The sequence below is a fragment of the Lynx rufus genome, unplaced genomic scaffold, assembly GCF_022079265.1.
Source record: "Lynx rufus isolate CCGP_SWC_20201006 ecotype Redwood Valley unplaced genomic scaffold, mLynRuf1.p SCAF_6, whole genome shotgun sequence".
Taxonomy (NCBI): domain Eukaryota; kingdom Metazoa; phylum Chordata; class Mammalia; order Carnivora; family Felidae; genus Lynx; species Lynx rufus.
Window position 1 is genome coordinate 17850637 of NW_025814878.1, and position 144179 is coordinate 17994815.

General features: G+C 35.6%; 4 protein-coding genes and 1 pseudogene across 4 annotated transcripts; 2 read left to right on the forward strand and 3 right to left on the reverse strand.

Moving 5' to 3' along the window:
• Positions 1 to 2606: 2606 nt before the first annotated feature.
• VTA1 (vesicle trafficking 1) lies at positions 2607 to 70850 on the reverse strand. Its single transcript, XM_047102228.1, has 8 exons — positions 70724 to 70850; positions 49444 to 49538; positions 46490 to 46617; positions 45748 to 45823; positions 28674 to 28782; positions 16280 to 16453; positions 10444 to 10524; positions 2607 to 3990 (listed from the first exon to the last, which is right to left on the reverse strand). The coding sequence occupies exons 1-8, from the start codon at positions 70833 to 70835 to the stop codon at positions 3845 to 3847; spliced, it is 921 nt and encodes a 306-aa protein (XP_046958184.1). The 5' UTR covers positions 70836 to 70850; the 3' UTR covers positions 2607 to 3844.
• Positions 70851 to 76298: 5448 nt separating this feature from the next.
• LOC124529552 (uncharacterized) lies at positions 76299 to 76365 on the forward strand (annotated as a pseudogene).
• Positions 76366 to 80092: 3727 nt separating this feature from the next.
• Positions 80093 to 81927, reverse strand: GJE1 (gap junction protein epsilon 1). Its single transcript, XM_047101768.1, has 3 exons — positions 81889 to 81927; positions 81020 to 81202; positions 80093 to 80488 (listed from the first exon to the last, which is right to left on the reverse strand). The coding sequence occupies exons 1-3, from the start codon at positions 81925 to 81927 to the stop codon at positions 80093 to 80095; spliced, it is 618 nt and encodes a 205-aa protein (XP_046957724.1).
• A 20249-nt stretch (positions 81928 to 102176) lies between these two features.
• LOC124529069 (translationally-controlled tumor protein-like) lies at positions 102177 to 102440 on the reverse strand. Its single transcript, XM_047102992.1, has one exon. It carries the CDS (start codon positions 102438 to 102440, stop codon positions 102177 to 102179), a length of 264 nt encoding a protein of 87 aa, XP_046958948.1.
• A 4984-nt stretch (positions 102441 to 107424) lies between these two features.
• NMBR (neuromedin B receptor) lies at positions 107425 to 124247 on the forward strand. Its single transcript, XM_047101270.1, has 3 exons — positions 107425 to 107846; positions 120486 to 120834; positions 123846 to 124247. Exons 1-3 carry the CDS (start codon positions 107425 to 107427, stop codon positions 124245 to 124247), a joined length of 1173 nt encoding a protein of 390 aa, XP_046957226.1.
• Positions 124248 to 144179: the final 19932 nt, after the last annotated feature.

Here is a 144179-nt window from a genome sequence, read left to right on the forward strand (position 1 = left end):
CAGGTAAGCATACCTCCACGTGAGGGGTGTCTTAAAATTTTGTGAGCAGTACTGGTGGAGGTTTACTTATGGTCCAAGGTAGATGATCTGCTCCAACTGCTCGGATACATGAAATGAATTTTTTTTTTTTTTTTTAATGGGGATAGCTAAAGAAAGCTGTGCAGATAACCAAAACTCTTCAACCCCTTGTCAGTTATCATTTTTTCAGTTGAAGGTATTTATAACGATGCTGCTAATAGGGTGTAAGTTTCTTTAGAAAGAACAGCATATAACCTTTTAGTGCATACACAGTAACCTCAAATTTCTACACGTCATATAAATAGGGAGATCAATTCTTGAACACCCTAGGCTGTTAATTTTCAGGACCTGTAACCGGGATTTTTTTCTTGGAGTAATCTTGAAGGCTGCATACTTCCTTGGCCAGGCTAACCATGGGCTCTGTCCTTGGCTTCTAGCTCCAATTCAGCAGTGATTTGGTGAGATGTCTGTGACAATCACTATAGACAGAACTTATCTTTTTTCTTCCCCCTCTGTCTGCATTGGCAAACCAATGTTATCGAATAGCTTTACTTGGGATGGTCACCAGAACTTGGGAACATTGTACTTCAGCCTAAACGTCAGCAGAATTTGGCCACTATCCATATTGCAATTAACAACTACTCTTCTAAGTGTTCAGGTTGCACATTTGGGAGTCAATCTTCATTCCTTCCATGCTCAGATCTCATATCCAGTTTATTAGAAATTCGATGTCTCTACTTAAAAGGACAGCCAGAAACCAAAGGCATCTTATTACCTCCACTGCTACCCTTGATCTAAGCCATCATATCTCACCTTTATTATTGCAATACTCTTAACTGCTCTCTCGGCTTCCACTCTTACCCACCCTATGGTCTAGTCTCCACACAGTAGCCAGATCCTCTTAAAAGTTAAGTCACCATCAGGCCACTCTTCTGGTCAAAACCTCTCAGCAGCTCATTTTGTTCAAAGTCTGGTCTCTTATAAAAAGCCTGTATATGTTCCTAAGCCTGTGGCTCCCTTCGCCAGCCTTTGTCGCTTATACCTTCTGACCTCTTCTGTCTACCTCCCTCTGCTAGGAATGCTCTTCCTCTACCTCCCTCAGGCAGTCACCTCAGTGAGGCCCATCCTATCCTACTTAAACATGAGCATGCATGTCTACACCCATCTAAGCATCTCCTATCCCATACTCTAGTTTTCCCCACTGAATTTATCACTACTACATAAACTCAAGTATGATCCCCAGAACTTTCTGGCAAGTTCCCAGGTGATGCTGATAGCTAGGGGTCCAGGAACCACACACTTTGTGAGCTACTGCTTCAGGAGAATCTCTCTTCTCACGTTCTTATTTGTGATTTGGGTAGGACTGAATTACTTAAAACTTTAGGGACCATCAGACTAAAGTGTTTCTTAACCCAGAATGCTGGGCCCCCACCCTTACAACTTTCTGATTGGATAGGACTGGGGCAGAGCCTAAGATTTGCCATTTCTAACAATTACCCTTTGAAAACCACTGGTTGAATATAAACTTTTTATTAAGTTTGTTTCCTTTCCCTAAGAATATAAACTCTAAGAGGCCGGAATTCTTTTCTTGTTCTCTGCTGTTTTCTCATGCAAAGGACAATACTAGGTACACAATAGCTGCTCAATAAATACACATTGAGTGACTAAATGAAAATCGCTTATTCTAGCACTACATCAAACAATTTTAACCTTATTTTGACAGATTTTATATAAAGACATGCAAAGCCAAAAATCTCTACAGTTCAATCCTCTCAGGTAAGAAAGCACTGCCAGAGACAACTGGGATTTCCTGATATTTGGAAAACAAATTATTAATAATTTACATTATCTTAACATGAACATTAACAATAAACATTTATGGTAAGCTACTGGTTCTTGAGCACTTCCTGTAAAGTATCTCCTCTAACAAATTCTGAGGAGGCTGGTGATAGGGCTTCCATTTTAGAGATAAGGGCTGTTATAACACAGCACACTTATCAGCGGACTCCAGGGTTCCCACATTATCTTTTCCCCTCAATGTGCTCTCCCAATAGGGAGCAACAAAGTAGGGTGTGAGATGGGAGGTGACAGTTTTCTTTCTGGTATCCACACACGTTAAAATCTGAATTAAACTTCACTGAATTTATTTACTTCTTATAACATTAAAAGATCATCCTAGACACTCTTGTACTACAATAAAGTGCTAGAGGAATGTTTCAGAGCACTGGAGTTCTAGATGCAAATATCAAATTCCACAAATGTTATAGGAATTTAGTTGTGAAAGGTATGAAAATGTTTTTCAGGAGCCATGGTTTGTGGGCTTGTTTTTGTAATGATTTACAATAGTTTATCCTGTCTGAATATTCATTCTATCAAATGCTATGCAATAGCATTATACTTACGCAAAGAAAAACTGAAAGACGAATGGTTATGAGATAATGATTCATTTTCTTTGGAATAGACTGTTAAAACAGGTTCAGCAAATGTTTTCTTAAAGAGCCAAAGAGTAAATATTTTAGACTTGCAGGGCCATGTGATTCTGTAGTCAGGAAAAGCAACCACAGATTAAACATAAATAATGGGCAAGGTTTTAGTTCAATAAAACTTTATTTACATAACTGGTGGTCTGCCCATTGACCATACATAGTTTGTGGACCCCTACGTTAAATGACTCCAATCTCAGTGGGATGAATCAAATGGACCAGATAAATTTCAGGTAAATTTAGCAAATTTACCTCCCTCTTTTTAAAAATTGTTCACCTTTTACTTTAGAAACATCCATATTCCTGTAACTAAACATAATAACTTAAAAAAAAAATGACAACTCTAGCATGCAAATTAAAACAGACATTTGGCTTTGTAATAAACTGAACGAGTTAAAAGAATCCTTGTATTTATTTTTTACACAGCACAAATGTAGGTGACACACAGTAAGTCCATCACTTCCCACAAAACTTATAAACTGAACAACTGAGAGTCTAAATTCTTGTAGTCTTCTGCAGTGCTCAGAGCTATCCACTTTATGGAATCCATTCCATAGCAGCAGAGGAGAACCTTAACTTAAAGCACCAAGTTTCCAGGCATTACTACAAATGTCTTCTTTTCATTCCCTAATACATGCAGTCAAACTGCCTATGAATAAATACCAATTCACTTTAAGCTTCAATGGAGAAGGGAAAGCTGTTGGGAAACCAACATTATTCTTAAGTCTAAAAGTGATTCTACCTCTTTACCTTGGTTTCTTCTGTAACAATTTTCACTTTTAATGTAGTTCTATTAAACATGAACATATTTTAATTTTGAACATAATCCCTTTCAAATTCATCTAACAGTTTAGGATGTTCATATTTGTTTTATAAATCCGGGGGGGGGGTGGAAACATGATCTCTAATCTAGAATATTCTGGCAATTTCTATTAAAAGTTAAATTTAGAATTTTATAGCAAAGTAATATAGCCTGTGTGTCCAAATTAGAAGATTTTTAAAAGTCTTTAATTTATGTATATTAAGATACACTGCGAATCCCAATACATTTTATAGAAGTGTGATTTCATTCTCTGAAGCAGGGTTCAATGGGCATTTCTGGATGTTGCTAACATCAGCCCGATATACCCGGAGATTACTGGATCCACTAAATGGACAATGAAAACTGGTTGAGGCTGCTGCTGAATGCTTCAACAGGAATCTGATACACAGACACAGATTTCATTGTTACAGTCAATGCAACTGAAGTCTTCCTTAAAACTGTGCTCCTGATAGGCTGAAGAGAGAGTAATGGACTGTTAGTTCTTTAAGCCAAAAATGTACGGACGTGTGGTACAAAGGCTTCATTCTCTGCCCGTAGTTAGCAACTTGAGGGCCTTCTGTAGATTCTGCACCGCTGTGCTGACATCCTCATACTGCAGAGCACTGCCAGCATACTTGCAGTATTTCTGAGCTCTGGCAAAGTCCTCTGGTGTTAGACGGATATCCGCTGGAAGACAAACAGAATAAGACTATCCGTAAGAATAGAAACGTATTCTGTTAGGTTAAATGCTTACATTTAAAATTATAAAAAAAATATTTAAGGTTATAGAAAAACATGAAGGCTTTTTTCAACCCCAGGGTATTTAAATAAGTTTTTTCCATGCTTTTCAAATTTTTTCTTACTCATATAAACTATACACATGCCACTACACAATAACTTATATGAAAAGGTTTTTTTCCCCCAAGTAATAAACTAGAGGCCTTTGTATTTTGGTAGATTAATTGCAAAAAAAAAATTATATTCTGTGTAAAATAAGGACAGTAGTTTAGGTGTTTATGTTAGAATTGCTAAGCCTCTCTTTTCATGGAACAATACACACAGACTAAACCACTGAACCCTCATTTGAACTAGAATAGAAATATAATTCTCAATGACAAAAATAAATAACATTTTTAAAAAATTACATAAGCCATTTGACTTTTATTTTAGCATGAAAATATTTTGTGTTTTTGTGCCATCCGTATATAAAACTCTAAGGTTTAACGAACATACTATCATTGAACTACAAAATTCAACACGTGAACAACTTTTACAATTTATGTCCAAAATTTATTCTTGGCAAGTTTTCCAGTTACATATATGGTTAATATGGGTAGTGCTCAACTAAATAATCTGGGTAAAAAAGAAAACCAAAATGCTAAAAACATTTCATTTAATCTAAAATTTGAATATACCTGAATATATATTTCTAAAGATGAAATTAAAAACTGACTTTATGTCTTGTCTTTTGAAATACCATTTTCTTTAGAATTTTTTATGAGGATTCTAAAAAGAAGTGATAGGAGGCTGAGGCACAGAATATAATAAGCAAATAATATATTTCAAATTCTATTTATAAGTCTGTACTTATAAACAGACTATTTTTGTTTAGTTACCTTTAATTTTGCCAAAGATATATGTGCGTATGTTATACATATCTATACATATAGCAACTGCAGGTATCTGGACACTAAGTTCTGATCCAAATTATTGTTTTCTTTAAAATTTTCAAAACAGTTCTGAAATAATGGATCATAAAGTTTCTAGGGCAGGGTCAGGCACCGATAAGTGCTGAAGAACTTCAATGAATGAATATGTTTCCACTTCATATTATTTCCTACATTTTAAAATGAATCAAGTTCACACAGAATTACATATTAATTTCTGACTTTAAGATAATATAAATATACACATATCTACATATGGTAACTAGCCAGTGTGCTACATATAAATTCTTCAAATACTTGTTGAATGCTATTAAAGTTTTAATGGTTAATCTTAGTATTGTAAGAAATTACACATTCCTATTTTGACAGAACTTACTTCAATTTTCTTAAGTTCCAGTCTTGCTTAAAAAGCAAAAAATACAAATCAATAAACTAGTAAAATGTAATTATATATTAAAAAAAAAGTTCTCCAGTAGTACTAAAAGTTTTAGTGCTACTGAAAGTACTAAATTCTTTTAGTATTTAGTGACTTGGCATTTGTTACCACTTAAACTTAAAAACCAATTATCCTGCAGCTCTATTGACAATTTAGTCAGGACACTTTAGGTTGTATTTTTTTCTTGAAAATACCTACTAGATTTTTCAAAGTTTTTTCTAGATATATTAAGAGGCTCTGGTCATCTAGAGCTAGACATACTATCTAGGTGTGTGAGACATTTTTGAAAACTGAGTTTACCCCACTCATCATTTTGTACTTTAACAGCCTGTCCTCTTATCTCAGGGCAATTTTTAAATATGTAGGGCATCCATCTAGAATTTACTGGACTTGCTGGAAGAAAACCCAATGCACAGAACTAATATTTTTATACCATTAGCCTTAGCACTGTTTTGCTGACATACCACTTACTTATTAATAAGATGTCTGTAGTGGCAAGAACTCTGTGACTATTCTAGTTTTTACAAACTAAACTTATACACCAATGATAAAACTATTTTAAAACACAAATATTCAGAAAATATGAATGGAAGTATTTTAACAGGAAAATGTCATTACAGATACATATGTATCTTATAAACTTGTATGAAATTATGTAACTAGCAGATAAAATATCATTAGATAATAACCATCTTACACATTCAGATACAAAATGTAACTTACAGATTTATATAGAGATGTTAGATTTATTTTCAACAATTAAAAGAACTTAAAAAGCCATGTCAAATAGTTACTTTTGCTATTCTGTAACACTTCAGGCTTTCCTTCATTTAACAAATATCATCTAAGAGTCATCAATAATAAAACATGTCATTAAACTTTCAAATTAAAAAAAATAAAATCTGCTTAATTATGATTCTTTTAAATTAGCAGTTGAAAACTGAAGTGGAAAATACGTAAGAGAACAAGTGTTCAATTTCAGTATCTGGTATTATATTCCAAATTGTAAAAACTTCTTCGTGCACCCATATAGAAGCTGTTTTTTCAATTACTAAAATTTACTAGAGGCCATAATCAGAGCAGAGAGAGCATATTGTGGACCTAAAAGGTGTTTAAAGGATTAGAGAGGCTAACAGAATATCTCTTTTCTGAACTCTATGCTTAATATGTTCCAAATGGCTTTAGGCAAGACAGTCCTCATCACAGGGCTGCTTTTCTCCTTTACAGGGCAGTACGAGAAGGCAGAAGACAGCTAGGGCTATTAGTGAAGTTCCCTATTGCAGCAGAAAGAGCCTGGGTCAGCACTGGATCAAAGATAACATTTTTGGTGTAAAGAGAAAATCTCCGCACACTCAGTTGACAGGATAGAAGAATCCATTTCCAAGGTTGATTTATCTAATGTCATGACAGAGCATAGAATATTTCATTGTAAAAATTTCCAAAATGGGTCTTTAAAGACTCTTTTCTATCTAACTTGGTAATTTTAGAAATTCACGTCAGGGACTTTGGATAATCTGACCCTAGTGGACTCTATAATCCTCTGACTTGAATGGAAAGCACAGGCAGGATCATAGGGGAACCATCTGATACCCAGTAAACCTTAAGGGTAGAGACAAACCTCAGTACTAAACCCTTATATGCAGGCACTGCCAAGATATGTCACTTAAAAATGGCAACAGCAGTAATGATTTGAGGCAGAATTTGACTGCATCGGGCACTGTGCTAAATACTTTTCAGATATTCCATTTAATCTTCCAAAAAAACTTACGAGGTACGTTGTTATTCACATTCTAATACTACATAAACAAGTTAAAAAGGGAAATGCTCTGCTTCCTGTATCTACCACCTTTCCAATCCCATTCTCTTCTCCACAGTCAGCCACAGACTCACTACAAAAATATTTAATATATTAACACACATATAATATGGGTATTAAAAGGTGATGAGTACTAAGCACTAAAGAGAAAAATGTAGCAGCAAAGGGGTTTAGGGAGTATTAGAGGTGGTGGTGAAGCTAGTGATGGTTATGAGACGACTAGTTGTAGTCTGTGCATTCTCTAGAATTTTTCTATGTACTTAAACACATATGTACATGCGGGAAGACAGAGTCTTAATTTTTTTTCCCTAAACAGGGTCATACTATACAGAATGTTCTACAACTTGCTTTTTTAATTCAGTATGTGGAGGAGATCTTTCATGTCAGAGTTACTATATTCTTTTTTAATATGTGCTCAGTAGTCCATAGGACAAATGGACCATAATTTTCATTATTATTAAATAATACCATAAGATTATCTTCTACTACTATGATGATGTTGAAATAAAATATCCTTGTAAACAAGTTTAGTGTTCATGTCTACGTATTTCTTTAAGACAGATTCCTAAAAGTGGAATATAGCTGGGTCAAAAAATTAGTGACATAATAGTGCTGCAAAAAACTTTACTAACGTATACTGCCCAGCAACAGCATGCCAAGAGTCATTCCCTAGGTCTTCACTGACACTGTAAATTATCAATCCTTTAAAATATATTTTAATTTTTGTAATTAAAAAAATTACATTCCACGTTAGCTAGCATATAGTGCAACAACGATTTCAGGAGTAGATGCCTTAATGTCCTTAATGTCCTTAATTCCTAATTCCTTCATTTAGCCCATCCCCCTCCCACCACCCCTCCAGTAACCCTCTGTTTTTGTTCTCCATATTTAAGAGCCTCTTATGTTCTGTCCCCCTCCATGTTTTCATATTATTTTTGCTTCCCTTCCCTTGTGTTCATCTGTTCTGTGTCTTAAAGTCCTCATATGAGTGAAGTCACGTATTTGTCTTTCTCTAATTCTGCTTAGCATAATACCCTCTAATTCCATTCACGTTGTTGCAAATGGCAAGATTTCATTCTTTTTGATTGCCGAGTAATACTCCATTGTATGTGTGTGTGTGTGTGTGTGTGTGTGTGTGTGTGTGTGTGTATATACACACCCCACATCTTCTTTATCCATTCATCCATCGATGGACATTTGGGCTCTTTCCATACTTTGGCTATTGTTGATAGTGCTGCTATAAAGATGGGGGGTGCATGTGCCCCTTTGAAACAGCATAACCTGTATCCCTTGGATAAATACCTAGTAGTGCAATTGCTGGGTTCTAGGGTAGTTCCATTTTTAATTTTTTGAGAAACCTCCATACTGTTTTCCAGAGTGGCTGCACCAGTTTTCATTCCCACCAGCAGTGCAAAAGAGATCCTCTCTCTCTGTATCCTCGCCAACATCCGTTGTTGCCTGAGTTGTTCATGTTAGCCATTCTGACAGGCGCGAGGTGGTATCTCACTGTGGTTTTGATTTGTGTTTCCCTGGTGATGAGTGATGTTTAGCATTTTTTCATGTGTCGGTTGGCCATCTGGATGTCTTCTTTGATTCATGTCTTTTGCCCATGTCTTCACTGGATTATTTGTTTTTTGGGTGTTGAGTCTGAAAAGTTCTTTATAGATTTTGGATACTCTTTATCTGATGTGTCTTCTGCAAATTTCTCCCATTCTGTCGGTTGCCTTTTAGTTTTGCTGTTTCCTTTGCTGTACAGAACCTTTTTATTTTGATGAAGTCCCAATAGTTTATTTTTGCTTTTGTTTCCCTTGCCTCTGGAGACATGTTGAGTAAGAAGTTGCTGAGGCCAAGGTCAAAGAGGTTTTTGCCTGCTTTCTCTTCGAGGATTTGATGGCTTCCTGTCTTACATTTAGGTGTTCCATCTATTTTGAGTTTATTTTTGTGCATGGTCTAAGAAAGTGGTCCAGGTTCATTCTTCTGCATGTCGCTGTCCAGTTTTCCCAGCACCACTTGCTGAAGAGACTGTCTTTATCCCATTGGATAGTCTTTCCTGCTTTGTCAAAGATGAGTTGGCCATATGTTTGTGGGTCCATTTCTGGGTTCTCTGTTCTGTTCCATTGATCTGAATGTCTGTTTTTGTGCCATAAAATATTTTATCTATTGACATAAAACCAAATTCCTACTAATTCTCAATTTCCCTGATTATTAGTATGGCTGGGCATCCTTTCATGTGTTCACTGCTTATCTGTGTTACCAGCCATATTCTCTGCCTGTTTTTTGTTTTTTTTTTGGTGAACTGAGTTTTAGTTATTCATTTGTAGAAGCTCTTTATATATGCTCTGGACATTAATTCCTTAAGTTTCAATTCCCTCCTGGTCTATTAGTTGCATTTTAAGAACGTAATAGGGAAGAGGGAATCTTCCGTGGTATGGAATTTATTATTTTTCATTAGTTAAGCCTGTTAAGATGCAACTAAATCAGATACGAGAACTGGGAGACAGAATCTAATATATATTTTTTCCTGATAACCAACTGTTGTAACATCACTTCTGAATATATATTCTTGCAACATTGCTCCAAATGCCACCTTTATCATTAATTTCCATACTGTGGCCTGGTTTCCAGATTCCCTACTGTGTCATTGATCTATCTTTTTCAGATATTTTCACAGTAGATTTTAGACAGAGCTTTTAAAATTGAGGGGGATTATAGAGAGGAGTCTGGAAACCAAGTTTAACAGAGGAATATGGTATTCATTGGGCAGGTGATATGTTTTCCATTATGTTGTTGGGTAATCTGCCAGTTTATTAAAGGTTCTTTTTTGTTTTTATTTTCAATTACAGTCAGTTCTCTTTTCGGATAATCTAATAATTTAATGTAGTAGATAAGGAAGACCATAATCATAACACATGGTAATTCTGAAGTAAAGTCATCTAGTATAAGCTTTCATGATAGCTTTGGCTATATGTTTGTGCCACTATATCCAGCATTATACAAAAAAAGGAACTGTAAAACTAAAAAAAAAGGGAATGCCTTCAAAGTTGGGTATTTTGGATAATATGAAATAATCTTGGCTCACTGGAGAATCTAGTGAACACAGCCATTCAAAGAAATGTGTTTCAAATTACCTAGGCATTCAAATATACAACACTCTTAAGGTAAAATTACCAAACAATGCCCAAAGCAGGAGATACAATATATCACAAAAACAGCTGACTTACCCTGGGACACTGTACTGAAAAGTGCAGGATCAATAGCCGGAACAGTCTGGGGAGTAGGCTGGATAGTATTACTTGTTACACCTGCAAATCGGAAAAGCACAAATGGGTATTACAGTTATACCTCTTAATTATACACTAGGAAAGCGTTTAGAGAATCATGAAGGAATTTCATTTCTTAGTATTTTGGAACCTTAATGAATTATAATTTGACACACTTATTTGATGTTGGAAGCTGCAATGGAAAACATGCATGAAAATATATTTTGAGTGCTTACATAATGTATTTAACGCAAATGGTAATATGTCTGCATACTATACTATTTTGTACATTTTTCACTTAATATATTTTCGCAATTTACCTTATTAATTTACATGGGTACATAAGTGTTCCATTTCATGTATGAGCCACAATTTATAAAGCAGTCCTTTACTGATGGACATGTAGGTTGCTTTCATTCTTTTGCTACTATAGATAACACTACAGTGAATATTCTTATATACTGTGTACATATACATATGTACAATGTGTATGAATTTATAGGAAAAATTTAAAGAAGTGTAACTGCAAAGTCAGGTTTTAATTTTAAACTGACCAATTTAATGACTATCTTTTGCTTAATTTTGATAATTGCTAGCCAAATATATTAAACTATCCACATCTGACATAATTGTTCCCACAAAACTTGTTAACCTTTAAAGGCACACAATAAATAACATTAACAAAAAAAAGGGAATGCAACCTTTGGGAGGGATCTTCAAGACTACCTAATCAAGTGTAGTGTTTTGATGTATCTAAAGCATAGAGATGTGACTATATATTTTTCATATTGATGTTAAAAAAAAATGAGCAGATCAATCTAGATATCACTGCCATTCCTTGCTAAATAATTTGTGTTTCTATCTAAATTAAGTTCTCCAAACAAATCCGTTTCTCTATGGAGAAGGAATATTTTTATTAATCAGCATCTTGTTATTTAAAAATTTTTAAAAATGTTTATTTATTTTTGAGAGAGAGTGAGCGAGAACGAGTGGGGGAGGGAGAGAGAGAGGGAGACACAGAATCCGAAGCAGGCTCCAGGCTCTGCGCTGTCTGCATAGAGCCCGTTGCGAGGTTCAAACCCACAGACCTTGAGATCATGACCTGAGCCAAACACTTAACCTGGACACTTAACCAACTGAGCCACCCAGATGCCCCAATCAGCATCTTGTTATTAAATTTTAAATGCTTATTTGTACATCTTCACATGACTAAGTAGACAATATTAATTAACAAGAACAAAACAGAATTTGCACAGAAATTTAGTTATGTAGTAAAAGTTTATTTAAGCAATACTAAAAAAAATTATGTGGTGTGTATTTTATTAAGAACTTGTGGTCACAGTCGTTCAACCAAGACTTGAACTGACAACAAAGGCTGCTCAGCGCCTCACGCAGCAGTAAGAAGATGCTGCCTCCATTTGTCCTGATGCACGAGCCAAGGGCTGTCCTTTGGCAGCCATCATGACATGTTCCCAGGGAGACCTAGTGTACAGGCCCAACACAAGCTCATAAATACTTGTTTTGTTTTTTTACATTTTATATATTTTTGATAGAGAGACAGACAGACAGACAGACAGAGCACAAGTGGGGGAGAGGCAGAGAGAGAGGGAGACACAGAATCCAAAGCAGGCTCCAGGCTCTGAGCCCGACACAGGGCTCAAACTCACAGACCGTGAGATCATGACCTGAGCCGAAGTCAGGCACTTAACTGACTGAGCCACCCAGGCGCCCCTCATAAATACTTGTTAAATTTGTAAAAATAGCTTGTGGTTTATGTTACTTTTTTTTTTTTTTTCTGAGATGCCCAAATCTATCTTTCTTTCTTTCTTTCGGGATTTGGAAAGGTCTCGTTTGTCAATTCATAAATGGATCGCAGTCCCCAAGACTGCAATATGCTGGAGTGATGTGACCATAAAAACATTCCTGGGGAAAGCAGAACTGTGTTGGAAATTTCCTTCCTTCTGTTATTTAACAAAAAGAAGTATTAACAAGTAACTTCTGGTTAATTTTTAAGTAGATGGTTACATAGCTTATTAAATGGCATTAATATACATTCAAGAATTAAACATTAAAAAATGTCTAATTAAGTACTGAATTGTTCTACTGCCTACATGATGTGGGGATTCTGAAAAGGGAGAAATAATAGGTAGTGGTTAGAAAACTAGAAGATTATCCAAAAAGTATAACCCTAAAGAGTAGCATTTGGAGAGGCAAAGAAAAGAAAGACATGCTATCTACAAGGAACACTGTAAGCAGAGGTAAGAAAATGGGAGGATTGGGTTGAGTAAAACCTTAGTATAATCACGGAAAATAGCATTGATTGAAATGGTTAGGACAAAATATTAACAACTCTGAAAGCTGTATAGGAGAACTCAAATGCGGTGCTGATACTTAAAAGAACAACAATAAAAGCGCTAAGTTTTTGATCTCTGTATGTGCTGAGCTACATTTATCATCAAAAGGCTAGCATTAAGTATAAAACAGTTCTAATATTTAATCTATTTAGATTTATTACTGAGCTCTTCTTCCTGAGCACTTACAGGCTGTGTAAAGCGTATGTTTCAAGAGAAAGGAAAAACCATCTGCTCCATCACCTACTTCTGATAGTCCACAGTGGTTAAATACAAGAGGCAAACACTCCCCCTGCTTAAACAAACGTTATCGCTGCCCTCCTTGCACCTCGGTGCGTTTTTGTGGAAGAACTAAAAACTGTATATTAGTACATACTATTCTTTTCAGCTATCTTAAGGATTTCCCTTTGATAAAAGTGCATCCTGGATCTTTATATGAGGGAAAGTAAATCAGTCTTAAAGTGAGTAAGAGGGGAAACATCTGCTATATTTATAAACTAGAAATGTTATTTCATTTGCTATTAGGCAATAATAACTGTTTTAAATATAATAGAAAAAAAAATCTGCCAGCTAAGAGGAGATTCCAAAATCTTAAACCAGTATTAAGGGGTAAATTACTATATGGGAAAAGTAGATTTTGATTAAACAAGGTTTTAGTTCCTTGGAGGAAGAGACACAGAAAGGAGGTGCCAAAAACAAAATCAGAAAGACACGGGTTCAATTTCTAGTTCTGTCACTAACAGGTATGCCTGTACATTTGTTTTCATGGGACAATGGCTTAATTTCTTTACAGTATGTAAATAAGAGACAACAATTTCTAATATAGTTGCTGTAAGAATTAACTTATAAAATAGCTATGGCAATTATTTAAATGCTAAGTCTATTTAGAGTGTATATAAAGTAACACAAGAGAACCTCAACCTAAATAAGTTCCAAGGCTTTTGGTTTTATGTGCTTGCTCTGAGGAACAAAAGAGAAAACATAAAATAAAATAAATAAGGTTTATGCCAGTTAACTGGATCAAAATTAACTGCTTATGCCAGAAAACTTCCTAACAGAAAACTACCTCGATATCTATGTTTATGTATGTCATGGATATTCTAAGCACGAGATACTGTTAGTCTGAACGTATGAAACTACTAATATTTGATCACTTTTGTTGTACCAAACCTAATTCAGCCTTCCTACTAGAAATAAGCTTTCCCTCTTCTATATATGTACTGTAGAACTATATATTAAATATACAAATATATGCCTATACAGAATTCTGCCCAAAGATATTTTGTCTAAACCAACACCCCTCATGCAACTTTTTTTAAGGTCAATATCCTACCCCCAAAGGTGACACTTCCCTTGATTCATAAAATGGTTTTAAGTGTTCATTAGCTTGCTGCTAAATACCCTGTCTTTGGCACAGAAATAGGAAGGAAGCGAAAAAAAAAAAAAAAAAAAAGGAAAAGGAAACTAATTTGCTGAACACTGATTTTGTGTTAGGCATAGTAGTAGTGAATTTTCAACCTTTTCCCCTTTAGTAATTAAAATCACTATGAGAGTATGGTTAATTTCATTTTAGAAAGAGGCAAAACCTAGGTCAGGAGAAGCTGTATAACAGTTGAGTCTGTGCTTTAGCAAGGGGTAGGCACTAATAACCAATACAATTTGACTTCAAAATGCATTTTATTTTCTAAAACTGGTGTGTCTGAAGCTCCTGGTTAGTGTTTAAATTCACTAGTATAATTAGAATAGTATTAACCTAAAGCAAATACATATAAGTAGTTGGTGGTGTTGCTTATATTGTTCTACCTAAAAATATTGAGTATTTCTAAAAGAAAAAAAAATATTTATAATTCTGTTCCATGATACTTACAGAACAAACTCAAATTGGTGTGTCTATTAAAGTCATCATACAGACCATAAAACAAAGTCAGGTTAAAATATGCAGAATGGTGACACAAAAGAGGTCAATGTTAAAATGACCACATTCATCAATATTCTTCAAGACAAAAGTAACGGCAATATTTGCAGGTAATATAAAACTAAAAATTTTAAAGGTTTTCTTTTTGTTTGTTTGTTTCTTTTATTTGTCTGAGAGAGACAGAGGCTCAGGGAGGGGTGGGGACAGAGGATCTGAAGCAGGAAATCCTGACCTGAGCCAAAGTCGGACACTTAACTGACTGAGCCACCAGGTGCCCCTAAAGCTAAAAAAGTTTTAAAACAGGAGGAAAGAAACTAACAATAACTAGTACTACAATGGTCAAGTAGAACACTTTTAGAGAGTGGTCAACTCATGCAAAATAACCTAGAATGGTTTGGGTAAACTGAGGCTGAAAATTTAAAAGTCAATGAAGTAATGATGTGTTATTAATGGGGCTCAAAGGATGACTTTCCTATCGATCAAATATTCTGAAATGTTTGGGGGCGCCTGGGTGGTTAAAGCGTCTGACCGTTGATCTCAGCTCAGGTCATGATCTCACGGTTCATCTGTGGGACTGAGTCCCATGTCAGGCTCTGTGCTGACAGCAGGGGTTCTCTCTCTGCCCCTCCCCTGCTCACACACATGCTGCCAAAAAATAAATAAACATTAAAAAATATATTTTGAAATGTTTGTACAGTTTACTACCATAGATTATGTGGAGATAAAAGAAATACTGTAAGAATAATTTTTGGAAAAAAATCAAGATATTAAATTATGGTTTTAAATGCCCTTCTATTTGAAAAGTAAGGGTGATCTTTTGTCAACAATGCAAGTACATGTCTGCAATTTTTAAAAGTATCTTTCATTTACTGACATTGACATTACTAGAGACTAGTGTTGTCAGATCTCTTCCAGGAAAGCACAGACCTATGATACTGATTTATTCAAGGATAGTAGTTATCACTTCCCTTTTTTTCCTTTAGTCAACTGTTTGTAATATTAAAAGAAACAACCCAAATCCCCTGTTTTCAGTTGTCTGTGATTCCACTGCTACTGAGATTCTGTGCCTCAGTGCCTGCTCCCTCCATCAATAATGTCTATGTTGAGGGCAGAGGTCAGGTCCTAAGGAAATAAAGCAAGAAAAATGAAATCTTGCTCATCCAGTGGGACGCTGACCAACACTTCCTGTAATAGACCAGCTCACCTCACTGCTAATCCTGAACAGCACTAAAGGGCAAAAAAAGGGAGAGGAAAAAAAGAAAATATGACTCATGAAAAGCACAGAAGTTCTTAGTAATAAAACATATAAAGTTAATAGTAACATATGTAAATGTTTTATCATTTCTCAAAAGAAAAGACAATTACTATTAAAACTTCAACAAAAAGGATTTAACATTTTTTGTGGGTTCAAATAGAATTTAAAGATCTTACCATGTTTTATGACCATCACTATGAGGCATAATCATGAGGAAAAGTGCGGTTCTTGTTTACGAAAGGAAGAGTTCAAAACTGGTTAACTTGAACTTCCTACCTGCGCTGGAAGGCACTTCCGCTGGCGTGTTGGCTGGAGCGTGGGCACCGGGGGGGATCTGGATTCCCGTGAAGCTGCTGGACGGCACGCTGCCTGGGTCGTAAGCTGAAGATGAAGGCCGGGGTGGCTGAGTAGGTAGGGGTGTGGCCCCAGCATCTTCATTTTCTTCAACATCTATTATATAACATATATGTAAAGCGAAATTAGGTATTTTGAAATAAACACGCCAAATATTCTTATCTCGCTATACAGGTAAGACAAACAGACCTTCAAAGGCAATTCTATTTAATGCAGTCGATAAGCAGGCGTTATCTCTTAAGATACTAGTTTTAACTGTTTTCTTTTTTTGAAACACTTAATTGTGCCTGACAGTATGATTGTCACTTCTTTTAAGACTTTTTACAATTATATAAAATCTTTGCATATAGTATATTTTTCTTAAAAATCAGTTTATTTTAAACTCTCTTTACACTTATGAAAAACAGGATATTTTTGGCAAAACATGTCACATTTAATGCTATCCATAAGAACTTTATTTTTCTGACAGCAGCCTTTTACTCAGCATTTGTTGTTTACACTAGCTATAAAATGATTACCTGTGTGTTTGTTGTTCAAGTATTAGGTTCATCAACAAAAACAAAGAAAATGAAATTTCACATTGAGCTACCTGCACAGAAAGTAGTGAGAGACTTGTGTTGAGAAGTTTTGAGATACAGACTTAAAATATACTATATTATTAGCTGAATTTGATAACTACCTTGGGAAAGTTAAACATTGACAGTCTATTTAAAAATTACAATTAGTGGGGCGCTTGGATGGCTGAAGTCAGTTAAGCGGCTGACTTTGGCTCAGGTCATCATCTCATGGTTCATGGGTTTGAGCCCCATATCAGGCTCTCTCTGCTGTCAGCACAGAGCCTGCTTCAGATCCTGCGTCCCTCTCTTTCTGCCCCTCCCACTGCTCATGCTCTCTCCCAATCTCAAAAATAAACAAACATCAAAAAAAAAAAAATGACAATTAGCCACTTTTGGGAATCCTAGTAATTTGAAATGCAAACTAGAGCAACAGATTTCTGAAATCAATTTATTTCCTATCAACTTTTTAAATAACATTTTTGTCTGATCATAGCCACATTATATATCCAATGCAGATAATTTTAAGCAACCAAAAAAATCTACCTACTCTGAAATATATGTTACTAAGTAACCGTGTACATGTATTTATATTTTATATACACTAAAATAATTTTCTCTTTTATTAGAGAACTGTAACATTAGTTCATCCTAAATGAAAGATAGGAAGGAACCTCTCAGTCCAATGTTTAAAGGCACTAGAAAGTGACTAAAAGTCGGAAGAAACCAGGGTGAAGATGGCCCCCAGGAGAGGAAATCTCACCAGGCAAGGTTTGCTTTCATGTGGCTTTTCACCTGCAGCACTCAACAGTCTGAGCAAAAGAAAGAACTGGAGAGAAGTGAGCCTTGAAATATGTGTATGAACCCCAACTAAATACTGTACGACCCTGAATTATGCACGCACAATCCAGAGAGATTCTTGAGGGTCCTGGTAAAGGCAACAGCCTTAAAGGTGAAAGACGGACGGTGTTCGAGTTCAGGCAAGTTAACTGCCATTAGAACAGTAAGCAAGAACTTGCAGGGGAAGATAACAAAATGCAAAGGAGCTACAAGAGGTGATCAGCAATAAAAATTAATAGAAATATGGGTGGGAGGGAGGAAGAAAATGTGACCAGAGTCAGGAGAAAAAGAGAGTCTATAGAAATAGACCACAAATGACCCAGATATAAAATTAGTAAAATAAATAAATAAATAAACACATAAATAAATAATCACTTTAAAGCAGGTATTATAAATATGTTCAAAATCACAGAAAAAAATATAGTCATAATGAAAGAAGAAAAACTCACCAGAGAAAAGAAACTGTAAGAGGGACAAAAACAGGACTAACAGAAAACAAATGGTAAAAATAATAGGCTTAAATCTAGCTATAGAAATAATTACATTAAATGGACCAAATATTATTTTGAAGGCTGATGTTGACCAACACAAAATACAACAACAAAAAACAAACAAAAAAGGGGCGCCTGGGTGGCTCAGTCAGTTAAGTGCCTGACTTCTTGGGTTCAGCTCAGGTCATGATCTCACGGTTTGTGAGTTCGAGCCCTGAGTCGTGCTCTGCACTATCAGCATGGAGTCCACTCTGGATTCTCTCCCCCTTCCCTTCTTGCTCTCTCTCTCAAAATAAATAATTTTTTTAAAAAATGAAAAACAAACAAACAAAACCCTATATGCTTTAAGACTCAGATATGTTTATACTAAAATGATGAAAATAGATATACTATGTAAATACCAAGTAAAAGCTGAAATGGCTAAATCCAATAATAGACACAATAGGATTCATTTCAAGGAATATTAGTAGAGATACAAGGAGATGTTTCATAATGATAAAAAGGTGAAGTCATTAAAAAAAAATCAAACAATTATAAAGGTGTATGTGCCTAATAAAAATGAAATGAAAGCTGACAGAACTAGTAAAATCCTCACAGTTGAAACTTTAATATGCTTCTATGACTCACATTCATGGGACACCACACAAATAAATGCAGAATATTTTCTTTTCAAATGCAAGTAGCATATTCACCAAGACAGATCATATTTTGTACCATGAAATACATTTTAGTAAACTCTGATATATTGAAATCTTGCAAAGTATGTTCCCTGACCAAAGAGAATTGAATTAGAAATCAAAAAGAAAAGTCCCAAATATTTTTAAATTACACAATATATTTCTAAATAATCCATCTTTCAAAGAACAAAGGAAATAAATATTTTGAATTAAATGATATCAAAATTTGTGAGATGTCATTAAATCGGTCCCCACAGGGAAGATAACTGATGCTTTAAGTGCTTTTTCTAATAAAGAAAAGCTTAAAATAAAAAGTCTACATTTTCTCTTAAAAAGCTACAAAATCAAAACTAAAAGAAAATTAAATCTCAAGTACAAAGAAGGAAAAAATAATATAAAAACAAACATAAAGGAAATAGAAAATAAAGATATTATTAGAACAATTAAAAAAACTGAAAAATAACCAGATTAGAAAAAGGACAGAGAAATGGATAATATAAATATTAGTAATTAAAGAGGCACTATCAATACACATTCTTCAGATATTAAAAGGATAATGAGGAAAGAAAGGAAATATAAAGTCAATGAATTACACAATCTAAGGGAAATGTCATTATCCTTTCAATGTCTGTATGATTATCATCATTATGAAAAATATAGACACAAACTACCAAGACTTACCCAAGAAGAAATGATCTGAATAGTTTGGTATCTATTGAAGAAATTGAACTCACAGCAAAAAAACTTTCTATAAAGAAAATGCCTAGCCTAGATAAAGTGGCAAGTTCTATCAAACATTTAAGTAAGAGATAATATCTGTCTTATGCAAACACATTCAGGAAACAGGAATAGGAATCACTGTCAACTTATTTATGAGGCTAGTCTAACTCTGATAGCAAACCTCATGAATGTGAACACATATCCAAAGATCCTTAGTGTGAGAACCAAACCTGGCTATATATTGTAAAGACATTACATATCATGACCAAATGGCGTTTACCAAGGAGTGCAGAATTGATTTATCATTTGAAAATCAATCAATGTCATTCATATTGACAGAATAAAGAAAGAAAAACCATGATAATTCAATAAATGCATAAAAAGCACTTGATAAAATTTAACCTCCCTTTAAAACAAAAGTTTTCAGTTCCCTGGAAGTGGGGCTTGGGGGGGAGGGGATTCCTTAGATGAGATGGGGCCATAAAGGAAACAAAACCACACATAAATATCATTGCTGGTGCAACAGACAAGAAAAAGAAAGAAAAGACATAAAGATTGGAAAGAAAGAAGCAAAACTGTCTCTCCTTAGAGACAACATGATTACCTACACAGAAACTCTCAAGGAATCTACAAAGCAACCACAACTAACAAGTAAATTTAGCAAGGTTGTACGATACAACATCATTATACAAACATCAATTGTATTTCATATTAGAAGTAAACAAGGGAATGAAAAAACACATTTCTTGGAAATTAACAAAAGAGGTTCAAAATCTATATTCTGAAAAATACAAAATACTGTTGATAAAAATTAATGCAGGCTTAATAAATGGAAAGATGTATCATATTCGTACAATTAAAGACTCAGCTTTAAGGTATACATTCACTCTAAATTGATGTATAAATTCAATGTAATATCACTCCTAATTCCAGTAGGTTTTGTTTTTTTTTTCTTAACAGAAACTGAAAAAACCTACTTTAAACTTTATGTGGAAACTCAAAGGACACAGAACAGCTAAGAACATGTGGATAAAGAAGATACCAGAACAGGTGGATGATTTCTGCCAGCTGACCTCAAGATTTACTGTAAAAAGATGGAAGGCAGTGTGCTATTAGTATAGACAAAAAAATATACCAATGTAACTGAACAGAGTCCAGAAATAGAATCACACAATTAACTGAATTTCTGACAATGTGTAACAACTGGTGATGAAATAATAGGATACCCTTATGGGGGAAAGAATCCTGAATCCCTACCTCACACCATGTGCACAAAAAAATTTAAGGTCTCTCACAAGCCTAAAAGTAAAAATGCAAACTACAAATCTTCAAGATTAAATATATATAAAAGAATTTTTGAGGTAGAAAAAAAGACTTGGCAGGACACAAGAAATAGCCATAAATTTTTTAAAATTATAAATTATACTTATCAGGATTAAAGATTCTTGTACTTAAAAGATAATTAAAAGAACAAGGTAAGCAACAGACTGGGAGTCAATATTGGTAAAACATGTATGTGACAAAGGACTTATGTTCATAATTTATAAAAAAAAAATCAATACTAGAATGACAGATAATCCATTAAAAACCGGCAAATATACTAATGTTCACAGTATTATTCACAACAACCAAAATGTGGAAACAATCACAATGTACACCACTAGATGAATAAATACAATGTGTATATGCATACAATGGGATATTATTCAGCCTTTGGAATGAAATTCTAAAACATCCTATAACATGGATGAACCTTGGGGTGCCTGGATGGCTCAGTCAGTTAAGCGTCCAACTTCAGCTCAGGTCATGATCTCACGGTTCATGAGTTCGAGCCCCATGTCGGGCTGTGTGTTGACAAGTGTGGAGCCTGGAGCCTGCTTTGGATTCTGTGTCTCCCTCTCCCTCTGTCCCCCCTGCCCCCTACTCACACTCTGTCTCTCTCTCTCTCTCTCAAAATATTAAACGTTAAAAAAAAAAAATGGATGAACCTGGAATACATTACAATAAATGAAAGAAACCAGTCACAAAAGGTCAGAGACTGTATGATTCCACATGTATGAGGTACCTAGAGTAGTCAAATCCACAGATACAGAAGACAGAATGGTGGTGACCTGGGGCTGGGGATCCACAGTGGAAAGGGGACTTACAGTTTAATGGGTACAGAGTTTCAATTTAAGAAGATGAAAAATGTTTTGGAGATACATGGTGATGATAAACTGAACAAGATGAATGTATTTAATGCCACTGAACCACACAATTAAATAACTAAAATGGTAAATTTTATGTTATGTATATCTTACCACAACAAAAAAGAACAGGCAAAAGATTTAAACAGATGCTTCACCAATAAAGATATAGGAAAAGCTGATAAATACATTTAACACAGTTCAATAACATTTAGTCATTGGGAAAATGCAAGTTAAATCACAGTGAAGAGTCACTTTACATGGGTCAGAATGGCTAAATTTAAAAATGCTAACAATACCAAGTGTTAGCAATGACATAGAATGACAGAAATTCTAATACATGGCTGTTGAAAGTGTAAATGGTACAATGACTTTAAAAATAGTTTGGGAATTCCTTAAAAATTAAACGTATATAACTTAGCAATTCTGCTCCAGCTATTGACCCAGAGCAATGGAACACATGCCATGTGTTCACATATAATGTGAAGTATGTCAAAAACCACATGTATTTGCATTTAAATGTCATGTATTCAAGTGTCAAGAAGCTTATTTCTTCATAACCTCAAACTAGAAACAGCTAAAATATTCATTAGCAGATGAACTGATAAGTAAATCATTGGTATCCACAAAGTGAACTACTACTCAGCCGTAAAAAAGAATGGATTACTCATACACAAGACAGATGAATCTCACAGATGTGATGCTGAGAGAAAGAAGCTGGGTGCAAAAGAATATTGTATGACTCCATTTACACAATGCTCCAGGTCAGGTAAAACTAAATTTTGATTAAACAAACAACTAAATCAGTTGCTTCTCAAGGTAGGAATGGACTGGGAAAGAGTATGAGGAATTTTGAGAGGTAATGGAAATATTATTTATTTAGAGGGATGTGTGTCAAAAGTCACCGAGTCACTGAATTACTCTAACAGGTAAACTTCAATTTCTATCTTTGCTTTTTTACAGTGGTACAGATTACCAATTCTGACTCTATCATTTGTTTTCCAGACATGAGTAAATGGATGACTAAACTGAAGCTAATGAAAGCTAGAATACTTAGTGTTGAAGAATGAAAATAATTGTGTGTGTGTGTGTGTGTGTGTGTGTCTCCCTTGCTCTGTGTTCTGAGAAGGCCTAGAAGCAATGATATATCAGCAGCAATGCAGACACCTAGTGCCTATCATGCCCAGGTTCCCAGGTCTTGGCTTCCATTCTCCAGTAAAAAGGACCAAGGCCTCTTTAAAGAAAAAGCTGATTCTAGTGCTGGGTCAAAAAAAGAACTAGATGCACTTGTAGCATTCTGATGTGTCAGAAAGCGAGGAAGTGTATACCACCAAGAACGATAGAAACACACAAAAAGGACACAGGAGCCAGACTGAAAAACTCCCACTGTCTGAATCTGGGACAATTCTGACCATCATAAAAAGAGATGATAGTAATGGATTATAATCACTGAATATAAATTCATGAGCCCATACTGACATAAATAATTAAATGAGTAAATACACAGATGAAGGAGATAGGAACACTCTTACAGTATAATGCCAACTTATTAATATAGAAGGAATAATGGTGTTAGAAAATCATCAGTGGATGCTAACGATGGTGGGGTAATATTCCATTAAAAATAGGGTATTTACATAGCCTCAAAGTATCTTCCACAAACAACTTATTAATAACAAAGAGAAAATTATTTTAAAGTATAATAGCCCAGAGGATACCACATTATCTGAGTGATCAGTTAATATCACCATTATTTCACCAATATGTCACAATATTATACACTTCCAATGTGAGTTAAGGAACACAATCTCATTCTAGAGTATTTCTGCTAAAAATGCATAATAGTAATCTAATTATGAGGGACAGTCTATAAGTAACTAGCCTGTGCTCTTCAGAAACATCAGGCCAAGAAACACCTACAAAGGCTGAAGAACCATTCCAGGTGAAAGGGACTAAGGAGACATGAAAAGTAGATGTAATGGGTTGATCCTAGACTGGATCTTGGACACAAAACGCCACCAAGGAGATTACTGAATCAACTGACCAAACTTAATATTTGAAATATTTAGAAGTAAAAGAGTGTATCTCCAATTTATTTTCAAATTCTTCAAAAAATGTGTATTTGTAAAATTATATCCTTTTGTAGAGCCATAAGCCATTTCTGAGAAGATACTGTTAAAGTTATGACATTAACACTAGATTAGGACACTTTAAGATTACATTTTAGATTCATAATGTATTGACTTATTTTATATCTCTCATATTCTTCAACTACAGGTCTTAATAGGAAATGTTTATCGAGGCTAAAAAATGCTGAGGTTAACTGTATCTTATGGTTTGTTGAAAGAGAGTAATTTTAAATCACTAGAAATATGAAATATGTAATTACCTTCTTTAGTTTTTATTGCTGGAGTATAGGTTAATAATGACCAGTCAGAAGTAATACCATTTTGCAGATACTGAATTCAAATGGACATGAAAACCCAGAGTTTGAATGTTAACAGAATTCCCTTCAGTTGAGCCTTTTCCCTAGAATGCTATTTTTGTACTAAGCATGTGGCTTCTTTATGGGCTTAATTCCATACAGTACTATTTTCAGGAGTAAGTATATTTCTCTTTTTTCTTACTCTAAGTTAACTAAGGTGTGGTATCTACTTTTTTTAAAAATGTTTTTACTAGAAATTAAATTCCAGAGAATTAGACTTTTGTTAAATGTAATACTTTTTACGTCAGGAGTTATTTTAAGAACACTAGAGAATATAACGGTATATCGAGAAAATCATAGTTTAAAGAAGACTTTTCTCTTACACATTCAGATTTAAGGACATCCTCTGGTAGAGCCATAAACCACTTCTGAGCATATACTGTTAGAGGTTATGACATTGACACTGATTATGCCACCAGGTTACATTTTAAGTTGTTTTGAAAAAGCACAGAGTGAAAAAAACTCTTCATATTTTAAAGGATTTATTACTGGTATTCTGTAACTCACCATTTTCTACTATCTAGAAGCTCCACAAAAACAGAATAAAAGTAACGAATACAAATTACAAGCTCCACTTAAGCCAACTTTTGGAAAACACAACAAAAATTATATAGATCTAATATTCTAATAAGGTAGTATTATAGAACCTAAAAGAAACCATTTCAGAACAAAAGTGATCACGATAATAATCAAAACGTAATACTTTCAAGGGCAAAAGTTAAAAATGTTAATATTAGAGAAGTCATTGATACTGAAAGAATGTCTAAAAAATAACACTGATTATTTATTAGGCATTTTGATGTACCTAAAATGACACATTTGAAATAGTACTGAAAAAATAAAATGTTTAAAACAAAAAAGACATTTTCATGGTATATTTAAGAATATATGTATACCATATACAAGAAGTAAAGTGTCTCCAACCAAATGTTTGAACGTAATGAGAACTAGAACATGAGTAAATTTACTACAAATAATGTGTAAAAGGCACCTTAAATGTAATCAGATAATAGAAGTGGTTCAGCTTTGGTTTCCAATTTAATGTAATTACTGAATGTGAAGAAAGTTTCCATCTCTGGCCTTAGGTCCTAAGCTATCCATTCTCCATGGGTGATCCAACATTTTACTTTGGTTTCATCTCTTGCTTTCAGGCTGACAACTCCAAAGTTCTACCTTTAGCCCAGAACCTTCTCCTGCAATCTTTGGAAGAAGATCTGCCACTTGCGACTTCTCCAGGTAGTAATCACATGACTATCTCAGTGTCTTCTCTTAATTTTCCCCACCAAACCTGCTCATGTTGTATTAGTCGTTTCTTTGAAAGGCTGGAAACTTAGGGATCATCTTCCATTTCCTCTGTCACTGAAGTATTCTACGTTCTATTGATTACACTTCCTTCTGTTTATCCTCATGGCCAATATCTCACCCAGGCTTTTGTTATTTATAATTTAGGTCATTAATAGCCCTTGAATTCATCTCACAATATGCAGAATTATCCTTCAACTCACTCCCCAAAATGCTCCTCCCTGCAAACAATACTTACAGTCCAGCCAGTTCTCAACTGGCCTCCCTGCTGCTTTGGAAGATGCTTTTTTCATCCTTTGTTTTTTGTTTACCTGACTTAATTCAACTTCTCTTTGGAGACTCAATAAGCACAATCTCTTACTATCATGTATTTATTATAACTGCTTATTAAACCTATTGCTCCCCATGAGGACGTAAGCTCTTAAGTAAAGGAGCTAAGCTTCTAAGGAGCTTGTAAGCTCCTAAGTAAAGGACCATGTCTCTTATTTATCTCTGGTACTCCCTGGTATCTATCCCTCGTACTACCCCTGGTACTCAGCATTAGCTGATAAATGACTTTTAAAAAATGACATTAAAACAAATTTAAATGACATTTAAAAAATTTTTCTTCAAAAATGAATGAAAAAAATTACATTTAAAAAATCTAAGTACAAAGGTATATCCTGGGAAGTGGGAGTTCATTCCAAATTTAGGGCTCTACATCATGTCTAAAGCACAGAAGTGTTCCTCATAATGTTGGTACTATGCTCTCAAGAGAATGTTAAATTAACAGTTATGTTGACTGGCTGACATAGAAATTTTCTTGTAACACTCAGTGGGGAAGACTGAGTATTAAGTCTTGTTATCTAATGTCAAACTGGTTGAAGGAAAAAATGCATCTGCTTAAATGTATAACGAGAGTACAGACTTCAGAATTAGAAAGATTTGGGTTCCAATACTGAGTTTCATTAACTAGTTATTAGAGCTTGAACAGGGATGTGCAGCTACCTTCAGAAACTCTGAGAACTAAATTATATACGTAAAATATTTAGCACAGTGCCTAATACCTAGCAAGTGCCCCATAAATGATAAAAATTAACATAAATTATGAAGATACTTTATTAAATGCTATATATTTTATAAAGACTTTACAAACATATATAAACAAAATAGCTCTGCAGAAATTCAGATGAAGGAGAAAATATCACAGACAGGATTCAGGTAAGTAAAGAAAGATGAGTATTTTAGGAGGGAGAAATGGTAAAGTAGGTTGATGCCACATTGTGGTTACTCTTGCTTTGTAGCCTGAGGATGCTGGCTATTTTCCCATGGACGCTTGTTAACAGTAGGCCTGACATAGAACATTCTGGACTACAGTCGATATTAAAGTAGGAAAGGAAGAATGTGAAAAACACAGGACTCCGAGTAAGTGGGCCAAGGCTCAAGTTCTAGTTCTCCTCTGTGAGGTTCTAAGTCCTTAGGCAGGCCCAAACCCCTCAACTTCCTCCTTTGTAAAATAGTAGTAACAATTCCTATGGGATTTCTGAGGGCTTCAGAAATGTGAAAATAATCTGTAAGCTTTAAGGCACTATATGAATGCAAGGTATTTATTACATAAAATAATTACGAGAAGAATTCTATGTGTAAAAGACTATTTAAAACATTAGATAAGGGGGGCGCCTGGGTGGCTCAGTCGGTTGAGTGTCCGACTTTGGCTCAGGTCATGATCTCACGGTTTGTGGGTTCGAGCCCCATGTCTGGCTCTGTGCTGACAGGTCAGAGCCTGGGGTCTGCTTCAGATTCTGTGTCTCCCTCTCTCTCTGCCCCTCCCCTGCTTGTGCTCTATCTCTCTCTCAAAAATAAATAAACATTAAAAAACACCAAAAACAAAACAAAACAAAACAAAACATTAGATTAAGGGCATATCACGAAGAGTGCTTCAGGAATAGATAGCAAGAAATTAACCTGAAATGAAAGCATGAAATGCATGAAAGCTTGCATCTCTAAGATGTGGACTACAAAAATCATTTACACAGAGTATTCATATACAAAACCACAGTGTACCTTTCCCACCAAGTGGCATTATAACACTCTAAACAGTCTCCTGAATACTAAATAAATAGAACACATAGGTTTTCTTTGTCTCCCCCCAACCCCTTTGGTCTTTAAAAGGCAGGTTTAGTGATATATAATTTATATACAGTAAAATTCTTACTTTTTTGGGTATACAGTTTTGACGAACTTATATACTGTACAACCACTACATCCCATCATCTCCAAACCTTTCCCATGTTCCTTTGTAGTAAATCCACTCCCTCACTCTAGGTACTCACTTATCTGATTTCTGTCCCTAGAGCACTGCCTTCTCTGGGATGTTATATCAATACAATCATATAGTATTTAGCCTTTTGTGTTTGGCTTCTTTCACTTAGCATTAATACTTTTGAAATCAGGTGATAGGGGCTCTGCTTCAGATTTTCTGTCTTCCTCTCTGCTCCTCCCCTGCTCTTTCTCTCAAAAATAAATAAAAACCTTAAAAAAAAAAAGAGGATATATATTCCTATGTACTTGTAAATTCATAAAAAATCATATGGAAAGGTACACAAAAAACTGAAAATAATGTTTATTTGGGTTTTAGTAGAATCTGGGCAAATGAGGGATGTGGTGGAAATGAGAAACTCATTTCATATATTTTATATCCTCTATAACTTTTGAACCATGTGAATGTACTATCTTCCCCTCTGCCAAAAAAATCTACCTCAAATAGATATGTAAAAAATAACAGTGTCTTTGTGGTTTGGAAATATTTTATACATTATAAATGGAATACCTGTTCTATGTTGGAATAAAATCTGATTATAGGTAGGAGAGAGGCAGGCCATTTTGTTGACACAGACATTAGAGCAGTTTGGCCCTAATCTCTCACTGTCCCTAGATTTATGATTTCACACTTAACTTTCACAGATTTTAGAACTAACGCGACAAACAAAAGTGTACAGTTTCTTCCAAAAACTTTGAGCAATAATATTTGGAACAATTATGATTCTGCTAAATCATTTTGCTTAGATAAATAAATACATACCATTATCTTCTTCAATTCCAACAGGCCCTGCTTGAGGAGTCTCTCCATTCTTTAAACAGTTATGGATATATGTTGCCTTCCACCTTGCATACTTTCTGTGTTTCACATTCTAGAAGGAATATTTTAGTATTAGACTGCAGTAAATAAGTCAAATGAAAATATACATTTGTGATAACCTACATGGTATTTCTCAGATAAAACCCATTTTGCATGTTGTATCTCTGCAAGAATATGGCAAAGAATCCCCTTTCCCCACTGGATCCTACCAGCTGTCTGGTGCTTGACAGACCATAAAAAGCTATCTTCCTCAAAACACATGCCTAGTTCCCTTTTATGATTTTCTAATTTTAGAAAAGGTCTGCAATGAAAATATGGGAGTGTCCTTCCAGCAAAACTTGTAACTCTAATGGACAGGGGAGAACTAAGCTAAATGGAATTCTAAAATTAAATGTAAAAGATAGTAACAACAGATTCAACTATTTCCACCAAAGGAGAAAAAATTGATCTGTACAAATCTATGAAAACACATTTATGAAAACAAAAAGAAAAATAAGATGATGCAGTTGTTAAAACAGACACTAGACAGACAGCTAGGCAAATCTGACCTTTTAACTTTTTGACCACCTCCGAATCTCAGTTACCTCAATTCCAAAAAGGGGAAAAGTAATACACCTCATGGGGTTGTTATGAGAACTGAAAATATCAATAAAGAACCTATGAGTTGCCTCCTCTTCTTTCCTGCCTTCAAATTGATGCTTACACACTATAAAATTACGACAAAAATTTATAAATGTGAAAGCTTTTAGAATTTTGGATGGGTTAGTAATTTTTAGTTTATATTCCAATTGAACTTTATGATAATCATGACTGGAGCTTGTTAGAAATGCAGAATCTTTAAGCACCTCCCAGACCTACTGAATTAGAATCCGCACCATGACAAGATCTCCAGGCGACTTGTATGCGGTTTCATTATGTTGGAAACAATTATAATTTGCCTTTTGCAAAGATCCACTGAGTCGCCAATAAATAGAAATACTGCACACAGCACAGATACTTAGTTTTTTATACAAAATGATCTAGATACTACTACAGGTAAGTATATGGATACCTAAAAAAAAAGTTAACTCCCAGATTACTGAATTCGTACCATATTTGATTTCCCTTTTCTTATCAAACAATCCTCATATATTCTACTAAAAAGTCTTTTGTACAGGGTTTCCATTTTCTTCCAGGTATGATTATAATTTATTCTACTTCACAAAGAAGCTCTTCAAAAGAAGCATCCACATTTAAAGTTTTCATTTCTTCACAGTTACTCTAGAGAAAATAGTCTCTATTTCTCTTCTGTTTGGTTCTCATTTTCATCACACAAAAGGTCAGAGTCCAGATAGGACTGGCTCACCTACAGTGTTTTCTCATGCTAGTCTCCCTATCTAAGATGGTTTCCTCTTCTGACAAAAGTCTCCTTAGGCTCAGTTCAAATGTTTACTTCCTTATCAGGCTCCCTGAATACCAGCAAGTCAACACATAATTTATCATTTATTCAAGTCAGGCACTATGCTAAGTGCTGGGGATAACGATGAACAAAGTAGGTGTGAACTTTGGAATCCAAAGTGAAAGCTGGGCAATAACTTCCATTACTACACGTGGCACTTGTACTACCCAAAGTCTGTAATCTTTCCTTCGCCTTTCTCTCTTAGGATTCTGCAATCCCATTATTATAAATATGAGGAAATGGCAATACAAAAGTAAATCGTTTACCCAAGATCACACTATTTTGCAGTGAAGCCAACCACTCGATTCAGGGCTGCCTTAATAAACTATAATTAGCACAGTGCACTTTGCAACTTAGGAATATATGAAATAAGGGAACACTAGCTTTAAAAGGTCAGCTACTTAATGCATGTTATATAGGTTGTACTTTGGTATATATAAAGAGGACCCCTTTGAAAGAAAATGAATAAATTGCTTAAGAAAGTTTAATTTGCCTTCTTCAGCTTTAAGACTAGGACAGATTATTCTTGGCATGAAATAATTTAATGCTAAAGACTGAGTTGGGTTAAGTTGTATTGTGTTAACCTCAGGAGGTTCCTTCATTCCTAATATCATAGTACAAATAGTGTAAATATTTAAACCACATTGGGTTCTTTCATTAGTATGTGAAGTTTAAAAGTGTTATGCTAACCTAAGATGGCTTCATTTTAGTATATACATTAAAAAAACATTTCCCGGGGCGCCTGGGTGGCGCAGTCGGTTAAGCGTCCGACTTCAGCCAGGTCACGATCTCGCGGTCCGTGAGTTCGAGCCCCGCGTCGGGCTCTGGGCTGATGGCTCAGAGCCTGGAGCCTGTTTCCCATTCTGTGTCTCCCTCTCTCTCTGCCCCTCCCCCGTTCATGCTCTGTCTCTCTCTGTCCCAAAAATAAATAAACGTTGAAAAAAAAAAAATTAAAAAAAAAAAAAACATTTCCCCAGAGCAGATAAATCCATACAACAGTTTGTTTTTTATTCTGCACTGTTTTCAAAACACCCCTGCAACCTGGAGCTTATAATATGTAATACAGAAAATTTTGGCAATTGTTAAAACGAATTTGCTTTTTAATTTTATTTTCTTTAAAATAAAGGATGCTAGATATAAAACAATGTTTTAAGAGGAAATTTTCAAGATGTCAATATTTTTGACATCTTTTAACTCTTTTTGGCTAATTAGACATCCTTTCTGGGAAACAGGAATTACAAAAAGAACTTTTACTTTTGTCCTTGGCCTTTAAGTTCCTGTTTTGTTACAGGATTGATGAGAATCACTGACAACTGCAAATTTGGGCCACTAGAGTCAACAGTGGTAAGTAGAATTTCCATTTAATTTTTAAATCATTTGCGCTTGTTACACTGAAGAATGGTTAGCAAATACCAAGCACAGGCTACAGCAGGGGTTCTCAAACCTGGTGCATGTAAGAATCCCATGAAGATACAGTAACAAAACTTCTTAGCCTAAACTATGGGAAATCTTATGAAAACATTCTCTATTAGCATACCAAAAAGCCACTTTGAAAAAGAATGCTCCAATTCTTCCTCTTGGATTTTGGTCTTGAGCCCACCCAGTCAAGTTCTTGCTTTTGTCTGGGTTACAAGATTACTTCTCTCTTGCAAAATCCAGAGTTTAGAGATCATCTTACTTGACTCTATCAGAGTGAAAAGTTGAGCACTTCCTCCTCTTTGCAACCTCCTTTCACTTGGTTTCCGGGTTATCAAGGTCATCTGGTTTTCATTGCCTGGCAGGGTGCTCCTGATTCTAGCTCCAGGGTGGGGAAGGCCAGAGGCTTCAGTTCTTGCTTGGACTTCTCATCTTCTCTTCTGACACTTTACCTGAAGGATCTCATCTACTCTTATGGCCTTAAGTACCACGTTAGGTGGCCAACTCCCAAATTCATATCTTCTGCTCAGTTCTGTCTTGTGAAAGTCAGGACTTATATTCACCGCACATTTCACTTGTATGGCAGATAGTTGAAAACATTCAAAGTTCAACACCAACTTCTGATCTTTTCCTACTAAATTTGTTCCTCCATATGCCAGTAAATGGCAACTCCATTCCTGCAGTTGTTCAAGCCCAAACCACTGGAGTCATTTTTAGTCCTCTATTTCTCTTACAATCTACCAACAAATCTTTTAGAGTCTGTTAGCTCTCTGTTCAAAATATATCCAGAGTCCAGCCACTTCTCAGCATCTACTACTGCAAATTCTGGTCTGAGCCAGTACTACTTCTGGTTTTGATTATTTAGTAATGAACTAATGGGTCTCCCTACTTCCACACTTGACCATTAGAATGAAAGAAATACTTTAAAAATAGCACTTAAATCCTATCAATTCTCACTGAACTCCTCCTCCCCCAGCCTTACCTCCTATTAATCTCTCTCACTCCAGATTCAGCCAGTCTTCACTGCTACTACCTGAACTTGAACAGACCTCCTTTACTATTTCAAAAGGTTTGTACTTTCTCTTGCCTCTTTCTGAACATCTCTGTATTTCATTCCCTTTATCTTTCAAGGCATTGTTAAATATTGCTGAATGTGAGGCCATCGCCAACCACCTGTTTTAAATAGACCTTCCTATCTCTACCTTGAGTTTCTCCATGGCACTTGCCATCTGACATACTATGTATTTTATTTATTCATTTTTTCATTGTCTGTCTCCACCAGAGAAATATGATTCCCACGAGGACAGGGATTTTATTCACTGCTGCATTACTTGTGCCTAGAACCATGTTTGATATATAGTAGAGCTTAATAAATATTTGATGAATGATAGGATACTAGATTCTGAAATACATGTTTTTTTAAAATCAAATACCCCAAATGATTCTGAAGGTGGCTGTCTTGGAACTATACTACGAAAAACACTAAACTGGAATGAAACATTTTTCACTAAGGAATAAATGTGAATATTACATTCGAGTATGCAGTTTGACTTGGGCTTGCAAAGAAGGGTCAGTGGTTAGGGTAGAGGGTGTCTATGAAACTCGCAGAATAATATGCAAAAATGTGATGCACAAATGCATGGGAGAGAATCCATAGCTTTCATAACATTTCAAAGCACTTAATGATACAAAGGAGAGGAATAATCTCTAACTCTGTGGCAATACCACAGATAATATATTTATACTTAGCCCCTCGATGCTCCCAAATATAGTATAGAAACAAGGGCTCTATTAAATTCCCAGGAACACTGGACAAAATACAATGAGAAATGCTTGAAAAACACACATTCAACAAATTTATTACCACAATGACTCAAACACTGAAGTATTTATAATCACAAATTACATGCACAAATATTACATGTATTAAGATATATTTAACATTTTTATACTTTTATATTTTTCTTTTTTTTTAATGTGTATTTATTTTTGAAGCAGAGAGAGACAGAGCACATGTGGGGGAGGGGTAGAGAGAGAGGGAGACACAGATCCGAAGCAGGCTCCAGGCTCTGAGCTGTCAGCACAGAGCCCCATGAGGGGCTTGCACTCACAAGCCGTGAGACTATGACCTGAGCCGAAATTCTGGAGGTTCAACTGACTGAGCCACCCAGGCGCCCCTACTTTTATATTTTTCAAAACAACTAGAATTTTATAAAACTGTACCAAAAAATCATACCCATAATACATAAACATTTAAATTTACATGTACTTACATAAATAAATATACAAAACTATAATACACAAATACTTAAATTTAACTATCCTAGTTTTATAATATTTGGAATGTACATTCAAATTAGCCAAAAGATTTTCAAAGAAGGTATGATTATTAACTGTTTAATACTTAATCCACTGGGGTAAGAAAGAACCAAAATTATCTTAAAATACATATATATAGACACACACACACACACACACACACACACACACACACACACACACAGCTTTGTGAAATAATTTTTTACACAACTTCATGAAGCTTAAAAGAAAGTTTTACAAGACACTCTCTCATATACCTTTCATTTAGATGCCCCAATTGTTTACATTTTATCAATCCATTAATATACACATATTTATGCATATATCAATATGCAAATTGCTTATTTATATATATATATATTTTTTCTGTACCATTTAGGAGTAAGTCAGAAGTCACTGTGCCCCTTACCCTTCAATTGTGCATTTTCTAAGATCAAGGACAATCTTATACACAATGGTTATTAAAATCAGGACATTTAACACTTATATAAGAATATTCTCTGATCCACAGTTCCAACAAATTCTGTCAATTTTATTAATGCCCCCAGTAGTTATTCCTCTTCTGGGTTTATATCATTTAAGAAGCTTGAATTATTTAGTTGTCATGTGTTTTTAGTCTTTAATCTGGAACCGCCAGCCTTTGTTAGTGTTTGCTTCTCAACCTCAACATTAAAAAACAAAACAAAACAAAACAAAACAAAACAGCCTAAGTTGTAAAGCATGTATTTATTAGGATTTGTCTGATATCTCCTTATGATTAGGTTCAGGTTATGCATTTTTAGCAGGATTAGCACTGAAGTGATGTTTGTCTTTTTCACTTCATCTTATTAGAAGGCATATGGTATTGGTTGGTTCCAATACTGGTTGTGTTAGATTTGAGAACTTGGTTAAAGTGATGTCACACAGGTTTCTCCATTGAGACTATTTTCTGCTTTAAAATTAGTACGCAGTTTGAGAGGAGACATTTAGAAACTAACAGAAATACCTCACTCTTCATCAAACTTCCCACCCATTCGTTTTAAACCCGATTATTTCTACCTTTATCATTTTTCTACATTTATTAGAATTCTACTGTAAAAGGCCTTCTCTGTTTTTCCATCATTCATTCATTCATTCATGTATTTCATTGTATGTTTCAGTACAGACCCATTGATTCTTATTTTATTCATTGAGTTATCACTAATATCATTCTCATTTTGATTCTCAAATTGTCCCCAGCATGGACAGTGGAAACCCTTTCCAGTTGGTTTCTGGATCCTTTTGACATGTTCCCAAGATCATATAAACATTTTATTTTCTAGCACAAGACAAAGGACCAGCTTCATCTAGTGTCTTCCCTGACCCAGTCCTAGATTCAGCCTTTCTATAAGAGTCCTGGTTCCTTTTATAGATGAACAGTATTTAGAACCCCAAATCAGACACTGGGGTACTCTCATTGCTATTGGTGCATCATTGCTTCTAGGTCCCTTATAAGAACTATATTTTATGTGCATGCATACACACATCTATGTATGTATGATATGTGTATATACACAAATACATATATTATACATACATTTATAGTATATATACTACCTATACTACTACACAATTACTATACTACATGTATCCATTTTGCTCTATTTATCTAATATATTTAATAAGCACAAATAATATGGACATCTCCAATTCCAACCCAACAGCATAACACAATCTGGTCTTCTCCCATCCTATTGTAACTTCTTTCCCCAGAAGTGAGAAAACTGGCTCTCTCAATGTATATCTACTCCTATGCTCCATCCTAGATTACAGAATAAGCAATTTTGGAATTGCCAACCTAATACCATTAAGAAAAACCAAACCTATAAATAATAGTTCAATATTTAACTTTTTTTTGCAGTAATAGTGATACACCTTGAGATGCATAAATCTTGTATATGAGTTTTGACAAATAGATATACCTATATAAAACATACTCCTATCAAAATAGAATACTTCTAGTTCCCCAGAAGTTTCCTTTATATCTCTTTCCAGATCAATTTGCCCTTGCACACACATACACAGACACAAACCCTAACTTTTTCACTAGAATAAATTTGTATATTGTACTACTTTATATGAAAGGAATCACAGTTTGCATTCTTTTGAGTCTTCTTTTGCTCAGCATAATCTTTTTAAGATCCATCCGTGTTGCAGGGTATATCGGCAGTACCTTTTTACATCTCAGTAACAGCTGAGATCAATTCATAGGTTGGTAGGCATCTGGGATCTTTCCAGCTTTGGGCTATTATGAATAAAGTTCCTATGAGCTCTCTTGAACAAGTCTTTTTCTGGACATAAGTTTTCATTTCTCTTGGATAAATACCAAGGAGGAATTGCTGGGTAAAAGGGTAGGTGTATATTTAACTTCATAAAAATATGCCAAATCTTTTCCCAAAGTGGTTATAACATTTATCATTTTCACCAAGCAATGTATGAAAGCTCTTATTTTTTCTACATTCTAACCAATATTTGGCCAGTCTTTATTAATTTTACTGTTTTTAAACTACTCATTCTAATGATAACTGGGGGTGTTAATATCTGAAACTGTGATTATGAATTTTTCTATATTTTTATTTCTGTTAATGTTTGTTTTATGTAGATTACAACTTAGTATGTACACATCTATAACTATAATACCTTGTTGATGAACTGAACCCTTTATTGTTATAAAATGTCCCATTTTACCTCTACTAACACATCTTCTTAAAGTTTGCTTTGTCTAATATTAATATTTCACCAGGAATTTTGTTTATTTAGTATTGGCATTCAGTATTTTTTCTGTCCTTTCATTTTCAAAATATGTTTCTGTACTTAAAAAGTGTCTCTTGTAAACAGTATAAAATTATAGCTTGCTTTTTTATATAGTTTGACAGTCTCTACTTTTAGAGTGTTAGTCCATTTACATTTACAGTATGTATTGATATAGCCATATTTAGGCCTAAAATTTGCTAAATTGTTTTATATTACTCCCACCTGTTTTTACTTTCCTCTCTTCCCTTTATCTGCCTTCTTTTGGGTTTACCAAATATGTATATATAGTTATAATAATTTTTTACTTAAATAGGCATAGATCTTTTAAAGAAATGAAGGAAGAGAAAAAATTATATATAGTCTTTTAAATATATTTATTTACATATTATGTCCAGTGTACTTCATTCCTTCCTGGAAATCCAAGCTGCCATCTGGTATCATTTTCCTTCAGGCCAAAGAAACTTTCTTTCTGCTGTTCTTTAGTTCTTTAGAGCAGATTTGCTAGCAGTGAGTTAACCTGCCTGAAAATGTCCTTTATTTTACCTTCATTTTTTGAAGGATAGCTTTGCTCTATACAGAATTCTACACTGACAGGGTTTTTTTCCTTGCTTTTTCTTCCTTTTTCCTTTCAGTGCTTTAAATATGTGAATTTCATTATCTTTTTGCCACTACTTTTTCAAAAAATGAGAAGTCAACTATCCTTCAAAGCACTGTTACCTTCAAAGCACATTATCCCTTGTACAATGTATTATTTCCCAAGATCACTCTCTCAAGATTTTCCCTTCCATCACTGAACTTACTGGTTTGACCAAAATGTTCTCAGGTATGGTTTTCTTTGTATTTATTTTACTTAGGGTTCACTGACTTTGTTGGATTCATTTTAGAAAATCTATGGTCATTTATTTCTATAAATAGTTTTTCTTCTATATTTTCTTTCTACTCTCTTTCTTGGGACTCCAACTGCACATGATGGGTCTCCAAACATAGTGGTAATGATATATAATGCCTACTTATTTCTGTATAATAAGTATTTCTGTATAATAAGGCATAAATTCATCTTAAGTAAATACATAAGATTGAGCAATTTAGGATAGTTTGCATTAAAACTGCCATGTATTTGCTGATGCCCTTTATAAATATAGTACAGTACATTATCCATCAAGGAGTGAAAGCAAAAACTAATGTTTTTTAAGCATCTACTATATGCTAGGCACTTTGCTAAAGGCTTTACATGCGGTTTTTCATTTGAAGTCTAGAAAAACTTGAAAGAATAACTATTATAATTTTCTTCACCTTACAAACATAGGAACAGGCTTATATAAATCAAATAACTTACCAAAGTAACACAGTGATGAAGTGCGTATGGAATTCTGAAGCCAATGCCTGTAGCATTCTTAGTCACATTGTACTAACACTACATGCAAACATACTCTATTCATTCACAATTAAATGAATATGAGGTGCACACACTTCTTGGCAATTATTACACAGAAACAAATACAAAATATATGGAATTCCTACTCTAGTAAGAGATACTACCCTCATATTTTTGTTTGTTATTATAATTGCTGGGACCTTCAGTGTACATACAGTAAAAGTATAAAAACCTAAGGTATGGTGTATGTACTGAACACATGCTTTTGTAATTAGATAAATTACTCCTGATCCACCATGGTTTCTAGGTTAGCAATAAGATGTTGCTTAATTTAGAACCTTCTAGTGCAAATGGATACTTTAGACAGATTATCTCCTTCCCAGCCTGCTATTCATATATATAATCACTGCGGTAAGGTTGCAAAGCTCTGTTTTCTGAGCAGGGAGAGTCAGATCAGGATATAAACAGGATTCTCTGGGGCTTCAAGAGAAGCCAATGATCAGTGCCAATCAAAAGACACCCAGTACGGGTGTGCAAACTGTTTACCAGTTTGTGACAGGATAGTACAGAAATTCAGAGTATTTAGGAAACTTATAACAAATTAGGCTTGTACTTTATATGTCTTTTTAAAATTTTTTTTGTTTTTAATTTTTATTTTAGAGAGAGAGAGAGCTTGTGACTGGGGGAGAAGGGCAGAAGGAGAGAAAAAGAGAATCTCAAGCAGGCACCGTGCTCTGCTCAGCGTGGAGCCCAACGTGGGGCTCAAGCCCAGGATCCTGGGATCATGACCTGAGTCAAAATCAAGAGCCCGATGCTCAACTGACTGAGCCACTCAGGTGCCCCTTACACATCTTTTTTAAATTTCACCTTTCTAGTAATTCAATTATTACTTGTATTTTACGAAACTATCACTCTGCAACATAATGGAAAGTACAAAGTAAAAAAAAAAAAAAAAAAAAAAAAAAGAAAAAAAAAAAAGGCTGGATGTTCATCAGAGTTTGAGAATACTGTTCCGGGCCACAGCATCTGGGGACAAAGTACTTATATTTTTCTGACTTGTGTTCTTACTGTAATTCAGTTGTAAAAGCTGAAATAAGGTTAATCTAAATTGTGTAAGCACAGTGCCAGGCAAGTGGCGGGAGTGGAATCTCTTCCCTGTACTTTATCATTACTACACCATATATCCTCATAATTAGTTAGTTTGCTTCTCTTTTCAAATTAGAACACAAGCTCCGTGAGGGCAAGAAAACATGCCATATTCATTTGAGTCCCCCCCAAATTAGCAGAAAACTCAATAGATAAGAATAGTATTTTTACCTTTTACCTGCGATTTTTATTTTCTTCCTAAACTGCAGTATTAAACCTAAACCAAAGACCATGAAGGAAAAAGGGCAAAATGCTGTCTGCTCCTCAACACTGCAAGAAGTGAAACAAATCTAAAATACAATAGAAGTCTATCAACAATACTGGTCATGAACAGACTGCACAAGATACCATAGAAGGAAAATAAAGTATTTATGTTTTAAACATCCCTTGCTTTAAAACACAAAATTAAAAATTTTAATATATATTCTGGTGATTCTATTGCTAAAACTGGGACACTGATTTCCATGTAGCTACAGAAATGCCAGAAGTTTATTTTAACAACAAATTTAAATACGGAGATGGAATTATAGAAGGCACAGTTAAAAGAGTTAAACAGGTACAACTAAAACAGAGATAGCAGAGTTAAGATACAGAATGGTGGCAGATAAAATATTAAAAAAAAAAAAAGTCAAAAACTAAAGAAGATACAGACTTTACTTTTGTGCAACTATGACCTGAATTTAAAATGAAAATTATCAGGGAACAGACCAAGAAAAATGCTGTGAGTAAATGAAATCTATTACATTTTAGAAGAGTTAGGAAAGAAGTTCTGTGTAAACAAGTCTGAACCTTATCTCCATCTATAGACAGAAAAATGAAAAGCTAAACTATAGCAACATCTGAAGTACCAACTAATCACTGTTATGTTAATGGTACAAAAAAGCCTCTGTTTTTTACTCTGAGATTTTCCTCAGGGTGGAAATTTACACTTAATGCCAAAGAAGATGTAAGAGTAGATAGAATGAGACAAAGTCCCCCCTGCAAGGCAATACATTATAGAAGACTCAAAATTTTCACATACAAATGGCATACAGAAGGCCCCAGGTGGTGTTCAGCTTGCCCACTCTCTGTGTTACAACACTCGGATAATGGTCCCTTTCCTCTCCCTTCCTCTTACTAGAAATTTGTACTTTGTGATATTTTCAGTGGGTCTACTTCCCACTTTCATTTATGTAACGATGTAAGTTAGCTTTTCACCCCTCCTTTTGTAGCTTCTAACCTAAAACTATTTTTGCTTTGCTTCTCTCCTTATTTTGTCTGCTTTTTCATCTGTTTTTCATTCTCCTTTTCCCAGCACCTCTCCCACACATGGCACATATACTCATAGACTGGTGGAGCTGGCCTCCCAGTTTACAGAAGAAAAACCAAGTCCAAAGAGGTAAAATGACTTCTTGGTTTGGAGTTGAGTGGGGCTTGCGTTTGACAACCACTATCTCTTTACTTTTAAAGTAAATTTTCAGGGCGGATAGCAAAAAAAAAAACAAAAACAAAACAAAACAAAACAAAACAACATTTTAAGAACTTTAAAAAACATTAATTTAAAAACCACCATTCCCTTGTTTGTAAAGATGATAAAGTTAAAAGATAATTTAAAAATACAAAATAAAAAGTATGAGACAATTATAATGCTTTTCTCCTCCCCACTGTGTTGTTATAGATTTTAGCATTTCTTAAAACAGCATTCTTTGAGAAGCAAGGAAAACAAGTATTTCTGAGGAAAGCTGCAGATTTGTTAAAAAGCTTTGGCATATATCTAGTTAAATGCAGCACTGCATTCACCTTATACATGAACAAATAAGTTATAGAATGCTGAACTATACCTACAGGAGTATATATTAAAAAAAAAAAAAATCTGCCTACCTGAAATCCTTAAACTCATTCTTTTCTCACTTGTTTCCTGCTAGTGTTTTTCAAGTGGATGAAACTAAGTGGAAGTGGAAAGGAGGGAATGAGTTAAAACTGCTAAATGCTTCAAGTAGCCAGTTTATACCCATAGCTTTTGAAACAGTTTTGTTTTTTTTAATTTTTTAAATGTCTTATTCAGTTTTTGAGAGGGACAGAGACAGGGCGTGAGTGGGGGAGGGGCAGACAGAGAGGGAGATACAGAATCTGAAGCCGGCTCCAGGTTCTGAGCTGTCAGCACAGAGCCCGATGCGGGGCTCGAACTCACAGCCTGCGAGATCATGACCTGAGCTGAAATCGTGATGCTTAACTGACTGAACCACTCAGGCACTCCTAAAACAGCTCATCTTTTTAACAGTTATTTTGAAATAAGAAATGTTATAAGAGTCTGTCTTGTTTTAGGCATACTGGGCTTACATCACAAGTAAATAAGTACAAGCCTCAGATTTTCTTAGGACACCCACGAAGACGTAGGGGAGAGGGTTGATGCCAATCACCATCCTGCTCATCTGTACTGGTGACAGCTGGTAAAGTCACAGCCAGAATGGATTGCTCCCTATTGCACTCAGTGGAGCTTTACCTACAATTATCTGACATTTCAAACCATTATTTGGAAACACCTAAATCTCAGTAATAATGATGAAGATGCCATTAGCAGACATGGAACATGATGAAACAAAAATCCAACATTAAAAGTAAGAGAAAAGAGAATCTGCAAGTATGCCAATAAACTGGTAGGCCTAGGCATTATGTTAATGGCAGATGGACAGTCAGTCTCACCCTTATTTTACTTTCCTTGTTGGCCGACTCTCTGTATTTAGTTCATGGTCAAAAATCAGTTCACAAGTCATATAAGAGCACTGTATGATAATGAATATGAGAAATGTCAGCACTGTGTGTCAAGCAATTTGTTGATTTTGATATGCACAACTTTCAATGGATGTACAAACTTTGCATGTCATAACATATGTAAGTCAGTGAAAATATAATTACACATAAATTGTGTGTACACACATTTCCCAATTTAAATGTGCACAACTGGGCACCTGGGTGGCTCAGTCAGTTAAGCATCCGACTTGACTTTGGATCAGGTCATGATCTCATAGTATGTGGGTTCGAGACCCACATCGGGCCCTGCACTGACAGTGTGGAGCCTGTTTGGGATTCTCTCTCTCTGTCCCTCTCCCGCTGGCACTTTCTCTCTGTCTCTCTAAATAAATAAACTTAAAAAACAAGATTGCTTTTAATCAATCAATCAATATGCATAATTTACATGGTGAAGGTGAAAGAATAAACCTCACCCCAATCAAATAACTAACAACACTTTCTTTTCAGGCTGGCCTTAGAATGCCTAACTTCTTTTCTCTGTACCATCTTGGACCCCTCCAGCTACCTGGATCCTTTAACCACCAACACAGATGCTATTTGAGTCTAGTACCAATGCAAGGCAGAAGAACTTAGGTAGCAGGTTGGGTGGTGAGACAGGGAAAGAAAAGAGCGTCAACATTTTGGGAAAGTGTCTCTACTCTGTTGCTACATATATTCTTCAGTATCTTCAGTCTCTAAACAATCTCCCCTAACTCCTTCTGAAGCCCTCCCATTTACCCAAATATTCAGAGTCCCTGCCCTAGTTACTATATTCAAATAACTAAGGAAGCTGTTCTCTGTTAGGGATACCTAAATGTAAACCTAGATTTTTCTTCTGAAATGCAGATGAACCTCATGCTAATTATATGTGCAAGTATCCATGTATCTTTTAAGTTAAAAAAAAAAAAAAACCTGCATTACTCACTTAGGACTTCTGGACATTTTGTTCTTTTCCCCTGTATTATTACTTTATCTACTATTGGGGATCCTCACAATTGGCATTTAAAAGTTCAAAGGACTGTGGTCTTTCTTCTGAAACGGGAACAAAAGCAGCTTCCCTAAGTAAGTAGAAGAGGGAGAAGCAAGGCCAGTCCTTTTGGAAGTCTTGGGCAAATTCGATCTGCTTTTCTGCCTTATCATGATCTTCACCTCTCATATCTTGACTTTCTTCACTTCTCTATTTCTTTTTTTTTTTTAATTTTTTTTTCAATGTTTATTTATTTTTTGGGGGACAGAGAGAGACAGAGCATGAACGGGGGAGGGGCAGAGAGAGAGGGAGACACAGAATCGGAAGCAGGCTCCAGGCTCTGAGCCGTCAGCCCAGAGCCTGACGTGGGGCTTGAACTCACGGACCGCGAGATCGTGACATGGCTGAAGTCGGACGCTTAACCGACTGCGCCACCCAGGCGCCCCACTTCTCTATTTCTTAATTCACATCTTCCTCTTGCATTTTCACTAGGTGTTTACTAGGATGTTCACTTGACCATCTACTCTTTCAAACTATCTTCTTCCCCTAGTGTTTGTATAATCTAACTTGAACTGTCACCTCTATTTTTGCAGATTTCTTGTCTTTATTCCTTTTTTTTTTTTTTAACGTTTTATTTTTTGAGAAACAGAGAGAGACAGAGCACGAGCAGGGGAGGGGCAGAGAGAGGGAGACACAGAATCTGAAGCAGGCTCCAGGCTCTGAGCTGTCAGCACAGAGCCCAACGCGGGGCTTGAACTCACCACCTGCAAGATCATGACCTGGGCCGAAGTTGGATGCTCAACCAACTGAACCACCCAGGCGCTCCATCTTGTCTTTATTTCTAAGAGTCTTGTGTTGATTTATTTGTGGATGTCATACCTGCATCTCAAATTTTATAATCTATCTGAACATATCGTTTTTCCTCAAATAAAAAACCTACCTTGTACAAAGTTCCACAATAATTAACAGTTCTTTCATCAAATGACTTGCAGTTCTTCCTCCCGCTAGTCCATTCTACAGATTCCTAGCATACAAAGCACACCCGAGTATAGTTCCTTATTCAAAAAACCCACTAACTGAAGATTCCAGGCCTTCTATCTTCCTTCTGATCTGTCTTATGACTTACTTGTCTAATCTGAAGCCTCATTATTCTCCTTCACCGACCTGGTACTCTCCAAAACCATACTGAACTATCTAAAGCTTTAAACGTGACTATTCCACCATCATGTTTAAACCACTTCTGTATCCTCAAGTATCTAGTATGGTGCTACACACCGGAAAAACAGAAAGAACATCAGATCAGCAATAAAAGATGGGAAAGGGAGCTAAAACAGAGTGGATCTATAGGGACCTCAGAATACAAAGAAGGGATACCCACTGAGAAGCATTTCAGGTTTCACACTCCAAGTCTGTTTTCTCTTATACTACTTTGTCTCAAGGAAACTCAAAAACACTGACTTACAATGGGCATTGCCCCATACCCTAGGCATTGTTTTGGAAATATCTGGGGGTGGCTTCTGGTTATCTGAATGATTGGGAAATGCTATGTGGGCAAGGCCAGGGATGCTTGATGTTTTGAAATAAAAGAGACAGTACAGTTCCACATAATAAAAAACTGATCCTTACTGGGCAGAACCTTGAAACGTCCTGTACATCTCTGCCAATGCAAAAACCTAGCTTACAATCATCAAGCCCAGAGCTTAACTTAATTTTACATATAAACATAAATAATGGTGGGGCGCCTGGGTGGCTCAGTCAGTTGAGCCTCCGATTCGGCTCAGGTCATGATCTCACGGTCAGTGAGTTGGAGCCTGCATCCAGCTCCGTGCTGACACCTCAGAGCCTGGAGTGTTCTTTGGATCCTGTGTCTCCTTCTCTCTCTGTCCCTCCCCTGCTCACGCTCTGTTTCTCTCTCTCAAAAATAAACACACATTAAAAAAAATTTTTTAAACATAAATAATGTTTTACACAGTTTTTCTATTCTGTTTTATGAAAATGCAAACATCTCGTAAATAATATTTCATTTTGTTTTGAACTTTATACTATGAGCTGCTCATCATTTGGAAAAAAACTCACATCACAGAAAGCAATGTTCTTCATAAATTCCAAATCACTAATATAACATGGCTTTATCAGTCACATTTGTAGCTGTTTTTTTTTTTTCTGTCTCTAGATTAATATCTCCCCTCTCAAAAAGCACAATTTCCATGCCAATGGTAAAGTCTGCTACAGTGAAAACAACACTGAACTCACAGCAATAACTTCATCACTTAGCCTCAATTTGCTCATGTATAAAATGAATATATGCTCTACTTACCTTAGAGGTTATGAGAAACAACATGATAAAATGGATATGAAGCATCTCAGAAAATATCAAGTTCTATGGGTACTTTACAATGAGACAAATCATAATATTTCTGACTAGAAATGAAATAGGAAGAAGGTCCTAAAAGTCTCTGCCCCCAGTATATTGATGAAATAACAGTGTAGAAATTTACTAGTATACAGGATTAATAATATTTAAACACTTAATAAAATCAAACCCTAAACCCGCGATACCCAATACGGTAGCTATGCTTTTGCCAAATTGTAAAATACACACTAGATGTAAAGAACATATACTATTAAAAATAAAATATATTATTAAGAAATGTTTCATCTTCTTACTTTTACAAATGTAGCTAGTGGAACATTTTTTGCTTACACTGCATTTCTGATAGGCATGCTGCTGTAACTAAGCAAGGCAGTAACAAAACCAAAAAAGCGTGACAATACCAATCTTTAGCTAATAAAACAATAAAGAATGCATACTCACTTCATCAGTGAGTTCTCCAAACACTGTTATGACATCTATTAAAAGACTTGCAGTATAGAAAGACTTGATCATGTTTCTAAACAAGAAGAGAGAGCTGGTTGAGTTAAATGAAAACCATTAAGCTGCAGAATTAGTCAGGTAACTATAAGAAAAAAAATTCTAGTGTTTTATAAAAGCAGTCAAAAATTAATGTTTTAAATAAAATCAGATTTCAAGACCACAACAAAGCTCCTTTTATAATCTGTATTGGGGGAAAGTAACAACACTCATAAGTAAATATACTACAGCAAAGTTTTATAGTCTACTTTTCATTAAAAAATGCAATTATAGTATTATCCAAATCTGTATCAAGCTACGTTCATTTCTTTGCATTATTATTCAAATAATGACAAATCATTTCACTTGGCAGGTTGTGGTAATTAAAAAAAATCAGTTTCACTGAAACAGGCTGTTGTTGGCTAAAATCAACTCTTAGATTTTACCAAATGTTAAATAATGGCTATTTGCAGAGTATTCACTGAAAAAATAAATCTGCCATTGGTATTCTTCCTTCAGCAATTTTCTCTAAAAAGGCAGGATTGCTCTTGTAACTCAAAATCATTCTGAGATTCTACAAGTAATTAAAAAAAAAATCTAAATCATTAATCAAGAGGTCTGAAAGCATTCAGTGGAAGACTGGATAATTCCAGTTACACAGTAATTTCAATTTTTAAGTTTAATTTAATTTTTCTGCCTTACTTACTTGTGAAATCGTCCAGCACGATCTTCATTATCTGCATACAAAAACATTTTCAAAGCATAATTCTCCAAGTGGGCAGAACCAACTATTTCTTGAGTAATAGCTTCATTATCACCCAACTGTTTCTTAAGCTAAAATTAAATCAGGTACAAAGCTTAAGATTTGGACTCACAAGAAGTCTACTTAAGTACAAATAATCCTATAATCCTAATAATCATTTTATATTTTAAAAATTACACCCATTTCAGTAGATCAATGAAATCTCATAAAAATTGCTCTCCCTCAGCCCAAGGTTTTTAGAAAATCCAATGATTACAAAATTTTGAAGAAACATATTTATAATAACCTGAAAGGATAATTTAGCTCTAAAAATCAAAATAAGCAAGAATAAAAAGATAACACATCCAACTATCTATGTAAAGCATCAGACAATATTTCAAGATAATAGTCAATATACTATCAGGTATCCTAAAAACAGAATTGGGAAATTCTTATGATTAGGAATTCCTAATCACAATTTAAAATTTTAATTTATTCCCATTTCAATTTCTTCTATCAAATATAAAAAATGAGATTAGGGAAATCATTACATCCTAAAATAGTATCACTCAGAGGATACTGTGTAAAAAAAAAAAAAAAAGATCTATTTCTACAGTATAAGATCACAAACTGAGACTAGGATTACAGAAGTTTTTAAAATTTAGCCTAATACCTCAAAGTTAAAACACAATTCGCAACTGTAAATTTTCAGTCAGTACATCCCTTTCCCACACATACAATAATTTAAAATGTCTTAAAATTTATTTATTTATTTTGAAAGAGAGAGAGAGAGAGAGAGAGAGAGAGAGGAAGGGGGAGAAAGTGAGCGGGGGAGGGGCAGAGAGAGGGGGAGAGAATCCCAAGCAGCCTCTGCACTGTCAGTGTAGAGTCGATCTTACAATGGTGAAATCGTGACCTGAGCTGAAATCAAGATTCAGATGCTTAACCGACTGAGCCACTCAGGTGTCCCAATAATTTAAAATATTTTAAACACAACAAATTAAGTTCCTACATCTTACCCAGACTGTTCTACTGGAATGAAATGACTTTCTGAAATATTAGATCTGAGTACCACACTACTGTTTAAAAATGGTTTTTCTCAAAGACACCATGAAGTAAAAAATCAAATTTAAAAAAGGCTTCAGGATTTTTCACAAAATCAGGAAAATAAATATCCTTAAAATTACAACAGAATAATTTAAGTTCCAGAAGAGATATAATGTTGGAATTTAAGAATGTTTTCCCTATGCTTATCCTGATCAAAAACAGAAAAAACCCACATCTAACACTAGTTTACTGTATCCATACTACGATATGCTTCAATTCTAGATTTAATTCTAGAAAAATTTAGTGGGAGTATGTCATTTCATCTCATCTTCAACGTGAAATATCGGCAGCAAAAGCATCATACATTCAGTTTACTAACTGCAATCTAAACATTACAGCTCAGTGGTCACTTTGGCAGCACATACACTAAACATTACAGCACAGGCCGATGGGCTCTCACCATGCAATATGCTTATTCTACCTGCTGTGCAATTTAGATAATAATACACTCCTGCCGAGTCCCTTTATAAATGTGATTTTACACTTCACTTACTATAAAGAACTATTCTGAGTTCTGTCTTATCCGTAAGCTATTATTTTAGTTATTATTTTTATACTGTGAAACTAATAAAGAGATATATGCTATAGAGTCTATTAGTGACAGGATTTTAAAAATATATTGTTATGTGTGGAACATATTTCTCCTCTCCTAACCCCACCTTCCAAAAAAAGAGTACTCAAATTTTTCCTGTACTTACAGAACCCATGTTAGAAGTAGGACAGACAGCCTTCAAGGGCAGCTGGGTTTCCATCAGTGGTGCCACTAGGTTCACCATCAGTGGTTAAAAGTTGCAATGACAGGGATTCCGGGTCAGAAGGCCAGATACCCATATCAAGTTATAACCCTACTGCCCATGGCTGTTTAATCTAATAAGGCTTTGATCTGGATAACTTTCAACATTTATAAAAGCTCTGGGCTGACTATTATAAATGTTTTGATTTTTAATATATCGAAATTTTGTCTCTCTAAATAAATAATGCAACTAGTCAAATAAATATTTAGATTTATAATTCTCCTGAGCAGGAGCACATAATTAAATAAGTAAATAAAAAGTTGCAGCTATTAATATAACAGCCTCTGAAGAGATGAATTAATGAGGAGTAGACCCTGACATTGTTAAAAGAGAAACCAGGACGGCTGGGAGAGGAGGCACAGGGTGGAGCCCTGATTACTAAGAGGGATTACTATGGCTGCCCCTGCCTTCCTGTACTTCAAACCCATTCAATTTTCCCTGGATCGATGCCTCTGTATAACCTGTGAAATTATATCATGGTTCAAGAAGGTGACTCATACATTAGTCACCTACCACATTTCTGCTAGCAGGGAAGAATGCCTGGACCAGAAAAGTATCTTGTGTCCTGGTACCGAAAGTAAGACAAAGAGACTACAGGCAACTGATACCATTTTCTTCAATGTCCCTTTCACTAAATAAATAGCCTGTTTCATTATTATAAGAGCTATCTAAGAATTCTCAAATCAATCATCCATGTGACTGCATGAAGTAAGGTTAGAAAGGGTCTGTCACCTGTGAAAAATGACTCAAAGGCCATCTATAACATCTATAATAACAAGATATAGTGGTAAATGCAAAGACACTGAAAACTACTTTATGCTTACAACTAACTCCCTTAGCAGTAAGATGTAAACAAACAAACAAACAAAAAATTGCGTCTAATTTTTTCTCAGCTGTAAAAACTTTGTGGATTGCTGTCAAGGGGAAGAACTAAAATGGCAAAATACACATACACAAATGCAATAAAATGCCACTTAAAACATTAATCAGAAAATCGATGATCAGTGTTTAACTTACAGCTTCTAACTGATCCATTAGCTTTGATAAAAATTTACGACATTCTGGAGTTTTACTATCAATCTTCATTCCAGTTTGCATTGCATATAAACGACCTACAAAGAAAAATAAGATGGTTTGAACAATCTCATTTTTTAATGTTCCTTTCTATTACTAAATGTTTAAATATTTTAAATGTTTTTATTTGTTTTTGAGAGACACAGAGAGACAGAGCACGAGTGGGGGAGGAACAGAGAGAGAGGGAGACACAGAATCTGAAGCAGGCTCCAGGCTATGAGCTGTCAGCACAGAGCCCAATGTGGCAGGACTAGAACTCACGAACTGCAACCGCAAGATCATGACCTGAATTGAAGTCGGACATTTACCTGGCTGAACCACCCAGGCGCCCCTCTATTACTGAATGTTTAAAATATGTGTTCTAATAAATAATTTAAAATTTAAGTGAATTTAGAAATAAAACTTTGATTTACTATAGATCTTATTTACAAAAATAAAGAACACACAAATATTATCCAAAGAATGCAAGAAATTCATAATGATAATAGCAGTATTTTTTACCAAGACCTTCTTTTTTGACATTATGATTAAAAAAAAAATAAAAAAAGACCAGGTCCTAAGCTGACAAAAGGCCTATAATTTAATTGGCAAGTTAAGGCACTCAGAAAAATAACCACTTACACAAGAGCACTCATCCAAGTGCCAGTTAAGTGATACTGATAAAATATATAATATGGGATAGAATACTGGGAAATGTATCTTGAGCTCAGGCTAACAGGGAGAACTGTTTTAGTCATTTTTATATATACAAAAAAAAAAAAATACACACCCTTTCTTTTTAAAAAGTTAATAAAATTAGAGAAAGGCTAGAGCTAAAAACCTTTGTGACACCATGACCCTAATACCTTTCCCATTGATGGGAGCTATGAACAGTTCTGTGGTAGTTGTTGTTACCATTGGTGTATACATATACCACCTGTGATTTACTCTTATAGTCTATAAATATGTCCTGGAAATCTGTGATAGTGCTACAGTGCTCCACCCTGTGGACAGACACAACATTCACATTCAGGTAGTTCTTGGATTTTGAGGACTACAAATCATATTGTGCTACTACACCTTCTTGTGATACATTCAAGAGTTCCCGGAGGCAAATATATATCAAGAAATGGAATTCCTGGGTCACAGTATATGTATTTTTTTCACTTCTGAGAGCTACTCTAAAGCTGTCCTCCAAAACAGATTACCAATATGCCGTTATATCACCAACATATACAAGCACTCATTTCCCCAAACCCATGAAAGTTTGATATTATTAAACTTCCTATCAGTCTCAGGATTTTAAGTGATTTTTCATTTTCATTCCTAAGAAAGTACTGCATATTTACTGCATAGCTCTATATTCCCCTTTATCAATTAGGAGTAGTTATCAATAAAACTGTCAAATTTTGTTGTTTGCTTTTTAACAAATTGTCTTGTGGCAGTTCTTTACACAGTATAAAGGAGGAATAGAATGTTTTCCCCTCAAATGGCACCTTGTGAACACCATCCCTCTTCCCTGCTTTACTTTTTTCCTCAGCATGTAATCATATTCTATTTATTTATCCACTATCTCTACTCCAACTCAAATTTAAACTCTGTGATGATGGCGATTTTCGTCTACTCAGTTTGCTGATGTACCCTTGGCTTGGCATGTAGGATAATGCTTGGCCTTCGATAAACATTTTCTGAATAGATAAGTACATGGACGAAAGAATGGCTCATTCTGCCCCACTGACTGAAATGCCACTTTTAACATTCATTATCATATATTAAGCTTCCGTGGGATAAAAGGGCCCAATTCTGTATACTGTCTGTCCTGTTTCATTTGTCTCCTGGCCTATCACTGCTTTATTTACTAGAGCTTTATAACATGGCTTGGTATCTGTTACTCTCAGGATTTCCAATTCAATTATGTCTACTCGATCATATCTTTTAAAAATATATTAAGATATATATACATATATAATATGCAGTTATTTACTCTCTCTTTTTAATTTTAATAGCTTAATCTGAAGAAACTACTTTTTAATGCTTAGGCTTTTAGTTTATTCCATGTTACATACAGAGTTTGATGTTTATTAATGTATTTATTTTCATATATCGAATTTAAGGGTCTGATCCATCTAGGTTTTTATGCAAGAAAAAAATGGAGTTCCAAAAGTACTGTACAGATTTATACTGCTACACAGTTTAAAAAGCATGGTGTTTTCATTTTCCCTGCACACCAGCCAGCACTGGGTATCACTTTGACCCAAAACCAGGTTCTAATTTGAAAAGCAAAAAACCCAATCATTTTAAACATCCATTGGTCACAAATGTGACCAAATTTTCTTCTTCTTCTCTTTCTTTTAACCAGTCATATTTCTTTAGCATGTTGTCTGTTAGGTTTCAGTCATCTCTCCCTTCCCCCCACACCTTTTAAAACATGGTTGAACACTTTTTCCTTTTAAACCAGTCACATCTCTTTTGAGCTGATCAAGATCTGTGCCCGCCTTAAACTCCTTTTCTTCTTATGACTGTGACTGAACTCCCCAAGACTTCCTCTTTGTGAGCTGTTCAGGTTTTTTTTTCCAGCATTTTTGCTGCATTTTTTCTTCTAAAGTACATCACATGAGCTCTTTGGAAAACATATTGGCTGCAAATATCATGCCGTCTTTCAATTTTTGAATGCTGATTTGAAACACAGAGGCTTGAAATATTTATGTACTCAAAGCTATTATTTGTGATTTTTTTTTTTCTTGTCAATTCTGTGCTTGGAAAAGTTCTTTTATCTCCAAGGGACTTGGTACTCATTTACATGATTTTTCTAGTTTTTCCTACATTTTAATTTTTCAAATTTAACTCTTTTACTTGCATTTCCTCTCCTCCCAAGTTACTGGCACCAATCTCAAATAAACTTAATAAATGATCCTTCCTTTCTCCAATGATCTGTGGTTCCCTCTTTAATATATTTTTATTTTTTAGATTTCCTGGCTATTTGATTTGCTGAAATCACAGATCAAATGCCATCTTTACAAATGACAATATCTGTAACTGGTAATATGCTTTTTCTTCCTCCAAATTTAATCTTGCCATGTTTTACGGTATTGCCAAAATTCTACCAAGAATTTTAAGTATTCTTGCTCTTATTTTTAAGAGGAAGGCTTCTGCTTGGCAGTAGGGATCAATTTCGTGCCAGGTTGTTTATAGTCACACTAATAGAGTCCCCACCCTAAGCTATATTGAAACTGCAGCCTCTGGGACCTACATGATCCCAAGGATTGGCAAGAAAACGAGCTGGAGTGTGGGAAAGAAAATATTAGCATTTCTACTGATAATTTGTATATCATTCTTTATGTTTCTATGTTTCTGTATCTTTAAAAATACATATAGTGTTTTTATAATACATTAGTACATCAATATGCAAATATAATTTATAATTTACACAATATAATTAAAGATTTTTTTTTTTTTTAAAAACTCATGGATAGGTTAAGAATCACTACTCACAGCATCCTTACTCCTCTCAACTATAAACTATATTTTCTTACCCCAACCTACCACTTACGTCTTCCACAGGGCCCCATTCCTTCTACCATATCCCTTGGAGCTACTGCTTTATAATTGGAAAAATCCCCTACATGTCCTCAGATTCCTTCTCCCTGTCTTCACTAAACCTTGATGTCACCTCAAGAAATTCTCTTATATTCTTCGGATCTTGGGACTGGCAAGTATAATGGTTTTTTTTCTGTGCATTCCATTGCTACTTACAGTTTTTTCTCCATGTTTTCTAAAAACACTGGTCTAGGGCTCAAGCCCCTCTCTTCCACCTGATCTTGTTAATGCCTGTAACTGCCCAAGGACCTCAAGGTCCTTCTGTGTCCATCACTGAAAATTTTCCTGTTCACGTGGATAATTGATAATTGTGGCAGAGACTGCTAACTGCCTACCCACATTCTTTCTTCCTACCTCCTTTGCTAACGAGACCCCTTTATTATTAAGGGCATTGTAATGTACCTAGCCAAAAGTACATTTCCCAGTATTCCTCAAAACACGATATGACCAAGTAACTAAAACTGGCACCATATTATCAGAAGTTGTTGGAAGAGAATTCTGGAAGTCACCTTAAAAGGGGGAATGACAGCTGGGGAAAGGTTTCACTGACCCTTTCCCTCTTCTACTTCTGCTGCCTAAAATAGAAATGGTATGACTGAAACTCTAGTAGATACCTTAGATCACAACGCAACCCTGCAAATGGTAATAATCATGTGCTGGCTTGTAGAGCTGAAACTGGAAAGCACCTTGGTCCCTGCAGACTTCATGGATTTGGCACACACTGGGTACTACCAACATCAGACTTTGTTTTAAATGAGGAAGTCAAGTCCTTCTTTTACTTAGCCATTGTTATTCTGGATTTTCAGCAATAAGAAAGCAAATCTAATCTTAAAAATACATAGAACCATCTTCTCAATTCTTATTGACCTGGTCTCCAAAATTTGTACGCACTCTCCCTTATATGCCAGTCACTCCATAATTAAATTACCACCTCAAACTGTTGTACTTCCAAAATCAGTATATTAAGTACCAAGTCTAAATACAATTTCCCTTTTTTCCAACTTAAAGTTATGCCTATTAAAACAGGTGTCCAGTTCACAGGTGTCTATTTCTTCATTTACAATCAAGTCTTTTCTCCTTTAACTTCTCTCGGCAACCAGCTTTTATTTTACAATGTATTTTTCTAGACTTTCATTGCCCTATGTCCTTCTATCCCATAATCTTTTTACTATATTCCTCTGGCAAAAGTACACTCATATATAAACTCAACAATCCTCATTCTCTATGCCTATATTTGAGAAATACCACTAGCAGATTAGCACCATTATAATTATTCAAATTATCAACCTCAAATGAGCTTAACACATGCCTTCCCAACCTCCCAAATAACTACTTCAAACATACGTCAATCTATTTTTTTTTATGTTTATTTATTTTTGAGAGGGAGAGAGACAGAGTGTGAGCAGGGGAGGAGCAGAGAGAGGGAGAGACACAGAATCTGAAGCAGGATCCAGGCTCTGAGCTGTCAACACAGAGCCCGATGTGGGGCTTGAACTCATGAACCGCGAGATCATGACCTGAGCCGAAGTTGGACATTTCACCGACTGAGCCACCCAGGCACCCTTTGGTCAATCTCTTTAAAACAACAACCTCAAAAACATGCACTGAAAATGTAATATACATTAGTTAATTATTCACTACCTATATACACTACTGGCTAACATGATGTCATGAAAATGTGAGGAAATACAATACAGACAGTTTGGTTTTCCTAGGAGGTCTTTCTCCTTACCTTCTTAACATGGTAGTGAACACTATATGAATCCTACAATCCATGGAGTGTAATTAGCTATTTGGTGAACCAACTTTGGGGATAAATGGCTATCCAGCATAGACAGGTTGAAAAGATGAGATGGATTCTTAGGTTTCCAATGGCTTAAGTGGCAGCCACCTAGGACTTAACCATTAAGGAAACACGCGGAAATTAATTGAGCAGTTTTCTTTTTACCACGAGCAAATGATTTAAGTGATTTATTCATATGCAAAAAGTACAATTCTCAGGGGGCACTTGGGTGGCTCAGTCAGTTAAGCATCCCACTCTTGATTTCAGCTCAGGTCATGATCTCAGTTTGTGAGATAGAGCACTGAGTCAGGCTCTGTGCAGACAGCGTGGAGCCTGCTAGGGATTCTCTCTATCTCTGCCCTTCCCCGGCTCTCTATCTCAAAATAGATAAATAAACCTTAAAAAAATTTTTTTTTAAAGTACAATTCTCAGTTTCTAATTTGTTATTTTTAACTACCACTGTTATTTACAATAAAAATGGAGAGTATCTAAATCTTATTTCTTCGGAAGCAAAAAATCAAATTATTCTCAATTCACTATCACTACAACCATTATTATACTTCCTCACAACACAGTATCAGCTCCTGTCCTTTACAAGTTAACCTTAACACAGATGTTTGATACTTGCTATAAAATGTAATGACAATACAGTTCATTGGTTTTGCCTTCATGCATTTTCTTTCTTGGTTTATGTGCATAATTTAGTCTTTGCAAACACAAGTAACACCTTTAATTGAAGAACTGGAAACAATCATCACAGAATTGGAAACAGGATAAAATTGGCCTGGCTTTAACATTTTTTAATATCTCACATGTTTAATTTCTTAAATACAGAAAATTATCTTCTGATACATTTTTTAATATTAATAAAAGTGAGAAGACCTTAAATCTACTTGTGAAAATTAATATGTACACAAAAAGATCTTTTTGCCAGAAGGGATGGAAAAGGAATCACTTTCATGTACAGCTCGAGACAAGTAATTCATTGTAGCAGCAGCAGGATGATGAAAAATTAATGTCTAACATGGAAAATTACCTACTAAAACAGAAAAAATATGTAGCTAAAATCATGTATAAGAAAATATATTTGATTTATTTCATCAAGGAAATGTGTTTATTTTTATGAATAAATATTATTTGAAGATGAGTAATGAGGCACATTTGCAAAAGGATTAACTACTTTCCAACCTAACTTTAATTTAATGTGAAGCATTTAGGAGATAAACATTTACAAATCCTGAAGGTATGTGTAATTCAAAGTTCCATAAAATCTAAACATTAACATTCTAACACATCCTTGCTTAAACATAAGAAATATAAAACTATGAAATGCATGATATAAATACACACAAAAAAAAGATATATAAAAGCAGTTGTGAAGAGTGATGCTTTGATAGGTGAAATAAACATGGCACTCAAATAGGAATCATTATGATTTACACTGATGTTTAAAAGAAGATTTTTTTCCAATAAATAGAACTGAATATATTACTCTATTTGTAAGTATATTGTAAATATTTGCTATATGGTTAGTATTAGCTTTTGTGAAGGGACTTCTGAGCCAAAGATTGAAAAGAAAGTATGAATGAGTGTCTACTAATAAAGGGTGTTTACTTTGCTCATTCCTTCACTTAACAATTATTTTTGGAGCTCCTGTCATGATATAGTAGCTTTAAGAAAAAGTGAACTACTCTTGAATTCTTACTAGAAGATTATGCTGGTATAGAGCAAATACTAAGTGACTATTTGATTACTAAAACGAGACCAGATTCAAATTTTGGCCATGATGGAGTAATGAGACTTGCCATTCACCATAAACATCAAAAAACTAGACAAAATATATGAACCACATTTTCACAAATGGAAACAGATGGGAAGACCATGACACCTGGAGAAAGGAAACAAATGAGACGACCACACCAATGATCAGCCCAGCATTCTTCCTGGAGGCACATTTTTCTTTTTAATACAGAGCGCGAGTGGGGGAGGGGCAGAGTGAGAGGGAGACACAGAATCCGAAGCAGGCTCCAGGCTCTGAGCTGTCAGCGCAGGGCTGGATGTGGGGCTTGAGCTCAGGAACCATGAGGTCATGACTTGGGCTGAGGTCGGAAGCCTAAGCAACTGAGCCACCCAGATGCCCCTTTGGAGGCACATTATAAACTAAGGAGTAGGGGGGAGACCCAAGCAGAGCATAGTCTAGTAGAGTTGAGAAAACAGACTATAGAGTTCAGGTCTCCGGAAGCAGCTATAAATGGAGGCGCAGAGTTCGGAAGAGTGGAATCCATGCAGGAAAGAACCCCAGAAATCTGACCAAGGATAAACTTGAGGCTAAGCTGAATACTACCAGTTGTAGGTGTACAGGGAAACTCCACAAAGTCAAAGAGTGAGCAGAAGCCGTGAGTGGAACCATCGCCAAAGCACATCCCCAAAACTGGGATGCTTTCAAGTTCCAGCCAGGGTGCAGAGCCCTTAATGCTTATCCAAAATATTCAGTAGAGACCCTAAATTTGGGATATGCTTTAGTAGAGGATTATCGTGTCCTCAGAGCTACTTTAGACCGGCTGCCAAAACTAATAACAAACAAAATAAGGCACAAACATATCACACTGAACTGCAACTAACTTAACTGTCGGCCAGATCAAATCTGTTCAAAACTATAAACTCTAGATGTTCAAGAACTTAAAATTCACTGTCCTACAACGAATCAAAAATTACTAAGGTGGCAATAAGCAGGAGAATGTGAACAGCCCAATAAGATCAAACACTGACAAAATAACAGAAAGTGACATTAAAAATAGCAGTGACATTAAATTACTGGGAAATCATAATGAAGTATTTAATGGAAAACATGAATGAGGAGAGAAACAGAACATATATAACACAAATGGAACTTCTGGAGATGAAATATACCTGAAATAAAAAATGTATTGGATAGGGATTAACAGAAGTTTAGACACCATGAGAGAAAGATTAGTGTACTTCAGAACACAGCAATAAAAAACTACTCTATGCAGGGAAAAAGGGATTGGAAAGAAAAAGAAAAAGAAAACCAGAGTCTCAGTGAGTTATGAAAAAAAAAAATGTTCTAATGTATGTGTAACTGGATTCTCCAAAGAGGGTGGGGAGGTGTGGTAAAAAAAAAAAAAAAAAAAAAAAGAAAGAAAAGAAAGAAAAAGAATTGAGTGCTGAAGAAAAATATAAACAAATTAAAATTCTTTATCCAGCAAAAATATCTCAAAAATAGATATGAAATTAAAGTCTGTTTCACACAATAGAAGCTGAAAGAATTTGACAGCAGCAAGCCTGTGTAAGAAATGATAAAGCTCTTCCACAGGAAAGAAAATATTACCAGATTTAAAAGTGGGATCTAACGAGAGGAGTAACAAGTGCTGAAAATGGTAATTATGTGTGAAAACATTTCAACATCTTATTTCATTTTATAAATTTCTTGTAAAAAATGCCAGTTAAAGAAATTGAAATGTATGCTAGGGTTTATGACATATCTACAAGTAAAATGTATGGAAACAAAGGATAGGAGAAGGGAAAAGGAAAGTTTTTACTTGGAATCTGAGGCAGTATGTTATATGATAGTAGACTATGATAAGTTAACATAAACGCTAGAGCAACCACTAGAAAAATAAAATGAGGAGGAATATCTAAGAAGCCCATAGTTGAGGCACAAGGGAATCCAAAGTGCTTCCAAAGAGAAGCAGTAACTGAGGTTAAAAAACATCTAAAAGCCAAAAAACCCTGACAAGCCACAAAAAAATAAACGATGAAGTGAATGAAAGCAGGAACTTCACAAGCATTGAAACCTCTTTCATGTAATAACATGCTGCTCAAAAATAAGTTTTCACCTCGAACGTCAAACATAATTGTCATAAAAAAAGACGCTTTAAACCTGCATGGGTGCCAAAGCAAAACGATGACAGTAAAGGACGAATTACCTGACACCAGCCCCCTGGGCCTTCAACCTTAGGGACAGACTGAGAATCTAAAATGAAATGATTTACTTCACTCAAAACTAGGAGGAACTATTAAAATGATCATTTTTAAAAAAATAAAACTCATGTTTGCAACACAATTCCAAAAACAAACAAAAGGTAAATAAATGGGGAATGTTAGTGGATAAATCAGCTGTCCAACTGTGCTTTATTATTAACCTGTGATTGCTACAATCATGTAGCCTGAGTCAGCCTGTAATAAAAAATTATAAGTACTCTGACAACAGGACTACAGACTTCCATTAATCACAGAGATTCACAAATCAGTAAGAAAGGGGGAGATCTTTACTGGTCTAGTTAAGTTTGTCTCACTGGCTTCAAAAGATCTAATTTCTGTGTGATTAACAACAGAAAAAAAATAATAGGCAACTGGTTATTAATCCTCAAACCCGTCTGATTTAACATATCAATTAAAAACTCCCTTATTATTTAGCCTTTATTTAAACTAAATTACAATTTTACACCCCATGTTCTGTTACAGCTCAGAACTGAAATGGCCATACCTGTTTACAACTTCCTGAACAACTGTTTTTAATTTTCCTATGATCATAAACAAATGACTCTCAAAGAACATCTACGCTTTCATTAAGTCTGTTAATTGTACACTGTCACCCTCTAGAGGAAACTTTAAAAAACCGAACTTGAAACTATGTTTAGTTACTTAAGCTAATACCAAGGGAAGGACTCTTTATGGGGTTTAGCTTTATCTACAACACCAAATCTGACAGAATCAAAATATTTACCATAAAGAGTCCACATTTAGAGACTCAAATATTTTCTGGCTTCATTAAAGGAAAAAAAAAAAAAAGGGAGAGACACACACACACACATGTTGCTCAAAATTATGTTAATAACATCAAGCCTGTCCTCCATTTCTACCCTTCAATTATCACAATCTCCCAGATTACACTGCATTGGCTTTTTGCCCCCCTTTCATTTTTCTTTCTTTTTTTTTTTTTTTCCCCCTTTCATTTTTCACCAATTAGGATAGTCCCTTTACCCTCACTCACTCTGCAACTGGTTTTCTAATTACCACCTACTATCAAAGATTTTTCATACAACTATTTCTCAACTAGCATCTGCCATTCAGATCCTGGTTCCATCACTTACTAACAGAAGAATCAGGATGATTGTAGGGTTCAAATCGGATATCCTGAAAGAAGGCATTGTTACAAATGCCAAGAGCTCCATGAATGTTATTTGTCTGCTTCTTTATCCAGTGACAACTCTATGGCCATAGTTCCCTCTAGGGACCACAGGTTGCCTTACAATCCAAGTCAATTTAACAGACATTTTTGAGCCCTTTTTCTTTACTGTGTCAATATCTCTAGTGGCCTAGCACTAAGTGACACTGTAAATAGATAAAAAGCACCCAGAAGGGTGCTTAAGTTTAAAGCCTAGAAGACACAATAGGCCTTAAGTTTAAAGCCTGGAAGAGACAACAGAAAATGAAAAGCAGTTAAGGTAAAGCCATACAAAGCACAATGAGGACAAAGAAAAGAAGCACCTTAGGAAGTTTAGGAGAAGGCCTCCCAGAAAAAGTGACATTCAAGTAGTACATAAGGATAAAGTAGAGTAAGGGTGGTGAAGAAGTAAAGAGTTGTCAGGACAGAGCGAACAAAATGTTGGAAGACTTGAAGACAAGAGACAAATGAGAAAGGTTCGGGAAACAATGAAATTCAGCTTGATTAGAACTGCTAAAGACAATTTCAGAGTTCAAATAACTAAGGGCACTTACATATGGAGCTACTATAGGTGGCTTTTATTTAAAAAAAAAATTTTTTTTACGTTTATTTATTTTTGAGACAGAGAGAGATAGAGCACGAACGGGGGAGGGGCAGAGAGAGAGGGAGACACGGAATCGGAAGCAGGCTCCAGGCTCTGAGCCATCCGCCCAGAGCCCGACGCGGGGCTCGAACTCATGGACCACGAGATTGTGACCTGAGCTGAAGTCGGACGCTTAACCGACTGAGCCACCCAGGCGCCCCTATAGGTGGCTTTTAAAAAACAATTTGGTTTTAATAAAGCTTTTGCTTTGAAATTTTTTATGGTATGGAATATGTTCACTTATAGAACAGAAAACAAACAACAAAAAATTCAAAAGAAACACTATATGAAACTAAAAGCCACAATCTTTTTCTCCAAGTATATACACATTAAAAAGTTCAAATTATGTGTGTGTGCGTGTGTATACACAATTTTACATCCTGCATTTTCATACAAACTTCCTCCCATGTTACAAAAGATGCTTTGTAATTCTTAAATGATTACATTACTTTCCACCCAGTAGATATGCCATAACTTAATTAACCATCTCCACAGTGATCTGTATTTTGGTTATTTCGCATTTTCCACAAATGTATAAATAATCATCCAGAGAACTCCACATAAAGCCCTCAATATATTTGTGATTATTTCCTAAGCACAAGCTTTCCAAAACTAGAATTACTGAATTACAGATATTTTTGTGATTCAATCCATTTTGCCAAAATGCTTTCCAAAACTTTTGTACCAATTCACACTGCCTTGTCAATGGAGATTTCACTGTATATTCATCTGCACTGTTACAATTTTACAGCCAAAAAAAGTAAGTGATTTTTTGTTTTTAAAATTTTTTAAGTTTATTTATTTTGAGAGAGAGAGAGAGAGAGAGAGAGGGAGAGAGAAGGGGAGCTTGAGTAGAGCAGGGGCAGAGACGGGGGGTGGGGGGAGAGAGAATCTCAAGCAGGCTCCGCACCATCAGACTCAGGGCTTAAACCCATCAACCAGGAGATCATGACCCGAGCCGAAATCAAGAGTCAGACACTTAACCTACTGAGTTAGTTGCAAAACGTAAGTGATTTTAATTTACATTACTAGTTATGCTGAATTTTAATGATTCCCATTCCTTCCTTCAGCAGTTGTATATACATGTTCTTTGTCCATTTCTCTATGGGTATCTTAGGTTTTATAAAATGATTTTATATGAGTGTTATATATATCACGGATATTGGCCCTTTGTCTCATCTACTGGAAATATTTTTCCTACGCAACGTTTTTAAAATTGTAGTGTGTGTCATACAGAATTTCTAAGTGTTTACAGTTAACTCTATCATTTATTTGTTTATTTATTTATTTAAACTAAGCATTTAAAACAGACTACCTGTTCTAATCTAGTGGCTCAAGGGATGACCTGTTTGAAGTAGAAACTTGGAACCTCTGTCAGTAGTTTAGGTCTAAGATAAGGGTATGGTATATACCAAAAGAAAATGAGGAGATAAGTACAATTTTTAAAATTTAATGACTGATTGTGAAAGATATGAGGGAAGGGAAAAAAGGTTAAGCTTGTAATTTCTAGTTAATAAATTTGCAAATCTGACAGAAATGGAAGATATTCTAGAAAACTTTAATATATCAACACAGGTTCAAGCCAAAAATATGTATTTTTTAAGTTTACTTATTTATTTTGGGAGAGAGAGAGAGAGAGTGCGAGTGAGGGAGGGACAGAGAAAGAGAGAGGGAGAGAGAATCCCAAGCAGGCTCCTCACTGTAAGTGCAGAGCCCGATGTGGGGCCTGAACTCACGAACCACGAGATCATGACTTCAGTCCAAGTTGGATGTTTAACTGACTGACCCACCCAGGTACCCCCAAGCCAAAAATATTTTAAATGGAAGAAATTGGTAAATATATAAAATAATTTCCCCCCAAAGAACAAAGTTCTGCTCTACAAGGACTTCTTTAATCAAAAGAGAGAGATAGATCTACTGAGTTTTAGTCCAAGTCAGATAGGAGAACCTTTTCAACAAATATTTAGGAAACCAGCATGACATTGTTACTAAAAATCTGACAACGATAACACTCAAAAAAAAAAAAAAAAAAAAAGAGCTAAATCAGTATTATTTAGGAACTCTTCTTGGGGGAGAAAAACAGAAAAAACAGAATAGGACACTAAGAAAAATACACAATAAAGCATACAGATTTGATACCAACAGCATATAAAAAAGGAAAAACTGAAAAACTGGGTAGTAGCAAAATTTAAAACTTTGTGACTCCGTTATGAAGACAAAAGAGAAGCTACAGACTGGGAAAAATATTTGCAAAACACATATCTAAGAACTTACAGTAACTACAATATATAAAGAACTCTCAAAACTGTAAAGATAAAGGGGGGGAGGGGCAAAAACACATTTTGTTGAAAGGTGATATACAGATAGTAAATAAGCACAAGATGTTAATTTCGGTAGCATGGGGAAATAAAAATTAAAGCCATGATGTTAACATAACTACCAGAATGACTAAAATAAAAATAGTGACACAGGAAGCCTGGGTGGCTCAGCTGGTTGAGCATCTGACTCTTGATTTCATCAGATGCTCTGTGCTGAGCATGGAAGTCTGAGATTCTCTCTCTCTCTCCCTCTGCCTCTTTCCCCTGCTCACACACACACTCTCTGTAAAAATTAAAAAAATAAAATAAAATAAGAGTGACATACCAAATGCCAGCAATAACATAGAGAAACTGGGTCACTCGCCGCTCACATTGCTGATTGGAATGTACAATGGTACAGCCAATCTGGAAAAGTTTTGCTAGTTTCTTATAAAACTAAATACCAAGAAGGCGTAGGGAGCTCTGTGGGATCTCTTTCATGAGGGCTCCATCCTTATGACCTAATCGTCCCCCAAACACCTCATCTACTAATACCATTACTTTTGGGGGGTTAGGATTTCAACATGAATTGGGGAGGAGGGAGGCAAACATTCAGATCATAGCACAACACAAATGTCCTTCAATGGCTGAACTGTTACACTCTGGTACATTAATACCATGGAATATTACTGAGCATTAAAAAGAAACAAAATATTGATAAATGTAACAACTTAGACGAGCTTCCGGGCAATTATTACTTGCTGAGTGAAAAAAAGTCAAGTCTAAAAGGGTACATAATGATTGCATTTATATAATATTTTTTAAATAAAATTTTAGAAATGAAGAATAGGTTAGTGGTTGCTAGGATACAAGGATAGGGTAAGGTTGACAAGAGACAGATGTGGATTTAGAAAAGTAACATGAGGGATCCTTCGTAGGGAACTGTTTTCCTGACTATGGTGATACAGGAACCTGTATCTGATACACTGCTTGGAACTAAATACACACACACACACACACACACACACACACACACACAGGAATATACATAAAACTGGGGAAGTCTGAATAAGATTGGTGGATTTTATCAATGTCAATATTCTGGTCATAGTATTATCGTTTTTTGTTTTTTGTTTTTTTTTGTTTTTTTTTGCAAGACATTACCACTGGAAGACATGGAGTAAAGGATACAGGATCTTTCTGTATTATTTTGGGGACATACATGCGGATCTACAATTATCTAAAAAAAAAAAAAAAAAAGGTTAATTAAAAAAAAACTAATGGGATTCTTTCCAGGAATGGAAGGATGTTTTAAATGAGAACATTTACTATTTTGTTATAACTTACTAAATTAACAAGTTCAAAGAAGTAAGCACAAGCACATTACCACTTGCACAAATAGTACAAAAAGGTAATTTGATACATAGCATTCAATATACATTCCTGATTTAAAAAGAAAACAAAAGACCAAACAACATAAAAATATAGAAATATTAAGGTCATAATTTAAAAAATGATAAAACACTAGGGTATTCACATTAAGCCCATAGATAAATCATTTCTGGAAATCATATAATACCAAAATGGAGGAGGCACAATAACTATACCTTATGCTAGATACTATACCTATGACTTCACCTAAAACTCATTATAAACATAGTAAGGTAAGGGGCGCCCAGTGGCTCAGTTGATTAAGCATCTGACTTCAGCTCAGGTCATGATCTTGCAGTTCATGAATTCAAATCCCGAATCGGGCTCTGTGCTATCAGCTCAGAGCCTGGAACCTGCTTCAGATTCTGTGTTTTCCTCTCTCTGCCCCTCCCCCACTCTTTCTCTCTCGTGTGTGCTCTTTCTCTAACAAAGGAATAAACATTAAAACATTTTTTAAACATAGTAAGGTAAATTATAAAACAGAGCATTGGAATTCTTTCCATTACATTTCCTTACTGTAGCTAGAGCATGTCAAAAAGCTATAAATTACTCTATAGTCACTATATAGTTCATTTATTCAATCAACAGACAAAATTTACACATATCCACCACGTCTTAGGTACTATATTAGGAGTCAGAGATTCCAAGATCATCAAATAAGACATACTTCTTGCTCTCATAGAGCTTATGCTCTAATGAAATGTTAGTAACATTTAGAGAGATGGCATTCATTAAACATTTATGAATGTCAGTTATGTGTCAGGTGGTGAGAGAAAACAAGATACTTATTCCCTGTCCTTCAGGAGAATCTAGAAGATTAAAAGGTAAAAAGGTGTTTATAACACTATGTAATTAAGATGAGGGGCACACTGGAACAATTTCTAGACTATCCTTTGGAGGTAATGAAAAACAGCCTATAAAATGCAGAATTTGTATTGAATCAGTACTGGTAAGTTAGCCAGGTGAAGAGGAAGTCAGGGGGATTCCAGGCAAAGCCTCAGAAGTAAAAGACAACAGGGAGCTTTACTGGTCAGCAAGTACTTCAGCATAATAATCTTCTTTTTTTTTTCCTCACCAAAAATTCTTTGCTCTAGGAAATTTAGAAAATTGTTTGCACGAAGATTATAGAAATGTATCCCTTCACACACTTTTAAGTTGACATCTATCACTTTTCATCAGATATTTAAGCAAGTATAAAAGATGTAACTTCTGTACATCAAATTCAGACATCTAAAATTGTATCATTCTTTCAGCTGTTAAGTATCATTAACAATTTGGTATCATAATCTATTTTAAAACGGAAAAAGCTCTTTCTTCAAGAGTCAGAAATGATACATTTTGTTATTTCTCTTAACCTACATTTCCATTTACTTATCCTACTGAATTTTATTATAAAAGAATATATTTGTATGCTCAAAAGTCCTAACCTGATTAGCATATTTCTCTGCAAAAAAAAAAAAAAAAGTATCAAAATTGGGGGCATCTGGGTGGTTCTGTTAAGCATCTCTTGATTTCAGCTCAGGTCACAGTTCATGGAATTGAGCCCCACAACCAGCTAAGCGCTGTCAGTGCTGAGCCTGCTTGGGATTCTTTCTCTCCATCTGCCCCTCCCCTGCTTTCTCTCTCTCTCTCATATGTTATATGTTTCAATAATAATTAAAAAGAAAAAGTAAAATTTACTGTTAATGTGTCTTATAATGAGCTAAACTGTGTATCTAGGAATCAGTATGATTTACTGTCATAATGAACCAGAGTAATGTATTGGTTCTATTCCCACTTTTACGAATTTAACATAGGAGAAAGTTCAGAGAAACTTTCTCTTTCAGAGAAAGTTCATTCACATAAAGCAGTAGATGAGAATGGAAGTTTTGTCACAGCAGAATCACAGAATTCTTTTCATTCCTTCTGGGTTACAGGCTAAAAAGCATATAATCATCTATCGTCAAATACTATTTTTAATAATCTCTCTTAGCTGATATTTCATGTAGGTCAGCCTCAAAATTTGTTTTAAAACGAGAAAAGGACTTGTCGCCCCATCATTAGAGTTATTCGTTTTCTCAATTCTGTGAAGCATACCAAAAAATCTTACGAGGATTCATCACGTCCTTTCATTCAGAGGCTTGTTTATTCTAAGACAACTGAAACAAGATTGGGAAAACTGAAATGCTGTTCATTTCAACATGCTCTGGCAAAGAAAACAAAAACATTAGAAAAACTCAAAACCAGTTCAAATGTTTTTATGTTATTACTTGCTTTAAATGTATTTCTGAAAAAACAAAATACCTCAGAGCCGAAAATTGGGCTCATTTAGTTGGAGCACGTCTATCGTGTAACATAAATGGCAAAACCTGCTGCTAATGCCAAACCAGCCTGCCAATGGTGGCTTACTTTTCAGAAAAATACGATTTAATTTTCCAATCAAATAAATGTTAACCCATGTCCCCATTCACCGCATCTCATCTGACTTCTAATTCCAAAATTTCAGTCAGCCACAAATCCTTATGTCACTTGGATGAAACAAGGCACTACCCCTTCCAGCATTTCTCCTTTGCTTTTTGGGGTTTGCTCTTCTATCAGGAATGATATTCTTTCATAATGAATAGAAAATGAAAAGGTGAGGTCATTTCAGGAAAAGTCTTACATTCTGGGAATTCGGAACACTGCAACTCAGGCCAGGTTCTAATGCGAGGCTTTGCCCTTAAACAGATACATTTATAAACATACGAGACCTCTGAAAGACAGACTTTTCCACTGTGGTCCTTGCATGTCTTTGTCCTCACAGCTAAACCTCTTCACACTCTCTCACACATGACTCTGATCCCAAAATGTCCCTCACCACCCCTCTGGATTAAATCCCAAATGATCAAACAATGGCTACTAATATCTAAGGACAATCCTTTCTCTTCCCCCTCATAAAATGTTCTGCACTCATTCCCCAAATTAGAATGTTGCTTTTGACATCTTTTCTCATGCCCAGCGTTTTCAAATAAAGGCTTATTCTTTGCTCTGATTTTCTTCCATATAAAAAAGGGAAGGGCAGGAAGCTCTCCTTAATACCTTAATTAACAGAAACTTCACTATACCAGTAATTTGAATTGTCCCTTTTTTCCAGACACCCTGGAAGGTTTTCCACCTTCTCCCCCAGGGCAACACACCATAAAAATACTCACGAGGCATGGGAGTATGCCTTTCTTCTTTAAAGTAGGAGAAGGGCAATTGTGAACAGGATGTGGGAAAAGAGAAGCAGCATACTACTTTGCTACCCTGATCAAAGGAGCTTTGTTAGAAAAGAAACACAGAAGTTGAGAACTGGGGATATGATTCCTGTAGAATTACTTGCACCCCGAGGTTTGAAGAACACTGGTTTGGTATGTGTAAAGCACAAATCACAAGTAAAGGGGTCACCACGAGCAGTCTTCTGTTACACAACAGAATCAGACTCACATGTACAGCAGCTATAGGAATGATCAGAACACAAATACAAATATTTATAAACCTTTTAAAGAAATAAGTGTTTAGAAATATAGTAACAAAGACTATCAGAAATGGCTGGGCCAATTTAAAAACAACAAAAAGAGAACACCCGGAAATAAAAAATGAAAACAGAAATTCAACAAATGGGTTATACAATAGGATATATGGAGGTGAACACAGACCTGCAGAAATTATACACAATGTAGCACAGAGACACAAAGGGATGAAAACATTAAGAGACAAAGGAGAAAAGTGAAGCACGTGTCTCATCAAAATTTCAGTAGAGAACAGAGAATACTTGAACAGATAATAGAGAATTTTCCAGAATTTATGGAAGACACCCATCTGCAAATCCAGTATGCCAAAGTCCCAAACAAGGTAGATGAAAAGAAATCAAGTCTTGGAAAATTAGAATATAAATCAGGAGAGTAATAAATTGGCTATATTTTAAAATTAAGAACTTTTGAACATCAAAGGACTTCACAGTAAAAAAATCAAACTATGAACTTGGAGAAGACATCTGCAATGCACATATAACAAATGATTAGTATATTATTAAGAAAAGATAAACACTGAAATTAAAAAAAAATAGAAGCAATAAATAGGTATTTCAAAAGGGAATCACAAATGGTAATTAACATATGAAAAGACACCAACCTCATTAAGACTCAGTGAATTGCAAATTCAGCTTGAATTTCATGCTCACCAGATTGGACAAAATTTAAAAGTCTAATAACTTCAAGTATGGTGGGTACCTCAGTGTTCATTTTATTATTCCTTAAACCATACACATGTTATATGTATTCTTTAATATGCATATGTTTCATAACAAAAATATTCTTTAGCTACCACTTGGATTTAGCAATGCAAATGTTTGTTCATGGCCCTGCTGAGAGCAGTTTTGGTGAAATAAAAGGCATGAAAAGCAGACTGCAATGAGCTGAAAAGGCTCTGGGAGAAAGGGAGGTAAAGACAATACCCACGACTATTTCAAGCTTACCTTTGAAGTTAGGCAGACAGGACTATAACTTTACAAGAATGTCATAGTGGCAGCTTTTCTTTTTTCTTTTTAAATTAAAAAAAAAAAAACTGGGGCAAGTTTAGAAAGAAATAGTGAAAGGGGGAAGATGACGACACAGAAAATAAAAGTCCCTAGGTATTCACAAAGGTATGTAATACAGAACTCATGAACGGGAATTTGTTTTAGACAGGAACAAGGGTTCCTACTTACTTCATTGTTATAAATTACCTCTTTGACCTTATCGCATCATTTTTCTCCTTGCTATAGCCACTCCAGTTACAATGGGCTCCTTGATCCTCCTTCAAACAAGCCCCTGCCTCATGACCTTTGCATATATTATTCCCTCTATATTTTCCAGATGATGCAAAGCCTGTCTTTCTCTTCGTTCAAGTCTTTGCTCAGATGTGAATTCAGTGACACATTCCATAACTACCTTGAAAGTGAAATCCCCTCCTTGCTCCCTACCACCCTACTCCTAGTACTCCCTTCTCTTTTCCTTGCTTTGTCTGTCTTCAAAACCTTCTACTAGTCCATATAATATGCTCATTTTATTGTTTAATCTCCTCTCTTCCTCACTTGTATATATGCTGCATGAATGCAGGAACTGCAGCCACAGTGCCTAGTAATGCCTGATACAGGAAGAAGTTCAATAAGTACAAGGCGATTAAATGATTAATAGTCCTTCCTTACTTGTGGAACCTGAAAAACAAATATAATGGAAATAACACTGTATGATTTGAACAAAATGGGAGACAGCCTAGAGTATAATCAACTTACTGCCTACAGAAGAGGTGACATTTGGGTTAGATCTTGTATCATGAGGAGTTTGCCAAGTGGGAAAAAAAAACAAGTAGACATTCCAAGAAAGTGAAGAACGTAGAGGTGTGAAAGGGCCTTGAATACTTGAGAAATGGAGGTACTGGAGTTTGACAGGGATGAAAGTAGACCAGAGTTTAGTGAACGTTTCAATGTTCACAAAAGAGGACACATTATATTGAGCTTTTCAATGCTAAAAGTCCTTCACAGAAGATTACAATTGCTTGGTAACTTGTTTTATTTGCCGTCAAGTTTAAAGTTTACATTAAAAAAACTACTAGACATACTACGAAGGAAAAAATTTGAACAACCTAATTTGTTCTCTATCAACTGTAGATTATAGGTCTCATAATCAACCAAAGTGATAGTATTGCTACCAAATGTCTTGGCCCCAGGTATTATTCAAAGAAGACAAAAAATTCCCACTGGTGGGAATATGGTCAAATTCAAGTGCTAGTTTCCTAGCAACTCATCTCCATTTCATCATTTATGAGTTTCTGAATGGGCTTTCATGTTGTCATAATTAACTTGCACTCATTACTATGTTTTCAATTAGTCTACCTTCTTCCTTTTGTCCACATCACTACTGTCTTCGGGACACTCACCTTTGTTTTAGCCCCAACACAATTAACTTAACTGTCGAGGTGATTTTGGAGACAAGAGACTTGCTGAGTATACACAGAAAACCTTAAGACAGTGTGTCACTGAGCTCATGAGCCCATGCAGCCAGTTTGGCAATATTTAAGCCCAAGACTGGAGAGGCGACGAAAACCAGGGGTGCTTTTAAGTTTTGTCTCTCTGGGCCTGCGAGGGGGAAAAAGGGGGTAAGGTGGGGAAATCCCAGAAAAGGGCGGGGCCGCACTGTGTTCCCAGGGCAGGCCAGAGGTCAACGCTCAGGTCCAAAGCTGAAGGGGTGGGGCCTGCCTTAATAACCAAGGGGTGGTGTGTGGGCCCCGGAGGGTAAGGAGAGGCACGGCGACTCGGAAAGACTCACAGTAATAAGCGACCACAGGGTCCCGCTTGTCATGCTCCTGAGCCGTCCTCAGATGATGCTGTATGCTCTTAAACTGGGGGGGGAGTGGGGGCAGCTGAGCAAGCGCGGCCATCTCTATTCCAGGAATCACCACTTCCTACTCGCGCGCTACCGACACTTCCGCTTCCGTCCGGCAGGTCGCGCGCACGAACGCGCAAAAATCCCGCCCACTTTCCGTTGCTCAGCGACAGCAAGTCAACTACGGGCTCCCAGCAGGGACATCTTCAGTGTACCGGCTCCCGGGGGTTAGATACCAGTGTAGGCTAAGCGGCACCGCCGTGGTGCCGCTTGTGGCACCAGCGCTCTCTGCTGGCTGCGGATGGGAGGGAAAAGAGTTTTTGTTTTCTTTTACTTTCTTGCGTCCCCCAGGCCTTTTTTTTCTTTCCTTTTTCTTTTTTTCTTTTCTCTTTAGCGAGACGGAAAGTAGAAAGGGGAAAACAGGAAGAGAATAAAGTTTGCTGATTGGGAGAAAGGGTAAAGTGAATTGTCGTTGACATCATTCAGGAATTATCACTTCCAGTTCCTCAGATTGTTTTAATAGCGTCCGTAGAAACCTTTCTGATTGTAGAAACAGTAAATTCAATTATTGCCTGAGATGAGAGATGATGTGTTTAAAATTTTATATTGAATTCTTTTATATTGATACATTGGATAAAATAACCAGACTTTTTTTCAGCTTAAACACTTAAGCACATAAGCTTAAAGAAAATTGAATTTTCCTTCTGAACTGGGTCGGTATCCGCTAGCGAATGAATAATCTGAAAGTCATTTATTTCTGGGTAATGATGAACAATTTGTCAAGTATTTTAACTCATACCCTTGTAGACATCAACTTTTCCTTCTACAACCAATGACTTCAATTCTTTTTCTCTCTTCTCATTCTGTCATCTTCTGGGACTTTACACTTCATTTGCCTCCTCCAGTAACCTTTATCTTTATTGCTTTATTTCCTCAGTTCCCAGTTTTGAAGGTTCATCTTAAAACTAGTTTTCATTGAAATCATACTATCTCCAAAGAAAAAGATCTCAAGCTCTGAAATTTGCCCTTCATGCTGTTTGCTAATCACCAAATCATCCTCCCCTCTCCCTCAACCCCTGCAGAAACTTCCCTGTGTCCTGTGTCCGTATTTTTATCCCTACTTCCCCTCCTTTGTCCCTCTCTGTTGGCAGAGTACATTGCTCTAGGTCTGCCTGTTTTTACCTGACAGAAACTGATTTATGTATTCTCCCCAATCTCAGTAACACATTCACTATCACTTGAGAATATAGGTGCTACAGACTGAATATATTAAAATTCGTTTGTTGAAACCTAATACCCAGTGTGATGGTATTAGGAGAAGGAGTCCTTGAGAGGTGATTAGGTGATGAAGGCAGAGCTTTTATAAATGGGATTAATGCCTTCATAAAAGAGACCCCAGAGAGCTATCTGGCCCTTCCCACTATGTGAGGATACAATAAGAGGGTAACAGTCTGCAACCTAGAAGAGTGGTCTCACCAAAACCTGACCATGCTGGAACCCAGATCTTAGACATCCAGCCTTCAGAGCTGTGAGAAATAAATTTCTATTGTTTGTAAACCACAGTCTGTGGTATTTTGTTATAGCAGCCTGAATGGACAAAGACTGTATGGTTTCTCTCTCCTCTTATTCTCACTATTCTAACTTCCAGTCATAAGTTGCTGGATTGGTAGAAACTAAAGCAGAGTGGGATAACCATAAATGTCATCATTCTGTCCTTATGACTTCTCATTTATTATTTTCCTATTCTTCATTCTCAACTGTGCTTATCCTTAAAGTTCACCTAAGAAGTTTGTTCTGTTTTTGTGGTTGTTTTGTTTTGTTTTGTTTTGTTTTAAAGACTTATATCTAGATATCACCCCCAGGCAGTCAGATGTAATGGCTCTTGGTTGGAGCCTAAATATCAGTATTTTTAAAAGGTCTTGGGGAATTTTAATGACACATCTAGAGGTGAGGACTAGTGCCATAAAGAATCTTCAACACATAGCTGATGTTTCAAGTCTTCTCTGCTGTCTTTAATCTAGACCCTCTGCCCTGATTGCCTTGATGGGACACTAAAGTTCCTGCTGTTGAGATTAAGGTCACCAGATAGGAATTGTTTGACCTCGCCTTTGCCACGACAAAGTAATAACAACTAGCTAACACTTGCTGAGCATCTATCATGAATCATGTATGTTTCTAGGGATTTAACGTCAACTCATTTCATCTTTACAACAACCCTATGAATAAGGTATTATTGTTTTCACTATCTTACAGAAGAGAAAAATGAGACACTTAGAAGTTATGTAACTTGCACCAGATGACAGCCAGTAAATATGAATGTTTGTTATTAAAAATCCATGTGCTTTGGTTTCAGAGCCTGTAAATCTAGTCACTACTACTTGACTTTAATATCTCTAGACCAATATGTTATTGTATTTTATGCTTTTCCTATTGAATGATCCTGTGTCTGAAAATCATGTGTTCCTATTCCTAATGAAGTCTATACCTTCCTGCTATTCTCCTTTTTATTATTAATATCAATATTTAATGTTAATATTTCAAATATTTATTTTTTTAATATATTTAATATTAATACTTTAATATTTAAGTTTTAAATATTTATTTAGTTTTGAGAGACAGAGACAGACAGAGCGTCAGCAGGGGAGGGGCAGACAGAGAAGGAGACAGAACCCGAACCAGGCTCCAGGCTCTGAGCTTTCAGCACAGAGCCCGACTGGGGCTCGGGCCCACCAACCGTGAGATCATGACCTGAACCGAAGTCAGATGCTTAAGTGACTGAACCACTCAGCACCCCTTCCTGTTATTCTCCTGATCTCTCCTTTCAGGACCGGAGGTTGCTCAGGGCTCTTTCTCATTGGCATATGTTCTAGGAAGAAAGGGTATGTAAGCAAGTAAGTGAAGTGGTTAAAATTGGATTTTACTCCATCTGCCAACACACTCTCTCTTCTTTCTAAGTAATGAACTCCCATTAGGAGAGGATAATTGATAGGAGGGAGAAAAGTAACAGAGACTGTTAGCTTAACAGCACATTGAAATTATGCTGTGAAACAAAATAAATCTTAACATGAGGTTGTTTTTTCTTGTTGATGTTTTATAATGAAGTAGTTACTATGAAGACAGACCCAAACTCCTCCATCCAGCTCTGAACAGTTGCTCAGGGATCTTACATCACCCTCCAGATTGGGGCTTGAATCTACGCAAGGTAGAGGAGGGAGGGCATGGATGGAATTCACCAGCGAAGCTGCCTGGGCCTGGCATTTTCTTTGTGGGAAGGCTTTTGATTTTTAATGTAATTTCTTTAATAAGTATAAAGATATTCATGTTTTCTGCTTAATTAAGTTTTTAATAATATATGCTTTTCAAGGAATTTGTTCATTTTATATAAGCAGCAAACTTATTGGCATAACATTGTTCATGATGTTTCCTTAAAATCATTTAAATAGTCTGTTGTGATGCCCCTTTTTTTTATTTATGATCTGAGTAATTTTCATTTTCTCTTTTATTATCTCAATCTGTCTATGGAGGAATGTATCAGTTTTACTAATCTTTTCAAGAACCACTTTTTGTTCCACTGATTTTTTTCTATTGTCTTTCAGTTTTCTATTTCAAAGTTTTGTGCTTTTTAAAAAAATTTCCCTCCTATTTAATTTATATTTAAACTGTTCTTTTTATGATTTCTTAAGGTGAGAGGCTTAAATCAATTTATAACTCAATTTTTTTTCCTAACAGAACATTTAGAACTTTTAATGTTCTGTTAACTAGTCTTCTAGCTGTTTTCCATAATTTTTCAGAAATAGTGTTTTTATTAGCATTTGTTTATAATAGTTTTCAATTTTCCACATAATTTCATCTTTAATCTATGGGTTAATAAAATTGTACTGTTAGTTTCTCAAATACTTGGGCATATTAATTCCTAGTTTAATTCCACTGTGATCAGCTTATATACTCTGTGATTTAATTCCTTCAGACTTTCTCATGGCCCAGCAAATAGTCTCCCTTGGTGAATGTTCCATATATGCATGAAAAAAATATATATATAATCTGCTGTGGTTAGGTGAAGTGATTTCTAAATATCAATTAGTTCAAGTCATCTACTAGTAACGTTTAAGACTCCCATATCCTTTCTGATGTTCTTTCTGTCTTCTTGATTAGTGAGAGATGGGTGTTGAAATCTTTAATTATAATTGAATTTATTTCTTTTTTGAATTTTATCAAGTTTTGCTTCGTGTAGTTTGCTACTCTGTAACTGGTGACATTACAGAACTGTTATGATTCCTGGTGATATTATACTTTAATCATTATTAAATGTCTCTTTTATCCCTGTCATTATCCCTTGCCCTGAAATCTACTTGAGTTTTCTTATATTATAGCCCTGAAATCTACTTGAGTTTTCTTATATTATAGCCACTTTAGCTCTCTAACGCTTTTGCATGATATATCTTTTTCCATTTTTTAAAATCTATTTGTAAAAATATTTGAATGGCCTAAGTACTAAATCTTTAAGTATTCAAAAATATTTAAAGTGGGGTTCTCGTTAATTGTTTGGTCTGGCTTTTAAAAGAGTGCATTCGTTTAATCTTTGTTTTTGTTTAGGGTGGTAAGAGCTTTTATACGTATTGCTACTACCGATATTTTTAGGTTTAGGTCAACTGTCTTATCTTGCTTTCAATTTGTCCCATGATTTTTTCTTTCCCTTTTCTCTTTCTGCCACCTTCTGGACTAATTGCATGTTTTATGATTCCATTTAATATACTTTGTTGGCCTTTCAGTCCAAATTTTCTTGTTTTGTTTTATCAGCTTATATGTCATAGTATATATCTAAAGATATATTACCACAATATACTTTAACTGATAATATACAACTTTATATATTGTAAGGATCTGATAATAGTATACTATCACACTTAATTTGATCCACCAGATTTATCTATTTTATTACTGTTTTCTAGTACCATTTTATATTTGTATTTTGTATGTTTTATATGTTTGTTTTCTAATTTATTACTGTACTTTCTGACTTTATCGTTATTAAACTATTTTAACATTTTTCAAAAAAAGTTTATTTGTTTATTTTGAGAGAGAGATCGGGCAGAGAGAGAAGGAGAGACAGAGAATCCCAAGCAGGCTCCACACTGTCAGGGTGGAGCCCAACACAGGGCTCGAACTCACTAACTGTAAGATCATGACTTGAACTGAAATCAAGAGTCAGAGGCTTAACCAACTGAGCCAACCAGGTGCCCTGAATTATTTTTGTATTTTTTAGTTTTATTTTGGAGTTCTTATTTTTACTTTTTAAATTACATTTATTATTTCTTTTTAATAAGAAATATATTTTCAGCTGTCAATTTTCTGTGTACTACAGATTTGGTCCCATCTCATGGCCAGCATTTGACTGTTCATTTATAAATACAGAAAAAAAATTCATTTTAAGTTACCTTACTTGATCCAAGAGCTTTTTATGAAATAATTTTAAATGTATTTTCAAATGGTTAAGTATTTGTTTAGCTTTTGCATTCTTATCGCTTCTCGGCCTTTTGGCTAAGATCAAGTGTAGCTTTTGCATTCTTACTAATTTTTTACTACATTTGCATTTTGGTTAGAAAGTATGTTTTTTATAAATATTTTATATTTATAAATGCCATATTTATATATATCATTTATTATTCAGGAGTATATAGCTGTATGCTAAAATCCTGATATAGTTACCAATGAAATGAAATCATAAAGAAGTAGAATAGTAAGGAATTAAAGATTGTCCAAATCAACTCTCTCACTGAATCTGTATCTTTAAACATAATAACAGGTACTGTTTGCTGAAAGGAAGCAGAGGTAAGCAGGGTTTTTATGGTGGCTTAGAAATGCCATTACCTGTCCAGTGAGGAGAGAGAGTATGGGGCGGGGGGCAGGGGTGGGCAAGGAGGCTAGATTTTGCAGGGCAAGTTACCTCAGAGGAGAGAACTGCAAAGCAAGAGAGCTCCATAGATCTGTAAAGGGTCTCCAATGGAGTCCTGATCGGTGTAACATCTTTAAATATCTTTAAAAGAGAAGAACTCTTGAAAAGATTGAAAGGAACAATATTCAAGATTCACACAAGATTGAGACTTGTTGCTTTTCCTGATAGCCAAAGTAGAAAATGTCTCTAAAAAGAGTTAAACTTTGACAATGTCCTGGAGGACGAATCAGAGTATAGATCAGAGTGATTAGTGACACTAAGGGGAAATCTGCTGTGGGTTTTTGGGAAAAAAAGAAAAAAACAAAAAACAAAAAATCTTCCCTGAGAAAAATCCTAAGAGGCAAACCAGAAGAAGGTCCTTTGCTCTTCTCCCTTCTTGGGTGCAGCAAAGACTTGCTTCCTATAGTTATAGCAATTTATGTTGCATTCATGAGTGTGATAAGCTGAATGTTTGTGTCCCCTGCAAAATTCATATTTTAGAATCCTAACCCCCAGTGTGATGGTAGGAGGCTGGACCTTTGGGAGGTGATTAGGTCATGAGGGTAGAGCCCTCATGAATGGGATTAGTGCCCTTATAAAAGGAACTGTAGAGTGCCCTCACCTTTTTCTACCAGGACAAGTGTGTATCTCAGAAGAGGGTTCTCGCCAGAACTTCACTGTACTGGTACCCTGGTCTCAGACTTCCAGCCTTTAGAACTGAGAAATAAATGTCTGTTGTTTATAAACCGCCCAGTCTATGTACTTTGTTATAGTAGCCCAAAGGGACTAAGAGAAATGAACCAGTTTGAGGATGGTAGAAACATAACATTTCCAAAATACTAACGGGTCATCTGATAGAGTACTCAGAAAGGGTTTGCCTTGGTAAAGGGGCAAAATTAGCCCTTCAGTGAGAGCTGCACTAGTCCCATCTAACAAAACTTGAAATGATCAACTGCAAAGGATCAACCATTTCTGAGCAACTTATCCGTGCCCCACGTTACAGTTTAAGTATATTCATGGGAAGACAAAAGTATCCCACATCCAACAACAAGGTAAAACACACAATGTCTGGTATCAAAAATAAACAAACAAACAGTCTTCCAAAGGTGCAGGAAAATAGATCCAAAAGTGTGTTATCTGTAGAGAATCTGGAAATAAGAATAAAGTGGACTAAACATTGTTGCTGTTTATTAGCAGATAGGGCCAGGGATTCTTTTTTTTTTTTTTTAAGTTTATTTATTTTGAAAGAGAGAGAAAGCATGATCAGGGGTTGGGGAGAGAGAGAGAGAGAGAGAGAGAGAGAGAGAGAGAGAATTGCAAGCAGGCTCCGTGCTGGCAGCACAGGGCCTGATGTGGGGCCTGATCCCAGGAGCTGTGAGATCATGACCTGAGCCGAAGTCAGACCCTTAACTGACTGAGCCACCCAGGTGCCCTGCAGTGATTTGAAACAAAGATAGTGAATACATAAATACTTCTTACCTTCAGGGTGGGCTATTTCCACAGCCCCACTCTTTTGGGATGTCACCGACCACTCACTAAACATTTCATAAAGATACTAAATCTTGGTTATCTTTGTATGTGAACTCTTTTTTTTTTTTTAAGTTTATCTTTTATTTTTGAGAGAGAGAGAGAAAGTGCAAGTTGGGGAGGGGCAGAGAGAGAGGGAAAGAGAGAGAATCCCAAGCAGGGTCCACACTGTCAGCGTGGAGCCTGAGGCGGGGCTGGAACCCATGAACCATGAGATCATGAGCTGAGCTGAAGTTGGGCGCTTAACCGAGCCACCTAGGCACCCCAATCTTTGTATATGAACTCTTAATGCAGTACATGCTAACTGACAGATACTTAGCGGCTCTTTGTTGAATGCAAGTGAGTTGGCTTTTCTCCTGTGCTTTTTATGTGGAGGAAGCCTCAATTATTTAAAATCCTTAAGTCGAGAAATTCATGATATTAAGCATAGGCTGAATAATAGTTAAGAAAAATTGAAAACCTCAGTATTTGACTGACTATAGTTTCTTTACTAATGAGGCATCAGTACAAGGCGGTCATACATAAAGATTATAAATGAGGAGCGCCTGGGTGGCTCAGTTGGTTAAGTGTCTTGACTCTTGATTTCAGCTCAGCTCATGATCTCACTGTTCTTGAGATCAAGCCCTATGTCGGGCTCTGCACTGACAGCAAGAGCTGCTTGGTATTCTCTCTCTCCTCTCTCTTACCTTCTCCCCCACTTGCGGTCTCTCTCTGTCCCTGTCTCAAAATAAACTTTAAAAAAAAGATTTCAAATGATATCAAATAGATATGATTACTAGTAAAGATAAAAAGAATACACTGAACTAATATAAATCTCTTTGAAATAATTTTATAACTCTTTAGGAAGTCTAACTTAATATAAATATACTTTTCCATTTCAATAATCTTGACCATAAAAGCTATCATTATTAGGATATCCGTGAGCACAGAGTTTTTTGTTTTTTGTTGTTTTGTTTTTCCTTCAATAAGAAACAAGGAAACCAGAACACCTGAGTGGCTCAGTCAACTGAGTGTCTAACTTTGGCTCAGGTCATGGTCTCACAGTTCTTGAGTTCAAGTCCCACATAGGGCTTTCTGCTGTCAGGACAGAGCCCAATTCTGATCTTCTGTTTCCCTGTCTCTCTGCGCCTCCCCGCCCCCATCCCCCTCAAAAATAAATAAACACTAAAAAAAAAAAAAAGAAGGAAACCATTCACAATATTTGCCATAGCATTTTTAATTTATTTGGTGGCTATATTACCATATTTGATGTTAAAAATTTCAAGAAAACAGTATAATATTAAAAATGTAATTACTCCATTTCTTTAAGTTAGTGATCAAACTATAGAATGACTTTTAATAATTAATTTACAACTTTTGCACTTAAATAAGTTATATTTATATGAATGCAAATATAATTACACCCTCAAAGTTTAGCCGAAAGTGTTCAGCCTTTATATTTAGGGGATCTTAATTCTAATGTGGTTGTATGACTTTGGGCATACATATTAACCCCCCTAAGATGCAATTTTCCACTCTGTAGAAGAGATAATAAAACTTCTCTGGCCACAAAATACTGTGATTAAGATGTTATATGTGTGAGAACTCTATACAAGTTCTATTTTAAAAAGAATTAACATTAGTTCTGTATATATTTTCTAGTATGTGACAAAATTAAAATAGAATGAAATGTTCAAGAATACTTGCCTTGGAACTTAGTATTCTATTTTATATTAGACATAAAGTTTAGACACACTGAGATAAGTTTAAAGAATAGATATTTATGTGTGAAATTGAGATAGTGAATAAGATGAAACTAAATGAACATGACTGATAAAGAATTGTGGCATATCGGCAGGTAGTCAACCTTTTGGTCATTGCCTAATTAGAAAGCATAATCTTCTAAATATGATTTCAAAAATTTCAGCAACACATAATACTACTGTAATTACAGTAAATGTATACATTGCAATGAGAAAAATGGTCTTCTCAAAGTGTTCTGGCACCATGCATTTTATAATAGTAAACTTTTCCCCAAAAGATCCAGCATCACACAAGTAGAGAGGTTTAACTTGGAAACCAAAGAGGTGAATCTGAAGCCAAAATGCTATCACCTCTAGACTAATTCTTAATAAAACAGAGAGGATATAAATCACAGTGTAGACAGGCTTTTGAAGAATGCATTCTTGATTGATGCTTTTACATGCAGCGTAAAGATGGAAAATAGCACCAGGAACCAGGACAATCACTAGTTGTAACGCCCAGAACACCTAAAGTATGTCAGAAATATCTTAGTCAAATCAATCCACATGTTACCAAAAACACCCTAAAGAGACTGTCTCTCAACAGAGGCAAACTTAAGAATTCTATGTTTCATAAGTCTTGCAAGCAATAAAAATAATATAATGAAGATAGTATTATTGAACATGTTTACTTACTAAGATATTTAAAATGTTAAACATCTTGGTAATTGTGAAAATGTCATATTTTGCTGTCATCATCTACCAATTATTAATTATAATGAAGTACTTTAGTAGCTACCCAATTTCCATTTTCTAATTACAGGTCTAGAGTATAATTCTAACATCAATAGATAACAGAATTCTGGAGATGGAAGAAACTCTTGACTAACTCATATTAATTCACCTGAAATATACAGCCAGTTAGAGAAAAAGTAATAATTCTACAAACAATGCCTGTTAGGACATTCTTCATCTTATTGTGACATTATTTTACATTTAAAAAGAAACCAATTTTTATCCAGTGTAGAGTAAGGCTTACGTGCCCACAGAAAAACTTACCTGTGGAGTGATTGGCCTGAACTGATTATAACAGAAGAGGTTTATTTCTCTTTTGTCTGGATCACAACTGAAGTGCAAAGCCTCATTCCCATAGACCGCAAAGCCTAACACACCAAGGAAGAACATTCTTACTGATCCAAAGAATAGGGTGTGGAATTGACCAATCACAGTTGGAGGCTTCACCTGTTAGTGATTTTAGGAGAAAAAAATGTTTTGACAACAAACATTAAAGAAGCACATGTTAAAGGATGTTTTCTTGATCACATTTAAAAATATTTAATATTCATGAATTTCTGAGGCAAGATATAACTTTAGACATCATTAAGCCCAATACAAATTCTGCATTATGAGATTGCCCAGCCCTTTTAACTCTGAAAATATGAAATGCAACTATCAGGGACACATTGCTAATCAAATGTATAATTTTGGAAATATTTAAACAGCTCTGAATTCAATGAATATCCTTACCCCCCTAATCCTTCTGCAATAAAATCAAGAGAATCTTAGAATATCTGGGACCTCTTTTAGAAAATTAGATAACAAATCTAACATTAAACTCATTGGTATGCATACTATCTTAACAACCAAATGATGTTTATTTAATTGTCATTACAGCTTATTTTCTACTTCTTAATTATTGAATTGAGAGATAGTGAGCTACTTTAAAACACTAATAGCTAAAAGTACTTCCTGAATTATTCAGGATATAGTTTTAAATTCAGCATATTTTGAAGTATATGGTTGATGTTTATATTATTCTCCATATATGTAGATGTTCTCATTCATCAATACTTATGCAAATCAGATTAAAATACAAGACAAGACTCAAACAATTATTTTTGTTTGTTTTTTGTTTGCATAATACTTACACATCCTTCATAGAAGTTTTTGATGTAATTTAGAGACATGTCTCAGGAGTTGTTATCCTGGCATCCCTGTGGGTTAATTCTTGACCCACATTGCCACTTTGCTTCTGCCAGAATCAAACTCATATTCTCCCATGACTCTTACAGCAGAAAACACTTATCACTGCAAATTTCTCTCCCCTCCTCCTTTTCTGTCTTTTTTTTTTTTTTTTCATAGATCTCTGGGGCCCCAGTCAACTTTCCCATCTCTGTCCCAAAGCAAAACAAAAACAAAGAAAAGCTGAGGGCATGTGTTCAATCTAATAATCCCTTGACTTACACTGTCAGCATAGCCAGCCAGACAGACGGGCATGCTAGCAAAGCAAGAGGCCAGCTCAACAAGGGCTCTGAACACTCAGTGCCTCTCAGTTACCTGAGAATTGCCTATTGGTAAATCAGTGGACTCTTAAGCTTAGAGTTTTCTCCAAAATGTCAAGTGATTTTTCCCCCTCCCCCTCCATTTAGGTGTATCTGAAAAGATAAGCACATAGAAAATATTCCTGATTCTTTCTTGTTTACCTTTATGGAATAGAACTAATTTCTGGGACATTTAAGAAATTGTAACAGATTATGATAGGTGCTGCAGCATCGGATATTACTGATGTGTTGCCATATTTATCTTCTTGTCAAACGCTTACCATGGACATATAAAATCTGTAGTTAGATCTCTATTCTAAGTAAAAGATGGTTTCCTACCAACCAAGATAAAACCGGGATCTGGCACAAATCGTGTGAGCAATCCTGCCTACCTTTCTTTTGTCCTTCAGTAGATACATCATCTGCTAGGCATTATTATGGGTGCTGAGATCAGCAGAGGCCAAAACAGATAAGGAGATGCCTTCCAACTGATATATCTGTATAATATATTCCACGCACTGATACTTGCCTACAGCCAATGGTGAATCAGATCTGCTTCCTTTACCTGCATTTCTCATCTTTGTTTTGTTTGTGATCTGCAATCTGTGAGGGCTGTAACTCTAGACAACTGCACTGCTCTCCTCAGCAAGCGAAGAAGCAACTGTGTAACACATGCAGTTGTAGCCAATGGGCAAGGGGCAGTGGCCTTGTTAAATCGGTGTTGTAGAGGATAGGGGAAAAAAAAACATGGACGACATAATGATCCCTCAGAGCTGTTGCATGAGAGCAACTGGTCTATATTCTCATCTTGTTCAGAAAAAGAATTCCAGGTTTGCTGTGTGTCAATTCCTATGAAGAAGCATCCAAAAGCCAAAACAATCTTTTGCATGGGAGGAATCCTTCTTTGATTTCCACCATGTACAGTAATGAATGTGATCATTTAGACCAACATATGCTAGGGTCAGACAGGTAGAAACCATCAAAGTCTTCCTGTGTTTTTTCAGAGATGAGCAAAATTGGCTTGGACCTTAATTGTGTGAAATTGCATGTGTAGATGGGAGAAACACAGTATTATTTTCATTGTTGGGATCCATGTGAGGCCAAATAAATAATACTGCTCTTCCCTTTATAGGTTATGATTCAAATGAGTCATAAGACAAAGGAGTAAAGCAGTTGGAAGCCAGAATAGTGCCCTTATTATACTTATCACCGTAAAGATTATGTTGGAGGAGGAACATGGTTTATCTCTTTGGGAAAGTGTGATTCCTAGGCAGACGCAGGTGCAGGCCTGGTCAGTGCTGTATCATGGCTGCCTTCCCTGCATGAAATGCCTCCCTCCCTCTATGAGATTTATGCATGAGAACAGAGTAGAAGTGCTGATCTCTGTGGACAACTGGCTCCCAAGGGGAAAGTCCCAAGAAATGATGAAAGCCTAGTTTTACCTTCCAAATGTAAGATAAACTCACCAGATAAGACAGTGGCTATAGTGATGCTGGCCTCCTCGTATGCATGGCAATTAGTAGAGCTGTTAATTAAGACGACAACCTGAGCTGCTTTACATGCTAAGACTTGCAGAGTACCAGGAACAGCAAAAAAAAAAAAAAAAAAAAAAAAAAGGGCAATCCCCAATGTGCAAGCATCATTTAGTCCTCTGCTTGCTTTAGGTTTGCTAATATTACATTAGGCAAAGCCAACCCAGATTTGAGAAATGGCTACTACCTCTTGAAGGACCTGCAGTCATATTGCTTACTACCAATATCCGTACCAGTTAAGAATTATTTCATAGCAAGGCACTCTCACATTTAATGGCCAAATAGCAAACATTCATATAGCTCATGGTTTGAGTGGTTATTTCTCCTGGTCTGGGTGGCTCAGTGATCTCTGCTGGGTTCTTGCATGCGAATGTGGTCAGGCAACAGGTCAGCTGCTATGTGGATTATCCGGGATGACTTAACTCACATGCCTAGAGGTTGGCAGACTTTGGGGAGAGTGATCAGGGTGACTAAAGCACATGTCTGTTTGTCATTCTGGAGACTGGCCCAGACTTCTGCTTGTGGAGGGCGTTACAGAGTTTCCAAAGCAGAAAGAATTGTAAAGGCCAAAGTGCGAGAGCATTTCAAGCCTCTGCTTGCTTCAGAGGTGCTAATGTCCCACTGGCTAAAGCAAGTCTCACAGCAAACTTGGACTCCAGCTCTCAGCAGGAAGATCTGAAGTTACATTCCAATGGCGAAGAATTTGTAGTGATTTTACAATCAACCCTGAGACTGAAGGGCATTAATTGAGGAAATCTAATATTCAAGAATCATGTCTGTTTCGAAATGCATTTTGGAAATCAAGGATTTGTGCTTTCTTCCTAGAAAAGCCTAGAATCAATTAATGAAAACTACAGTTTGGGGCCATGGGTATATGCTGCCCACTGAGCCCTTTCTTCCTGATGTGAAAGGGACGGGAAAAGAACTAGAGCAGATGGGGGAAAAAAAAAACTGGTCTACAATAAACATCCAGTAACAATGTATTAGCCTATGGAATGGTTTCTATTTGCTATTAAGTATTTAAAACAAATGGTCTCCCTGAATTCTTGCAGTTCTGTTCGGTCTGTACTCTTACAGGTCTATTCTACAGATAGGGCCTAGAGAGGTTAAGTAACTTATCCCGAGTTACAGTTAGTAAGTGGTAAAACCAGGTAGTGAAAGATAGTGAATGAATTGCCTGTTAACTGGTGGGGCTGCAGCCACATGAGAATATTATTAGGCTGATTACTAGGACCCTGAAACATGAGGAATTAAGGGGAAATAAGTCCAGACTTTCTTATTTTCTCCCGGGAAGATCTCAGGGGTTATTGGGATACATAGCAGCTGGACGGTTCTCCAGAGCTTGGCCATTATCCCATGCTCCTGGCCTGACCTCAACAGGAAGAGGAAAAGCCAAGCAGAGAACTAACAAAGTATAACGCGTGCCAGGGGAGCACTTGAGAACCACGAAGGCTTCCACAGAAATTCAGCTAAGTTGCTTTCTCATTTGGTGTCCATGTGAAGAGGAGGAACCATGTGGTATCTAAGGCCATGGGCTCTGGAATCAGAAAAACTATATTTGAACCCTGGTTTCACAACGTGGTTAGATTTGAAATCTCAGGAAAATTATTTACCATCTCTGAATTTCAGTTTCTCCAACTAGGGTTGATGGTAGTATTTACCTCACAGAGTTACTGTATGGGGATTATTAAAGCATTTGGGAGAATATTCCTCCTTTCTTTAAAAAAATTTTAAATTTTCATTCATTTTTGAAAGAGAGAGAGAAAGAGAGGGAGAATGAGTGGGGGAGGGGCAGAGAGAGAGAAAGAAACACAGAATCCGAAGCAGACTCCAGGCTCCGAGCTGTCAGCACAGAGCGCGATGTGAGGCTCCAACTCACGAACCGTGAGATCATTACCCGAGCCGAAGTCATATGCTTAACCAAATGAGCCCCCCAGGTGCCCCAATATTCTTCCTTTCTTTACTGAGAACTGAATCTATTATTTTCTATTAATTTTTCTTTTTTATGCAGATTACATAATGTTAACAAATTAATCATCCTTTTTAAGGAAGGAAGAGTCACTGCTTTCTCTAACGTAAAGAATATTTGTGTTGGCCATAAGAACATTTTAGGGAAGAATGAATAACATATGCAAATCCCATACCTGTCCTTTTTTTTTTAACATTTTTGTTGGGGTATAATTGACATATAACATTATGTTGGTTTCAGGTGCACAATGTAAGGATTTGATGTTTGTATACATTGAAAAATGTTTTTTTCTTCTGATAAGAACTTTTAAGATTTACTCTTTCAGTAACATTGAAATATGCATGTCTATTTCCAATGTCTCTCCTCTATCTCTGTTTAATCTTTTTGGGAGGGAGTGTCTCTTTCTTTAGAACCTCCTAAAATGCCAAGATATGGGCTTCTGCTCAGCAAGACTAGTGAGATTGAACCCTAGCGGAGCTTCAGTAAATGTAATCATTAAAACGTACCTCTGCTCTCCTAGCTCCAAAGGTTTTTTAAATGACCAAGTCAGTCTCATCAGTTTCCTAAGTAAATGGTCTAAAATTTGAGGCAGTAGCACTAGCTTGCCTAGAGCTTTTCATTGTAGCAGAGGAGTGAAGAAAGGCCCAGGTATTTTTCTACTATGACTACTGCTGCTACTTCTTATACACACACATACACACATGTACACACACATACACAAACTGCTGACATTTATTCATTACTACTGTTTCCAGTAGTGCTCTAAACCATGGGAGTCTTGTATAATCTTTGGCCAGATACTCTTATTTCTGAGATTAAAACCATTTAAGACCTGTGTGGTCTAGACCAGAAAGGGGATAAACCTCTAATTTTGTGCAGAAACCAAGATAGGATTGAATGAAATAAAGGTGTAGAAAAGCACTAGTTATGCTGGCTAACACATATCAACCCATATATATTTTTTATTATTACTACTTACAAGCTACTCTAAATTAACATTTTAAATTTAGTCACATGTTTTGTTTTATCTTTATTTTATATTATTTTAATTTAATTTAATTTAATTTTATTTTATTTTTTAGAGAGAAAGAGCACACAAGTGGGGAGACAGACAGAGGGAGAGAGAGAGAGAGAGAGAGAGAGAGAGAGAGAGAGAGAGAATCTTAAACAGGCTCCACAGTCAGTGTAGAGCCCAATGCGGTGCTTCATCCCATGACCCTGGGATCATGACCTGAGCAGAAATCCAGTCGGACACTCAACCAACTGAGCGACCTAGGCACCCCTGCCTGTACTGTTTTAGACCTATGCTTTTCTAGAGTTTGTGCTTATTCACCCTTATTTTTTTCATTAACCCAGTAAATATTGAGTACCTACAATGTCAGCTTCTATGTACGTTGTTGAGAATGTGTGAGAATAATACAGACCTTGCTTTCATGGGTCTTATAATAGCACATGTGCTTATATCTATAAGTATGTATGTATGTACATATGTATAAATATATGTGGTTTATATAATGCTGGTAATTTGCTTAAAATGAAGAATGATTTATGTGCAATCCTTCAGAGTATGGTCACAGACTATCTTGGCTTATTTTACATCTGGAAACAAGGAGAAATAATCTCTTTATAAGTTTCCTCTCTAGTATTCTTTTGATTCTTAGAAGTTCTCATTGTGTTACAGTAATTTACCCTCCTCCTCCTGAGATATCCAATGACTTTTGAATGGGATGAAATAGAGATCAATTTAGGTACTCCCAGTAGTAGATTTCACAGAAGGACAGCTGAGATAAGGCAATCTGGACATCTGCCTCAATTCATAAATCACAATCCTTAACCAATTCACATCTCACTGAAATCTCTGACCTGCCAAAATTGGGTTTGTCTTTCTGCATGAATAATTTATGTTCTCTGGAATGGAACTGGGAATGCCTTAGCAGAAAGGGTCAATAGCCAATCATGTTATTTTAGGCAAATGATTTAACTTGCTGGGTTGCATTTCCGGGTCTCCAAAAGCAATAGGCTGGATGCAACAATCTGTAAATAACTTTACAATATTGTGGTTTTAGGATTCTAAGTCTTGTAAACATTCTTGGAGCTACTGTACTTGCTGTGAGATTTATTGTCAGTAATTTGTATGTTGCCAATAATTGCTTGACCTAATGGTTAAATTGAAGACCTCAGTTTTCTTCTTTATCAGTGAGTTTATACATTTTACATATTTCCAATATGCCTATATTGTATGGCTTATAGTTATACAACACATATGATTTCTTTCTTTTTTGGATGCTTTATCTATACAGTCAAGCCCTATAGGAGAATACAGTCTATAAATCCAGAAGACCTGAATTTGTGTCTTTTTTACCATTACTAGTTGTTATTTAAACATTCTGTGTTAACTCTGTAAGTTTTAGTTTTTTCTAATTACAAACTCTTACCCAACAGATGACATGATTGAGAGAATAGATGAGGTAATATCTAGCAAAATGCCTGACACATAGTTGATTTCCCAATAAATATGATTTTTGTTCTTGTTATGGAGACTCTACTCATTGTATCAAACCTGAGAAGTATACAGATAGGTATACTTGAATCGGCAAACATAGATTGAATCACAGCTTGTGATAAAAATGCCTAGGGGGAGCACCTGGGGTGGCTCAGTTGACTGAATGTCTGACTTCAGCTCAGGTCATGGTCTCACAGCTTGTGAGTTCGAGCCCTGCGTCGGGCTCTGTGCTGAAAGCTCGGAGCCCGGAGCCTGCTTTGGACTCTGTCTCCCAATCTCTCTCTCTCTCTCTCTCTCTCTCTCTCTCTCTGCCCCTCCCCACTTGTGCTCTCTCTCTCTCTCTCCAAAAATAAATACACATTAAAAAAAAATGCCTAGGGAAAATGAGCTAACAACATTAAACCTCACTTTCCTGGGAGTTGCTTAGCTCTCTGGATCTGTAGATTTGTTTTCAATGAATTTGGGGGGAAAACCAGCCATTATTTCTTCAAATGTTTTTCTGTCCTTTTCCCCTCTTGTTCTGGACTCCAATTACATATATGCTAGAATGCTTGATATGGTACCTGATCCTCTCTAAATTCTTCTCTCATTGTGTGAATAGTTATTGTAATGTCAACGGATCTTTTCTTCTACAGGATCTCATCTAAAGTTGATCCTATTCAGGGCATTTTTATCTGTGGTATTGTATATTTGCCTCTGGGACAAGGGTCAGTAAACTGAAGCCCATAGATCAGCCACCCCTTTTGTGAAGTAAGGTTTCATTGCAGCATAGCCATGCCAATTCATGTTGTCTGCAGTTGCTTTCGTTCTACAAGGTCAGAGTTGAATAGTTGCAGCTGAGATTATGGCCCATGAACCTAAAATATTTACCATCTGGCTGTTTAAGAAAAAAGTTTGCCGACCTTTCTAGAGCCAATCCTGCTCTAGAAGTTGAATGTGGGTCTTTTTTTAATCTTCTATTTCTCATATCATCTTGTTAATATTTTTCCCTACCCTTTTAAACGTAAATGGGATACATTTTAACAGCTGTTTAATGTCCTTGTGTCTAGTTCCATCATTTCTGTCATTTTTGTGTCATCCTAATGATCGATCTTCCTCATTATGGGTTATATTTTCTTATTTTTTGTATGCCTGGTAACTTATAACTGGATTCCTAACATTTTGTGTGTTGTTGCATTTTGTTGTTTTCCTTTCAGTGGTGTTAGAATTTTTCCTCACATGCAGTAGGCTACTCAAATCAGTTGGCTACCTCTCAGTCGTGTTAAGATGGGTTTAGATTAACTTGCAGTAGGGCAAATCTAGGTTCACAACTAAAGTGATATGTATGTATGCTGTGTATTCTACAGTATATACCTTGCGTTACAAAGTCTTTCCACTCTGGCTGTGGAGACACAAACTATTATCAACCCAGTTTGTACTTCAACTCTTTGTGGGTGGTTCTTTCTCTGACCTTGGGAAGTTTCTTCTATGCTTGAGCAGATCAGTACTCAGTCAAAGCCTCAAACGAACCCCCACTGCTGATCTCCAGGGTTCTCTTTGTTTAGCTCCTGCCTTTATCGTACTCTGTTCCCCAAATTCTAGCCATCTTTGTCTCTTCAAACACTGATTTCTAATGCTCAATTCAGTGAGGCCAATGAGCTTTGTTAGGGTTTCCATTTCCTGAACAGTGACCTGAGCTGCATGTGGGCTTGCTTGGTTTATTTCCCTTTCCCCAGTGACTTCAGTCCTGTGCTGCTTGTTTTCCAATGGCTGTCTCATATTTTACAATGATCCTTCCTTTTTGGGGTCCAGTTTTCTAGTTGTTTGTAGCAGAAAGCAGAAAGAACATCCAGTCCTCATCACTCTATTTCTACATAACACAAAAGCCTTTAAAACTAGTTTCATGGTTCTCAACAATGTTCGGAAGACTAAAGGTCGTGGGCACTCTGAATACATATAATTTCAATTTTGCAATATGCGTAATATGGTAGATCTTATTTTATACTTAAAATTTAGAAGTCAACAGAATACTACCCAAGTGTCAAGTGGTGTAGGGTCAGCAACAAGTCAAGCTGCATTGATAGTTTAGTAAAGTTGCTCAGAATGAAGAAGTCTGAAGTCCTTCCTTTCAAGCTGTACAACTCATCAGTTGTGTGATGTTGGAGACATTTCTTCTTTTTTTCATGGATTTCAATTTCCTATCTATAACAACAACAAAAAAGTAATGCCCATCTCATAGGGTTGCTATTGGGATCAAATGAGATAGATTATGTATTTAACATAATATCTAGCACTGTAAGTACAATATTAACATAAATATTACTGTACTGTTGTTGATATGATTGTTATGGAGAAGGTGGTCATTTATTGTACTGAAAATAAGTCTGTAGGCCTTTAAGTACCCACCATGCTAGAGTCCCTGGAAATTCTTTGTGCTTTATCATTTGGATCAAAGCAGACCAATTTACTTGGCTGCAACTGACTGGACCAGCTCTTAGGGCACCAGCCAAAGCCATCCATGAACTGACTTAACTCAGAAGGTCAAGCCTAACAAGGTCTTCTTATTTAAATGGGGTTAGCCTGACTGAGTCGTATCTCCCTTCCTTGTGTATTAAAGGCTATGGTATTTTTCCTATATGCTATCCCCCCCACTGCTGGGAATATTGGCTGCTGGCTGGGTATGAGTACATCCTTCACTGAGCATAGCCCTCTTCTGCAAGGAGACTTCTCACCTGAGCTTGTGTTCCTTCCCAGAGGGTGACACATGGCCAGAAACGTGCTGAAGCAGAGCCGAAAGGCCCACTCCCATTCCATTTCAGAACAACCATGAAGGGCATCTCAGCTCTTGGAATGATGGAGCCTTCAGGTACAGCCACTTTGCAGGTGTTTCTTCATCTGCTCAGTCCTGCCTTCCTCATTTCCTTCCAGGGTCAACTCTTGAAAGCACTTCAATAAACCTCCTGCATACATGTTGCCATTTCAGAATTTGTTTCTATGAAACCCAGACTAAGACACTTGGGGAACATGAGAACCTGCATCTTATAAATGTGATTTTGGAGGGCTCTTATCTGAAGTGACCACAAATTGCCATTAGCAAAGGAAAACCTTTGACATCTGGATTGGCTATGTGCATGTGATTAATATTCTCATTAATAACTTCATGATGACTACGAATAGGAGTGTGTTAGCATACACCTTCCAACATGTTCAAGTTTTCATGTTATTTCAAATTATTTCAATGCTAAAAGAGTTAATGAGCATTATGGCACTGTGACTGGATCCTTTAGATTTATTACTGGAGGTTATTCTCATCTTTCTGAAAAATATTGAATTTTTAAATTTGGGCATGCCCAGTTTTATTTATTTATTTTTCATGAACCAGGTTTCTGTAAAGAGGTACACATCTGATAGCACAAGGTTTTTTTGTTTTGTTTTGTTTTGTTTTAATTATTTCCTGTAAACTCAAACTCAGAAAGCTCATGCCTAATACTACTCTTTGTTGGTGACTTTCCCTTATTTCACACCAATTTTCATCAATATAAGTTCTGTAAATCATCAATTTGTTGTAAGTTTTCAATGTTGGACATACTGAGAAATTGTAAATACTCCTGTTGTATGCTTTCATGTGGGGAGAATTTGTGATTCTTCTATGTTTGGTAACTGCTGCTTTATTTTACTATATGTTGACTCCTATTTTGTGTTTTTGAAATTCATAGCATTCCTTTAATTTGTGAAATGCTTATAGAATCAAACTTTAGTGCATATATTCAGTCTTATGTGCACAAACTCCAGATTACTGAATTAAAACCCCGTGCTAAATTGTTGGGCTATCATTAGAATTTCCATTCCTTATTCCCTTTGTGACATGTTACCAGGGAAAATTCATTGCTTTGAATAATAATGAGCTGGAGACAAATTTAGCCTTTGAAAGCTGATTAATGCCTTTCTCTGTTTTGAACACCTAATATATAAGCCACCTTTACTTCTTTTTATAAGGAAAATTTAATGGCCATTTTTCTATGAATTCCTACTTATTAAGTATTGGAATGTGCTAATTTATCTTTAAAATGCTAATATAGATCTTGGGATGGAAATGTACTGGAGCTAGTAAAATATGAAACCATATGTGAGATGACTTTGTTAATATGCTACTGACTATAATTATTTGAGTTTTATGAGTCATATGAACTAAAACCATCACATATTCTGATAGTTTCAAAAAAAATGATTTTTCCAGCTTTATATGTTAGGGGTATAAACTTTTCCAGGTGTATTAAAAGGTCCTGTGAATATCTAGTCACCCTATGATCACAAGCATTCTTTGACACTGAAGTGAATGGATACCAATGCCATTTTTTGTTGGTTATCAAGATACAAATAATTTAAGATGAGTGTTGTGCTGTTTCTAATAGCATTTTTTATCTGTAAAATTAATATGGGACTTCTTAACCTATTTTGGGTGAGGTGGCAGGTTTCTAGCAATATTAATCGTGATAATGTTAGAGGTTTATTTATTAAAAGCAATTATATTAAGGATGAAGATAATAAATATGGAGTTATTTGGCTAACAGCCATTCAACTTTACGGTAAGTAACAATAAGCTGAAAGATGACTTTCTGCCAACAGATCTGTTAAAAACTTGTAACACTGAATTATGAATGCAAACTTAAATGGATAAGAAAATGAAAATTGTTCATTTGTTATCAAATGACCTGAAAAGATCTTGTGAAAAAGCAAGACTCTTTTGGGGTCAATTCCCTGGAGTTGATAGAGCAATTTGGAATTGAATGGTATCACAGACATGATATAGAGCCCTTCCATTGATTGCTGATACATGAGAACTCAAAAGTATCAACAATCTATTAGGGTTTTGAGACTGTCAGTAGGGGCACCTGGGTGGTTCAGTCAGTTGTGTCCGACTTGGCTCAGGTCATGATCTCACGGTTCATGGTTTGAGCTCCACATGGGGCTCTGGGCTGGTGGTGTGGAGCCTGCTTAGGATTCTTTCTGTCCCTCTCTCTGCCCCTTCTCCACTTGTGTGCTCTCTTTCCCTCTCCCTCTTTTTCTGTCTCTCAAAATAAATAAACTTAAAAAAAAAACTATCAGTAGATGTGTGATTCTATTAGTTTACCTGTGAATCCTTCATAAAATATAGAAATCCTTGGTCTTCTCTGTGTCCAAATAAGATTTTAATAACTCTTCACATCCCCTTGGAGCCAAATATCCTATATATATAGTTTCTTATAGTAACTGTAGGCTGAAGATATATTTTTGTGTAGACGTGGGTATATGTGTTTGGGTAAGTGTATCTTTTTGTGAGATTAAGAGACTGCAGAGAGCCATGGATATTGAGGTTCTTTCTTTGATTTAACATTTTTGTAAAATCACAATTCAAGGTCTTTGGATAGTTTTTCACAACCATTAACCCTATATCAAATCGCAAAAGATCTTAGTGTTTTAACTCGATGCCTACATGGAAAAATATTAGAATAAGAACTTAAAAAAAAAAAAGCGTTCATAGGAAGAAAGAACAATAATGCATTTCTAGTGATTGATTATCTCTCCCCTCCTCTTCCTCTACTTCTACTAGTGTAGTTCAGGTCTGGTATTAATAGTTTGAGGTTGTCTTCTTACTGCCATGTTACCTGCTCAAATGCTTCTACACCCAATGTCAGAATAATTGTCCTACATGTGGTTTTGTTGTTTCCCTCCAAATCTTAATCACCAGAGACTACATGCCTTAATTTAGCATTTGGAGTATTCTACAAGTTGACCTTTTTCAGTCTGTTCTCCCATCCTTCTAGAAAATTCTATGCTTCAGCCACTCCAGACCATGTTATATACCTCAAATGTGGCTTATTTTTCTTTCCATATGTAGATCCTTTGCATTTTCCAAAAATGTCCTCCTATTTTATCTTCCCACCATACTGTTTATTTTCCTCATTAAAATCTTACCTATATTTTATGGCTAAATTTAAATTTCTTACATCTATGATTCCATCTCTGATCAACTGAGCAAACAGCAAACTTTCTCTCTGAATTTTCAAAACATTTGGAAACATACAGGGCTAATACTAAACAAATTAGAAAAACCGACTTCATCTGGACAGACAGTCCCATAGGCACACAGCACGGTGAGCAGACTGATTAGGAAAAGGACCTCCTAAACCTTGTAGATGAAGCTCCTTGCCAGAATGGGGGGCTTAAAGAACGGAGATTTGCTAGACTTCAGTTCTCTTTTCTGTCACTGTCTGGCTGACCTCAGATATATTATTTTACCTCTCTAGGTTTAGTTTTCTTCCCTGGGAAATGGGGATAATAATATGAAATTCATACTATTGATAAGAATAATATAGAAAATAATGAATGTAGATGTCTAGCTGGATATTTGGCATACAAACTCTAATCAGTAAACTGTATCGACCTTCACAATTATTATGTTTTATGCTACCATGGTTAGTTTCAGGGTTAGTCTGTTTTTCTCCTTGAATTAAAGTTTGGGGTATGGGAATTAAATATATTTGTAGACACAGATGCACTTTTGTTTCTTTGACTGAAATGTTTACTGATGATCATTATTAGATCAGTACCTCTTAAATAAATATTAACAAGACTATGTTTTTTGAGCCAAGATGTTATTTTCTTCTGCTGTTGATATTAGCTAGATACATATAGACATATGAGCCTAGAGAGAGAGAAAATAAATATGAGGAAGGTAGTAGTCTTATTAATACCCTGACCTTGATTTAAAGTTATGATAGATTTTGAGAAAGACATTTGTTAGTATGATCAATCATTCCCATTCAACTAATGAGAACATTTTCCATTTTCTGAAAGACAATTTGTGAAAAAATATCAGATTACTGACCACAAAAATGTCAAAACCACCTAGTTATCTGGAAGAAACAGCGATAGAGATGATTCTCCATACAACACCAAAGAAAAAGACCTTAGCCTTGACCCATGGAGATTGCCTTCAAGGCAACAAAGTAATTTATTTTTCCGACCTAAGCTCATTCAAATTCTTGTCTTCTCTGGCAATATTGCTTTAGGTTATATTCAGTGGACCAAATTCATATCAGTCTTTTAACCTCTCCAGAGCACTTTGTAACTGTATATATCGGCTTTGAGTGGAACTTTTCCTATTTCATAATTGGGCTCTTCATGCCAAGAAACCTTTGGGGGAGGAGGGGCAGCCAGGAAGATATGAATGTAGGAGGGAATTGGGCCAAAGGAAGATATTTGTTAAACATTCGTATATTTGCTTTGGGAGAGTGTAAGTGACTTTAATATTTTGGCTATGTTTATATTTATAAAATATGAAAGCCTCCCTGTGAAAAGGAAGCATTCAGGTAAAAATTGACAATTCAGGCAAAAATGACAAATATTTGAATGTTTATAGATATTTAGATGCTTCCAAGTTCTGTAATCTGCTTGTTGTAAAACTGGATACTGTGGATAAGAAAACAAACAATGTAAGCCTTTGTTTGAGTCCTCAGTCCTGGTGTTCTCCCTGTACTATAGTAGAAAAAAAAATGAGTAGTAATAAAGTCACTTAATCAGATATATGGAATTATTTCCTTTTTATTTTATTAATTATTATTTTATATTATTTTATTTTTTATTATTATCTTATTACTTCAGACAAGATCCACAGGTAGGTGGTGAAAGAACCAGACTTTGTGGGAGGAACTTTTCTTACCTGAGATCATTCTGTTTCATAATACTCACCAGCAGTCAGAAGTCAATGAACTTGATACTTAACCACACTGAGTTTTTCATGTGCTTCGTGACTCAGTAGTTGCAGCAAAATAAAAAGTTTGAATTACCAACTACGTTTTTGTTAATGAAATCATCTTATGCTGTGTTTAGTGTGTGAGACTCAGTGTATTTTCAGAACTGAAAAATAAATATGACTTTAGGCTATAAGGCTAACTCCTTTATTTTTGTGTTTAGAAATGAGAAGATAAGAGAAGGGTGTTCCAAACCGTCAAATGCAGGAAAATGCTTTCCAGTGAAATAAAATATTTCAGCTTTTCGAAGTGCTTAAGTCAATGGAACCTAAAGTATCAGTCTAGCTTGGATCATAAATTCAGCTATGGAATTTTAAAAATTTTTGAAGAAAATAAAAGTAAAAGTGAAAATACCATCCCATTGTGGGTTGAATTATATAGCATGTTTTACATTTTTAATGTTTTGTGGCTTGCAAAGATTTCTTTTTTGCATGCATTATTTTAGGTAATTTATATCATAAATTCATGACATGTGTAAGGTAACTATGACTTAATAATATTTGTTTTTGTCAAGGTAAAGCCTCTATTAATCAAATTAAGTATCATCCTTATATAAATAAAATTTAAAGCTAATTATTTTTCTGACCTCACATTCAAGGTCTGGTTACTGTACCTATACTCAAATAGCACAGATGAAAGGAAAATGCTGGAGATGTAATAATTCTATTGTCATTCTTTTGTTATTTTGATTTGGTTCTTGCATTTACAAGCAGTTGATTTGTAATTGAGATTTACGAAATGTGAGCAGCACTCAGCAGGTGGCGCTAATGAGACACAAAATATGAATCGTCAACTCCTACAGCCAGAAATGTATTAGTTTAGCAAATAAGAATGTTGGGGGTAAAGACAGTCTGATCACATTTTTTCTCATTTGAGGAGTGCTGAGGCCACATAAAATGATTTTAAAGATTTATTCATCCCCTACTTTATACTCAATTCAAAGATAATGTTTATTCCTTCTTTTCTACTTCATAATATTTGAAAAAAATAAAGCACCTTCTTTCACTGAAAGCTAAACTTTCAGTTTGCTCCTTTGCCCGTATGAACTTTCTTCCATTCATATGCTGGAAAAAACTGAATCACATTGTGGTTATTCCTTTAAGCACAAAATGTGGAATTCAAAAGAGCCACTAACTCCCAAGAAATTATAATCCTTTTTATCTTTGAGGATTTTTAATCTTAATCTTAGTAGATTATTTACTAGTTTAAGATTTAGGCCAAGTGTTCCAAGGGGGGAAATTCCTTTTGTCTTGTGGCTCTACTAAACATTCAGAATAAAAACCTTTGTATTGTGGCAATTAAATGAACTTTTCAGCATAAGGAAACACTATTTAATTAGAAAAGATAGAAGTATTTGCTTATTTTGTCAATTTAACAAACTACACAAATAGCATACACTCGTGTGTTATAAAGTGCCTCGGTGGCCCCTGAGCAAGTTATTTGAGCAATATCCCACCAAGAAATAAAGAGTTGCGTTTTAAATGGGGAAATCAGCAGAGTTAGCACAAAAAACATACTAATACATGTTCTCTGAAGTTACATTTCTACATAGATTAAGTGTCCATGGACATTTTGGTATCCTCAGTTTCTCAAAGTTTAATTTTCTTCCAGTAAGAACCAATATCATCCCAATTCTATGTTCTATTTTGAATAAAGTGGTCAATTTCACATTTTTGTGTATCCTATTTGAAACTAGTGATAGATAAAACTGCTTCAAGGAAGTTCCCTCTAAATGACTAAGGTTAAGAGACTGCTGTATAAAGGATGGTCTAGTTAACTTTCTTTTTTTCCCCTAAATAACACTGATGATTGGAGACTCATAGAAATCACATTATTATATAACCAGATCAATTTTTTCTCATGAAGAAACATATTTAACTTTGGTTTTTATCAACAAATCAGAGATTATGACTGTTGTATCCATTGCCTTTCTCAATAGAAATGATCACTTCCTGGTACCAGATTTTGTTGTGCATAGTGGTGTAACCAAAGGCCATACATTAATGAATTCAGGGTACAAATATTTTATGGACATAGCTATAGATCTTTGATAATTTTATAGGATCAAGTTGAAATGGTTTCTCAACGAAAGGAGTCTGCTAAGACAGCCATTCAACTTTTTGGTAGGATTTTCTGAGAAAATTTTAATGTTTCCTGTCCCCACAAGTTCCCTAATTGGATATGAACTGATTAGTTTAGGTTGTTCTTTTCATTGCTTTAAGATGAAAGGTTAGGGTAGTAAGTTGAGATTTTTCTTTTTTTTAAATATAGGTGTTTAGAGCTATAAATTTCTTTCTAAACATTGATTTGGTTGTATTCCTGTAATTTTGGTATGTTGCATCTTTATTTTCATCTTAAAATATTTTCTCATTTCCCTTGTGATTTCTTATTTGACACATTGGTTCCTGAGGAATTTGTTGTCTAATTTCCACACAGTTGCGAATTTCCTACATTTCTTTGTTAATGATTTAGAATTTTATTCCACTGTCGTCAGGAAACATACATTGTATGATTTTAATAATTCTATGTTTATTGAAGATTGTTTTGTGGCCTGGCCTATGATCTATCCTGGAGAATGTCTCATATGTACTTGAGAAGAATATGTATTTTTCAGTTGCTGAGCAGATTGTTTTAATGATGTCTGTTGGGCTTAGTCTGTTTATCGCCTTCCAGTTTCTTGTTGCTTCCTTGTCTAGTTGTTCTAGTCATTATTGAAAGTGAGATATTAATGACTCCAGCTATTACTATTGGTTATCAGTTTATCCTTTTTGTTTCACCAATATTTGCTTCATGTATTTTGAGATGTAGTGGTTAGGTACAAATGTGTTTAGAATTGTTAAATATTCTGGATGGACTGACCCTTTTATCATTATAAAATGCCCTTTATCTCTAGTACCCTTTTTGTTTTAAAGGCTATTGTTTTAAATGTTTACTTATTTGGAGAGAGAGAGAGAGAGAGAGAGAGAGAGAGCATGAGCAGGAGAGGGGCAGATAGAGAGGGAGAAGAGACTCTTGCCTCCACACTGTCACTGCAGAGCTCAGAGCCCAATGTAGGGCTCAGACTCGTGAACCGTAAGATCATGACCTGAGCCCAAACTGAGTCAGAGGCTTAACCGACTGAGCCACCCAGGCACCCCCATTTTAAACGCGATTTTGTCTGATACTAGTATAGCACTCCAGCTCTCTCATGGCTGCTGTTTGCATATATTTTTCCATTTTTTTCCCTTTCAACCTATGTGTACCTTTGAATCTAAAGTGTGTCTGCCTCATGCAAATTTAGATCTCTCTCTCTTTTTTTTTTTACTCCAGTTTGCCAGTCTCTGCTCATGACTTGCATTGTTTAATCCACTCACCTTTTATGTTATTATTGATACAGTTGGATTTTGTGTGAAATTTTTCTTGTTGTTTTTTGCATGTGTCATATCTTTTTTGTTCTTCTGTTCCTTCTTTATTGCTGTCTTTTGTATAAAGTAAATGTTTTCTAGTTTAACATTTTAATGCTTTAAATAGTTGTTTTACTATATGTTTTTTTCTTTCTTTTTTTTAATGTTTATTCATTTTTGAGAGACAGAGAGAGACAGAGCATGAGCGGGGGAGGGGCAGAGACCGAGGGAGACACAGAATCTGAAGCAGGCTCCAGGCTCTGAGCTGTCAGCACAGAGCCCAATGCTGGGCTCGAACTTGTGAACTGAGAGATCATGACCTGAGCTGAAGTTGGATGTTTAACCAACTGAACCACCCAGACACTGCAGTTTTCTGCTTTTTTCTTGGTTTGTCTAGGGCTTATCACATATATCTTATCAGAATCTACTTCGAACTTACACTAAATTAATACCTGTTTATGAGTGTGGTACAAGCCCAACAATACATTGTTATAATTTTTACCTTATATAATTTATTTCTTTTAAAGATGCTGGGAGAGGAAAGAGTGAGTATGTATTTTCTGTTTGTTATAGTAACTTTCCGATTTACCATCCTGGCTCTTTTCATTTGTTTTTGTGGGTTCATTTAGCATATTTTTCTTACTCGTATCTAGGTCTGTTCCCACCCACCTACTTTGTGCATTAATTGTCAAATATTATTATGTTTCTATATATTATGGGCCCAACAATGCAATTTTATATGTATTGTTTTAAACAACTGCTTTTAAAAATAAGTTAAGAGATACGCTATCCTTTCTAATTAAATTTACCCACATTCTTTAATTTTTCATGTGGATTTGAACTACTGTCAGCGTCACTTTCTTTGTTTCATTGTTTTCAAGAGTATCTATTAGCTTGGACTTCCTCATACTCTGTTCCTGATATGGTTAGTTCCCTTAGGGAGAGCTTTGGAGCTTTCTGCTTTCACAGCTTATCTCTTCCTTGTGCAGAATCTCTTTGTCATTGAGTGCTGATTTGACTATGATGTACTTTGGTACCATTTTTTTTAAACCATAGGTAGAGGTTTTATTAAAAAAAAAAAAAAGCAAGAACAATCCCCCAAAGACTTCTTTTGACATTAAAATGTAGAACAGATAATTCTACCAAGGAATTCTTATAGACATAAATGTCTAGGTAAAATGCAGAACCTTAGTAACTAAATATGATTTTATCATAGTTATCTTTTTTAAAAAATACTTTATTTTTTAGAGCAATTAAAAAAATTTTTTTTAACATTTATTCATTTTTGAGAGACAGAGTGCAAGCAGGGGTGGGGCAGAGAGAGAGACACAGGATCTGAAGCAGGCTCCAGGTTCTGAGCTGTCAGCACAGAGCCCAATACAGGGCTCGAACTCACAAATCAAACGATGAGATCATGACCTGAGCCCAAGTCAGACACTTAACTGACTGAGCTACCCAGGCACCCCTATTTTTTAGAGCAATTTTTAAAGTGGCTTTAAGTTCACAAAAAAAGTTGATTGAAAATTACAGATTTTCTGTACATTACCTCCCCTCATAGCCTCACTATCAACGTCCTGCAAAGGTTGGTACACTTTTTATACCTAACAAACCAATACTGACAAATCATTATCACCAAGAGTCCATAATTTACATTAGACTTCACCTTTGGAACATCTATGGCTTTTGACAAATGAATGAGATATATCCACCATTATGGTATCATATGGAGTAGTTTCACTGCCCCAAAACGTCTCTGTGCACTGCCTCCTTTTCTCTGCATCCTTCCTAAGGTAACCTCTGGCAACTACTGATCCTTTACTGTTTCCATAGATTTGTGTTTTCCAGAATATCATATAGTGGAATCACACAACACGTAGTCTTTGCAGATTGGCTTTTTTCCCTTGCAACATGCATTTAAGTTTCCCCAGGTCTTTTCTTGGCTTGATAGCTAATTTTTCAATGCTGAATAATATTCCATTGTCTGTATATACCATAGTTAATATGTCCACTTACTAAAGGACATCTTGTATACTTCCAAGTTTTGGCAATTATGAATTAAATTGTTATAAACTTCCTTAGAGAGGATTTTGTGTGGATTTAAGTTTTCAATTCATTCAAGTCAATACTAAGAAGCACAACTGAAACATTTTATGATAAGAATTTATTTAGCTTTATATTTCCAGCTGTCTTCCAAAGTGGCTGTCTCATTTTGCATTTCCAGCTGCAATACATGAGAGTTCTAGTTGCTCCACATCCTCATCAGCATTTGATATCATCAGTATTTTGGATTTCGGGCCATTCTAATAGGCATGTAGTAGCATCTCGTTGTCATTCTTGTTTTGAATTTAAATGCATCTTATTTTTAGACAGCCTACATGACATGTTTCTTCTGCTTAAAAACAATTCCTCTGCTTCAAATAAATCAAGGACAAAATAAATGAAGAACTCAAGATGATAACGTTCCCTTTGTCTAAGTTCTGGCATTGTGTGGATGAAAAGCAGCAGCCAATTATGGCAACGGGCAGTAACATCCGAAGTAGCAGCCAATTATGTTACCATTTTGTCACATGTGAACCGTCCTTACTGAAAATCATATATGGGGCCACACCATCCTCATGATAGTCCAGCAGAACAACCATGTCCTCTGGATTTATGTTGTCATAAGTAGAGAATTGGTAGTTTTTGAAATTAGCAAGGATGTGCTTGATTTGTTCTACAGCCCCTGTCATAAACAGTTTAACTCTTTCTTGGTCTCTGTTCTTCAAGTTTGCCTTTGATTGATTTTATATAATCTTTGATGTGCTTCTCGTAGCTTTCTGTTGTGATTCTGGTTTCTTGCAAGTGATAGTTCATGACAATGTCAACATCAGCAATTAGCATGCTTCCAGTACCTTTGTCCTCAGGGCCTCCAGTGAAAGCATTTCCACTAATGAGTGACTCATCAGTCTTACTCTCTGTCTCACTGACCTCATGGTTGATGAGGTCCCAGCAGATGATCATGACAATGGCTGCAGAGAGTCAATGGTGGTGCTAGCTTAGCATGAGCCCAGAGCTGGCAGTAAGTGGGATGCAATCAGAAGGGCATACTGGAGGAGGGGGAAATGGGTGGAAAAGCTCACTGTTTATTAATTTGTAATTCCCTAATTATGTTGAGCATCTTTCCATTTACTTATTTGCCATCTGTACATGTTCTTTTGTAAGCTGTCCAGATTCTTTTACCTATTTAATATTGAGTTTTTTGGTTCTTTATTGTTGACTATTAAGTGTTTGTATTTTTGAATAACATTTACAGCTATATGATTTAGAAATATTTCTTTTCCCACTTTGTGATTTGTCTTCTCATTTTCTTGACAGCAGTTTTGCAGTACAGAAGTATGTAATTTTGACTCACTAATTTAGTAAACCTTATAAATTCTTTCTTTTATGTATCTAAAAAATTGTTGCCATGCTCAAGGTCATTTAGGTTTTCTCCTATGTTATCTTCTAGGAGTTTTATTGTTTTATGTTTTACACTTAGGTTGATGGTTAATTTTGTGTAGGGTATAAGGTCTGTGTCTTGATTCTTTTTTTTTTTTTTTTTTTGCATGTGTATGTTCAGTCGTTCCAATACCATTTGCTGAAAGACAATCTTTGCTCCATAGTATTATGTATTATCCAAAATATTATCTTTGCTTCTTTGTCAGAGATTAGTTGATTATGTTTACGTGAGTCTATTCTGTGCTCTCTATTCTGTCCCATTGATTTACTTGTTTATTCTTTTGCCAATGCCACATTGTCTTGGTCATTGTAGCTCGATAGTAAGTCTTCAAGTCAGGTAGTGTAAGTTCTCTGACTTTGTTCTTTTTCAATATTATGTTGAATAATCTGGGTCTCTTGCTTTACCATATAGACTTTAGATTCATTTTGTCAATATCCACAAATTAACTTAAGATTTTGATTGACATTGCATTGTAATCAAGGATGGAAGAAGTGACATCTTAAAAATATTGAGTCTTCCTATCCATGAACAAGAATTATCTCTCCATTTATTCCTTTATTCGTAAGATTTCTTTTATCAAGTTTTTATGGTTTTCTTCATATAGATCTTAGATATATTTTGTCAGATTTGTGCAAGTATTTTATTTTTGGGGTGCTAGTGTAAATGGTACTGCATTTTTAATTTCAAATTCTACTTATTCATTGCTGGTATATAAAAAAGCAGTTGATTTTGTATATTAACCTTATACCCTGCAACCTTGCAACTAATCATTTATTAGTCGCAGATTTTTGGTTGATTTTTTTTTGGGGGGATTTTCTACATAAATGATCATGCCATTTTTGAATAATGACAGTTTTATTTCCTCCTTCCTAATCAGTGTACCTTTCATTTCCTTTTCTTGTCCTATCACATTGCTAGGACTTTCAGTACAATGTGTAATAAAAGTGGTGAAAGAGGATATCTTTTCCTTGTTCCTAATCTTGGTGGGAAAGCTTCCAGTTTTTCTTCTTAGTAGAATTTTCTTCATCTTTCTTCTGCCTGGGATTTGCTTTCATCAAATTTGGAAAAATATGGGGCCATTATTTGAAATCTTTCTCTCCTGTCCTTCAGGGACCTACTTACAGAAAGATTAGGCCACTAAATGTTTCCCACAGTGTGTTGATACTCTGTTCATTTTTTTTCAGTTTTTTTTTTTTAGGTCGGTATTTTATTTTGGGTAGCTTCTATTAGTATATTTCAAGTTCACCAATCTTTTCTTCTGCAGTGTTTGGTCTGCTGTTAATCCTGTAATACTTCCCATCACAGACATTGTTTTTTTCCCCTGTGGAAATTTGATATATGTCTTTTTATAGTCATTTCTCTGTTAATGCTAATGTTTTCTTCTCCCTTACTCAAACACATGGTATAAGGTTTTGGTTACATTTTTAATATCCTTACCTACTTGTTGTAGCATCTGTATCATTATTAGCTTAGTTTTCATTGACTTATTTCTTTCTTTTTTTGGTTGTGGTTTACAGCTTATTTGCATGAATTTTAAACAACAAGGAATGTTTACATATACTTCTGAATAGATTTTGTTCAGTTCAGGGAAATGAAATGTATAATATATATTTTATAAACATTGAATACTTCAGTTAAAATGTGTCCTTCAATTATATAGAAATCACATTTTTTCGTGCAATTTTATTCTCTTGGTACAAAGAGATACAGTAGACTTTGAAGGCATATATAATAAACGTCAAAATACCATTTTACCAAAGTTTTTAGAAAATTAAGTAAGTTACCTTACCTTTATGGGTTTTGATTGTCTCATATGTTAAATTAAGACTCAAATATGTACCTCACAGAACACTTACAAACATTAAATTAGATATGACTGTAAGGAACCTAATGTGATGTATAAAGCACTGACTATAATTTAAAAAATGTCCCTTTGGTAGATGTCTTTCTGATGTGTGTTGATTCTATACAAAAGAGACAATACCCCTACACCTAAATATAAGTTGGTGATATATCCAAATAATAACTTCATAACATTTTAGTAAAATATCAGTAAGGCTATCATTATTAAATCATTCGTTATACTCTCCAATCCCATGAACCTAAGATTTTGAGTTAATACATATGGACTCACTTAAAGTGCAAAAATTTTGTGATCGAGATGCCTCATTTCTACAATGTCAGGCAATTAGATATTTATTAATCCAATTTTTAAACTACACATTTTTTTCATCTGAATGCTTAGCATCATACAGACACAATTAGAGGAGAATACAGATATTCACAGAGCAATTTAGAGTATAATATATTTTCATATAAAATAGGTTAAAATGGGATAGTTGCAGGTTGAAAGTGAGAGATTTCATAATGTAGAAGATTGCTTTAGTAGTTAATTTACTTCACATAATAAGGTTGGATGTTAAAAGACAAAATTTAAATAACTTTGAAGATAAAACTCCTAGAGACATGAAATAAGTAATATGAATGGCCTTGATATATGATATATAAAAGTGACTTATAAAAATTGTGATTTATATACATATATCCAAACTTATTTTATTTAGCCAAACTTAACCTAATAACAAATTATTTCAAGTAATGAAATCCAAGAAGAGTATAGTAAAGACTTGTAATCGAGTTAAAAAACATACAATTCATTATAGTGCAAATGTTTAACTTGTCTAATGGAACTACGATAATTAAATGCTGTTCTTGGTCAGAAACATCTGAAAAAAAATGTGTACATTTTAGAAATGGGTTGGCACATTTCATTAGCTTCTGGCTACATCATTGTAGGTAGTTTTTGACTAATTTTCTTTTTATCACATAATTTTCTTCTTTAATTACCAAGAACCTGCCTAATGTTTTTCCTAATGAAGAGTGTTATTTGGCTCACTTCAGAACTGTGCCACTTCTGAGAAGATTACATTAAACTCAGATAGTGTGAATTTGGAAAGTCATTTTGATTTTAGGAACACCCTATTTAAAGCAACGTTGTCAGTGATGGGGATTAAAGAGTACACTTATTAGGATGAGCACTGACTAACATATGGAATTGTTAAATCACTCTATTGTACACCTGAAACTAAAAAATAGTGTATTGCATATATATCAAGGATGTATTTAGGGGAAGCCTTGCCCAGTCATAGGCATATGTATGTTCAGCCTCAATAGATATCGTCCAGCAAGTTTCCAGAAGGAAAAAAAAAAAAAAAGCGGAATTCACTTTGGAAAATTTCCCATTTCTGCTAAAGTTGAACATATTCAATCATTGTGACCTAACAAATCTACATGTGGATTTAAATATGCACCAGAAGACAGGCAAAGAGTATTTATGGAAACATTGTCCAAATCAGCTAAAACTATAGAGAATACAAATGTCATCATTAGAAGGAATAAATACAGTGGGTATATTTATACTGGAATACTATGCAACAATGAAAAAATGCTACACACAAAATCATGAGTGGGTCTCACAGGTGCAATGTTAACTGAAAGAAACTGGACACAAGATTAAACACTTTATGGTTCCATTTATAGGATCCTCAAAAGCAGCAAACTAATCTTAGATGATAAAAGGCAGAATAAATAGTGGTTATTTCAAGAGATAGCAGCTAGATTGTAGGTTCTGAATGGTGATTACATTAAGCTGTACATTTAAGAAGTGTGTACTTTATGCATGCTATATTTCAGTAAATATGTTTAAAACTAATATGCAGCTGTTGGAAAGAGTTTCCATCTTTGGGGTGAGAAAAATGGATCAGAAAAGAAGAGAGTGTGTGTGTGTGTTGGGGGGGGGGTTGCGGAATTCCGTTCATTTATTCCGTCCTTTGTCACTCATTCTCTTTCCTAAATTCAGTGTTACAGTGCCAAGGCCTTGACAGCTCAACCCCTGAATCCTGAGGATTGCAAACTGGGGCTCCTCCCGCTTGGAGGCGGGTAAGGATGTAACTATGTAGGGGCGCAGAGTGAGCGAGAGAGGACTCAGATCCCCTCCAATTCCGTACCTTACGGCAGGCACTGCAGAAACAAGAGCAAAGCTGTGCAAAGAGCAAAGTGCCTGCCGCCCCCAGGGTTTCACCTGCGGATCGCTGGGCAAGGACAAGGTGACTTCTTCCCCTCCCCGCGAACTGTCCGGCAGGTACTTTTTTTAATTCCGGAGGGAAAAAATCTTTGTTCACAAAAGGACTGGTTCCTCTGTGAAAGGGAACAAACCGTTGAAGACTGGAACGAAGACGCAATTGCTCTGCCTTTTTTTTTTTTTTTTTTTTTTTTTAATTCGGAGCCAGCGGAAGCCAGGTGCCCCTTCCAGAAGTGAAGCCCCGAAGCGTGGGCAGACTTCTCCCCAAGGCCCGATCCTCTTCGGGACGCGGCAGCGTGACTCGCTCTCCCCAGACGGTAAACTTGTCCCCGTGAGAGGGAAACTGATTAAGGCCAAGTGGGTGTTGCACTTTTCAGGGCACCTGGGCGCATGAAAACCCAGCGGACTGTCCTGGAAAGGAGAACATGCCCCCCAAGTCTCTCTGCAACCTCTCCCAGACCGCAGGCGCGAATCAGAGCGGCTTCGTTCCCGGGGTGTCCCAGGGGGACTTGCTGGCCGCCGCCGACGGGACGAGCGCCAAGTTCGCGATCCGCTGTGCGATCCCGTCCCTCTACCTGCTCATCATCGCGGTGGGCTTGCTAGGCAACATCATGCTGGTGAAGATCTTCATGAGCAACAGCGCCATGAGGAGCGCCCCCAACATCTTCATCTCTAACCTGGCCGCCGGGGACTTGATGCTGCTGCTCACCTGCGTCCCGGTGGATGCCTCGCGCTACTTCTTGGACGAGTGGATGTTCGGGAAGGTGGGCTGCAAACTGATCCCGGTCATCCAGCTCACCTCGGTGGGGGTTTCCGTGTTCACTCTCACCGCCCTCAGCGCCGACAGGTAAGGGCGCAGGTAGTGGTGGCCTGGAAAAGCGGCGCAGAGGGGCAGGGGTGCCCCTGGTGGGGGGGGGAGGGAGGGAGAAAGGAAAGCCCGCAGGTGGGCAGGGAGAGAGGGAGAGAGAGTGTATCTGGGAACTGGAGTGAAAGGAGTTAAAAACGGACTGAGTTGTGAAGCTTGAAAAAATATATAAGAAAAATATTCCTTTAAAAATAATTAACATTGTGTTAGTTTGAAAGTAGTTCTAAAATTGCGTAGCCTAGTCTCCCTCCTCCCCTGCACACACTCTGAAAATCTTTACTGTCTATTTCATAGAAAAGCTATAGAATAATTTGGCAACAGGGCACCTATCACGTAGGAGCTTTCCGTGTGCTAAAATCTTACAAGTGCACTTTCCTTGTTCAGTCAATAGGTAAGAATGTCTAACTTAATATTAGGAAAGTGTTTGATGTTGAGTTTTTTTTTTTCAAATATGGGGAAACATCATTTGTACTTATTAACCAAATTCTGTTATTTATTCCAAGTCAAACAACTACAATAGTAAATGCTCTTCAGACAGTTGACTACACATTCTTGCTTTAATGCCTCAAGTTAAGTGATCCCCTTCCCCTGCAAACAGGTAGGTACTGAATTTTAGTATCTTAAAATGGTGGTGTAAAAATACAAATTTGGTATCAAACCTGCTTTTCACATATTTTAAAGGTGAGACAGGTCTAGCGTTTTACCTTGCAGACCAACTAAGTTCAACCATGTCATTTTTAGGTGTTGAGGTGAGATATTGAGGCCCAGGGAAAGTGAATCCCGCTGGCAGGGCAGGTTGGAGAATCCAGGACTGCTGACTGTTGGTGCATGCCTCTCCCTCAGTCTCTCTATCATCATGCTTTCCCGCATTTAAGCAGGAGAAATGTCTGCAGGGGGGTGCGGACAAAATGTCCTATTAGGCAACTGTGCATGGAGCCCTGGTTTAATTCTCTTCGGGATGGAGTGTTGACTTAAGCTATTTAGATAAACAATTGAACTTGGATGATTAAGGTGGTGGATGCACTCCTCTTCTTCAATTTACATGTTATGAGTGGAAATGACTCCATCTAAGTGTCCCGGTATTTGCATTAATACCTTTCCATCACTCTGGCATTGAAGAGTTAATCTTTGTTGAAGGAAAGACAACAATCACTGGCGAGTGGAGAGCTTCTGTCTTTTTAAACCAAATATGATTGACTTTTTAGTTTGTGTCATATTCTTTCTAAAACCACATTCCTATAAAAATGGGTGCCTTTGGGTAAATTATATGTACCTCCATTTTGCTAAGATGACACTATTTCTATTACCTTTTATACAGTTTTTTGAACCCTGTAATTAAAATATGACTTTTTAGTTTAGCTGCCCCTCTTTGTAGGACCCATTTTAATTAGAAAGTTAAAAGAATACTACTTAATAATTAGAATAAAACATATTGAATAGCTATGAATACAATAGTTAAAGTTACTATCATTGTGCTTTGATTTCTGCTAGCAGCAAGATCCAGGGCTTGAGTTTATTTTATGCCATTTTTCTCAATCTATTGTCATGGAGACCCACAGGTAAATTGGCTGGCTCTGACCAAGGTCTGAGAACATGCTATTACTCATGTATTTACTGACCTTTTTGCTCTGTTATATATATCATGTACTTTGTAAATGCAGCGTGGATACTTTAATAATAAGGATAAAGAAAGGTGGGTTGCCTCTTCTGCTTGGTCCACATTCTACGTTGTGTGTTTTGGAAATATAAATTAAGGAACTGGAATCACTGGTGATGAAATTACCCAATACATTCCAATAGTCAATTAAAGTGGTTTGGAAATGTTCTGCTATATATTGTCTACATTTCTATTTTTTTTCCAGAACATAGTGATCAAGTGTTGATAAGTATTTAATCTCCTCCCATTTTATCTCACCAAATGTTTGGATTTCCTGTGAATTTGGAAACAAGTAGAGGACTAATTGTACTTAGCACTGTGCTTTTCTGTGTGTGAGTTTATTACCCTCACAATACTATGAAGCAGGCATTATTATTATTACTATTTTAAAGTGAAGAAATCTAAGCCTTGAAATTAAGCAACATTTTCACGGTCTCACAGTGATGGAGCCAACATTTGAGCTCAATTCAAAGTCCATACTCTTTACCATTAAGCCACAGTGTTACTTTTCCAGGCCTAAGAAATTATTAATGATTTTTCCTATTTAATGGTAAATAGACTGAAAAATTCAATTTAAAGCAAAGCACCCAAGAGTACAAAAGGAATAATGATTTCGAAAGCTGATTCATTAGATTCAACAAAAGGAAAGAATATCATAAAAATTCAAAATTAAGTAGTGGTAGTGGCAATAGGAAAACTTTTTAAGCAACAAATTCAATTGTTCATTAAACCAAATATCCTATTTTCATTAGATGGCTTCAATGTCTTTCCTTAAGAAAATAGAGTATAGAAGTAGAAATCACTGTAATGTAGAAAAAGAAACAGGAAGATCATTCTATTTCAGAAAGCACATCCCAATGTGAAGCGGACTTCAGTGTTATAGAGCATCGATATCAGCATCACCGGAGAGCAGAGACTGAAATAAGAAATATAATATTTATGAATCAACCTTGGGGCTTAAATCACCTTGTTCGATATGACCAAAGTGTTGGGTGGGTGACACTTTTGGTTCTTGAGATTATTATTCCTTGAATTGCCAAGCTTTTTTGAGAAGTTTCAATGGGTACATCCATAGGAAAGGTCTTTTGTGTCCACTGTAGATGTGCCTCAGGGGCATTTCATAACCCCAGTGGAGGAGGAGAGACAGGGCCCCATCCGAGATGGTGAGTCTGGTGATTTTAGTTTATTTTCTACTTTTATCTTGATGATTTTTTTTATATTTTGAAAATGTACCTGTTTGCTTGCTCACATGAAATAGCTGATTAAAGGCATGTGCATATTCTCTGTGGTATTATGTTTTTAACAGTTTTTCATACACACACACACACACACACATACACACACACACGCTGGGATACTGAGCAGGTGGGATCCCATAAACATACTTTGTTTGTGGTTGGCTTACAGGTATCTCCATCACTATCTATTACAGTGGCTTCATTTCCAAACTTAGGATATAATTTCTTTGATTCCTGAAGACCTTTTGGCCTCTAAAAACCCCTAATTAAAATGCAAATAACTTTTGAGAATGAGTTCTCCTCTTTCCTTTAGAGGAAAAATTTCCCAGATTCCTAGGACTGAACTATAAACTTAATAATTTTATGTATTTACCAATGTAAAACTAGGCATCAATTCTTCTTATTTTTTAAATACAACTGTTAATTAAAATGCATTTTTATTTTTTATTAAAAAAATTTTTTTTAATGTTTATTTATTTTTGAGACAGAGAGAGACAGAGAGAGACAGAGCATGAACGGGGGAGAGTCAGAGAGAGGGAGACACAGAATCTGAAACAGGCTCCAGTCTCTGAGCTGTCAGCACAGAGCCCGACATGGGTCTCGAACTCACGGACCACGAAATCATGACCTGAGCCGAAGTCGGCCGCTCAACCGACTGAGCCATCTAGGCGCCCCTAAAATGCATTTTTAAATTAAATATTAAAAACCTATAAAATAATAAAAATGCAATTAATATTAATTTAATGTATCAGATTATGTTGTTTTTCTGGTATTGAATAGCCAATGTTGGATTGAATGCAAACAAAATTTTTTGCCAAATCTAACTAAAGTGTTAACATATTAATGATTTCAAGCTTTTAGTTGCAAGTTAGGATACTCAGATTTAATTCCATAACTAAGCTAGTTCTGTTAGGTATGATGAACCTTGAATCATTAATATTATTTGGATATTACACCAATGCAAACAGATATTCTCTTCGGTATAATTATTTGTTAAAATGTTGAAACAGATGAAATGTACACCGTGGATCTAACAGTCCCAAGGCCTTCAGAAGCATTTTTATGAGTCTTAGTCCAGTGATGGGAGGGAATGCCATAATCTGTTTTCTGGGTTTTCACCAAAACTCCTGAGTGAAGCTCAGGTACTGATTAACCAGCTGGCCCCACTGGGGATGTTTTCTTCTTTGGTCTGGAGCCCTGGATAGTATGCTGAGAAGCCCTTACTTCTCGGTGCTGAGATTAGCACTTAGAGTGTGTTTCTTAACTCTTCTGGGGAATTCAGATTGGCCATACCTACCTAAGAGAATATTCCACACTCACCCTACAGATAACCCATTTTACCAGAGGAAGGACTTTTTTATTTTCAACTTGTTCCAAAAAGAATTTAAGGGAGCTTAAAAACAAAGATACAAACAACACACAACAGATATAAAAAAGGGAGGAAATCCAGGTAGAGGAAAAATAAAAGTTGAAGACTATAAGGTGACCTATACCGTCACAAATGTGAGTCACAGGTTTGTGAACTTTCTAGCTGCCAATGCAAAAAGGATAATTTTTCATATGAAGTGCTCAGCTGTTATTTTTATGTAGTCATAAAACAGGATAAATTGAAATCTGCACTTAATGTATCAGTTTTTAATCTGAATTTATATGGGTTTTTTTTGTTGAATAAAAGTTGCTATCTTTGACTCCAATAACTCAGATATCTTTTATTCATTAGTCTCAAATGCTTCTAGCTTATGTCCTTTCTCCTTCTCTTTAGAAGGAATCTGAGACATTGGAGAGGCTGTATAATTCTCACAATATTCATACTATTGCCATAACTTGTGTACTACTTTATAGTTTTTGAAGATTATTCATGCACCTTGGTCCGAAACTTTTGGGACACACTATAACTAAGGAGGGATGCCCCGGACATGTGGGTGATAATCCTGTATCTGTTAGGTTCCGATGTTCTAGTTGGAGACGATAAAATAGTGCAAAACACATGCTCATAAGGCAGTATTTTCCTCTTTTGCAAAATAAGAATAATGTCTTCAACTGTAGAGCCAAGGGACTGTAGATAGGATCCTATTATTTCCCTCCCTGAGTATTGAGTGGAGAAAGGCCCAAAGAGAAGAGACACTATATTGGTGAGGCAGCTGAATGGTGAGTTCTGTCTCTGGGGCTCTATCACTGCCCTCCATGTTGCAACAAGTCTTTCAGTTAGTCACTTACGCTGATTCTATTTGGTCCACTTCTCAGTGGAAACACTCTCTACGGTGTACCTTGTCAGTCTTTTGCCTGTGGTGGGGCATTTAAATAAGGGGCCATCTGCTCCAGTTGAGCCAGGAAGTCAGTGAAGTTCAACACTTTCTCTACTGTTAGCTGTCCCACCAGTACACTTCCTGTTTGTGTGTTTAAAGAACAAAAATAACGATTTACATTGGTCCTTTGGTTGCTGATTCCTCAGGAGGATTGACCGATCTCCAAGGTCTTTAGTAGTTTTAATTGCATTCTTATTTTTTTCATTCTCAACAAGCTCTTTAAAAAAAAAATTAAAATTTGAGTATAGTTGGCAAACAATGTTATATTAGTTTTAGGTGTACCACATAGTGAGTCAGCTTCTCTATACATTATGTTATCCTTACCACGAGTGTAGCTATCATCTGTCACTGTGCAATGCTATTACAATACCATTGACTATATTCCCTATGCTGTTCTTTTTATTCCCGTGACATTCATTGCATAACTGGCAGCCTCTATCTCCCACTCTCCTTATCCATTTTGCTCCTCTCCCACCCCTCTTCCCTCTGGCACCCATCAGCACATTCTTTGTATTTGTAGATCTGATTCTGGTTTTTTTTTTTTTATTCATTTGTTTTGTTTTTTAGAATCCACACATGCATGAAATAATATGGTATTTGTCTTTCTCATATGTCTTATTTCATTTAGTATAATACCTTCTATGTCCATCCATGTTGTCACAAATAGCATGATCTCATTCTTTACGGCTGTGTAATATTCCATTCAATAAGTTCTTACTTAAAGTTTTTTAGTTAGTCCTTACTTTTACTTACTGCATTTCTAGAAAAGTTGATGCTGATATGGGTTGTAGGTGATTCTCTTTTAGAAGGTGTTGATCAAATATTCAGTACAAGATAGTTATATGCTATATTTGTGTATTTACTTTCCATTATTACTTTTACTTGTGAAATAGTATGTAAGTTTTAGATAATATTTATGTAACTAGTAGATTATTGTAAGCTCTATGGAGAACCCACCCACATACCAAATATACTGACAACTTTGGTATTTAGAAAGTTTGTTTATTTTTCTATACAAAAAGATACACATCTTCATTACATTTCCCTTTTTAATTGTTTGTTGTTTTTATTCCTGTATTCTTACTGGTTTCTGTATGACCAAAGTTATTTTCAGTTTCAGTCCAAGCTCCAAAGTGATGACCGAGCTTAATATTGCTAGGTTCAAGCTTAATGAACTGTCTTTTAACTTATTGCTTTAATTATTGATACAAAATATTCAATGCTATTAGGCTCATAGCCCATCTTTGTGAAAGCCACTGATTTATTGATGTGCCGGGCAGTATTTTCTATTTCCAGTTATTCATGGATCTTCAAGGGGAACAAGAATAAACATTAAACATTTATTTATCCCAAGTCCTTATCTTCATTAATACATGTGCAATTAAGTTTTGATTTTTTTCTTCTGCAGATTTTCATTAAGAATATTTTTTTCAAGGGATTCCTGGGTGGCTCAGTCGGTTGAGCGTCCCACTCTTGATTTTGGCTCAGGTCATCTCACAGTCATGAGATGGAGCCCCACATCTCCATCAGATGGACCTGAGCTTAAGATTCTCTCTTCCCTTTCTGCTCCTCTCCCTGCCCCTCCAACTTACTTGAGTGTGTGAATGTGCTTGCTCACTCTTTTTCTCTCTAAAATAAACAAACAAGAATATTTTTTCAACTTTCAATGTAGAGCTTCTTTACTTTTATCATTTGTGGAAATTTGAGAAGAATATTTTGAAAATGAAATTTTAATAATTGTGATTTAAGTTAATTTTTGGAAAAGAATCACATTTTAAGAGAAAATGGGTAGAAGAGGTAAAGAATTTAATTCTTCAGTTGCATTCTCTGTGATGTGCCATAGCTGAAAAAAATATAGAATCTGAAGTCACAAGATGGTCTTGTGTGAATTCTAAGTCATCTGCCTACTGGCTCTGTGGCTATTTCAACATCACTTAATCCCATAGTCTCAATGAGCTTTTCTGTAAAATGGGTACACCAATCAATTTTACTACACAGGATTATTTTATCAAATGACATAATTAACATGAACATAATTAACATAATTAACATAAACAGTAGGTTGCTGTGTAACTACTTCTGCTATGTCATCTATGTGTCAGGATGACAAGTGACCCATTAATTCAAAACAATATTTATTCACATATGCAGTTAATTATTAGATAATAGGCAGTAAAGTGGGGTGCAAAATGAGCCTATTGTAAAATTAATGATGATCTCTCTACCTTCTATAGCCCTTCCCCAATTCCTTTAATCATAGACTGGCTAGTTCCAACCTGTTGCCTTCATCAACATGACTTGTCATTGTCATTCCCCTTCTCATGAGACTTTCATGTGTCATTTAAGTCACACACTTTAATGGGTTAAGAACAAAGTGATTTGGCCAGAGGGTAAATCCATTTGTGTCAAATGGAATTACTGAGCCCTCTGTAATTGAATCCAGTATTTTTCATTTTTTCCAAGGTGACATCCCACTTACTACATTATTTTTAAAAGATTATCATTTTAGACATTCTGTTCTATGATCGTGAATAGATATTTTAAATAATAAATTTAGTAATTTTATTCAGAATAAATTTTACTGCTGTGAGCTATAAATACTTTTTAAAACATGATGTGACGTATTATAAAGGGCAGGCATCTAGTTCTTAACGCTCAACTTTTGCTGGATTCCAGAAACTCTCTACTGCTGAACATATGTCCTTTGCACCAGACAAGCTCACAGGGGTCTTGCAGAAAGATGCTTACTGCCACAGTCAATCTACTTGAAAAGTGGTTTCTGAACCTGGTTTATATTCAGAACCATTTGAAAATCTTAGTAAAATGTAGAGCCTCACATTCTATATCTTAGAGAATGTGTAAGTCTGGAGAGAAACCTAAGACTCTATCTTTCTTCAGCTTTCTAGGTGGTTCTGAATATTGATCCAGCTTGGGCTTCACTAGACTTTGTCTCCATCCCTGACATCATTTTCATCTCAACCTAATACCCGATGACCATCCCACTCTTCCAAAACTGTCTTAATAAGCAATCTCCTTGCTGCTCGGACCACATTTCCCTATTAGTTCAACAAACGTTTACTGAGAAATGACTGTGGGTCAGGCATTGTTATGCACTTTAGATACAACAATGAGTAAGACATAGGCTCCAGTTTCAAAGGAGGTTTTTGTTTTTGTTTTTATCTTTAAGGAGCATTTGACACAGAGGTCTACACTTCTTTTTGAAATTTCCTCTTTCTCTTGCTTTTGTGATATCTTTCTCTCCTTGGTCAGATTGTTCACATTTAAACTCTTTGTTGGCCTCTTATAAATGAAGGAATGACAAGCAAAAAAAAAAAAAAGATTATGGATAGTCTAACTAGTATGTGTGCAGAAATGTGTAGAAGGAGATTTTGAGAAATTGAGATGACTTTATATGAGCTAAAATTGATCTAACTTTCATTATATGTATTTTAATACAATGAGATTTCATTATCCCTTACATTAAATTTAGACTATATACAGATATGGTAAGTGCAAGATTCAAAACAGAAATTAATGAAGAAGCATATGTATTTATTAATATGTAATACATGAATGGTGATTATGTTTTCTTTAATCCCTTTTGATTCATTATTTTTTAAGTTTTCAATTAGGGATACCTTTCTGAGACTGTCTAAAAGAAAACAAACATAACTTTTCACACATTTGTATTATGCTACTAAATTTAATGAGATAGTTTTCATACTGAGGGACTGTTTCATTCCTATATTTTTTAAATGTTTATTTATTTATTTTGAGGGGGGAGGGGCAGAGAGAGAGAAAGAGAGAATCCCAAGCAGGCTCCGCACTGTCAGTGCAGAATCCGATGTGGGACTCAGATCCACAAAATGTGAGACCATGACCTGAGCCAAAACCAAGAGTCAGACGCTTAACCGACTGAGCCACCCAGACACACCTCATTCCTATATTTTCATAAATTTTTAAATAAAGGATGATTAAACATGTCCATATTTGCTCTGTATTGTTTTACCTTTTATCCTTTCAAAGATGCACATGAAACACTGGTGTAAACCTTCTTCTCTGACAATTATAAACCATGGTTAAGGACTAATATTGATGCTTCACTAATCTGTTGCTTTAAACTATAATTTCCAGCTTTATAGAATTGTCAATACTCCCCTTTCTAGCAAATGTATATCATTTACAAGAAGATCCAAAGTTTATTTCCCTTTCCTGCAGGACATGGCTAAGAACTGTCCCTGTCGAAAAAGCCTTCTCTACCCCTTCCTTACACTCCAACTAGGTTTCTAACTTCCCCTAAACCAAGAATCCAAGAGCTGTTGCTACAGCTCTGTTATTACAATGTTAGTGGCATGTTATTGGCAATGTTATTACAATGAAGGAGGTATAACTTCCATTCCTCTTTGCAGTTTCCCCAACATGCTTTCTGTTTATGTGCTTAGAGATAAGGTGGAAATGGGAATAGGGGAGTGACGTTTTCCTCCTTTTTAAGTCCACAAAGGAAAGTTCAGAATATTCTTTGAGTTTTCTGACAACATAACAAGGAAGGCTAGTTAATTGATTAATTTTTGGTAACCATCACCCCCCAAAACTTCCCTGCTCTTTCTCCATCTCCTCTACATACAAAAGAATTTGTGATCGGCTTTTTGGCACTTTGATCTTAAATAGGAACTGGGAGGTAGTAGATACCTAACTTTTGAGGAGAAATTCCAGCATAAAGAAGCCAAGGAAACACACCACCAAATAAATATCTTTAAGTGTATTGGTTTATTTTTGGTTTGTTTAAAAATCTGATTTACTTATATTTCCATGAATTCCAGTAACATCATTGTAACTAATCCCCCCCAAAAAAAGGCAAAGAGAGATATCTGAACATGAAATAAGAAAAAAATGAATCCACAAGTGAAAACAATGTATATTGGTACTAAAATATAGTTACTTGAATCCATAAAGGGAACGGTTCTTCTAATGATCTATTCACTTGCAAAACAAGAACTTTAGAAATTAAATATATGATAGCAGAGGGACCACTGACTGGGTGGCTCAGTCAGTTGATCATCTGACTCTTAGTTTCAGCTCAGGTCATGATCCAGGGTTGTCGAGCCCACCATTGGACTCCACACGAAATGTGGAGCCTGCTTGGGATATTCTCTCTCTCAAAATAAAACTGAAAAACACATTTAAAAATCTAATGGTGGAAATAAAAAAAATTATAAGAAAGAATGGACGCTAAGGCTAATAAAGCATCTTAGAAAGTAAAACCAATAAGAAGGTGGAGATGAGCTTGATAAAGTGAAGGAGGAATTAGATTCAAGTACTGAGACTCCAATTATAAAGCAAGGTGGCAAAAAAACAGAAAGAAGTAAATTCAGGTACAGGGAAAATTATGCAAAAAAAAAAGATCAAGTAGCAACTGTAGGTAAATCGAAGACATGTTTAGGAAAGAAAACAATATATTACTTAATTCTACAGTAAGAGATATTTGGTTGGTCATAATAACAATCTAGTGACTATTTTATAAACATTTAATATAATTTACTGAATTAGGAAGTTGGTAATGGGAGAGATAGAAGTATATAAGAGAGAAAATCTTCAACTTCCATAATAGGATGTCAAGAGCAAATGTCTACAATATTTAATTCAAGAGATAGTGGCAGAAGGACATTTCTTAGACATATGGAGGTAATGATATGAAATTTGGTTCAACTCAGGAGCAGGACCTGAAATGAAATCAGGTCCTGCTTTTCTTATTCTTTACAGGCTCTTAGTGTTCTCTGATTAAAAACAAAACAAAACAAACAAAAAACCCCACCTCTTTGAATGCATTAAGCTAATAAACATTAAAAAGAAACGGAAAAAAACAGCTAATTCTAGTTACCGATTGTAATTCGACTTTTACTTTCTTCTGAACATGTAATTAAGCAGAAGTGGGGGGGGTGGGAAACACATGCCTACTTTTTTCTGCCACGTGCAAAGTCTAGGTGAAACAAATGCAGTATGTTCGCTACTTTATTTAATTTGGTGTTGAGGCCCTTTGCTGTTGCTCTACTTTAAGTTTTATATGTGTCCTGGTATACAGGGGTAGACTCTCTAGATCAAAATGCAAACTGTCTTTCTCTGATTGAGGGTCTGGGAATGATGCTTGACGCAAATCAGGAAGAAGAAAGAGAGGCTCCCCTCAGAGAGGTATTGAGGCCAGGAGCTGTTTCTCTCTTCCGGGCAATGGGAAACATCTTTACAGAACCTCAGACCTTATCTGCTTGTTCTGTTGCTTGAAGTATTCTGAATTTTTAGAGCAGCATTCTAAATCAACTGTAAATAAGGAGAAGGTATAGAGTCATGGCATGGTTAGTATCTGCTAGTTGGCAGGCACAGTAATAGGTAGTCTCTCCATTTTTTTTTTATCACAAAACTTTGAGAAAAATGTTTTTATCCCCACCTTACAGGTGAAGAAAAAGACCTTAAGTGATTTTTCCAAAGGATAGTAGAGTTAAGAAAATGGCTCAGGTTTGTTTGACTAAAATAATTTTTTACTGTATCATGTTAACCTCCTAGGTGTCCTATAACCTGAAATACTTTCAGAAAAATATAAATAACTTGATGTTCACATATAATTTTGGTTTGTTTGCATTATGATTACCCTAAAGTGTGTGACTGAGTTAGTTGTTTATATTCTTTAAGCCCTTGTGTCCTGGAGTGTAGTTCCTTTACCATTATGATGGTGTTATGTAGGAAGAGAGAGGCTTTCATGAGGTGTCAACAGGAAATAAATTTCAGCTATAAAGACAGGATGTTATTTCATCTTCAGTTCTTTCAGTTCTTATGATTGAATTATGGAGAAAATCCCAGTCTTTAAGGTTTACTAATGCCCTTAGGGAAAAAAAAGTGGGAGACTAAGTCACAGAAGGTGAAGAGCAGCAAAATAGAAGTTGGTAACATTATTTTGTAGACATTTTATATTTTAGGGTTTCTGTCTATTATTGCAATTATAGCAGTGATAGTTTTTTGAAAATGCAGTGATTTAAATGAAAAAAAAAAGAAAATATTCAATAACTGATGATACTTGTACTATGTGTGATTTAGAAAAATACTTGCAAAAGAGGTAAGCAAATTAATGGAATTTGGGGAATGACAATTTAAAATCTTTTCCTTTCTCCGTCTTCTGTGTTAATAAGCTATGGAATGTCTTGTAGACAGGCATCAAAGATTTTAAGTATTCCATATACTGCAAAACAGCTAGGGAATAACAGAGTTTTAGCACCTCTCTCTCAGCCAGTAGGATCTCTCCCTTCCTTCCTTCCTTCCTTCCTTCCTTCCTTCCTTCCTTCCTTCCTTCCTTCCTCCCTCCCTCCCTCCCTTCCTCTTTCTCCTTTACATTTTTCTTTCTAAGAGAGTAATATGAGTCATGTTGTCTTCCCAGGTACAGAGCCATCGTCAACCCCATGGACATCCAGACGTCCCGGGCGTTGCTGTGGACCTGCGTCAAGGTGGTGGGGATCTGGGTGGTCTCCGTGCTGCTGGCGCTTCCGGAAGCCGTGTTTTCGGAAGTGACGCGAATTGAGGGCGTTGAAAATGGCAGCTTCACGGCGTGTGTACCCTACCCTCAGACGGATGAATTACACCCAAAGATTCATTCAGTGCTCATCTTCTTGGTCTATTTCCTCATACCACTTGCTATTATTAGCGTTTATTATTATCATATTGCAAAGACCTTAATTAAAAGTGCACATAATCTTCCTGGAGAATACAATGAACATACCAAAAAACAGGTAAGCTTGTTAGGTGTGTGGGTGGGGGTGTGTGGGTCAGATGCAATAACTGCTGTCTGCTGTTCTATGGCATGGGTTCTCAATACCATGAATGGTTAGAACAGAATCACAGGGCACTGGCACAAGCATTAGCCTGAACTAGAAGAGATGTTGGGGTGGGAGGAGGAGGGGAGGGCATCTCCAGTATGTGGCCATGTCAGAGCTTTGTAAAAGCCCACTGAGGTCCAGCGTATCTGCCATCTGGGCCTACAGCTATTAAAATTTAATGTCTTTGAAGGCTTTTCCTTACCAGCAAATGTTCATGCAAAAAACAACATAATAAACCAGAAAATTAACTATAAATTTATTTAATTATTGTCTGTTCTCCCATTAGCCCATTAAGGGTGACAGAAAGTCTGGGACAAGGATTCATCAGGAAAGGACCTAGGATCTGGGGATGAGGTTTGGTAGGATGCCAGAATGGGGCTCTGGGAACAGCAGGTAGAGAACAAAGGTGAGAGTGATCAAGAGGTGGTTGATGCTGAAGTTGTACTTTCTCTAACTCAACATTATAGCTTTTCCTATAAAAATTATATATTAATTTAAAAATTACAGTATGCACCTTATGTAGTCTTTCTTCCTTAGAAAATACTCAGAGATACTAACTTAAGGTAAAACCAGTTGTGTTAATCCACAAAAAGATGGAAATATTGTTCTAGTGGGACAGTTTCAAGTTGTGCATTTGTGTATTTTTAGCGAAGAACCTCTTCCAAAGGTTCTGTAGGTACAGGGATATGATGGGTGTCCTTCACCAAGTTAAAGGCAAGTTGAATGGCGGATCATTAAAATTTGCTGGGCTGTAGTTGGAGGCACAGTCTGAGGCTTTGCACACTTCAGCAACAGCAGAATCTGGAAGGGTTTCTTGCATGGAAGGTAACCTCTATTTATTGATGACCATCAGAATCAGAGATCCACATCTTTTTTGAAAGCTAAAAAATCAACCAATCATTAAAATAGTTGTTAGATAAATTAATACATTCATTATCTAAATATCTAGCATCGTGGGGCACCTGGGAGGTTCAGTCACTTAAGTGTCCGAATTCAGCTCAGGTCCTGATCTCACAGTTTGTGAGTGTGAGCCCTGCATAGGGCTCCCTGCAGTCAAGGCAGAGCCTACTTTCGATCCTCTCTCCCCCTCTCTCTCTGCCCCTGCCCTGCTGGTTCTCTCTCTCTCAAAATAAATAGACTTTAAAATAAATAAATAAATAGATACATGGATAGGTGAGTAAAAATAAATATCTAGCCTCATGGTAGCCAAAAAATCCAGTTCATAGACTCACTGTGCTTTTTCCTTTGCCCTGTGATCCAAATTGTATCTCAATTTGGGTATTTGAGTTTTTGCTTTGTTTTCTAAAATTGAGTTCCTCCCACCTTCCAACCTCCACTTTTATTTTATTTTTTTAAATGGCCTTAGTTCTGCCTTGTGTTTTGTGAGTTTTCTATTGGGACTTATAAACCCTGGCTGGGTAACGGGGCTTGATATCTGCCGAGAAGTAATCTCAGTGCTGACGGCCTGCCTGTGTGTCTCCAGACACAGACTGGCATGAAATTCTTCCACCCATACTCCACCTGTTAGTGTGGACACTGCTTTGTAATATAAATTTCACATTTATCTTACAGTCAAGTTGCTTAACTCATGCCGCTGGGATACATCTGGACCACAGCATTTGTCGTTCCTCCTCTTTACTGCACCTTTATTTGTTGCCCCTGTCGCCACTCACTACTACCCCCCAATACCAGTTATGTTTGGATTGTAAACCTTTCCAGTTTTGGTATGTTCTAGTTGACTACCAGTAGTTTTAGCCCAGAATACATCATTTTGCCTCCTATCAATATCTTTTGATAAACTAAGTTTTCATACTCATGTTGCCGTATTTAAATATTTAAACAAGTCAGACAAATACGGGCTAAACCTGAACTCTACATATTGGAAAATAATTTTTAGATTAGAAGAGATATATGTCCAATATTTGAATTTTGTCTCTTTATCACATTCCTGAAGAGTTTCCTATAAAACAGTAAACACAGTATGTAAAGTTTACGAAAAGAAAGAAAATGTACTTTTATTTTTAAAGGTAATCTAACATAGTTAATACTTATAGGATTGACAGTTATGTCAGATGGTTTTGATTTATGTGAGTCAGAAGTTGAAATCTCAAGTTTTTGTGTGTCTGTGTGGGTGTTTGTGTGTGTGTTTAATAAGGATTTAAAAAGTCAGCTTTATTTCAATTACCCTGATTTAAACAAAATCTAATACCAAATATATTTTGTGGTTCATTAATTCAGTGGATTTAATACAAACAGAAATTATTAATGTTTAAAGTGAACACAATAAGACTTTAGCAACAGGAAAGTAGTTAAAAAAAAGAGAGAGTTTTTATAGGTCACAGTTTAGCTTGAAGACATAGCCATTTATTAGTAATTTATCATCTGGTCTTACATAAGCTGTCAAATAATTTTATTTTATTTACTTATTTAGTTAGTTTCAAGTTTTTATTTAAATTCTAGTCAGCATATAGTATAGTATTGGTTTCAGGAGTAGAAGTTAGTGATCCATCACTTACATATGGCACCCAGTGCTCATCACAAGTGCCCTCCTTAATACCCATCACTCATTTAGCCCATCCCTTGCCCACCTCCCTCCATTAACCCTCAGTTTGTTTTCTGTCATCAAGAGTCTCTTATGGTTTGCCTCCTTCTCTTTTTCCCTTTCCTGTATGTTCATCTGTTTTGTTTATTAAATTCCATATACGCTTAAAATCATATTGCTAAATATATTTAATGAAAGAGCATAGTGACCAAAATAAGCTTTGTCAAACTGTTAAAATCATCACTTTGTTGAGGAAAATAGTTTTTGTGTTTTGGGATGCATTTGCATGCTATGGTAAGTTTCACTTCTTTTGCGCAATGTTTCTCACGTCAATGGTTCCATTTTCATTTTAACCAAAGGGACTGTTTGCTTGTATTTGCAGATGGAAACACGGAAACGCCTGGCTAAAATTGTGCTGGTCTTTGTGGGTTGCTTTGCCTTCTGCTGGTTTCCAAATCACATTCTCTACATGTATAGGTCTTTCAACTATAATGAGATTGACTCATCTCTAGGCCACATGATTGTCACCTTAGTTGCCCGAGTTCTGAGCTTTTGCAATTCTTGTGTCAATCCATTTGCTCTCTATCTACTCAGTGAAAGCTTCAGGAGGCATTTCAATAGCCAGCTGTGTTGTGGGAGGAAGTCCTATCAAGAGAGATCAACGAGCTACCTTCTCAGCCCTTCTGCAGTGCGTATGACATCTCTGAAAAGCAATGCTAAGAACGTGGTGACCAATTCTATTTTACTAAATGGGAACAGCATCAAGCAGGAAATGACACTGTGATTTCAGCCATTCAACTCACTACCTGGAAAGAACTTCCTTACTATCTCTATGGGGCAGAGCAGAAAGAAACAATTTTCTGATTCTTACTATTGCTCAGCTGGTTCATCAGGCGATTTCATGATTGACTCAGAAAAGGCAAGACAAACACAGCTAGCATTCTTCTCTGAACAGGATTTTGCCTTGAAAAATATATATCTCACACTAAAAGTCATTCAAATGAAATTCTGTTTGTGTATAAATCAATATTGCTTCAGGATTTAAGCTGTTGTTAGAGCCAACTCTATTGTATTTATCTTTGTTTTATCTTGAAATGTATTCCTATATTGACTTGATTCAGTGATGGTAATATTCAAATTCCTATTATTTGGAAAAGGAATCATATTTCCCTGGTGAATTTTATTCATAACCACTGCATGTATATATTTCCTTTATTTAAATAAAATAGAAAATTAAAAAGGTAGAGTTTAATTACAAGTCAATAACACTTATTGTGATTCTTTGTGTGATTAATCATAATTTATAGAGATAGCTTATGTCTGTAACTTTTAGGTATGTGATTAAAAGGTATGATGCCATTTGATTATGAATAGTAAAATAGATATCATATGAATATGATTTTACATTATGGATGTAAAACAGGTATCATATGTCTCAAAATGATGATTCATAAAATTGCATGGCCATTTGTGTATACATTTCTAAGTCCTTTAACATTTCGATGTTTCTGTATAGATATGAGAAGATTAGTGTAATTCTGGTGAGGTCAGTCACTTACTTGTCTTCTCTTACAATAGCCACCTAACAAGTGTGTGAAATCTCATTTAAGCAAGTTTATTTGGTATAGTACCACAGTTTTCTCTGACTTACCATCTTAGAGTTTTCTCTAAAATGCAAGCATGGTCTTGATTAAATTCTAAAAGCTACCCTTTCTCAGATTTGTATCAGTAAATCTAACATCTGAATTAATATATATACTTTATAATTATTAGTTATTATAAAGTATATTAATAGTATATATACTAATATAAATTATTAATATACAAAATTTAATTTATAAAATTATATATAAAATTAATATATAATTTATTATATATAATATATATTATAATTTATATATATAATTTATAAAATTAATATATAAAATTAATATAATTTCTCTTTACAAATTAGGTGAGCTCTTTTTTTTTTTTTTTCCAAAGGTACTTACAGGTTTATTTTTTTTAATATTTTGTATTTTCTTATTATATTACATAGCTGAGCTCTTTCTTAAACACCCTTAAGCTGTACTATTTAGGATGTGAAATAATTGTATGCAGTAATGGGAAAAATAAACACAAGCAAATTACCTATGATAATAATAATAATGGTAATGAACATGAATCAAGTGTTTTCCTTATTCTAGGCATAATCCTAAAGCTTTACCTATTTTATATATCTAATTTAGTACTCAGTATAAACCCCGAGAAATATCAAATTTAGTAGGGTATGAAAAGTTACACAATTTGAGGAATATGTCTATTAAAGAAATACACTAGTAAATTTTACAAATTTTACCCGATCACATAAACACATTGCCAGAGCTCCGATCTTAGGCTTTCTTCACTTCATGGAATTATCTCTGAAATATGTGCTGTCATTATCTTTATTTTATAGATTAGAAAATTGAGGCTCAGGAATATTAAGAAAGTTAAACAGGAGTTACACAGCCTTGTGGGGAAGGTGATATCTGAAACCAGATGCCTTACCATGGTGTGTGCACCACTATTCCTTTACAACTCAGTTGTAACTCTCTTTTATCTCGATTATTTGTTCTTAACCTTGGCAAAGGTGGTCAATCCACTCATCAGAAAGGTGCAGAATATTACACACCAATTTTACATGAATTCTGAGTATCTGAGTCTTTCAAGCCTCATCCATTAAAATCTAAAGAACCAAAGGTAATCCTTGGTCCACTAGTATTAAGATGAGAGTAGAGGTATATCTAGGAAAGATTGCAAGGTATATGCAAATATATCTTGCAAGATTCTTTTAGTTTCTGATATATACATATATATTACAAGATACATATGCTGTATATATATGTATGAAACTATATATATATATATGTATGTATATATAAAGCTAAAGGGATATCTATACATCTTAATTATAAAGTCCTAAGATTTAAAGTTTAAGTGAATAATGTTTTTATATAATCTGTTATCTGATTTGTTTTTTAGGAATTAAAAACATTTTTCATGAGATATTTTAGAACTTTTTTTTATTTATACATATTTTGTTAAAAATGTTATGTAATGACACTAATGGAGTAATAATAGTATCAAATTTCAGTTTTTCCTCTTTTAAAGAATTTTAAAAATAGCTATATGCCTGATTATATAATATTATCAATATTATCAAACTCTTAGGTGCATTTTATTTTATTTTACTTTATTTTATTTATTGAGTCTTTATTTTATTGGCTGCATTTAAAATTTTTCTTTCTGGTTACTATTATTACTGAAAATGAAACTTTCTCTTAAAGTTGTTAAACCCTGAAGTGTAGAGAATCTGTCAAAACTCAGAACCCTGTTCATAAATTAAACAGGTTGAGGATTATCTATGCAAACTTTTTTTAATGTTTATTTATTTTTTGAGAAACAGAGATAGTGCAAGAGCAGGGGAGGGGCAGAGAGAGAGGGAGACACAGAATTTGAAGCAGGCTCCAGGCTCTGAGCTGTCAGCACAGAGCCAGACTCAGGGCCCAAACTCATGAACCGCGAGATGACCTGAGCCGAAGTCAGACACTTAACCAACTGAGCCACCCAGGTGCCCCTATGCAAACTTTGTTTTGAGTCTGGCTGTTGCACTCTACCGCTGGGTTATAATCCTAATTCACTCACTAACTGTAATGATTTCTCATTTTCAAGAAGTCCTGTGAATTGTACCATTTTCTCAAATACTTCTTTTCTTGGGAATAGATGCCTGAGAATTAAGATATTAGTATATATTCTGTATACAGCACGATGAAGGCAAGTATTTAACATTTACTTTTATCATATACTTCTCAAGTCAAACAAAACTTCATGCCTTATACATACATACATACACTCACATGAATATGAGATTGAGTTCATTTTAAAAAAGAACACAACTTTGGCATTGGTTGGGTTTTATATGTTTAGTTTTTTTTATACGTGCTTCACATATTTATTTTTAAGCTATTTAAATTTATTTCTGGGCATTTGAAAACTGTTTTAATTTACAGAGAGTGGAGTTTAAAGAAGTAATCCCCAAATTTCTCTATGAAATCAAACTACAGAAGGAAATAAAACAAATTATGCATATTAGTCAGAAGTAGAACAAAAATGCAAACCCCCAAATCTGTTAACAAAGAGTGAAACAGATCTTTGAAAAGGTAATTAAATTTCCTGATTTGTGTATTTCTATCTAGTAGGATCTTAATTCAAGGTAATATTTGGAAAAATTATGTCTAGTGTGGTAATATCTGCCTCATTGGAGGGAAATTCCACCAAATTATTATTTTTAGTGTAGATGAATGTCCTTATATGTTAATATCTTCTTTAAACCAGGTGTAGTTCAAAAGAACTAGAAAATGATAGGATCTTTGCAATGCTTGGGACCAGAGGATGCTGCCTCTTACTTGTCTGAAAAATGGGTTAACAATATTGTAAAGGTTGAATAAGGTAATGTCTGTAAAGTACTCACATGATTCCTGGCATAATAGTAAGTGTTCAATAAGAGTAGCTTCTCTTATTGTATTTAAAAGTTTTCTTTCCTCATGTAGTAAAGTAACAAAATTCACTAAAGAATTACTGTGTGCCAGATCCTATATTTTACAGGAATGCCTCACATCAGTTTATAAGGCAGGCGTTATTCTGATTCCCATTGTCTGGATGAGGAGGTTGGGGGTTAATAAGCAGGTAGACAAAATGGAAGAGCTTATTGAACTCTTGTCTATATGACTTCAAATTCATATGTTCTATGTTAGTCAACAGTGCCAGGGATCTGCAATTCAGTTCATTCATTGGATGATAGAAATAAGCATGACATCATTTTCTTCCCTGGAATGTGGAGGTTACCCAATGATGGAGGACAAAAACAAATGGATCTTTGAGTTTACCTTTATCATTCCAGGCTAAGAATAATAGCTTACATTCTGGGTCACCCATATGAATACTTTACAAAAATAATTTCATACGCAAAAATGTGGGTTCATAATATCTGCCCCCAATTTCTTTCTCCATTTTGTGCATGCCCTATAAAAAAAGAAAGAGGAGATAAAATAAAAACTAATGGAACTTATTTATACCAAAACACATATTTTATTTGACTGTTTGCTTGTTAGAACATGTCTTAAATGTTTATATGATTGTATAGAGCTGTAAAACAGTTAATGGATTTTGAACAAGCATAATTTTTCCATTTACTAATATTTTATTACTGGCTTCATTGCACACACAGGAAATATTTCCACTAAGTTTCTGAGAAATGAAATGTTCCAGCCATTAAACTTCTCTTAAAATAGAATAAGCTTGTGTATTTCAACTTTAAATAAGTTAATATTTGTGCACATTTTCCTTAAACGTTTTCAAAGCCAGGGGCAAGGTGTAAGTAAATACGGTCAGCTTTAGTGCAGAGAGCCTTTTTTTTTAAATAAAGTTGTAAAAGAATAACAAGAATGTGAAAGAAAGTCTGGTTATAAGTGGGTCTTTAATGATTATTGGAGGAAACATTACTTACATGCTGTGGTTATAGCATTTTACACCATTTCATTTTCTAAATTATTTTACCAAGCTATTCCAAGAGGTCTATTTTTTCCATATGTGGTGTTTTACCAAAATTTCAAACGAGAAATTTTCTTATATACAGAGCCAAGTCTTAATCTGTGGTGGGTAATTTGTGTTTGAAGCAATGTACAGCAAAATTTAACCAAGATTTTATTTCTGGGAACTAATTCTTCTCTTGAGAAATAAGCAGATAACAGTCACCCATTACTCCTCTGAGTAGAAGAATAATATAAGTTGAATCCATTTAGGATCCTAAAAAGTATTTTACAAAATATTTAATGGTACTTAGAACTATTTAAAATGGGAAACCTGTAATCATCTGCGGTATTTTGGCAATTGTACACAATCAAATCTGAAAATCAAGTACTAGAAGGTTCAAACTGTTGTTTTCATATGCTGCAAAATTTAATTGGAAATATGAGTATACTTAAAACTTTTAAATTTCTGCTGAATGTTAGAAATGTATCTATTCACTTTGAGTGTGTAGTATTTTGTTGCATTCTTCAAACCAAAAAGTATTAAGTCCTCAGCAGTATGACCCATCCTTTATCATTTTGCACATTTATTAGTGTGGTTATATAAAAGAGAATAAGTAAACATGGTCCTATGAGAACATAAAAGTAGGAGGAAAAACCAAAAAAAAATCACTAATTTTTTTTTTAATGTTATTTATTTTTGAGAGAGAGAGAGACACAGGGCATAAGTGAGGGAGGAACAGTGAGAGGGAGACACAGAATGTGAAGCAGGCTCCAGGCTCTGAGCTGTCAGCACAGAACCTGATGTGGGGCCCAAACTCGTGAATGGCGGCGAGATCATGACCTGAGCTGAAGTTGGATGCTTAACCAACTGAGCCACCCAGGCGCCTCCCCCTCCCACCGCCCAAAGTCATTTTAATATGACCTTGTTGGCTCCATTAGAATCACTCACTCACTTAAGTTTATGATTTTCAACAGGTAAAGTTTCTCCATGGAACAGCAAGAAAACTTTGGTTAAACAACTACGTGGTATCTTGAAGATACTTAATAAAATTCAATAAGAAATTAAATTTAGTGTGCTCCTTTAACTTATTTTAAAAACATAAATTTATTCAAATATCAAATTACCAAGAGCAGTGTTATTTCTGCTTAAATGTTTAATCAAATAAATCTCTTGGAATTAACAAGGACCATGTAACAGTGCATGCTAGATATGAGGTGTGCTTGATTTGCATTAGTTTTGTATTTCAGCTATAATAAGCTGTCTAGAGTATTTATAAATTAGAATTTATTTCCCCTCTCCAGGTGGTTTGCCAAGAAGCATATCAATGAAAGGTATCACTTTTTAAGTAAAATGATTTGGTATAGGACAGGAGGATACATTTTCTTCTCTCCTTCCTTCCTTCCTTCCTTCCTTCCTTCCTTCTTTCCTTCCTTCCTTCCTTCCTTCCTTCTTTCCTTCTTTCCTTCCTTCTTTCCTTCCTTCCTTCCTTCCTTCCTTCCTTCCTTCCTTCTTTCCTTCCTTCCTTCCTTCCTTCTTTCCTTCCTTCCTTTGCCCTCTTTCTCTTTCTTCTTTCCTTCCTTTTTTTCTTCTCTTATTCTGTTGTTTTGCTTCTACTTGAGAGGATGCATTTTCTTTAGGAGAATTTATTAGTGAATGAAATCAAGAAATAGAAAATAAAGATAAATGTCTGAACACTATTATGCTTTTTAGTTCTTTATATTGTTCTCAGTTTTAGAATACCATATTGGCTTCTGTTTAATCAATAAAATATTACTTAATAAAATTTAGGGTGGAAAGTTACACATATGAAGACAAAAATCACAAAGTTCTAGGGTCAAGTTCTACAATCCTTAGAACACTGTTTTGGTGTCGAGTGGGGAAATTTCTATTTAAATTTTCTAATAATCCTAATTTTTCCTTTACTAACATATCCTGCAACCATTCAAAATTTAAATATGACTGAAATATCATTTCCTGTTAAGGTAATTATATAACATTTTAGTTAAAAGTAACAGAATAGTCACTAATAGATGAGCAGAGGCCAGGGACTGACTGTAGTTATTCTGCCTCTTTAAAGCATGTGTGATTACTTTTCTTTATCTCTTGATTTAATAAGCAAAATGAGTGTTAGTGCATCCTGAATTAATTTTTTTCTTGTAATAACAGTTCATAAACTCAAATTTGTGGAGTATTGTCTCAGATAAAACACATAAAAAGAATGTATAAAATTTATACTTCCTTACAAAGAGGAGAAAGCCATATGTCAGAAACTTGAAATCGGTAAGGATTACAGAGAAATAAAATAAAGTTGGTTTTTCCTTTTAGACACAAATATTTTCATTGATGAAAATTTGGATTTGATTTCAACTACATATTCTAAGAAAACAGAAAATCTTGCCCCTCAGTATAGTTGAGTTTTTACTTCAAAGTTCAATATGTGAGAAGTCTCTTGTGCTTTTAACAGTTTAATTGCTTGATGTATCATGATGTTTGGTAAATATATGAATTACCTTCATGTTTCACTGTTGCTGTGACTGTCTTCTATAATGATTAAAACTACCCTTAATGGAAGTATATCTTGACACATATTTTTCATAAGTTTATTGTAAGATTTAAAGTGTATTTGTACCTCAGTCTCTCCTATTAGAAAGACTGGAAAAGTGGTGACAAATGAAAGAATGTCTTCACTCAAATTTTCATGAGGTAAATGTGTCATAAAGTGAGAGAATGGGTCTGGAATCTTGAAGCAAAAGTTATAATACTCAATCAGTCTCAAAGGCTATTTTTCATTCCCTTTTTTACACATACTTTATGGTTAGATAACATTCTTTTTCACTTGAAACTTATAAACCAATAGTATTTTGACAGAGTGTGAAACATCTGGATGGAAAATAAAACATCCATACAATTGTCTTATTGTTTCTTACTATTTGGCTTTACATGAAACACCTGTGTGATTATTTCCATCTTATCTCAATATTTTAGTGTTGATACAGCTTAAGCTTTCGTATTAGGTCCTAGTGACTAAGTTAAGTACAAATTAATTGTTTGACTAGTTTAGGTTTAGTTTAATGTTTTTCTTAGATTGAGTCAGTTACCTTAATATATATGACATTGACATTTTTAACATCTATGCCTACTTTTTAATCATGATGAAAGAAAAATAATGAATATATTTATCTAGATAACTGAGAATTCTGTTCTGAGCTCTTAAGAATAATAATAATAACCATTGTGAGTAATATTCAGAGAAAGCCTTTGTTGTTCTGCTTATTAAATATAGAAGGTAGGAGACAACAACAATGACGGGTTTAAAAAAGTCATTGCCTTCTTGTAATAACCTCTTGTGAAAGAAATCAGAAACTAGCATTTTTTGTTTGTTCTTGTTTTTATTTTAGCTAAAAATATTCATAGAGTAAGACCAAAATAAGAAGTATAATTAATGGTGCTTACTCTACAAGATATTTTTCTTTATCAGGGAAACATAGTCAAAATGTTCTATATGATCACTTTTATGTATTTCAAAGAGTATTCTGTTGTATTAGTATGGACTCTCGGGCATCTTTAATGCATTCTTTATGAAGGTTCCAGAAAACTTTAAAAACTGCCTTTTAGAGTTGCAGTCAATAAATATTTCATAAAATGCCCACATTTGTGAAAAAAAAATCAAGAGGACATTGTTGACTGTTTTAACTTGTAGTGAAGACTTTGAAGAGGGCCCTAAGACTTATGTAGAAGCAGTCAATTAAAGTGGAGACAGGGTGGGTATGGGTTTGATTTGGAAGTGGCTGTCTGAAGTTGGTGCATTAAGGTTAGGTTGAGGGAGGTGGGCTCATCATCAGTCATTACAAAGATAACAGAAGTAAGTATAGACTCTTTTTGGTAGAGTAGGTATGTTGAGGATCAAGTACAGTCATTTAAACTTGCAAAGCTATGTTGAAATATGTCATAGGATCCTAGGCTGAACAGTTCAACTTTTGGGGGAATAAGGAAAGGAAGACTTCCACTAAGGATGAAGAAGTAAAAGACAAGTAAAGTGGAAGGATTGTTGAGTCACTTAAGGTTGATTTTCCCAAGGGCAAGGACATGGGTACTGGGCTGGCATTGAGAGGGCAACAGGTATGGGCCAGATCTGCAAATTTCACTGTATCGCCAAACATCTGCTCTGGATATTTCATTTAGCTTTTTCATTTTTTAAAGTTTATGTGTTTTTGAGAGAGAGACAGAGACAGAGTGCAAATGGGGGAGGGGCAGAGAGAGAGGGAGACACAGAATCCTAAGCAGGCTGCAGTCTCTGAGCCTTCAGCACAGAGCCACGAACCAAACCGGGTGATCATGACCTGAGTTGAAGTCTGACGCTTAACCCAATGAGCCACCCAGGCACCCCTGCTCTGGATATTTCAAAGTTACCCTAAGGTTGGTGTGATTGAAGCTAACTCATTATTCCCAAACTGCATCCTTCTGTTTCCAAACTTGATCCTTCTTTCTTACACATTTTGGTAAATGTGCCTCTCACCCTTTACTGAAGAAAAATAAACCCAGGAGTGTCATTCTTTTTTTTTTTTTTTAAGTTTATTTATTTACTTTGAGAGAGAGAGAGAGAGTAGGGGAGGGGCAGAGAGACAGAGGAGGGAGAGAATCCCAAGCATGCTCCCTGCTGTCAGCTCAGCACAGCAATCTACAGTGGGGGGAGGGGCTCAGTTGATCCCTTGAGATCATGGCCTGAGCCAAAATCAAGAGTCCAGTGCTTAACCAACTGAGCCACCCAGGCACCCCCAGAGGTGTCATTCTTAATTCTCCTTTCTCTTCTCCATGTCCAATCCATCAGCAGGTTCTGCTGATGTATCTTGAGTCTTTCACTCTCACTCTTCTTTGCCTGTTACCACATACTCTAAACAACCAAATTTTCCCCTAGATTAATGCAATAAGTTCTTAATGGATCTCCCTGTTTAGTCTCCAATTAAATCCATTTTCTACACTGTGAACAGAAAGCATGATACACTTAGATCATGTCACACCGTGGCTTTCTAATAAAACTACTTGCTTAGGCTACATAATCTGGCTCCTGACTACCTTTTAAAATTCATTTCTTAATTAGCTCACTGAACTATAGCCTTGTTGGCCTTCATTTTTGTTCCACCAGCACACAGACAGCTTCCCACTTCAATGCCTTTACATTTCTGCTGTGTGTCTAGAACTCAGTTTTCTGAGATATTCACATGGCTGACTCTTGTCAGAGATGCTGTCTTTGATCAAAAATTTATAGTAGCCAACTCAAATCATTCTATCACATCTCCTTGTTCTTATTTCTTCTCCTATAGCATTTGTCTTACTTTTTTTCTTTACTCACTTGTATCGTCTCAGACATAAGTCCGACCAGAGCAGCCACTTATCTGTGTTGATGTATACTATATCTCCAAGGCTTAAAACAGTTCTTGGAATGTAGTTTAATGTAGTTGGTGCTCACCAACTCAAGACTGAATAAATGAAGAGTTGAATGGTGCTAGGCTGCAAGATAAAGAGGGTACTTGGAAATAAGGAATGGAAGTATTTTGTGAAATGTCTCAAGGGATCACCCTGCACCACTTCTTCTTACTGAGCTAAACGGACATACTTCCTTTGAAATAAGAGTTAGAAGACAATTGATCCAAGTCTGCGAAGCGTTGGGTTCATCATTATCTTTTGCTCTACACCACTATACAACAATAAACATGAATTTCCCCCTGTCAGGCACTGATAGAATTTTACAGCTTTGTATCTTTGGCCTCCCAAAGCTTGGAGTTTCTTATAAAATATCACTTGGATTATATCTTTCAGGGAAAATGCCAAGGGCATAAAGCAAAACTGGAATGTTTTTCCTGAAACCACATGGATGCTCATGCCTTTAGGATTTGCCTTAATCTTGAATGCTCCATGGTTTGAAGGGAGAAGAAAGCTCGCAGCTGCTCATCAGGAAACAACTCTTTGTGTACCCCAAGAATCCTTCTTGAAGGTAAAAGCAGTCACTTTGTGATGTGGGACCATAACTCTACTACAGCTGGATAGTAATCCACTGACTCTCATATCTTCATGAAAATTTTCTTCCCTTTTTAGGGACTTGTAACTAAGACCTGGATGCATTCTATTCTGTTTGATGGTTTGTCTAAGCGAGAAAAATTTTAAGAAGAGTCACTGTGCAATGTAATTTTAGATTGTATTCTTAATACTATACACAGTACAGATAAATTCATTTTTTTTAAGATAATGTATAAAATCTATGAAATGCCTGCCAAATATTTTCCAATTTAGATGCTAACAGTTGGATATAGTCAACCGATTAGAATATAAAGGACAGAGATTTGGGGTCAGCTGTGGGCATTTGCTATGATGAGTGTCTGTTTTTCTAATCAAGTTCTTGAATTGAAAATTTTGAACTTCTGAATGCTGTAAATTCCATATTTTGTATGATTTACCAATCTTTCACCCATCCACATTCAGTTCTTTTATCCATTGGGATGCATGTTGCCTAAAAAGGCTGGGTACAATTGAACAACAGCACTGAGAAAAGCTAGAATTATAACTCTTGTTTTGTTGTTGTTGTTGTTGTTGTTGTTGTTGTTTTTTCTCTAGCTGGATGCCAGATGTTTTGTTGATTGAGAGAGACTATTTCACTGACTTACCAAAAGATATAGATGAAGTTAAACATGGTTGGTCTTTTTTCTTTTTTATCTTCTTATGCAGAGTAATAAAAACAAAAATAAAGTTGCCCAGAATCAGACATTGGTAAAACATTAGTAAGTGGGGAAATAATCAGCCTTGGGATAAATGTGAAGTCTAACACATCAGGATAACAAGGGGCTGTCCTTTGCTGGTCTAATGTAGATTCTGATCTTACTCCTATCCCTAAATTTTGCATGGCAAAATGGCATTTAAACTGTAGAGCAAGGTTAAGTATGATGGTTTCTTATTGATTCATTGTATTAACTTCTAAACAACCATAAATCACTAGAATCATAATCTGCGTCAAAGCTTTATCTGTGTGTAAGATGACATCTAAACCACTAGTAAGAAAACCGTGGTATCTTATCTTTAATGTCTCCATGAGAAAGAATCGTACAGCTTTCTTGGTAATGTATAATAGTGTACAGCTTCAATGTCAGAACATTTTTCTTAATAGTTTACCCTTCTTTTTCTTTTGTTATGATTCAACTAGGGATGAAAAAAACTTTTTTGGGGACCTCAAGGTTAAGCCTCCCAAGACAACATTTTATGATAACTACCCAACAGACCCAAATAGTAAGAAAGGCATGTACAAACCATACAATACAAGCCTATGAAACTCCTGTAAATCAATTATTACTTTACACAGTGGTCCACTATGACTACTTATATTTGATGATGATTTTAACCTCACAGTCCCCAGATGATTAGAGCCCTTACCAGATGGAAAATCATTGGTCTCCAGGTTTTTGAAATCTCTCTGTGCCTGAGATCAAGGTCCTATAATAAGACTCTGCCTGAATGTGTGCAGAGAAAGCCTTCAACTATATTGATTTGATTACTGTTTTTTGTTTTTGTTTTTGTTTTTGTGTGTGGAGGATTATGGCAACAGTTCTTATATTTGTGTTCTACTTGAAATATCATAAAAATTTCATTTCAACAAATGTTTATGGACCAACAAGTATATATGGGTGCTCTATTAAGTCCTGGTTATACATTGTAAATAAAACAGACATGATGAGAGAAATTTTAATTGTCAGCAACAGGCAGTGGTTAACTCAAGCAGAAGGGAAATCTTGGGGAAGAGTATTAAGAATTCCCCCAAATTAATTCAAAGTGTAAAACTAGGCAAGAACAAATAATTTATGCTGAATAGTCAAATAGCTAAAGTGTCAGTCCTCATGAGTCTTATGGAGATGTGCAGGATAAATACAATAACCAAGAAAACAAAAACCATTGATATATAAGTATAATGTGATGCTGGTGCTATTAAAGAAATAGGGGCTGAAATAGAGAATAACAATGTTGGGGAGAGAATAAGAAAAAAAAACTCCATGTAAGCTGAGAAGAAGGATAAAAAGAAGACTCTCAAAATGCTTGCTTTAAAAATTATTTTATTATTAATGTTGTTTTTATTGCATCACTATATCTGAAGGAGGTATGACTGATACCTCGGGGCTCGGGTGGGTTTGGTGGGCAGTGGTGCTTAGGGAAGGACTCCAAGTAGAAGAAATAGTGCTTATAAAGTTGTCATGGCAGAAAGAAAACAGGATTTCTTTGATGGGCCTAAAGGAGACCAGTTTGGCTGAGACTGAGTGGGGGAGGGAGAGGGTAAACTGAGATGAGGCTTGGGAGTTAGGCAGTGGTCCTGACTCCAGACTTTGGAATTTATTGGAGGGGAAATGGAAATTTTAAAGAGTTTTAACCAAGCCAGTATATATTCATTATTTCTATTTATTAAAGATGACTTTGCCTGCTGTGTGGAAGACAGATTAGAAAAAAGTTGGGAGATGAGCCGTGTTATACATGTCAGTGAAAGATGTTGTCATTGATGTCTTGCATCAACATGGTGGCAAAGTATATTGGGGAGAAGTGGTTGAATTCAAGATATATGAGAATATACATGCAAGGAATTGTTGATGAATTATATACTAATTTTAGTAAGGTGACATTTGGTTCTTGAATGGAGAACTTTCACTTATGTGCACAATATATTTGCACTATTCCTGGCTCTTTTGACTGCAAATGACCAAAATCTACTTAAAATTAGATTAAGGAAAAAAGGAATTTATTGGCTGGTATGGTTGGGAAATCAAAAGGTGGATTAGGGCTTTAGGCAAAACTGTGCCCAAGCCCATAGATTATTTCTGAATGTTGTATCAACCTCTTCTCTCTGTTTCTGTATTTTATTTTATTTAAAAAAGTTTTAAGTTTATTTATTTATTTTTGAGAGAGAGAGAAAGACAGAGAGCAAGCAGGGGAGGGATAGAAAGAGAGGGAGAGAGAGCTAATCCCAAGTAGGCTCCACACTATCAGCACAGAGTCCTGTGTGGGGCTCAAACCCATGAACTGTGAGATCATGACCTGAGCCCAAATCAAGAGCCTGTTGCTTACCTGAGTCACCCAGGCACCGCTGTTTCTGTATTTAAAAAAATATGTTACTCTCAGGGCACGTGGGTGGCTCAGTCGGTTAAGTGTTTGACTCTTGATTTTGGCTCAGGCCATGATCCCAGGGCCCTGGGTGGAGCCCCCCATTGTGCTCTGTCCCAGAAGAGTGGAGCCTGCTTAAGATTCTCTTTGTCTCCCTTCACCCCTCACCTCGCACTCTCTCTCTCTCTCTCAAAATAAAAAAAAAATAATAAAATAAATTTTTAAAAATCTAATAATGAAAAAACTATGTTACTCTCCTTTCTTCAAGATTTAGGGCACATGATCTCAGGCAGAATTAAGGTAAAAATATCAGAGGAATCAGAGAAATTTCTTCATCCACAATCTGTGTTGAGTCTCTGAGAAGGATTCTCTCTCTCTCTCTCTTTTTGTTTTTCGTAAAAGACAAAGATTTATTTGATCTGAAGAGAAACAAGAATATTTGAGAAAGATTCTGATAAGCTCTTCTTGGGTGTTCTGTGCAGCTGCAGTGACCAAGTCTTGTGTCTAAGGTCTGATGCATATGCTTACTTCTTGGGGGGCAGCAGTTATTACCCTGTGAAGGTGTGAGCGAAAACTTAACTCTGCATACCAAAACAAACAAAGCTGTGACAATCCACAGCTTTTTTTTTTCAGACTGCAGAGAGGACACGTTTGTTCACCCCACACAGAGCCCCAAGGACGAGGGGTTTCTATCTGAGTTGCCTGCTGACTCCACATCTCCCTCAGCTGGAGGGGACCATCCACAGAACAACCGGTAGAAAGACAAAAGTAGTACCTGGCACACAGGAGCCGGCCCAGACTCAAGCAAGACCCTTAATGTTCTGTTGAATGTAAACCATTTTGTGTAACATTAACACCGATAAGGCTCTACTGTGACCATGATGGAGCAAAGAAAAAATAATACCATCATGTAGTCATGCCTGAACACAAAATATGTGCATTCTCCGAGTCACACAAATTGCCCCTAAGCTATCCTGACTAACTATGAGTAACTATTGCTTCTTTGCCATTTACAGTGTTAGCCTGGGTAAATCAGAGAATTACCCTTGCTTCCTGATAGCGTCTAATCCAGAACCCAGTCCCGCTTTCTTAGATCCTTTCCCCACATCACTTAATACAAACCCGAGTCCTGTAAAAAGTCCTCCCCAACACCCCCCTACCGAGATACCCCATGGGTCCTGATGATACGCATTTATCCTCATAACAACAAGCAGAAACTCAACTCATTCAACGATAGCTTTATTCCTGGTAGTCTTTAGCTAGAGGGCATCGGCATCAGTATTTTTATCATTGATAAATGCAAAACAAGCAACAATAACATCAACAACAAAATCTTTATTCAAGTTTCAGAGGAATGACCAAGTAGCAACCAGTAAATTTCATGCAGCCCTGCTTGGAATTCCTTCTCTCCTCATCTTTTCACTTTGGGGAATGATACAAAAGCCAGCAATAATGAGAAGCATAGAGTTAAGTAATCACCATGCCATTACTATCATGGTGATGCACCTGATCTCCTATGTGATACTATGTCACTCCCCACATACTATATACACTGGCTCCACTGTGACATAATGCCTGTCCCAATTCTTTGATGAATGAGGAAGCCACGGTGCTTCACTTTAGCTATCAATCTGATAGCACAATACCATCAGGCTTCCTGAGGCCTTCTCTAATTTTAATCATTCACAGTTTTCTCCAGATTTTTCTCTAGGATTGTACCAGCCCTAAATTGGCCATAGTCTTGAAAAAAGGAATCACCTTTGCTTACGTCTATTTCATGGCCATTAAGGCAGGTTGAAGCTTCAGGCAAGTTAAGTTTTTTTTGTCACTTGAAAATGGGATGAACAATTTCAGGATGGTCTTTATTGAAATTGTTGCTTCTTCTGTGTTCTTTAGCAACCAGCTATGACTGAATTGTATATAGATTGCATGATTTTTTGAATGTCTGTCTCTTTCTTAGAGGTCAGTTTCATTTATTCAACTGTAAGTTCTTAATAACTAGCCAGGATTATTCCTGATATAAAGTGGGTACTTAATAAATGTTTGTTGAATGAATGAAGGGATATCATTATAAATAAACTTCACTGTTTTCCCATTCCTCCTTAAATGAAACCCATGAACTGCACAGTTTGGCATGATAGAACAAATTCTCCAAGTGGACCTCATACCCTATTAAGCAGTTCACCTGGACTTTTAAAAATGTACCAAACCGTTAAAATCTAGGACTTTATTCTTGTAGTTTCTTCACCTGAAATGGCCATCCTGAGCACTTCATAAGCCAGTTTTTTCTTACTCTACAAGTCTCAGCTTAATTGTCTTTCTTTCAGGGCAGTCTTTCCTGTTACCCTAGGCAAAATTACCTCTTAAATTTATAACACCATATCTATTTCCTTCATAGCATTTGTACCAATATCTAGGCTTCTTATTTATTTATTACCTTATGTACAGTGTTTGTCCATTAAACCGAGTTCCATGAGGGCAGGTATCTTTCTGGCATGTGCGTGACTCTATCCCTAGTGCCTGTCAGGGGGATTGGTGTTCAGCAGGTTCTCCATGAGTGTTTATTGACTTTACGAATAAAAGAGCGAATGAAAATTGATTTTGTAGCTGACTGGAGGGTTTTATATTCTCTCAGGTGGAGCTAACAATAAGCGCTAATAATTATAATATTTTGAGAGCATTTAATCAGGGTCTTGAATGTAGTAAGATCTGGGATAAGGTAATATCAGGTGGAAAGAATAATGCATAGTAGGCAAGTCTTGGAAATGGCAAGCAGTCTATTTTGCCTGCAGCATAAACTCCCCAGACAGAATTGCAGAAACAAGAGTTAGGAAGGTAAGCTGGTGTCAGACTGTGCACGGTTTGAGAAGCATGCCATGACGGGATTCCGTGTTACTAGTTAAAGGCAATCAGACTTGTTCCTTCATGTGATCGATATGAAAGTAGCAGGGAGGATGGTTTGTAGAAGAGAGAAATTGTTAGGGAACAAGTTGGAGACTATTGCTTGGAATAGTGAAGAAGAACATCTGTGGAGACCTGAACTAGGGTCTTGGAAGTGGGAATAGAAAGACGATGGTGAATGCAAAAGATAATTTGAAGATAAACCGAGTACACAGACTATTCAATGGGGTAAATAGAGTTGTGCTAGGCATTTATTCTTTATGTTAGTATTTGCCTGTGTATAAGACTCCCAACTAGTACAATTAGTTCTAGGGAAATTATGAAATGGAAAATTACTTGATCTGGAAAGAGAGCAAGGTGCTCTGAGACTCAAATTTCGGAGAAAGAAACTCTATGTTTATACAGAGAAATGTTCATAGTCATGCAGTAAACTGATCAGATGCAGTTAAAAATGGATCAGAGGTGGGGGTTCATAGTGAGGCAGAATGTCACATTGATCATGGAGCCAAAAACAATAGCTAATTATGATATTTTGACTATTCTTATAGAGGCATGATCCAGGGGTAAATGCTTTAAAGTCCCACTTTGGTCTTTTTGAGCCAGTTTTTCTTGAGGCAAATGGTAGTAATATTGTTCAAATGGAATCAATAATATTTTACTATTATTGCATATTAGAATGTTCCATAGTTATCTCAATTCGTCTATTATTGATGAGAAGCCTCTAGCTCATATTTGGGACAGACTACACATAATTTTTAATTCATAAATTAAAGGTTTCATAAAACCATTTTTACTTTGTAAGTCTGAAACTCCCAACTGCATTGGGCTTAATCACAGAGGAATTTTTTTTAGGATAGTAATATCTTATCAACATTAGAATAAATTAATCATTTATTTAAATAATCATTTATTGTGCTTGAGATCATAAAGAACAGGTATTGTATCTATGAACTTTTCTGCTAGAATAGTATCTGCCTTATGCATTTAAAGTTTAATTTACTATTATGTCTATAATAATAAAAACCTGGTGTTGAAATATAGACACGTTCTAATTAGATTACTCTTTACCCTCTTTAATCTTTGATTTGGCTGGCATCTTTTAACATTTTGGACCCATTATTATTTGCTACCCACAACCAGTATTTAGTTTAAATGGCTTTATCAACTATGCATACATTTTAATCAGCTCTTTTTCCATGTTGGAGTATAGTTCAATTCTATTAAATAATTCACTCTGCCATTAATGGTGCTGCCTGTTAAATATGGTGTTTTGGAGAAAATCCATATTACTGAACACTCACTGGTGACATGAATTATCTCCCGAAGATGGTGTTGTGATTCAATGCCATAAGTTATTTGGACAGCTCTTACGGTAACTCTGTTTCACTCAGTAACACCTCATAACTCACGGCTGTCAGCTGAAAAGGGTGGGGGAAGTCCCTTGGTCCTATATGCCCTCTTCCATTAGTCCTCTTTCCAGTCCTTCCTGGGAGAGAAAAGCTCTGTCAAAGTAATCACTGGTAGTATTTCCCTCTGAACCTCATGGCTTATGCTGTGAGCTGTTTTTAATCTGAAACAATTAAATAACCTCTAGAAAGAAATGGAAAGATTCTGATTCTTTCAGTTCCTAGTGTATTTGTCTTCCAACTTTCTGGAACAAATATCTACACTAAGACATCCTCACTTCTTCAAGTTCCCTTTGGGACAAAAGGCTTATTTGCAACTTAATGAGGTCACCCAAGAACTGTCTGAACTGGGCCACATCATTATGCTGTGTTAGAAATAACAGAAGGAAATATGAGGGGGAAAATCTTAAGGTTAGGATGTAGAACTGATACAATTATCTGTCATGTCAGATGAATACCAGAAGATGGCAGTCCTATTTGTTCAGAACTTTATGAATTTTGCAAGACCCATGAGTCCTCTTTGGTTTCAACATGATCATAGCTCATGAAGGAAGCCAGAAATTAGTTTTTGTTGCTATAGAAACCAAATGGAATGGCTTAACCTTTTTTTTTTTTAAAGAAACAGTCTCAGAAATCAAGTAAAAACAATACTATGAGAAAAGTTGTAGGGAAAATAAAACACTTATTTATTTATTTATTTATTTATTTATTTATTTATTTTCTTCTCATGGCAGCATTGTGAAATCCTTAGGCTCTTAAAATTCTTTTGGACAGTTTCTTTTCTTTTCTCGCTTTTTTTAAAAAAACAGAAATATATTCAAGTTGATTTCAAAATTGTCTACTGCTTTAAAACAAGTTAATTTATATTGTTTTAAGTGCAATAAATATACAAGTAGGAATCTGAAATTATTTGTTTCACTACAAGAAAGAGACCAGGATATGTTTCATGCTTTTTAGTTGGGTATAGAGAATTCAATGCAGAAATAGTCCAAAACAACGCTAGACTTTGAAAACAAAATTGTTCTGTTTCTTGCCTCCTTCTCAAGCTGTTGTTAATTCAGATAATTTGCAACCGCTTTAGCTGAATTTATTTATTATGTGACCTACAAGGTACAGTGATCATTTTTGACTATTCCAATAGCACATTCAACATTAGGGCACTGAATGTCTTTCTTTGTATTTAGAACTTGATGAAGTCTGTGTTTTATTACATTCTAATTTTACATAGAGTCCACTAACTAGTGAGCTAAGCAATACACATTAAAAACTGCATTTTTAGAAAGCAACTTTCTTCGTTATGCTGGGAGTAGACAGTCGCATGGCCATGGGCAGAGATGGTCATGAGGAAGAGGTGCTCTGTAGAATAATTAAGAGGAGCTAGTGCAAACAAGCTGAATAACTGTTTCACCCTGGTTGATTCCCAGCCTCTAAAATTCTCCTTTAGCCTCACCTGGGGTGTATAACTCTCTGCTGAATCTCTTAGATTCTATGGTCTATCAGGATCTAAGGCTTGGATTTATCCCAGATTTGTACAGTTTAGCATTTTTTCCCCATACCTTGGACACCATCTAGATAACGGTTTTTCACTTCCCTTAAAACCTACCCCCATCATGTGTCTTTCCTCTATTACTTGGACTCTTGCCTCAATACCATAACCCTTGTTTAGTTGAGCTAACATCCCTATTCCTTAACACTAAGTCACTGCTTTATTCTACCTGCTGTTTTCG

What these genes read in the sequence shown, in the direction of transcription:
- VTA1 (XM_047102228.1), bottom strand. Translation starts at nt 70,835, where the DNA reads ATGGCCGCGCTTGCTCAGCTGCCCCCACTCCCCCCCCAGTTTAAGAGC. An exon ending in CCCTGTGGTCGCTTATTACT is followed by an intron (nt 49,539 to 70,723) that starts GTGAGTCTTTCC and finishes TTTTCTTTGTAG; the next exon opens with GTCGTTTATATGCAATGCAA. An exon ending in GGAAGTGCCTTCCAGCGCAG is followed by an intron (nt 10,525 to 16,279) that starts GTAGGAAGTTCA and finishes TCCGATTTGCAG; the next exon opens with GTGTAACAAGTAATACTATC.
- LOC124529069 (XM_047102992.1), bottom strand. Translation starts at nt 102,440, where the DNA reads ATGATCATCTGCTGGGACCTCATCAACCATGAGGTCAGTGAGACAGAG.
- NMBR (XM_047101270.1), top strand. Translation starts at nt 107,425, where the DNA reads ATGCCCCCCAAGTCTCTCTGCAACCTCTCCCAGACCGCAGGCGCGAAT. An exon ending in ACCGCCCTCAGCGCCGACAG is followed by an intron (nt 107,847 to 120,485) that starts GTAAGGGCGCAG and finishes TTGTCTTCCCAG; the next exon opens with GTACAGAGCCATCGTCAACC. An exon ending in ATGAACATACCAAAAAACAG is followed by an intron (nt 120,835 to 123,845) that starts GTAAGCTTGTTA and finishes TTGTATTTGCAG; the next exon opens with ATGGAAACACGGAAACGCCT.
- GJE1 (XM_047101768.1), bottom strand. Translation starts at nt 81,927, where the DNA reads ATGTCTCTAAATTACATCAAAAACTTCTATGAAGGATGT. An exon ending in AAAACTTCTATGAAGGATGT is followed by an intron (nt 81,203 to 81,888) that starts GTAAGTATTATG and finishes AATCACTAACAG; the next exon opens with GTGAAGCCTCCAACTGTGAT. An exon ending in TCAGGCCAATCACTCCACAG is followed by an intron (nt 80,489 to 81,019) that starts GTAAGTTTTTCT and finishes GACATACTTTAG; the next exon opens with GTGTTCTGGGCGTTACAACT.